The sequence below is a fragment of the Hemibagrus wyckioides genome, linkage group LG11 (genome assembly GCF_019097595.1).
Source record: "Hemibagrus wyckioides isolate EC202008001 linkage group LG11, SWU_Hwy_1.0, whole genome shotgun sequence".
NCBI lineage: Eukaryota > Metazoa > Chordata > Actinopteri > Siluriformes > Bagridae > Hemibagrus > Hemibagrus wyckioides.
The window spans coordinates 30,319,724-30,428,351 of record NC_080720.1 but is presented as its reverse complement, the minus strand read 5'-3'; the positions used below and the strand labels follow the sequence as shown (position 1 = coordinate 30,428,351).

General features: G+C 39.5%; 7 protein-coding genes across 12 annotated transcripts in view; 4 read left to right on the top strand and 3 right to left on the bottom strand.

The window, feature by feature from the left end:
- The window catches only part of wdr12 (WD repeat domain 12), a 5,837-nt gene extending 4,955 nt beyond the window's left edge, over window positions 1-882 (bottom strand). The window contains exons 1-2 of the mRNA XM_058402054.1: window positions 715-882; window positions 19-113 (exon numbers count right to left, since the gene is read on the bottom strand). Of these exons, the coding sequence (XP_058258037.1) occupies window positions 19-113; window positions 715-755 (136 nt within the window). The 5' untranslated portion in view covers window positions 756-882. The remainder of the gene's footprint in view (window positions 1-18; window positions 114-714) is intronic.
- Window positions 883-9,270: 8,388 nt separating this feature from the next.
- Window positions 9,271-12,573, top strand: LOC131361755 (polyadenylate-binding protein 1A-like). The gene is made up of 7 exons (XM_058403284.1): window positions 9,271-9,867; window positions 10,089-10,282; window positions 10,390-10,493; window positions 10,728-11,655; window positions 11,820-11,907; window positions 12,188-12,321; window positions 12,505-12,573. Exons 1-7 carry the CDS (start codon window positions 9,702-9,704, stop codon window positions 12,571-12,573), a joined length of 1,683 nt encoding a protein of 560 aa, XP_058259267.1. The 5' UTR covers window positions 9,271-9,701.
- Window positions 12,574-15,610: 3,037 nt separating this feature from the next.
- Window positions 15,611-19,505, top strand: LOC131362230 (GTPase IMAP family member 4-like). The gene is made up of 4 exons (XM_058404113.1): window positions 15,611-15,744; window positions 16,473-16,615; window positions 16,708-17,451; window positions 18,549-19,505. The coding sequence occupies exons 2-4, from the start codon at window positions 16,546-16,548 to the stop codon at window positions 18,845-18,847; spliced, it is 1,113 nt and encodes a 370-aa protein (XP_058260096.1). The 5' UTR covers window positions 15,611-15,744; window positions 16,473-16,545; the 3' UTR covers window positions 18,848-19,505.
- A 923-nt stretch (window positions 19,506-20,428) lies between these two features.
- On the top strand, window positions 20,429-53,568 carry bmerb1 (bMERB domain containing 1). 3 transcript variants are annotated; one of them, XM_058402492.1, is made up of 6 exons: window positions 20,448-20,953; window positions 36,699-36,819; window positions 42,799-42,872; window positions 44,723-44,837; window positions 49,177-49,259; window positions 51,599-53,568. In XM_058402492.1, the coding sequence occupies exons 1-6, from the start codon at window positions 20,545-20,547 to the stop codon at window positions 51,715-51,717; spliced, it is 921 nt and encodes a 306-aa protein (XP_058258475.1). In that variant the 5' UTR covers window positions 20,448-20,544; the 3' UTR covers window positions 51,718-53,568. The 3 variants fall into 3 exon arrangements, with proteins under 3 accessions (XP_058258473.1, XP_058258475.1, XP_058258474.1); XM_058402491.1 differs by lacking the exon at window positions 20,448-20,953 and adding an exon at window positions 28,094-28,376; XM_058402490.1 differs by lacking the exons at window positions 36,699-36,819; window positions 42,799-42,872; window positions 44,723-44,837; window positions 49,177-49,259; window positions 51,599-53,568 and adding exons at window positions 22,670-22,740; window positions 22,828-22,857; window positions 23,548-24,965 and having other exon boundaries at window positions 20,429-20,953.
- A 967-nt stretch (window positions 53,569-54,535) lies between these two features.
- On the bottom strand, window positions 54,536-73,391 carry LOC131361416 (meiosis regulator and mRNA stability factor 1). Of its 3 annotated transcripts, none has more exons than XM_058402487.1 (26): window positions 73,262-73,391; window positions 72,562-72,757; window positions 71,305-71,988; window positions 70,675-70,843; window positions 70,208-70,422; window positions 69,503-69,620; window positions 68,927-69,099; window positions 68,037-68,507; window positions 67,085-67,236; window positions 66,352-66,492; window positions 66,064-66,250; window positions 65,756-65,931; window positions 65,567-65,647; window positions 65,087-65,323; window positions 64,863-64,982; window positions 64,576-64,757; window positions 63,099-63,319; window positions 62,084-62,226; window positions 61,607-61,740; window positions 61,208-61,410; window positions 60,622-60,849; window positions 59,998-60,231; window positions 59,624-59,845; window positions 58,677-58,737; window positions 58,247-58,330; window positions 54,536-57,734 (listed from the first exon to the last, which is right to left on the bottom strand). In XM_058402487.1, the coding sequence occupies exons 2-26, from the start codon at window positions 72,700-72,702 to the stop codon at window positions 57,232-57,234; spliced, it is 5,280 nt and encodes a 1,759-aa protein (XP_058258470.1). In that variant the 5' UTR covers window positions 72,703-72,757; window positions 73,262-73,391; the 3' UTR covers window positions 54,536-57,231. The 3 variants fall into 3 exon arrangements, with proteins under 3 accessions (XP_058258470.1, XP_058258472.1, XP_058258471.1); XM_058402489.1 differs by having other exon boundaries at window positions 71,800-71,988; XM_058402488.1 differs by lacking the exon at window positions 68,037-68,507.
- Window positions 73,392-74,343: 952 nt separating this feature from the next.
- LOC131361919 (zinc finger protein 239) lies at window positions 74,344-81,391 on the bottom strand. The gene is made up of 3 exons (XM_058403548.1): window positions 81,280-81,391; window positions 80,451-80,613; window positions 74,344-78,307 (listed from the first exon to the last, which is right to left on the bottom strand). The coding sequence occupies exons 1-3, from the start codon at window positions 81,325-81,327 to the stop codon at window positions 77,367-77,369; spliced, it is 1,152 nt and encodes a 383-aa protein (XP_058259531.1). The 5' UTR covers window positions 81,328-81,391; the 3' UTR covers window positions 74,344-77,366.
- Window positions 81,392-84,026: 2,635 nt separating this feature from the next.
- LOC131362095 (transcription activator BRG1) lies at window positions 84,027-105,391 on the top strand. Of its 2 annotated transcripts, none has more exons than XM_058403857.1 (33): window positions 84,027-84,177; window positions 85,401-85,618; window positions 85,816-85,948; window positions 86,245-86,655; window positions 87,482-87,562; window positions 87,746-88,013; window positions 88,149-88,275; window positions 88,485-88,658; window positions 88,981-89,154; window positions 89,252-89,473; window positions 90,299-90,429; window positions 90,524-90,578; window positions 91,074-91,186; window positions 91,304-91,451; window positions 92,302-92,465; window positions 92,545-92,611; window positions 92,735-92,845; window positions 93,770-94,012; window positions 94,229-94,342; window positions 96,502-96,609; window positions 97,016-97,102; window positions 97,322-97,368; window positions 97,481-97,647; window positions 98,435-98,598; window positions 98,765-98,992; window positions 99,110-99,187; window positions 99,800-100,018; window positions 100,141-100,397; window positions 100,606-100,711; window positions 102,625-102,726; window positions 102,869-103,001; window positions 103,085-103,221; window positions 104,025-105,391. In XM_058403857.1, the coding sequence occupies exons 2-33, from the start codon at window positions 85,415-85,417 to the stop codon at window positions 104,061-104,063; spliced, it is 4,812 nt and encodes a 1,603-aa protein (XP_058259840.1). In that variant the 5' UTR covers window positions 84,027-84,177; window positions 85,401-85,414; the 3' UTR covers window positions 104,064-105,391. The 2 variants fall into 2 exon arrangements, with proteins under 2 accessions (XP_058259840.1, XP_058259839.1); XM_058403856.1 differs by having other exon boundaries at window positions 100,603-100,711.
- Window positions 105,392-108,628: the final 3,237 nt, after the last annotated feature.

The window sequence follows — 108,628 nt, the reverse complement described above, 5'->3', positions numbered from 1 at the left end:
GAAACGTCACAAGCTCACCGTTTCGGGCCTCCAGCAGTTTGTTAATCACATCGCTCAGGTGTGTGACCTCTGAAGCAGCCGGGATGGAGAAAGGCACATCATCTACAGCGAATCTGCGCACACACACACACACACACACACACCAAAATCAGTTAGAAGCCTGGACCTAAATTCCATCTTGCAATATTAATGTGTAAACATGTTAGTATTCGATCACACAATCCTGTCAGTGGCTTCAGCTCACTTACTGAAATATATTTAGATTTCATATAGAAACGACTTCAATAATTTCAGAGATTTTTACACACACACTATCCTGAAAAACAGAAAAACCTAAAAGTCACTACATGGAGGGTGTGCTGGCATTTATACTGTTATAGATTACTTTTCGATACCAAACGTAAGTGTAAAATATTTCTGAGGATGTTTTATGATTTTTTGTGCACGTGACGTCAGAACCACAGGAGGCTAGAAGTCACTGCAGCACACAGAGTCACGAGCCACAAACTTCATAAGTCTATATAACGAGTTTATAACGCTACTCCTTTGCAAGCCTACTTCTATCATTTTCAGGACATAAAGTTATACCTGTGTGGGAGTTTAATCATGTTTAATTATGAGTAATAACTCCACAGCTTCAAGCTAACCCCGCTAGCTACAGCAGTTATAAACCAGCATATATATATTAAACAAACAAAATAGAAAAAAACTTACTTTTTGTTTTCGGTGAAAAACCTCGCTTGAACCTGCGACATTATTGCTTTTTTTTCTTTCAAAAGAACCTCAGATTCTGGAGTAAAAGCTTGTTAAATTAGTAAATATTCCCATGTAGATATGTGTGGTAGATGAGAGTCCGGTAACCATGTGCCGTGTGTGAGTGCAGCAAGGCCTAACAAGTCGTTCACGGAGCAACTGATCACTCAACATGGTTTGCGATTAGTAATGCCTGAGTAAGTTTTTCCCTTCCTTGGAGTTTTCAAAAACAAAAAACAAACCCTCTTATACATTTATCAGCCTGTTTGTCGAGCCTGAGCTGTATACAAATTATTATTTGTATATTTGTATAACCTTTCCATCACGTTTGTTTTCTCTTTCTCCATGCTGATCTAAATATCCAGAGCTTGTGCCTGTCCTTTGGATCGCTTTAGCGTCTTACTTTTAAAGAACAGTGCAGTAACCCAAAATGCACGGCATGTTTGGTTCACTTCCTGTCCTGGATGTGTTTAGAGATCCTGGTGCTATTTTTTTCAGTTTATGGTGGTTTTTTCATTATTTTCATAAAAAGTCAGTGGATGTCTGGTACACTTAGTCAGAGAAACACTCAAGAGGTCAAAGCTGAGGCCCAACATGATGCTACCACCACCACCATGCTTCACTTTGGCCATGTCTTTTTTTAAATAATAGATTTAATTTTAGTTTTCATTTGATTTTCATTTCATCTTGCAAACTTGATTGATTTTCCCCCATGGTTTGGACACAGACTAAAGTCTCAAAGCCATCAAAAACTCAAAGCCATTTTAGTCGGGGGTTGAAAAGGTGGGGAACCATGTCTCATGAGAAACAGTATTTCATGCTTTTATGAACTGTTTTAGGCTTCGTCCACGTTTTAGAGTTTTAGAAAGTATTTTTGAGTGCTTTAACGCATTTTTTACCCCACGGGGGGAAAAAAAAGGTTCAAGTGTCAGCTGATCAATTTTATCTCTCACACAAGTTATGAAAATGCTGATCATAAATGTAGAAAGACACAAGGTTAAAGTGGGCAGAGCTCCAGCATCTGTGTTAAGTTATAGAATAATAAATTTATATAATAATAATAATAATAATAATAATAATAATAATAATTTGTTACCATTGTTAAAAAAAATATGTTGCCTCTCTGACAGTTAAATTCACTAAACAGAAAAAAAGATGTAAATGTACATTTTTCAGAACATCAAGCAAATCTGAGATTTAAACGCAAATAAGGAAGCACTTTTTTAAATATACATGTCACTGTGAAGCTTCAAATATTCTGTAAATATTAAACATTTTTTGTATATCATATTAATGCCTAAAAACTGAAAAACTAAGAAAACTGAAAAGATCTGGCAACCTGACTGTAACTTTACTAACCATACACATGGAAAGAAAAGAATAAGTAAAAATTTTTCAGTAAAATATTAGAAATTAATATCATAGTCAGTGATTTAATTATCTATATAATCATATTTCTATGATCTCAGTGCTTAAGAAGTAGCAGTAGTGTTTACTTTATGTGCTGCAACATGATAAAGAAAAAGAAGAAGATAAGCTAGAGATGATATATACTGTAGCAGGACTGTCCAACATCTGCCCCCAGGGCTAGCAGACTGATTTGAACTGCCCCAAGGCTGCTCTGTTAAGGCAAATTTCTACCCTAGTGACATCCATAATAATAATAATAATAATAATAATAATAATAATAATAATAATAATAATAATAATATCTATGTAATAATAACTATATTATGATATAATATTCTAAGCTATACTTTACCACACTATACTATATAACACCACAATACACTTCTATACCACATACTGTAGCACCATACCATATGCTACATTACATTTTACTACACTATATTATACTATACAAATAACCTGCACCTTTTGATCGGAGTAGGCATGGCAGATAATAAACAACTAAAAGTTCGATCAGGTACTGTGGTGTGAGAACATTTAGTGTTTTACAGGTCAGTAATAGTATTTTATAAACTGCAGGTTTTACATGTACACGGAATTTGGCTTGGTGTACTGGTGCACTACAATAAAAATATGAACATATAAATATCAAGAAAAATCTAGGAATTTTAAGCAAGAGGAAATATTAACTGTGTAATAGTGCAGTATAATATTGTATAAAAAGTGAACCAGTGCAAACATTATATTACCAAAACTACATTCAGTGCAGATGGAAATATTATCTGTACATTAATTGTACATTAGTGGACCAGTGTAAAACTTTGAGGCAGTTTGAGGTAGGAAGGTAAGATAATGTGCGGATGCAGTATGGCTGTCTGGGTCGTGTGTGTTAACAGTGTACTCTCACACACTGGTATGCATAAGTGTTAACTTTCTGAGTTCCGGTCACTAGGGAAAATCTTCCCCAGTCCACCAGAGGGCAGCCTTGCTCACCTTTTAAACTTGTTTTTACTTTTCCCCATGATCATGTTCACCTGCTTTGTATTGGTTCATTCTTTCTTTGTCTTGTAACTGTTGATGTTGCTAGTTTAAACTAAATATCTGCACTCACATCCTCCTTTAACCCCTGTATGTGACACTTACAACCTGGATCTGGATGAAATGGATATAATCAGGATATTATGTCAAGACCAGGGGCGTTTCTAGGATTTGAAAACATCAGGGGCTGAGCCCGAAACATCAGGGGTTAATTAGGGAGAGGGGGTCAGCAAGAATAGCACGTTTTGCAAGGGCGATATTGTTTAATAATAAACACAAATTAATCTCACACAGGTATGCCATGCAATATTATCTCTTTTACAGCTTGTGTGTGAAGCAGTGCCGTGTAGGTCCTTTATTATTATTAAGATTATTTTACAATAATCTATATACACTTATTATTGTTCTCTCATCTGTCTTGCTGCTTGTATCTTGTCTACTTCATGCTCTTGGTGACTTTTCTATCCTATTTCTTTGAGGGTGGAATCATCAGAGAGTATCTCCGAGACTCGACTTGAGCAAAACGGTCAGTTACCATACTAGTATTTCTAGTGCTGAGAATTCCTTTATCAATAGACAGAACAGCTGAATGATGGAGTCTGTTCTGGTCCATTGTTCACCTAAGTCATGTATTTATTTTAGCTTAAATTCTGCATTAGTTGAATAATAGAAAGTCATGATGTTCAGACTGTAATGTCATAGCACTTTAACAGTTTCTATTTTATTTAGATCTATCTTTAGGCTTATTTAATTGAAGGCTTTTGTACATATTGAGTATGGAATAATATTCAAAAGGGTCCTTATGTCAGGGGTTTTCAGAATCAGACAGTGGGCCTCCTTTCTGACACAACATACATTTGTTAGCCGACTTTTATCAACTGTGTTAACATTAAAAACTAAAAGTTAGGTTATTATCTGAATAATAAGATTGTTGTGTTTTCTGACAGTTTTTTTTTATTGCTGTCGTGCTCAGGGCTGTAATGTATTTTAGTCACGTGGTGTGTGTGTGTGTGTGTGTAGCTGTGTTCGAATTAAAGCGGCACTGTGCAGACCGATAGGTGTTTGACATTAAAGTATCGCGAGAGCGGTTCTACCGCGCCATAAGTATCTTACTCGTAAAATAAAAAAATCGTACTCCTAAATAAAATATCGTACTCGTAAAAATACATAATACACGTAAAAATAAATAAAACACGTGAATCACAAGGATGCTAGTTTGCTTTCCAGCATGCTAATGTTTGTTATTCCAAAAAGCACGCGTAGAGTTTTATGCAGATTAGGGGGCGGGATAAAAGTCCCCATTGGTCCACTGCTTCTCAACCTACTGCCTTTCTCTAGCCAATCAGTAGAGTGACGTCACTGACGCGCGACTCTGCCGGTTAGTGTTTGAACTTGTCTTAATTAAGTCGATTACATATAGTAGTGCGTAATCGCTCATCTTCCCAACATATACGTTAGTTAGATGCCTTAATTGTCCAAGGAATCAGTTGTATTATGTCTAAAATGGTTCTTAAACTTTCCAGTTGTTTTGTGAAGGTGTGGAGGACATGGGGCTTTCTTCCTAGAGGAGCAGAGTGCTGGGGTTGTGCTTACAGAGACTGAGTGGATGCTGTGACCACAGGCACAGTTTAGGACACATACTGACCCAAACTCCCCATCCTGAGACTTTGGAGGAGATCTGTATTTATTAGTTTTAAACTATGTGCAGCAAATTGTGGAATAAATGTGTTTTAATTACATTTATAGAATCACTTTGCAATGCATTTAACCCTTAATCCTTCTGCAGCTTTTGTGGTGGCATACAACTCCATAATGATGTTGATCTGTCTCTAACACACAGTCAGAAATAAAGAGTCTAGAAATAATTTCTAATTTAAAGACTTATTTTGAGCTTGACAAGGAGCCATTGTTATAATATGAATAAACAGCTCTCTCTGGGCTTAATATGAAACAGTAACACTCACTGCTTTAATAAAAGTTTATTTTCTTTCTTTCTTTTTTTCAACATAGGACAGAACTAGCAGTAACAGCCCTCAACACAGAATTATAAAAACTGCAGCAATAAAACTACTGCAATGGGCAGAAACAGAAGTGCAGAGTCAAATACTTTAAAATTATTATACAAAAAAAACCGAACAATTGTATTTTATATATCAAACAAGTACATCTTGTATAAGCAAGAACACTACTGTAATGGCAGCCCTGAACATTTAAACTAAAGCTTTTGTTATCTTTCCTGGTTTCTGGAACAGTGTTTATTCTTCTTTTTCCACAGGCAGTCTGCCTCCTGAAAATTTCAGGGAAAGAGACAAAATGTGATAAAGAGAAATGCAGCAGACTTTCATAGACTCATATAAAACTGAATATCTAGCCTTGAAAACATTGCATGGGGAATCTATGCTTCATTACGGCACCAGTATGGACTTGGCCATTTCTTGATCAGTGCATGTGTCTGTCTCTGATCCTGCTGACCCTGACCCTGTATCTGACTGACCTGATCCTGTATCTGACTGACCTGATCCTGTATCTGACCCTGTATCTGACTGACCTGATCCTGTATCTGACCCTGTATCTGACTGACCTGATCCTGTATCTGACCCTGTATCTGACTGACCTGAGCCTGTGGACGTGGTGATACAGTTAATACAGAGATAAGAGTAAACACAAAGTGAATTACATTACTTTAAAGCTATACATTTCATCATGATGAAACTGAACACATCTCTACTGTTTGAGCAACAATAACGTTATGCTATGATGCTAATGATTGTACATTGATACACTTGTCCAGTTCATTAAAATACTCTTTAGCATAATAACAGGATGTTTGACACGATACTACAATAGACACACACATAAGAAACTTTAAATGTATTAATTAAATCTTCTCACTTGCTTAAGACAGGTTCAAACACTAACCGGCAGAGTCGCGCGTCAGTGATGTCACTTTACTGATTGGCTAGAGAAGGGCAGTAGGTTGAGAAGCAGCGGACCAATGGGGACTTTTATCCCGCCCCCTAATCTGCATAAAACTCTACGCGTGATTTTTGGAATAACAAACACTAGCATGCTGGAAAGAACAAACTAGCATCCTTGTGATTCACGTGTTTTATTTATTTTTACGAGTATGATTTTTTATTTTATGAGTACGATATTTTTTTATGAGTACGATACTTATGGCGCGGATTTGACGCCATACAAGCCATAATCATCAAAATAAAAATAAAAAAATAAACACTTAAAATATATCAAAAATATATCATTCTGTGTGTAATGAATCTATATAATATAGAGTTTCACTTGTTGAATTGGTTTACTGAAATAAATCAACTTTTTGATGATATTCTAATTTATTCAGATACGCCTGTGTATAGATGTGTGTGTGGGGGGGCAAAATCTCTGCTGCCCTCTAGTGGACAATTCTGAACATAACCATGACGACCACGATTTGACCAAGCAGGAGTAAAATAAAAATATATAAAGGCTAAAAATATACATTATAAATATAACATACATATAATAATGAAAATGGACGTTTTCTAGCTGGTATCTACACACAGTGGATGCTTTTTATACAAAAGTACAGCTTTTTTATAAATATATAATCACTGCCCGATGGCTGGTCATTATACACGGAATCGAACTCAGCAATTATTTTCTGAGTGGAACTGAAGGATATTATAATACGGGTTTTTAAAATGTGAATAGAGGAAACACTTTGAGATGAAATAAGGACAATATGCCTTAAAAAGCAGCAAGATGTGGTATAAAAGCTTTGAAGCTTCTAAAAATTGAGTGCAATAAATAAATCAGTAATAAGAAATAACACAAAATACTGTAGATAATTAAGAGACAGGGATGAGGAAGATTATAATTCATTTTTTTTACTCGCATTTATGGATTTGTTACAGCAAAATATCTTTAAAGTGACGATTCAGGAAGAAGTAAAGCCTCCTTTACTAAACATTGGTGTGTGTGTGTGTGTGTGTGTGTGTGTGAGTGTGTGTTGCTGGTATGTGCTTTTAAACAGTGTACAGGTGACCACATTAATAAACACCTCTAATACACACCTACCTTAACGTGTTGTTCCGTATGAAAGGTGCAGAGAGTCCAACTTTAACCTGAAACATTAAACAGAAAGTTTCAACTGAAATATTTAGTGATTCTGGTGTGATTTTCTAATGGTCAGACCTCAATAGGGGACAATGTCACTTTATTTGTTCCTGCAGCTTCTTCTTCTTCTTCTGGTGTCCTCATCCGAGAGAGAGAGAGAGAGAGAGAGAGAGAGACGAGAGAGAGACGAGAGAGAGAGAGACAGAGAGAGAAAGATAGATAAAGAGAGAGAACGAGAGAGAGAGGGGTGGGGGGAGATAGATTGAGAGAGAGAGAGAGACAGAGAGAGAGAGGGAAAGATAGATAAAGAGAGAGATGGTAACAGAGAGAGAGAAAGATAGATAAAGAGAGAGAACGAGAAAGAGAGAGAGAGAGAGGGAAAGATAGATAAAGAGAGAGAGATGGTAACATAGAGACAGAGAAATAGAGAGAGAGAGAGAGAGAGAGAGAGAGAGAAGGATGGAGATACAGCGATAGAGAGTGACAGAAAAATAAAGAGAGAGAGACAGAGAGACGGAGAAAGAAAGACAGAGAGAGAGATGAGAGAACGAGAGGGAGACAAAAAGAAAGAGAGAGAGAAAGAGAAATAGAGAGGGAGAAAGAGAGTTTAAACGGAAATATTTAGTGATTCTGGTGTGAAAAGCCTTAAAGTGTGTGAAGACCTCAGCAGAAAGCTGCTGCCATTTCTCACTTTGTCAATCACAAAATGTTCATGTGATTGACAATAAAGGAAGTCGAAGCTGAAGCACAAAGTTTTCCTGTTTGTTTTGTTATAAACTAAACTGCTGGATTATTAGATACACTTAGTTTATAGGTATAAAATGATCGACTGTTCCATGAGTGTGTGTGTGTGTGTGTGATGCGTATTTTATTAGACCCAATCCAAAGGTGCAGATACCCCATAATGCTACACAGACTTCTAGCCCTTTCTGTATTATAGTTACATTATAAACCTAGAAAATAACCAGTATAATGTTTATCTCATCACACTCGTAGATTATCTTAAAATTTCTTCACGTGCTCCTCGGTCGAATCCGGTGTTTTGGAAACCTTCCGTCTGTGTAAACTGTGCAGTGCAGCTTTGTTCCAGCGCTACAGAATCCTATAGTAATGTGGGGAGGATAAAACATACTACACTGTTTTGGTTTTAAATACTTGATTCTGATTGGTCAGATTCATTCATTAAAAAAAGGGTGTGGCTGGTGATCTGTTGAAGCTTTTCATGAGGAAATGTGTAATATATTTGGAAGGAGTCTCCAGTTTTAGTGCTTTTCTAATAAGGTTTGTTTGTGTTTTTTCTGTAACAGGATACGTTACATTTTGGTCTAAAACTTTAAAAGAGCAAAAAATCAAGAGGTTGGTGAGATCATGATCCTTTATAACTGGAATAATGTGGATAAATTGCTTCAGTGATGTTCCACAATATTGGATGCAACTCAACAACAACAACAAAAAAAGATGTTCATTAATTAGTAACAAATTTGACACCAATTAGCCATAACATTATGACCACCTGCCTAATATTGTTTTGGTCATCCTTTTGCTGCCAAAACAGCCCTGACCTGTCGAGGCATGGACTCTACTAGATCCCTGAAGGTGTGCTGTGGTATCTGGCACCAAGATGTTAGCAGCAGATCCTTTAATGGAGAAGTTCACCTCCAGAACAAAAATCTACAGATAATTTCTTCACCCCCTGGTCATCCAAGATGTTCATGTCTTTCTTTCTTCATTTGTAAAGAAATGATGTTTTTGGTGGAAAACATTTAAGGATTTTTCTCCATATAGTGGCCTTCAATGGTGCCCGCGAGTTTGACCTTCCAAAATGCAGTTTAAATGCAGCTTCAAGGAGTAGTGTTTACGTTAGGTTAATATCTATGCATTGAAAATATAGTCAGTGAATGTTTTTTGGGGATTAATTGCAGCTCAGCCTCTTTCCTGTACAGGCCTATACAGTGTTTCTATATTAATATTAAAAGCCATTTTGAATTGGATTCATTATTGGGGTTTGTAAATTAACTGCTTAATGTTCTACATGATGTCATGAGGTCATGTGACCAACTGACCATGTGTCAGGTCACATGACCTCATGACATCACAAAAAAAAGCGCCGAATTCCGAATTCTGTTCTGAGCATCACCTGACGATGTACATAGCAACCATCCTCAGACCACCTTTAGCTATCGACAGAGAAACAGTGCCCCTTGTGTAGCAGAGATTTACAGCGTTTTACAGCGACTTTACATCATTTAGGAGCATTTTACAGCGTTTAGCAGCAATTTAACACCGTTTAGCAGCATTTTATCAACGTTTAACAGTATTTTACAGCGTTTAGCAGTTATTTTACACCGTTTAGCAGCAATTTAACAGAGTTTTAACTCTATTATACAATGGCTGCACTGTTTGTTAAAGATCTTCACCCTGAAGTATCTGAGGTGATACTTTCGAGTAGATTCAGACCTGCAGGACATGTCCAGTCTGTCCACATTTGCAGGGACAGGAAGACCGGCTCTCCTCTCGGATATGCGTACGTCAACTTTCGCTATCGAGATGACGGTAAAACAAACCTTTTCTTTTTTTCTACACTGTTTCTTACCTGTTTTTGCAGCAGATTTAAGGCTACATGTGTAACTTCTGTAGTATTTTCTAGTTTTACTATATGGATATGGTCATGTTTTAAATGGTACTAAAAAGATATGAAAAGATATTTTGATGAGTTATATATAGACTATAATAGACTTTAATTAAAAATGAATGGCTTATTTCTGTTCCCTCAGCTGAGAGAGCCATCAACATGTTCAATTTTGAACTGCTCCTGGGGAGACCCATGCGCGTCATGTGGTCTCACTGGGAACCCACCGCCAAGCCCATCAAGGGAGGAAACATTTTCATTAAGAACCTTGATTGGTCCATTGACTGCACCTCCCTCTTCGACACTTTCTCTGTGTTTGGGAGGATCGTGTCGTGCAAGGTTCGAGCTTTGAGCTGTTATATATGAATATATATATGAATAGCTGAATATCTGTGTTGTGTGATTAGTGTGTTGTTGTGTGTTGACACACTGTGTTTCTCCTGAAGGTTGTGGAATCAAAACGTTACGGGTACGTTCAGTACGAGTCAGCGGAGGCGGCGGCGCTGGCCATCGAACGGCTGAACGGGAAACTCCTGAACGACCGCCAAGTGTAAGTCACGTGTCAATTAGTGTCTTTTTACCAGCCAGGGTTCAAATGTCAGGATTTTTTTACATTCCGTTTAAACTAATTGCATGTAAGATTTATTGAACTCTTTATATTGTCGAAACAGAGTTATGTTCGGTCTTATGAGGGTGTTTCAGTCAACATTAGATGGTAATTTTGCTGCTGAGAACTAAACAGCAGGGTTTAGACTCTAAGTGCAGCTTCTCTGTTGTGTTACAGCACCATCGAGTACTTCAGGTCTTGGGAGGAGCGCAAGGTGGAGGAGCACAGGGCCGAGAAGCCCAAGCTGGAGGCACGTAAGGCCAAGGAGACCAAGGTGGAGGCACGCAGGGCCGAGGAGCCCAAGGTGGAGGCGTGCAGGGCCGAGGAGCCCAAGGTGGAGGTGCGCAAGGCCGAGGAGGCCAAGGTGGAGGTGCGCAAGGCCGAGGAGGCCAAGGTGGAGGCACGCAGGTTTGAGGAGCCCAAGGTAGAGGGGCACACGGCTGAGGAGCCCAAGGTGGAGGTGCGCAGGGCCGAGGAGCCCAAGGTGGAGGTGCGCAGGGCCGAGGAGCCCAAGGTGGAGGCACTTAAGGCTGAGGAGCCCAAGATGGAGGCATGCCCCAGTTCCCAACACCAGGGCAATATGAAATTTATCAAGAAGGTTGACCTCACCAGCCATAGAAAGTTCCTGCAGAGAGTCCCACCAACACCGCACAACGTACCACCAAACCTGCGCCAACCAGTGCTGCCTCGCTGGTTCAACAGGAGCACCCCGGCTGAGACACCTTGCACAAAGGACACTCTCCAAACTGCCGAGGCATCTACCTCAGAGGACGTTGTCAACACTGCTGCCTCACAGAATGTCCATCCCGCCGAGTCCCCTGCCCCAGTAGATAACGTGGAAGCTGTTGAAACAGCTGGCCCAGAGGACTCTGAGGAAGCTGTGAAGACAGCTTCCTCAGAGGGAACTGTGGAGGCTGTGGAGACAGCTTCCTCAGTGGAAACTATGGAAGCAGTGGAGACACCGGTCTCAGAGGGACACGTGAAAGCAGTGGAGACAACGGCCTCAGATGACAGGGTAGAAGCTACTGAGACAGCTGCCCCAGAGGAAACTCTGGAAGCCGTGGAGACAGCTGTCTCAGAAATCAGAGTTCTGGCTCCACTTCAGGTCCGAAACACAACAAAAAGCACACACACAAAAATACCAATATTCTGCATGCTTAATATTACATGCTAAAGATAGTGTATGATAGATTATGGTACTAATCTAATTGTGTGATTATTATATTGTGTAGTAATAATAATAATAATAATAATATCCTGTGTTCCCAGGATGTACCTAAATTTCCACCACCCCAGAAGAGGCTGACGATCTACATGCTAGAGTCAGCAGATTTAGATGACCAGATCACAATGGCCTGTGAGTTTCACACACACACACACACACACACACACACATATCCGGCTCGTATACACTCCTGCTCTCCAGCTTAGCATTTTATTCCACTTTTATCATCACATGTCGACTGAAAACATCTACAAACTCCTGCTTTCAACTGCATTTGTTTTAAGTACTTGATATCAGTGCATAGAAAGTCTGAGTCTGAGCCCCACCACCCATGCTACCTGATCAAATGCCTCCGTTTCTGCTCTCTCTTGCTCTCTCACACACCTCACACACTTTCTCTCTCTATTTGCAGATGATCACTTGCTTCCACTGGTAGCAGAAATCCACCTGATTGATGCAAAACAAATCACTTGGATGCTTGTTCAAGGAGAAAACAATTTCGAGATTATGAACATGATTGGTGATCCCGAGCACTTGCAAGCCAAGGTAAGCGTGCACACACACACACCACACACGCAGTCAAGAAATATACATTCAAGCAACATAGCAAGTGTTTCATATCAGATTCATAAATATCTTTGAGATGATGTATTAACTTTGGTCATTTGGAAACAAAGCCCCACCCACTACTCCCTCAGTCCTCATGTGTGTGTGTCTGTACGTTTGTAGGTGGATAAAATAGACGCCTTACTGCGGGCAAGAGAAGCAGGTGTCAAGCCGGTGAGGATCTTTACTTAAAATTTCTGATATTGATTCATATCTAAATGGATCATTACATCACATCACAGTGTACACAGGAAATAAAATTAATTTCTGACTCCTGCATTTCTCTTTCAGGAAATCCTGAAGAGGACTTTTACAGATGGAAAGAAGAAGAGAAAGAAGAAGAAGAAGAATAAGCGGAAATATTAATAAACCCCATCATTCTTCTTCTTCTTTTTATTATTATTATTGTTATTTTTTTATTCTATTTTTATTCTTATTCTTCTTATTCTTATTTTTAATATTAAACCTTTATTCTAATTCACTACATTATTCACTAACATTATTTAAATAATAATCACTTACACTGACATTATTGTAAATAATAATCACTTACACTGACATTATTGTAAATAATATTTGACCTGATTGTCATTTGTATTTTTATTAAATTTTCAAAATCAACTTTGTGTTGTATGTTTATTTATTTCCAAGAACATTTAAATCTACTACTTTAATAATTTAATAAATCTTATAATCTAATAAAAATAAGATAAAAATATACTAGTGAGTATAGATGGATAGACAGATAGACAGACAGATACCAGTGAGGATGGATAGACAGATACTACTGAGGATGGATAGATGGACGTTTGGACTTTATTGATCCCATAAGGGAATTTTTGTGTTACAGCAGGGGGTTTCTTCATCAGCATTACTGCAGTCCTCCAATCAAAAATATACACAAAGCCGAAATAAAATTAATTAAGATCAATTTATCACTAAAAGAAATATACACTGACATTTAACTATTAATAAATATTTCAGAAATATACTAGAATACTATGTCAAAATACCATACTACACTATTCCATACTACACCCACTTCTTCTTCTTCTTCTTTCTGCTTTTCCCTTCAGGGGTCACCACAGTGAATCATCTCTCTCCACCTATCCCTATCTTCTGCATCCTCAACACTGAGTACTGACGATTTCGCATGGTTAAATTTGGCAATGTTTTACGCTGGATGCCCTTCCTGACGCAACCCTCTCTATTTATCCGGGCTTGGGACCGGCACAGAAGTCACTGGACTGTGACCCCCATGGCTAGATTCCATACTACACCCACTATTATACTGTATTAAAGTATACTATACTTCACTGCTACACTACAATACAATATAACAGTAAACTCTACTTAAATAATACTGATGAAAACTTGTTAATCGATGCATTTTAATCTATCATTGCTTAACGCTTTTGTCTCAGCAACATTTACTTCCACCAAAACCAAAGGGTTCATAGCAGATCTTGTTTATAAATAAAATATTTGAATAAAATAAAATAAAATAGATACTGCACTATATTACTATATAATATTCTACGCTATACTTTACCACACTATACTATATAACACCACAATACACTTCTATACCACATAGCACCATACCATATCCTACATTACATTTGACTATACTATACTACCATGGTATACTGCACTACACACTACACTACATAATACGTAACCACACCACACTATACTATACTACACTACACTACACTACACTATACTATACTACACTACAATATACTATATTATACTACACTATATTATACTATACAAATAACCTGCACCTTTTGATCGGAGTAGGCGTGGCGGATCATAAATAACTAAAAGTTCGATCAGGTACTGTGGTGTGAGAACATTTAGTGTTTTACAGGTCAGTAATAGTATTTTATAAACTGCAGGTTTTACATGTACACGGAATTTGGCTTGGTGTACTGGTGCACTACAATAAAAATATGAACATATAAATATCAAGAAAAATCTAGGAATTTTAAGCAAGAGGAAATATTAACTGTGTAATAGTGCAGTATAATATTGTATAAAAAGTGAACCAGTGCAAACATTATATTACCAAAACTACATTCAGTGCAGATGGAAATATTATCTGTACATTAATTGTACATTAGTGGACCAGTGTAAAACTTTGAGGCAGTTTGAGGTAGGAAGGTAAGATAAGGTGCGGATGCAGTATGGCTGTCTGGGTCGTGTGTGTTAACAGTGTACTCTCACACAGTCTACTTAAAATAGGGACTCTGTACGTCTTCTGTAAATTGTACACTGCTATTGCAGAGACTGAACATGTCTCTGCATCATGTGTGAAGTGACTGTCTGTGTGTGTGTGTTGGTGCTAATGTACCAAATCAATATTCTATTACTCTCATAAACTTTTCCCATATTTTAGAATACATTTGCGAATGTAATATCTGACATTTCATTAGAGATATTTTGTCCGATCTAGAATGCGAGTGCCAATGTTATTTACATGTCTATTTGATAGAAATTTTCTTTTTAGATATTATCGCTGTATGTTAATAACACAGAGTTTGATTAAAATGTCTTTTGTAAATTTTGTTTATTTTTGTTTATTTCATTTATTCCTATCTTGTTGGAGCTGCTGATGCTTAAAATTTGTACTCTGATGTAACAGGTCATGTCGTTTTTTTTTACATGTACATCAGCTTATCTGCTTCCACTCACTATTAAATAGTTTATTGCATTTTGTTGCTATGAACCTGTACTTTAAAATGACAATAAAGTTATCTATCTGTCGTTATTCATTTATAATTATTTTTTAAAAAATACAGAAAAAAAATACATATCGTTAATTATTTACTGCTTTCTCTGGGAGATGAATATCAGTATAAGTTTATAAGTTTATATAAACCTTTGGCCTCAATTGTGGAAACAGTAATATATTAGACTGAGCATATTAATAGAAACATTGCAGCTAGTTCTGCTTTTATAGGAAATGAACCACAATCTGACCAATTAACAGTACAGCAGTAGCTCCATTTAAAACAAAGACATAAATACAGTGATAAGAGGAGGTGTGTCTAGTGCTTTGATGGACAATATATAGTACATAGTATTTCATAAGGTTTATGATAACATCTTATTTCAAAAGGTTTTCTAATCCAGTTTACAGGTTTTAACAGGTGAGCAAACACTGTGTGAACTTTACACTGAAACAACATGGTGTGATAAAACGTCATCATTTAACCAGTAGACACTCTCTAGGACCATGCGGAGTCTTTATTGTACTTCCTTGGTAGGTTGTGAGAGGCTTCTCTAAACGGAAGCCATGAACTGTATAAATATGTACATGAAAATAAACATGACTTGACAACAGATCATAAAAATGTAAGTAATAACTTCTTCTTTTAATTATCTGACTTGATAGGTTTATTAAAAATAAGAAAGGTTTTACAGTTTCATATATTAAGTTTTTACTTTCACTTTATGTGTGTGACGCAGTAGCAAATTCGTTGTTAGTCAGTACTAGATGTTGATAGTTTTGATGTGTTTACTATTAATCATGTTACCTGTAGGCAGGTACCTACATATGACGTAATAACATTTCTTTGTATATTATTATGAACACCAGCGTTTGTTTGGATTTCTACTAGTTTAAGCAAACTGCAAATAAATAGCAACAAGAAATCCGTTTTTTATTGTTGCTCTGTGTAATATTATATTCTGTCTATAATACTGCTCTCTACACTTGTGTATAAGGTTGCAGTATACATTAGTATGCATAAGTGTTAACAACTTTCTGAGTTCCGGTCACTAGGGCCAATTTTTCCTAAGACCACCAGAGGGCACAGGTCAACTGTGTTCACAAATCATGTGACTTTAGACTGTGATGTTAACTGCCCCCCCCCTTAACCCCCAAACCCCCAATCTCACATATGCTTCAATATTATGGACTATTGTTATCCCTGTTAAGTCTAATTCAGCTCCAGGTTATTACACTACAATAAGTGGAACAGATCAACAGGGTGAACAGTTTAATTTGTATACACTGAAAACCTTTGTAATTGTACAAGTTATATTTGGTTTAACTTTTTGTGTTTTGCTTCTATGAACAGAAATCAATCTTCCAATCAATTCTTCTCAAATAACAACGTTTTGTTTTGACTGAAATATGAAAGTGAACGTTACATGGCAGGTGAAATAAATTTGGTCCCTAATACAGCCATGGCAAGTGGATCCTCCAATCCAAAGGCTCCAGGTTAGATATCATTCATAATATTTAGTGTGTTTTACGCATAATTATACTCGCGAATTAAGGGAAAACGTTTATTGTCCACCTTCTTTTTTCAGAATGCAGGATTGTACTGCTGGGAAAAGCTGGAGCTGGAAAGAGCAGAGTAGCCAGATTCATCCTGGGAGACACAATGCTGAATGAAGAGAGTGAAGAGTGTCTTTTACATGAAGGTGAACAGGAAGGAAGGAGGCTCTGCATAGTGAACACACCAGGATGGGACAGAATTTCTATAGAGTGCACCACAGAGAAAATTAAAAATGAAATCATCCGAAGTGTGACACTTTGTCCTCCAGGTCCCCATGCTCTGGTTCTGGTGATTCCCATAAACGCTGATGATGAACTATCCGTAATTGAACTTAAATCAGCAAGTCGACACATGGAGCTGCTCTCTCAGAGAGTCTGGAGTCACACTGTGGTGCTTTTCTTGTGTGAAGGAGATGTGGAGGAATTCAGAATCAAAGAACACACTCAGAAAGCAGAAAAACTCCTGGAAAAGTGCAATAGGAGACACTACGTTATGCGTCTGAGTGAATCTGAAACCCAAATCCAAGGGCTGCTTAAAAAGATAGATAGCGTGGAGGAAGAAAATCCTGGTGATTTCTTTCTGCCACAGGTTTACTATGAAGTGATGCAGAGTAAAAAATCACAAGCTATCAGAGAGCTGGAGAAAAGGTATGAGGACAAAATAGAAATACTAAAACAAGGATACCAGAACAGACTTAATATGTATAAAACCCACACTGAGGAAGAACCTTTGCTTCAGCGGAGACGTGGAAGTATGGACGGAATTCGCCCATCTTGTAAGTATTATTCTGGCAATGCAAGACAATTAAATTATAGCAGATTACATCTATGCACAGACACTATAAACTGATCAGACATAACATTATAACCACTGAGAGGTGACATGAATAAGACTGATTATCTCCTCATCATGGCATCTGTTAGTGGGAGGGATACATTAGGCAGCAAACATTTTGTCCTCAAAGTTGATGTGTTGGAAGCAGGAAAAATGGACTAGCATAAGGATTTGAGCGAGTGTGACAAGGACCAAACTGTGATGGCTAGACGTCTGGATCAGAGCATCTCCAAAACTGCAGCTCTTGTGGAGTGTTCCCCTGCAGTGGTCAGTATCTATCAAAAGTGGTCCGAGTGAAGGCTGGCCCGTGTGATCTGGTCCAAAAGACGAGCTACTGTTGCTCAAATTGCTGAAGAAGTTAATGCTGGTTCTGATAGAAAGATGTCGGAATACACAGTGAATCGCAGTTTGTTGCCTATGGGGCTGCAACGCTGCAGACCAGTCAGGGTGCCCATGCTGACCCCTGGTCACCGCTGAAAGCACAAATAATGGGCATGTGAGCATCAGAACTGGATCACAGAGCAATAAAAGAAGGTGGCCTGGTCTGAGAAATCATGTTTTCTTTTACATCACATGGATGGCCGGATGGCAGTGTTCTGCTGGGAAACCTTGGGTCCTGCCATCCATGTGGATGTTACTTTGACACGTACTGTACCACCTACCTAAGCATTGTTGCAGACCATGTACACCCTTTCATGGAAACAGTATTCCCTGATGTCTGTGGCCTCTTTCAGCAGGATAATGCACCGTGCCACAAAGCAAAAATGGTTCAGGAATGGTTTGATGAGCACAACAACAGGTTTGAGGTGTTGACTTGGCCTCCAAATTCCCCAGATCTCAACCCAAAATCCAGTCCAGCATCTGTGGGATGTAGTGGAGTCTATGCCTTGAAAGGTCAGGGCTGTTTTGGCAACAAAAGGGGTACCAACACAATATTAGGCAGGTGGTCATAATGTTATGCCAGATCAGTGTATAATCCTGGTCTAGTTTAACTGATTTTCTTGTCTGTCTAAATGTCTACATTTTTTTTTTTTACAGTGACTGAAGATGAAAACCAGGAAATGGATGTTAGTGCCATTAGGAAGAAATATCAGGATGAGCTTCTGGCACTTGGAAAGTATTACTTCAAACCTGTAGGTCTGCTAGTGCTGGCTGTGATCGGTGCTCTTATTGGATCAGTGGTTGGATCGCATTATGGAGTGGTTGGCTCTGGAATGGGGATCGTCATTGGAATCATAGTAACAATTCCACTGGCTCTATGCCTGATTACAGCTGCAAGCCTGGCACGACAGAGTTCAACTCTTTTGGAAGACAGGAAAAATGAACACACTAATTAGACCCTTGAACTTTGAGACAATTTTGTACCTCATCTTTCCTTGTCCATTTTGGAGGGATGTTTTGTTCTCGGTAATGTCACTTTTTCAGAATGGTCAGTATGTTATGGACAGTGGTATTACGGTATATCTAATGTTTTGGAAGTTCCTTTATACCTTTCTGCTGATCTCTACCTTTTGAAACTGAGATGCTGTACATGCTCTGTAAACTCTTTGCAGACCAGGCTTCAACAGTTGTATGAAACCAAGAAGATGTCGAGAAAATCCAACAGATACATCGTTAATGATCTTATGATGATGTAAAATATCTATGATATTTGCTTTTGAATAGACAGGACAGTTGTTACAGTTATGGCTGAGAAGGTCATGCTAATGAGTTTAAATCTCATGCAACAATGGCAGGTGTAAATAATGTGCATATATTTTATGTTTTTTATATAACAAGCATTTCTTCAATGCAGCTGTAGCTGATCTATCAGTTGTACTAAAATCAGTGTGTTGATGAATCTGATGAAAATTTCTTTGCACTCAAATCTATGTTCATTACAGGATTTTTCAGAAGGTTTAAAGAAGTTTTCAACCTCCATAAAGTTGGAAGGAATAAAGTTTGAATGTCTTTACAATATACAGTAGATAGTAAATAAAGAAATACCGCTATTTATTCCTGTCTTTATTTATTTATTTATTTTTTAAAGATTGCTTTCATTTATTTTATGCGATTCATGGGATTCATTTAATGTGTATTAGACAACTGCAGTAATCAATACAGTATGTGTTATAAGATGTATAGGTTGTAGTGAGTCACACGGTGTTTGTAGAGAAATGCACCAGCGCCATCTACAGGACAGAACTGGAAGCAGAACAAACTGAAAGTACTTTAAAATCCCCAGCAGATAAACAGGCATTTAAATGATACTGAAAATAGAAATAGCAGAGTTGAGGATGAAAATTTACCATATCAAAATTCACACACATTTTGTATTTGTATTAGTGGAGCTTCCACCATACAAATCTGTGAATACTCTGTTACTACAGAAACAATAATATATTACAACAAGTGCATGCATATAAATCTATGCCTTGTACAGCCTGAACTACTCCGTATTGAATAATCCAGCTTGTCTGATCAACTACAAGCTGCTGAATCACAGTCTGAGCCGGTCAAACTAGTAGATCGTCCTTGCAAGTTTATATGAGTTTCTGACTTAATACTACACTGTATACAAGATATTTTCAAGATAATAACAGCAAGGCCATTTAAATATCTCAGACATTTATTGGTCAGTTTGTTGAGTAATAAAGGAGCTGGAAAATAACATAGCAGTTCTGTTTCTGAAAAAAATTCAACTTGTTTCTTCAACTTCACAGTGTTGAAGCCTCTAGCTCATTCAAATCTTTCAATATGCATAGTGAAACATTTGACTGACCTATAGGCCAGGGCTCTCACCCTCAAGCAAGCAAAAATTAAACCAGGGTAAAGTGGTATTTCTTTTTTTGTTGTTGAGTAAGATTTTAACACATGATCTATAGTTTCACTTCAGTGTAGTAATTTCCCTGTACTTTTTCCACCCCTGACAACATCTCATTCATTCTTCATGAACTTCCCAGTTGGAGACTGATGCGTATGCGCGCCGTCACTCGGAGCAGGTAGTGAAACCGGCTTTGAAGTTCAAGCTGTTTAACTCACGCAATTAGTTTAAATGATTCAGAGAACACGGGATTGGGAATGGGAACTTTTCTGTCAGTGTGAACTGGATCAATACGCGCCGGTGTTTATCAGTGAAATAGCGCTTCTTTCTCTGTGGGTAAGAATGCGGAACCCCATCAGGAGGTACCCGTGGTTGACCAATGTGACTCTGTACTCGGGTCTGTACGCTGGTGGAGACTTTATGCAGCAGTATTTATCGAACAAAAATGATGGAAAGATTGACTGGAGGCGCACGAGAAACGTGGCGATCGTCGCTTTCTGCTTCAACGGCAACTTCAACTTCTTCTGGATGCGCTTCTTGGAGCGCAGACTTCCAGGGAGCTCCGTGAGCACGGTGTTGAGGAAACTCGCCATGGACCAGACCATATCCTTACCTCTGGCCATAAGCGCCTTTTACACAGGTTCGAGAAAATTCACTACTACTACTATTACTTCTACTGGTACTAATACTACTACTTCTACAAGTACTATTACTGCTAGTACTTATGTCTACTTGTAGAAATACTATTATTACTACTTCTTCTACTAGTACTACTTCTACTATTCAATTTTTCAATTCAGTTTAATTGATTTGTTTAGCGATTTTAACCATGGACATGTCTTACATAAGAATTTAAATTATAAGTTTAAAAGTAAGCTTATTTCTAACATTTATCTTTAATGACCAAGCCTGAGGCAAGTGTGGCAAGACAAATAAAATGTACTACTACTACTACTACTACTACTACTGCTACTACTGCTGCTAGTACTACTTCTAATGGTACTACTACTACTACTACTACTACTACTGCTACTACTGCTGCTAGTACTACTTCTAATGGTACTACTACTACTACTACTGCTACTATAAGTGCTATTATTACTACTACTTCTAATACTACTACTACTACTACTACTTCTACTACTACTATCTTCTTCTTCTTCTTCTTCTTCTTTTGGCTTTTCCCTTCAGGGGTCACCACAGTGAATCATCTCTCTCCACCTATCCCTATCTTCTGCACCCTCAACACTTGCACCCACTAGCTTCATACCCTCATTTATTCCATCCATATACCTCCTCTTTGGCCTTCCTCTTTGCCTCCTGCCTGGCAGCTCCATGTCCAACATTCTCCTACCGATATACACACTCTCCCTCCTCTGAACATGTCTAAACCATCTCCTTCCTTAACTTTGTCCCCCAAACGTCCAACATGAGCTGTCCCTCTGATGTACTCGTTCCTAATCCTGTCCAACCGTGTCTCTCCCAAAGAGAACCTCAACATCTTCAGCTCTGCTACCTCCAGCTCTGACTCCTGTCTCTTCCTCAGTGACACTGTCTCTAAACCATACAGCATGGCCGGTCTCACCACTGTCTTGTACACTACTACTACTATAACAAGTTCTATTATTACTAATACTTCTAATAGTACTACTACTACTACTACTGCTGCCACTATAACAAGTTATATTATTACTATGGCTTATAAAAGTACTACTACTGCTATTACTACTGCTACTAGTACACATTCTATTATTATTACTACTACTACTACTACCTGAATGGGGCAATTTAGAGTACCCAGTCCACATTGCAGCATGCTTTTGTGACACAGGAAGAACATAAAGAACATGAGAAATTCCACAGATACTCAAGATCAGAATCATAGCAAGGACCTTGGAGTTCTGACGTAGCAGTGCTATTATTATTATTATTATTATTATTATTATTATTATTATTATTATTATTATTATTATTATTATTATTATTATTATACACTCCCAGGCCAGTTCATCAAGCCCACCCTATAGCTGAATATTGTTGGTGTACAGTTGTTACTGACTGTAGCCCATATGTTGCTATATATACACTTCATTAGCTACTCCTTGCATCTGTGGAGACCTCTAAAATGATTTGTCTTCAAAAAAGTCATTAAATAGTAAATTTAAGAGCATTTAATGTCACTGATTTTGTTGAGTGTTGACTGTCAGCTCTAAACACTACGTAGAGTGTGTGTTGCAATCCAAGTCATACCGAGATTACAACACCTCAACAAAATAATGCACTTTTCTAGAAGGTTTCATATTAAACTCATATTAAACATAGTAGATTAAAAAAAAATGATTGCCGATCATTTCAGGTTTGAGCCTTTTAGAGTGTAAAGAGGACGTACTGGAAGACTGGAGAAACAAGTTTCTGAACACATACACAGTAAGTCTGTTAATAGCCTGGTGTTTACGGGGTGCATGATTTAAACACTGGACATGTTTTAAATCATCTTTTCCTGATTTCTTGCAGACAGGACTCATGTATTGGCCGTTCGCACAGGTAAATTCCGATCTTAATTTCTTTTAAAAAAAACTACCCCCTGTCATCTGATTTGAATAATGTCTTAATCAGGCTCAAAGCACTATAGTTTGCCCTGTAGCATTACCTAGGGGTTTTTATTACACAAAAATTTCAAATAAAAAAAATAGTTTTATTAAAGCAAATCAATAAACCTGTTCACTGTTAGATTTTCCCCTTCTCTATCTTAGTCAGTGGCAGATGAATACAAAAATTAGGGTGTATATCAATATCAGATTTCCATAAGCTATTTTCCAATTCCATTTTAAGAGCTGTTGCTGTAGTTTATTAGCTTGTGGTCAAATTATAAATAAAGACAGGCTCTAAAGAACACAAAAACATAGACAAATCTATATAAAATATCTATATATATAATCTGATAACTAACTTCTGGTATCAGTTGCTGGATAAACTGGTTATTCCCTAGCAGTGCTGAATGATGAATGAACAGGAAATATACAAAGATCAGGCTTAACATTATGACCACCTGCCTTATATTGTGTTGGTCCCCCTTATGCTGCCAAAACAACCCTGACCCATCATGCATCATGCAGGAGGAGATCATCAGTCTTATTCACTTCAAATGTCAGAGCTCATAATGTTATGACTGATACTTGTGTGCATGTTATTTTGAAAAAAAAAAAAAATTGTATCGTCCACTCTTATTTCCAGTGCCTGAACTTTGCCTTGGTGCCCTTGTACCTACGAACTACCTTCACCGGCTGCTGTGCTTTTGTCTGGGCTACGTTCCTTTGCTTCTCTCGCCAGCGTGGAGACGGGACCCTGAAGGCAGCTCTGAACTGGATACACCAACTTAACAGCGGGGTGAAGGTTCAGGAATCAAATGAGAAGTGATTCTGGGAACACAATGCAAGAAAGGTTCCTTATCTTTATTCTATATATGGACAAAGTAGAGTTACTGCAGTCAGTGCAGAGTCAAAAAAGGAAGAAAATGGCTTTAGGGTGTTAAGAAATGACAACAGGCTGAATCTTGAATTATTTTATTTTATATTTATGTATTATTTTCTTTCTATCTATCTATCTATCTATCTATCTATCTATCTATCTATCTATCTATCTATCTATCTATCTATCTATCTATCTATCTATCTATCTATCTATCTATCTACACACACTAGCATCTATCTATCTATCTATCTATCTATCTATCTATCTATCTATCTATCTATCTATCTATCTATCTATCTATTTATCTATCTATCTATCTATCTATCTATCTATCTATCTATCTATCTATCTATCTATCTATCTATCTATCTATCTATCTATCTATCTACACACACTAGCATCTATCTATCTATCTATCTATCTATCTATCTATCTATCTATCTATCTATCTATCTATCTATCTATCTATCTATCTATCTATCTATCTATCTATCTAATCCACTTTATTAAAAAGAATCTGATATAATGATGCTGCTTGTTGAGATTAATATAGTAGTATATGGTGCAGTTTGGTTGGCATGGAAACACGTTTTCTAAGATGGGTTTAAAAGTGTTTTTAAAAACAGTTTCCTTCATAGCAACATCACTGGATCATTTTTCTATAACATGAACTTAGATATCTTGATGAAAAGATGATGAATTTTGGTTTAATTATTTGTATTAATATCTGTAGAAACAGCTATTGATGTTCTTGCTATTTATACTCACTCATACAATCACACTGTTTTAAGTAATCTTGATTATATACTTTTATTATTAAAAGACAAAAGATTAGATATATTTTGTCATGGAAACACCAATCTTTAAGATGCATCACTGTTTTCTAATGTGAATGTCTGTTAAAATATTATACATAGTATACAATTGTATACAAATATTATACAGTATTGTCTACGGAGAATTACGTTACTACTGATTGTATGTAAAATGTGCCAGACCTATATTAACTGCAAAATATTAAAATTATATTATCTCTGTGATATTATTCCATAATGTGATAGATTTCAGAGAAGTTTTTTTTTTCTTTAAACAAGTGATCCATGTGTGGTTGTATTTTTTTTGCAAAATGGCTACTGAAGATTTGCATCGAATCTACCTCATAATAAAGACACCTTACTGTCATTCAGACTCTGTTTGTGTGTGGAGAGAAACTGATAAACCTCTAATAAAGTTGTTCACTGTTGAAAGGTGTAAAAAATTTAGTTGGTAATAGTTGCCTTGTGATTGCTTGCCTTTCAATTCACGTAGCAAGCAGCAGGGGGCGCCAACAATTAAACCACAGATACTGTATATTTTATAATGACTTATAGAATTTATTATGAGCAGAGGTGGACGAAGTACACAACTTCCTTACTTGAGTGAAAGTACAGATACTACTGGTCAAACATTACTCCATTACAAGTAAAAGTTGTAAAGACAGATTTTTACTTAAGTAAAAGTACAGAAGTACTTGTTTTTAAAAGTACTTAAGTATCAAAAGTAAATGTCAACGCATTGTTTTATTATTATTACAACGCATTGTTGTATGCAATACTTACTAGCAACCTTATTTCTTGAAATTGTGATGATTATGGCTTACAGATAAGGAAAACCCAAAATTCTGTGTCTCAGAAAATTAGAATATTACATAAGATCAATAAAAAAGGATATTTCAAAGAGAAATGTCAGACTTCTGAAAAGTATGTTCGTTTCTATACACTCAATACTTGGTTGCGCCTCCTTTTGCATCAATGCGGCGTGGCATGGAGGCAATCAGCCTGTGGCACTGCTCAGGTGTAATGGAAGCCCGGGTTGCTTTGATAGCAGCCTTCAGGTCATCTGCATTGTTGGGTCTGGTGTCTCTCATCTTCCTCTTAACAATACCCCATAGACTCTCTATGGGGTTCAGGTCAGGCGAGTTTGCTGGCCAATCAAGCACAGTAACACCATGGTCATTGAACCAGCTTATGGTACCTTTAGCAGTGTGGGCAGGTGCCAAGTCCTGCTGGAAAATGAAATCAGCATCTCCATAAAGCTTGTCAGCAGAAGGAAGCATGAAGTGCTCTAAGATTTCCTGGTAGATGGCTGCATTGACTGTGGACTTCAGAAAACACAGTGGACCAACACCAGCAGATGACATGACAGCCCAAATCATCACTGACTGTGGAAACTTCACACTGGACTTCAGGCAACATGGATTCTGTGCCTCTCCACTCTTACTCCAGACTCTGGGACCTTGATTTCCAAATGAAATGCAAAACTTACTTTCATCTGAAAAGAGGACTTTGGACCACTGAGCAACAGTCCAGTTCTTTTTCTCCATAGCCCAGGTAAGATGCTTCTGACATTGTCTCTGGTTCAGGAGTGGCTTGACATGAGGAATGCAACATTTGAGGCCATGTCTAGGATTCGTCTGAAGCTCCCCCAAATTCTTGAATGGATTTTGCCTGACAATCCTCTCAAGGCTGCGGTTATCCCTTTTGCTGGTGCACCTTCTCCTACCACACACTTTTTCCTTCCACTCAACTTTCTATGAATATGCTTGGATACAGCACTCTGTGAACAACCAGCTTCTTTAGCAATGACCTTTTGTGGCTTACCCTCCTTGTGGAGGGTGTCAATGACTGTCTTCTGGACAACTGTCAAGTCAGCAGTCTTCCCCATGATTGTGTAGCCTACTGACCCAGACTGAGAGACCATTTAAAAGCTCAGGAAACCTTTGCAGGTGTTTTGAGGTAAATAGCTGATTAGGGTGTGAGACCACGACTGTCCAATATTTAACTTTTCACAATATTCTAATTCTCTGAGACACAGAATTTTGGGTTTTCCTTATCTGTACGCCATAATCATCACAATTTCAAGAAATAAAGGCTTGAAATATTTCACTCTATGTGTAATGAATCTATATAATATATGGGTTTCACTTTCTGAACTGAGTGACAAAAAATATTGACCGTTTTCATTATATTCTAGATTTTGAGATGTACCTGTACACATCTATGTGTATCCACTCATGCACATTTCAATCAAATGGTCTGTAAATGAAGACTGGTCAGAAAAAAAATCTAACCTGCTTTAAAACCCAGCTACACAACTGTAGCTGTACAACCACCCAATAGCAACACTGCTTTAACAAAGAGTTATATATATTTCCACAATTCATTTACATCATTTTAATATGCATTTACACCATTGTCCAGGCTCCTCCCTCCTGTGTGCAATGCGTTGTGGGCAATATTACCCGTTAGAGTGTGCATTGTTCTGCACTTTGAATTTCTACCAGAAGTAGTAGACCATCCAGGAATTTTTGAATACTCTTTTCAGTATACTGCGATTTGGGGCATACTAATTCTATTTTTGAATACCATTTAGGACACATAGTATGAGAATTTGGACACAGCATACGTTTTTGTGTGTTAACTAACATCATTACCAATGTGTTGGTGGTGTATAATATACAAAGCATATCTTCGTCCATTTTGTCAGAAATTGATCAGTTGAGCAATTGAGTTCAAAAAATTATGGAAAACCACTGAACTTTACAACACGTGACGCTACAAGAGTGAAAAAAATCATCCTATGATTAATGTAACTACTTTCTACTCAATGACCTTGACAGAAATGTAGTGGAGTAAAAGTAAAGTATTTATCTTTCAAATGTAGTGAAGTTAAAGTAAAAAGTATCCAGGAAAAATAATACTCAAGTAAAGTACAGATACTCAAAAAGTGTACTTAAGTACAGTACTCAAGTAAATGTACTTCTTTACTGTCCACCTCTGATTATGAGTGAGTAACAGCAACAACAACATTACTACTACTACTACTACTAATAATAATAATATAATAATACATTAATCTTTTTATTACATTACTCTAATTAATTAATATATATATATATATATATATATACATATATATATATATATATATATATATATATATATATATATATATATATATAAAATTAAAATGTAAAATTTAAAATGTATATAATATAGATATAGTCTCTCTATTTTTCCTGTTACGTGGCTCCGTTTGCTGTGAATACCGCGCATGCGCCGCACATCTTACGCGTTCTCCATACTGGGCATGCACTCTGCGTCCCTCACGCGATCTCCTTACTGCGCATGCGCCCTGCATCCCTTACGCGTTCTCCATACTGCGCATGCGCCCCACATCCCTCACGCGTTCTCCTTAGTGGGCATGCGCCTTGCATCCCTCACGCGCTCTCCATACTGCGCATGCGCCCTGCATCCCTCGCGCGGTCTTCCCTGAGCAGCCCCGTCAGCTTCGTTGTGCTCAGTCTCGCTGTACAGGAGGATGCGCAGCACCACGGCTCGGCGGAACCCACTCGGTCTAAACGGAACGGCGGAAGATTGAACAAAAAAAAAATTACACCACACACATCACAGACTTAACATCGTGAACCGCGGTGTTTGGAGGGTTCAATACGTAAACAAAATCAGCGGCTGTTATGGAATTAAAGAAGTCCATCGCGGACAACGAGAGGAGCTACGGCGCCGTGCGCGAGACCAAATGGGGCAAAGACGAAGGTATGAACTGTAAAAAAAACACCTCAGCATACAGGGCAGTGGTTTATTTTGCCATTACACGGACCCGGTGTCCAGAAGAGTTTGTGTGAATTAAAACAACAGTCTACTTTCCACAACAAGCGCTTTTGTTAGGCTTTTGTCTGTTTGACACATGACGGCATCAGCACGTTTTATCAAAACATTCAGTTCACAGGCGGAACAATAACACCAGCTTTTCACAGCAGCCATCCTTATCAATATGAACCATGTACATACTGCATGTTTACACTTAACTGGCTTAGAGTAAAAACATGAAACCAAATGAAATCTACTGATAAAGGATATTTTAACCATCAAAAACCGTATAAAGACTAGCTCCTTGTGTTTGTTTAAACATGATTTCTTAAAGTGCAACTTTATCTGCTTTGCTTATGAAAAGGACTGATATAACCTCTTCATGTTTATATGTTTGGGAATAAAACAGATTTAAAAAAAATACTGGTGATAGAAAACAAATAAACCAAATCATACTTGCTGGCAGGAACAACCCCAGGCATGAGAAATGGGTTCGTGTGTCTCCAAACTCTATCTATCTATCTATCTATCTATCTATCTATCTATCTATCTATCTATCTATCTGTCTGTCTGTCTGTCTGTCTATTCAATTATCTATCTATCTATCTATCTATCTATCTATCTATCTATCTATCTGTCTGTCTGTCTGTCTTTCTGTCTGTCTATCTATCTATCTATCTATCTATCTATCTATCTATCTATCTATCTATCTATCTATCTATCTATCTATCTATCTATCTATTTATTTATTGATCTATCTATCTATCTATCTATCTATCTATCTATCTATCTATCTATCTATCTATCTATCTATCTGTCTGTCTGTCTGTCTGTCTGTCTATCTATCTATCTATCTGTCTGTCTGTCTGTCTGTCTGTCTGTCTGTCTATCTATTCAATTATCTATCTATCTATCTATCTATCTATCTATCTATCTATCTATCTATCTATCTATCTATCTATCTATCTATCTGTCTGTCTGTCTGTCTATCTATTCAATTATCTATCTATCTATCTATCTATCTATCTATCTATCTATCTATCTATCTATCTATCTATCTATCTATCTGTCTGTCTTTCTGACTGTCTGTCTATCTATCTATCTATCTATCTATCTATCTATCTATCTATCTATCTATCTATCTATCTATCTATCTATCTATCTATCTATCTATCTATCTATCTATCTATCTATCTGTCTGTCTATCTATCTATCTATCTATCTATCTGTCTGTCTGTCTGTCTGTCTGTCTGTCTGTCTATCTATTCAATTATCTATCTATCTATCTATCTATCTATCTATCTATCTATCTATCTATCTATCTATCTATCTATCTATCTATCTATCTGTCTGTCTGTCTGTCTGACTGTCTATCTATCTGTCTGTCTGTCTGTCTGTCTGTCTGTCTGTCTGTCTGTCTGTCTATCTATCTATCTATCTATCTATCTATCTATCTATCTATCTATCTATTTATTTATTGATCTATCTATCTATCTATCTATCTATCTATCTATCTATCTATCTATCTATCTATCTATCTATCTATCTATCTATCTATCTATCTGTCTGTCTGTCTGACTGTCTATCTATCTATCTATCTATCTATCTATCTATCTATCTATCTATCTATCTATCTATCTATCTATCTGTCTGTCTGTCTGTCTGTCTGTCTGTCTGTCTATCTATCTATCTATCTATCTATCTATCTATCTATCTATTTATTGATCTATCTATCTATCTATCTATCTATCTATCTATCTATCTATCTATCTATCTATCTATCTATCTATCTATCTGTCTGTCTGTCTGTCTGTCTGTCTGTCTGTCTGTCTAAGGTTAAGGCATGTTCAGGCTTATCTTGTTTTTTGTTTTAAATTTTGCATAGATTTGTTTTATACACACACACACAAGGAGAGAGAGAGAGAGAGAGAGGTGAGATGTGTGATAACATTTTACATGTGGTTGATTTAGGCAATTTCTTCTTGAAAGATTAAACCATTTTATGGAAATATCTGTTTGCTCATTTTGTATCTGGGGTTAAGGAGGCAAATCTGTGGCCTTCATAATGCTAATATAAAATGTGCTGAAGTTTCCAGTAAGTACTGGTACCTCGGGGAGCATTGCCATTTAACCTTGTTGCAATGAGGTGGCTGTGGGTGTAACTGCAATATAACACTTCAGGACAAGTTACGTCAATAAAAAAACGATCAAGTTCAGATCACGATCAAGTTCTCTGCTTTAAATTTCAGATTGTTTCAGCTGATTATGCCAGAAGAATCACAGCACACCGACACATCATGAAAAATGTTTCAGAGATCACACTCCAACAGAACTCTGATATCAGTCTGGCTGGAAACTGAGACAAAACAGTTCTTTTTATGGTGGTATTAAAGCTTGTTTTGTTTTTGAGTAGGCGTATGCAGCAGAGGAAGACTATAAAATGTTGAAGTCCATCAGTATGAAGCGAGAAGAAACTGACTCTATTTTTAGCTCCAGCCATGTTCAGTATTTGTGTAGCAGCAGAAGCAGCAGCAGCAGAGTTGATACACGACTCGTCTCACTGATCAAACTCCACAGTGGCACTGACAGCACTGAGCATGACAGAGGTAGCTCAGGAGGAAAGTGCACAAAGTTGACAAAATGGGTGTTGGTTTAAATCCCAGGACTGTGGTGCAAGCCCTTGAGCAAGGCTTTTAAGCCCTAACAGGTCATCTCTGTGCTTGGACTGGATTTGGTGTCACCTATAAGATAGACAGAAGCATCTGTAACTCCATTAGGTTTAGTGTTTGAGGTTAAACCTCAAGTGGGTGTGGCTTAAACCAGAAAGTAGTTTTAAATACATTATATTGCCAAAGGTTTTGGGACACTCCTCCAAATCATTGAATTCAGGTGTTGTTTTTCAGGGTTAGGACTCGGCCTCAGTTCCAGTGAAAGGAACTCTTAATGCTTCAGCTTCATACCGAGACCAATGGACAATTTCATGCTCCTAACTTTGTGGGAACAGTTTGGGGATGACCCCTTCCTGTTCCAACATGACTGCACACCAGTTCACAAAGACATGGATGAGCGAGTTTGGTGAGGAACTTGACTGACCTGCACAGAGTCCTGGCCTCAACCTTATAGAACACCTTTGGGATGAATTAGAGCGGAGACTGTGAGCCAGACCTTCTCATCCAACATCAGTGCCTGACCTCACAAATGCACTTCCAGAGGAATGGTCAAAATAATTCCCATAAACACACTCCTAAACCTTGTGGAAAGCCTTCCTAGAAGAGTTGAAGCTGTTACAGCTGCAAAGGGGCGGAGCCAACTCCATATTACATTCATGTGCATGTAAAGGCAGACGTCCCAGTTTTGGTCTGGCTCACAGTCTCCACTCTAATTCATCCCAAAGGTGTTCTATGGGGTTGAGGTCAGGACTCTGCAGTTCCTCCACAGGTCAGGTGCAGGTCAGTCAAGTTCCTCACCAAACTCTCTCATCCATTTCTTTATGTGCACTGGTGTGCAGTCATGTTGGAACAGGAAGGGGTCATCCCTAAACTATTCCCACAAAGTTGGGAGCATGAAATTGAAGAGCAAGCTGAAGCATTAAGAGTTCCTTTCACTGGAACTAAGGGGCCGAGCCCAACCCCTGAATTCAATGGTTTGGCGGGGTGTCCCAAAACTTTTGGCAATATAGTGTAGGTATGTGCTCTGATACCTGGATCGTTGGTTTCTTTTCAGCTATCACATTTGTTTGAACCTGCCCACTCTATCTATCTATCTATCTATCTATCTATCTATCTATCTATCTATCTATCTATCTATCTATCTATCTATCTATCTATCTATCTATCTATCTATCTACAGTTACATGGTGACTGTAAATAAATATGAGGCAGATGTGACTCAAAAAAACACGACAAGTTACACTGCTGTAATTGAATTAAGTACAAGAAGATTATTCTTCCCATGACCTGATTTCCATCAGAGGCTGTCATCACTCTGACGCCTGAACTGCTAATTATAAAACACATCCTGAAATGAACCTTGAGTGTTAAAACATTAAAAAGCAGTGCTTCTACTTCAAAATAGGCTGAAACTGGAGGAAGTATGTGTTCCTGGCTGCTTAGGTGATTGATGCGCAGCCGAAAGTAGCCGAGCACTGTAAAGAGGTTTATTTTTACTTTTGTTAGATGTCTTAAATATATAGTTGGATATCAGAGCCAATTCGATCAGCCAAGTACGGTTCCCTTTGAGGGATTAAACCGCTGAAAAGAGCTGTTTGTTAAAGGGCCTTAAAAAACAAAAGGACAAAGAGGAGCGAAAAATAAAGAAGTAAAGGTTTTTCTTTCCTGTTGCACGGTGCCATTCAGTTATAAGGAAGAAGAACTGCAGCAGTTAAAAGTGTAAGCTGATGCAAATCAAACCCAAATTAAAGTATTATTAGTCTTAACACCTGGACTAAATGACTAAAATACCCTATTACTGTATTACGTAATATGTTAACATATTAAACGCATACTTTTCTACTGGAATTCCTAGTTTAATGTGTAGCTACAAATAACTCAGCCTGAATGGTGCTCTTGAGAACTTCAGCCATCAAACTCAAAGGTCAAGCCCTCGTTACACTACCGAATAGCAGAATGTAAATGAGCTTTTTCAGATCACTCAGGTGCAGGAACTGGATTGGACATGTTGTGCGTGTGAACAGTCTCAGCTGCCGGTTGGCAGATTGGCACCGGCCGTGCGTATCTAGCGAACCTTGTTAACTCTCCTCTGTGAGAAAGGCGTGCCTGACTGAGAGCAGCTGGCACGTTCCCAGCGTTTTGTGTGGGATTTCATTAAAAAGGGAGGAGTGGGAGTGGTAAGCCACTAACAACTGTTTCCCCAGGAAGTCACTGTGGCTTCATTGAATCAGTGAGGAACAGATGGAAAAAGAGGGGAAAAAACATGACAGTGTATGTGTGTATGTGTTGTCAGGGGGAATTCACAGTGCGATAATAATACATCCTAGTTATCTAGATAGAATTGTACAGTTTTAATGAGATAAAGAAAGATTTGGTGAGGAAATCTGCTTCAAATCACCCATAGCGTTCTTGTATATTTTGTTTAACAAAGCAATATAAAATACACCGACCAGGCATAACATTATGACCACCTGCTTAATATTGTGTTGGTCCCCCTCCTTTTGCTGCCAAAACAGCCCTGATTCACTTCGCCTGTCAGTGCTCATCATGTTATCCCTGATCTGTGTATTTTTTCTGATTGAAATATATTAAACGTGGGTAGCAACTAGAAATAACCCTGTACAGATGCAGATAACATCAACTAAAGAGGCATTCATATGTAGGGGTCATGGACAGCATCCCATTCTGTGTTTCCTGCTTAAGAGGAAAAGTGTTTGTTGTGTGTATTATTTCCTCCCTACTTGTTTCTTGCCAGACATGCCAGTCGTAATTTCAATTCAATTCATCTGCTGTCCTGTTGGAAAAGCCTAGCCGAGGCTGAATGCAGAGTTAGAGAAGAAAGACATTTAATTAGCTATGGAACCGAGAGCATGCTGTAATTGAAAACTGTATGACAAAGGGAAGCGGTGGATCGACCGTGTGTAGCTTGGATACAAATCAGCTACTATAAAATTGCACACCCTGCTACAGTAATGAATTGTTGCGCGTTTGTTCCAACAACACAGAAGGGGAAAGCTTGTCAGTGCTTTTCTTGGGAGAGTGCTTCACAGCAGAATTACTCATTAGTGGCTCATGACCATGTAATTTGGTGTGGCAGAACATAAATAACAACATAGCCTCATATCGGCAATATTCAGTCTAGAAGCTGGTTTCAGATGTGCAAAATTTCCAGCTCAGCTATATTTTAAAAAACCACACAAAAGTCCTGAACCTAGCCCAAAATATTCAGGAAATTGTCATTTTTATCTCAGCCTTCACCATGGTGTGCACACATTTCTGATATACAGACACAATCTACTCTATAGTCCCTCTCCTAATCTTTGCAACATATCATACAGTAGAAATGTTTCTACACAACATGGACACATGGTCTGCACTTTAACTTCATTTGTGGACATTTGTTCAATTGAATTTGCTGTAAAACAAGAACTTTGTGGCCTGCTTCTCTTCCTCCACTGAGAATATACATGAAGTGACCATGAGGCAGCACGATTCCTGCCCCAGTGTTCATCCGTTAGTGCTTGTTGAGGTTCCCATTTCTGACCACTCAATATATAATAAAATATAATCACTCTATTGAGCTAAAGGAAGCACGATGCAATGTTTAGCTATCTTCCTGCTCATGTTAGCTAACAAATGGAACAGAACTAAAACTTGCCACAATGAATTGCTAAATGAATCTCCAGCTGTAGGGCAGGACTCATTAAAAATGGACCAATAACAGAGGGAGACATCCAGCGAGGTCTGTTCCCTGTGCGATGAAGATCTTTTGTGGCTGTGTCAGATATATTGCTTATACTCATGCTATATAATACAGCAGAGTTAAAGGTCACTACGCTACACTTGGTGTGCATGCTAGCGTGCTATAATATCTCAGTGTTAACTGAGGCTTTATCTTACATCGGGGTTTCGTACTGCTTTCTAACAACGTGTGTGTGTGTGTGTGAAGTCTTCTTGGTGCCGCACATAGCCAGTTGTCAGGTGATTTAGTCTGAGAGAAGAAGCCCCTGCCCCTCCCGGCAGTTTGAGGTTGTTGATGCGCTGCGCTGTGATTCAGCGCTGGTTGACGTGAGTCATTGCTGGTGCTTAAATATTCATGCAGCAGTCCAGGGAGATGTTTACATTATCCCTGAGGTCATTGGATTTGTATTTATTTTGAAAAAAGCACGTTCAAAGCAATGAAGGCAGCAAGGAAGACCTTCCTTATCGAAGGTGGTATCTAATACCGATACACCCCTTCTCCCCACCCTGCTGCCTTTATACGGCAATAAGCCGCCGTAAAAGCTGGCACATCGGTGGGGTTTCTCGTGCTCTCCTTGTAATTTACTCCTCCCGTGAGCTTCAGTTATACAGGACCATGCCTCCCGCACATATCTCCCCTATGGCCAATTACAAAGTTTCTGCTCCAGTACCTTGAGAGACAAGATAACTGTAGCTGTAAAGAAGAAGCTGCTGCTGATCTGACAGCCAAGGCCAAGAACAACAGAAAATGATCCACACTCTTTCAAGGCTTGGATAATTGTCTGTAATATCGGCATTGCTGTAGGTGTGAAGGGGGAATCTCTGTGGTCTAATGAAAAGACTGCTGCTCATTAACTCCCAGTTTTGCTTAAAAAAAAAGTCTTAAGGCGTAATGGATTTGCGGTGCTGCACCAGTTAGCTGCTTTGAATGCAGTAAACGGCTGGAAAGCCTGCGGCGTCCACAGAGACGACCGTACATATTTTCACGTGGTGAAAGATGGATTAAAAGCCTGGCTTGCAATTCAAGGAAGGTTCGGATTAAAATCATTACATTTGAAAGCATCCTTAGAGGAATTTGACAAACATAATCTCTGCACAATTCAGTTTTACTTAAAAACTGGTCATTTTAAGCTGATGATTTATTTATTTATTTTTGCATGCATATTATAGGTTTCCCCTATTATAGGCATATTACAAGTTTCCCCTGGACTGTCATATCCAAAATAAAACGAGTATGAGGAAAGTCATATAAATGATAGTTCACCCCTGTGTAACTGTGGTGAATCTTTATGTATGCGGAGCCACAAATGATGGTATTAGACGCACCAAGCTATAAGTATCCTCCAGATATCTGTGTGTCGGTGCGTCAACCGTTGCTACGGTGACGCGAGTGACTTCTCGATCGGCGTACTGCGGTAGGCTTGAACGAATCCTTAGGTTCGAGATCTTGCCTTACTGTTGTTTGTGATAATCGAATCTTTCCAGTAACTTTATAAATAATAATAATAATCTTTCCAGTAGTGACCATAAGGCCTTAGTCACAAAAGGGTATAGTGATGAGATCATCGCCTGTCTTACGTCATCCTTATTTGTAAACAGTAGGATGAAAAACTCTGATGCTGATTCATGATGAAGTGTGAAAGTTGATCTGCCAGCATGTTGCTGTACATCCACCCACCCCCACACACACACACACACACACACACACACACACACACACACACACTGTAATTCTCTATAATCTTGCTCTCCGGCTGTTGGGAGTTTCTCTGCTTACTGTTCCTTACTCTGATAGTGTGGCACCTTTTTTTTTTTTTAATCACAGTACACACAGTACATCGTTTCTGTTCTCCTGCAGGTCAGATGGACGTGTCCATGGCCGAGAGCTCCATGACTCCGGATGAGATCGAGATGGAGATGGCCAGGATCCAGAGGCTCAGGGAGGTGCTTGTCAGAAGGGAGTCGGAGCTCCGCTTTATGTGAGAAACACAAATCACTGGCTGCTTCCTAGCTGTGTGTGTGTGTGTGTGTGTGTTAGATAGAGAAAGAGAGACTTGGGTGTGCACTAATCAATTTAACGGAGGATTTAAACCTGACTTGCTATTCGTCAATCCCCTTACACACACACACGATGGATACACTGCTGCTGCTTAGTTCCAAATGCAGCTTAAGTGTAATATTATACATTTATATTTTACTACCACTCCCAGTTTCATAGATTCTTTTATTTATGCATTGGTGAGGTTTATTTATTCCCATTTACTGACTAATTTTAGCCTCGAGGCACATTTAATCTCTATGAGAATGAATTATGCAGCACGTTACCGATCGGGTTTGTACTGCAAGGCTAATTACATGTATATATGTATGCGTGTGAATGTGTGTGTGTGTGTGCCGTGAAATAAAATGAGCAAATGTTCACCTCTGTTAACATATTCATGATGCTTATTTCCCAGGTCCTTCAGCAAACCTGATAATTGTCAGTTGAAGAACACATAGGAATGTGCATTAAAGAGAAACTTAAACAAAACCCAGCACTCCGTAATTGCTGTACCTTTGAACGCCATTCTGTAGGCAGACCACAAAGGGAACCTTCATAGTCATACCGGTCACTTAAAACCAGTAAGACAGTCAGTAAGTTGAGTCTGGTTCCTCTCAAGGTTTCTTCCTCATACCATCTAAGGGAGTTTTTTCCTCGCCACAGTCGCCTCAGGCTTGCTCACTAGGGATGATTTGGTCTAACATCTAGGATTTTTTGCACTATATTTATGGTTTCTTCTGTTCTGTAAAGCCGCTTCGAGACAATGTCCGTTGTTAAAAGCTGTATACGAATAAAACTGAATTGAATTGAACTTTATGCAAACCATCCACTTTATTAGGAACACCTGGTCATGCAATGAAATCACATGGCAGCAGTGCAATACATAGACTCATGCCGTTACCTAGAGACAAAGATCAAGAGCTTTTGTTAGTATTCACATCAAATGGAGAAATAAAATGTCAGCATCAGTGAGTTTGTCCTTGCCTTGCAAGAGAGGCTGGTTTGAGTATTTCAGAAGCTGATGATCTCATGGGATTTTCACACACACACACACACACACACACACACACACACACACACACAGCAGCCTCTAGAGCTCAACACAGAAGTGTGTGAAAAACAACAACAAAAAAAAACACATCCAGTAAGTGGCTGTTCTGTGGGCTGAGAGAGATCAGAGGAGAATGTCAAGATTGAAGTGGGAAAACAACGCCCGGTCTTTTTCAGGTCCGTAGCTTTGGAGTTGCAGCCTCATGCTCCTGTTATTGGGAAGAGAGGGAAGAGAAATGGAATCTGATGTGGTTCTACTGTTGAAGCGTATCTGATCGGTGTTGAACGTGTTGTATGTTCTGGTGTGCGTTTCTGTTCACCGTGGATGTAAAGAGTTGCCACACTTATCCTCTGAGCTCTCTCTGAGTAGAGGCATTGTGCTGCTGCCACATGATTGGCTGAATGGAGAACTGCAGAAATGAGAAGGGACACAGATGTTACTAATACTGAATATTAAGGTGATAATATACTTGGAAGTGTAAGTGATCAAGTTTTGGAATAAGATGAATGAATGAATGAATGAATGAATGAATGAATGAATGAATGAATGAATGAATGAATGAGCAAAAAGCTTTGCGCTTCCAAAAAAAGGTTCGAGAAAAAATGTATGTATATTGAAAAATATGTTTAGCAAATGCATTGTTTATGCAATTATAAGTGTGCGAGCTTGATGTGTTCATTTTGGAAAGGCTAAAGCAGGAAGACTAAGAGAGGAACCAATACTGTAACTAAAATTAAAAACACGCTGCTGCTTCAGAAACTGAGCCAAGAGCCAGGAGGGTAAGATCGTGACTGTAGTTGTGTGAGGAAGCTGAGATTTCAGATTGAGCATGACCGAAAAAAGACTGTCTGTAAAGGCTGTCACTAGGGCTAAAGGGCAGCATTTACTTCAAAGACAAGAAAAATAAATGATCTCTATCCAGATCATAAAGAGTCAAAAACCATAAACATTTACACAAAGCATATCCAAAACTGCAGCTCTTGTGGGGTGTTCCCGGTCTGCAGTGGTCAGTATCTATCAAAAATATCCTGTAAGTCCTGTAAGTATTCTTTAAGTCATGTAAGTTGCAGGTGGGGCCTCCAACTTTCAGGACTTAAAGGATCTGCTGTTAATATTTTAGTGCCAGATACCACAGCACACCTTCAGGGATATATCCTAGGGAGTCTATGCCTCGATGGGTCAGGGCTGTTTTGGCAGCAAAAGGGGGACCAACACAATGTTAGGCAGGTAGTCATAATGTAATGCCTGATCTGTGTTTATTTAATGCCACCTACTATTCAAAATCTGGCATTAGACTCACACCTAGAGTAGAAAATCCACCTACCAGTATGATTTAAGGAGACAGACTGTATGTAACTAATCATGTAACTAATCAGATTATATGTAACTAATGAAGCGTAAAGCTTGATGCAAATGAATGGTTTTATCAAGAACACAGAAGGAATGAATGAATGAATGAATGAATGAATGAATGAATGAATGAATAAATAAATAAATAAATAAATAAATAAATAAATAAATAAATAAAGCGAAAACAGAAGTGTGACTCCAAAATTGATGTCAAAAAAATCAAGCAATGAGTCAGTCAAGCAAAGCAACGTAGGCAAAAACCAAAATTAAAATAAATAAACTAAGAAAGGATCTGACTCATCACTAGAATAAATAGGAGCCAGACTTTGCAATGCTCTATTAAAAGTCCTGGCTGTTTAAAGGAGTCTGTAGTTGTGTATTGTGATAAGCAGCGATTAAACTATTCGTTTAAAAACATGGCACTTTTGCTGGCAGATTTCAATCAAACCTACATATTGTAATATTACATGCGCAATGAAAAATAATCACCAGGGATGGTGATATATTGGGAATCAGGTTCTATCTCGGAAATCATTCTTGAAACTTTATAATGCTGAGGTTGATTCTCGCTTCAATTAATAGTTTCCTTCTGTGGGGCAGAGATACCAAATCGCATCAGGTTAATATGATTGGGTTTAATGCGACTCTGCTGTGGGTCATGGGGGACATGAAGGGTTTTTCGGTGTGGTAGCTGTGTCTATGGGACCCCTGAGGATACCGAGTAAATGTTTCTTGGCAGGGCTGTGCATTAGTGCGTCACAAAACACTGCAAAGCTCTAACACAGACACACCCATACAGGCTCAGAGACACACACATATACGAAAAATGATGGAGATGGAGGACCAGATTGAAAGAGATGGAGCAAAGAGACTGAAAGGTTGATGTCAAAGACAAAAAAATAAAAGAAGCAAGATAGAGCAATTGCAGTCAGGAATCAATATCATGAAAAACGGACAGATGGAAATAGAGGGACTATGTGGAGAAAGAGTGAGGGGAAAACAGCGAGTGGATGAGTCATCCATTGCTGTGGATTAAAGCGCTGGTAGCAGTCACTGCGGTGCAGGATGAGGAGAAGGTTTGGAGAATGGAGGGGGAAAAAAGGGAAGGAAGGAAAAAAAGAAGTGTCAAACAGAGAGAGGGAAAAAAAGAGAGCAACAATCCCAGTGTGATTGCTTTGGTAATACAGAGGTTAAATAAGAAATAAGACTAGGTGGTGAGTCAGTGCTCTGATGTCCACCCACGACCTCCAGCCACAGCGGACAAACAGCATTGCATAACAGCAGAGAAGCTGGAAACGTGTTATGTATTATAATCTTATAGTGGAATTTTATTAGTTCTGAATTCGATATCAAGGTGATGGTGAGGATTTTCTATTCTATACTACACTTCATAGAATACTTTCCTTTTTTACTGATCAAATTGTGCTGATTTGTGCAACCACAGACTATTAGCTGTGGCTTGAGGAATGATTGAAGATAAGAGCTTTGAGAATTCCGATGGTTGGCGTTCAATTTCTGCTTAAAACCCTCATTTAGCTCTCAAGGATTGCGGGTGAACTAGTGGGCAGTTAAAGGCCCTGACGTTGTGACTGAGACTTTATGAGTACAGACAATAGCATCAAAGGACTGTCGATGCTTTAAAGCCTAAAGGACAAACACTGTTAGCTACTGTTATGTAATAGCATACTGTGTGGTGGCCTAGTTAAGTGCATTATTAACAGACTATTAACAGATAATGGAAATGTCCCAGAGCGGGGACAACTGTGTAGGTTTTCACATAACAAAGCATCACTAAATTGTTGGCAAACATCTCAGGAGGAGACGTAGTGATTTATAGTGAAAATATTCTGAAAAAGACTGATTAATGTGTTCATTTAAGAGAGTAATTCATGCATTTACATCTTCTCGTCTGGACTATTGTGATTCAATTTATATAGGTATTGGTCATTCCTGTATGAACCATTCGTCCAAAATGCAGCTGATAGACTCCTTACTGGCAATTTGAGCACATCACCCCCGTCTTACTCTCTCTGCGTTGGTTGCCGGATTATTTTAGAATAGAGTTTAAGATTTTACTCTCTGTTTTTAAGGTCTTAAATGGCTTGGGACCTTCTTATTAATCTGAACCCGTGACTGTTAACATGTCTGCTAGATGTTTAAGGTCGTCAAATCAGTAACTGTTACAGGATCCCAGATCAAGGTTAAAAAAAAGGGAGACCGGGCTTTTGCCATAGTTGGCCCCAAATTGTGGAATAGCCTCCCTTATCTATTAGGATAATCCCTACAAAATCTCTGCTTATAGTTAATCTTAAAACTAAAAATTGTTTTTTAGAAAAGGCTTATAACATCTGAGTCATCCTGAGCATGTTTTTCCTCTGCCTGTACTATTTCCTGTACCATGTCATTTTACGGCGTTTTATTATTTCGATCCTATCATTTTTGTACAGCACAATGGTCAACCACGGTTGTTTTTTTGTGCTATATAAATAGATAAACTAAACTAAACTAATTTAATCTTGCTGCTTTTAACTGCCTTTTAACTTTATTCAAACCCATGATTCATAAGGATCACACCAGAGAGGAAGCAAAGTGTTCAAAATACAAGATACATGATCCAAGAAGGCTGGACAGCAAGCAATCAAGGACGGCAGAAGCAACATTTAAATATTAATCTGCAGTTGTTATTAATCATGTCTGTATGACAAGGGCACTGATTATGGACCTGTCCCCATCTGTCTTGTGTCTGAAGGTCCTCACTTTTGCTGAATATGAGAGCAAGGACATATAGTGAGCAATTTTTGAGGGTGCATATGTAACATATGGGTCTTCCGGCATGGGAGGCGGGCGCTCTAACAAGGAGGCTAAAGACTGCAGCTTCTAGCGTCAGTTGCTAGTTTGCCTCTTGAGATCAGGAGAGTGAGGTTTTACCTATCCGGGTCACGGTACCAACGTAACCCCCCTGGGTCCTACTCGCAATCACTCCGAGCAGGTCTCGAACCCGGGTCTTCCGGCATGGCAGGTGGATGCTCTAACAAGGAGGCTAAAGACCACATCAGTCGCTAGTTCGCCTCTTGAGATCAGGGGAGTGACCTGCACAGCACCTACCGCTGGCCTCCGTTACACATAGATTAATATAATAACTTGATTCAATACTGGATGAATAACTAGCCAGGTAGGTCATAGCTATAGGCTCTAAATGTTTAAACCAGGCTGCATGTACAATTTTCAGTATAATGATGAATTGATACAAGTTTAAAATTGTAGGTCAAATTAAAAAACCATAAGTAACAATAAACAAAATATTAAAAAGGATGCTACTATACAACAATTGGACTCACTTAACCCCATGCAAACTGCCCACTGCCTCCACCCAGCTGAATGCCATTTGGAAAAATATACAATTAATAAAGAATCCATTCCATTACTCTTGCTCAGACTGAGCATCATGTCTCACATGGCATACTGTATTGCAACTTTATATGATTAGATTGCTTCTTCTTCCCTTTCTTTCTTCAGGATGGACGATATTCAGCTGTGTAAAGACATCATGGCCCTGAAACAGGAGCTGCGTAAAATTGTAGCAGTGCCAGGTTTGTATCTTTAACTTCAGTAGCGTATTTTAAAATGACACAGTTGCTTCTCATTCATATTTCATTGTCGGGGTGGATGCTGGGTGTGCTGTAGGAAGCACCGTTTGTTATTATGGCGCATTCACAAATGTTTAGTCCTGAAACTGATTAAAGTATGAGGCTGTAGCGGGATTAAACGGTGCGGTTCTCAAAGCACAGCTGGTGAGCTTTATTGCTTGTGTGACAGAGTTTTATGTGGCTGTCAATAAGGACTGTGTCTGGTGCGTCACTGTGTGTTTTTCTAAGAGGGAGAATGAGTCAGAGGAAGGCAGAGAGAAGCATTTGTGTGCATGTCTTCATTTCACAGAGATGCTTTCAGGATTATGTTCTCTTAAAGTAGAAAGAGCTGAGCTGGCACTTCCTGTCCTCCAAACGCTCTGCCCTTCACCTTCCATCAATGTGTGTGCATACCGGGCAAAAAATGCCGATAAACAAACCCCAGGTATGAATGACCAGGATGAACAGAAAAAACTGAAGTGATAGCTATTGTATGAAAACACAATAGCTATGAGAATAGGACATGTCCAAGATTACAATAGGTACAAGAATAGGACAGCTAAGAGAATAGAACAGCTACATGAAAACAATAGCTATGGCAAAAGAACAGCTGTAAGAATACAATTGCTTAGAGAATAGAACAGCTATGAGAATAGGACTGCTGCGAGGATAGGACAGCTATGAGATTACAACAGGTTCGAGAATAGAACAGGTACGAGAATAGGACAGGTGCAAAGATAGGACTGCTATGAGATTACAAGAGGTACGAGAATAGAACAGGTACAAGAATAGGACAGGTGCAAAGATAGGACTGCTATGAGATTACAAGAGGTACGAGAATAGAACAGGTACAAGAATAGGACAGGTGCAAAGATATGACTGCTATGAGATTACAAGAGGTACGAGAATAGAACAGGTACAAGAGTAGGACAGGTGCAAAGATAGGACTGCTATGAGATTACAACAGGTACAAGAATAGAACAGCTATGAGAATAGAACAGCTGTGCGATTACAAAAGGTATGAGAGCAGAACAGGTGCAAAGATAGGACTGCTATGAGATTACATCAGGTAGGAGAACAGAACAGCTATGAGAATAGGACAGCTGCAAGGATAGGACTGCTATGAGAATACAACAGGTACGAGATTACAAGAGGTACGAGAATAGAACAGGTACAAGAATAAAACAGAGATGAGAATTGAACAGGTACGAGAATAGGATAGCTGTGAGGATAGTCTAGGTATGAGAATAGGACACTGGTGGCTAAGTGGTAGGTTTCTCACCTACCATGCGGAAGGCTGGGGTTTGAGTCCCAGCCAGTGCCCAAACTCCAGCCACTGGATGCAGTGCCGGTCCCAAGCCCGGATAAAAATGGGAGGATTGCATCAGGAGGGGCATCCGCCGCAAAACCTGTGTCAAGTTGTTGCGTGGACCAGTTGGTCCGCTGTGGTGACCCCTCACACACTGAGGGAGCAGCAGAAAGATCAACAACAACAAACAGTCTAGGTATGAGAATATACAGCCATCCATGGTCAAGAGTCCAAGAAAGCAAAATTAACCATGCTCTCGTTTTTTATCAGTCACAATGTAAACTGAGACAGAAACTAACCTAGGGAGAAAATATTATTTATCCATTAAAAAGTTGAATAAGCAGAATAGAAAATTTATGACAATGCTATAGGAATTAAAATAGAAAATTCACAAGAAAGGAATAATACTAGAGTTTCTTATGATCATCCAAACACCTGATGGAATTGATGTTTACGTTAATCAGCCCTATTTATTTCTTTTTTATCCTTTTTTCTCTCAACCCAGAAAAGGAAAAGAGTAAGAAACACCGACAGAAGGAGGAAGAGCTGATTCAGAAGATCCATAAGCTGGTGGAGAAGAGGGATTTCCTAGTTGATGATGCAGAGGTGGAGAGATTGAGGTGTGTGTGTGTGTGTCTGTATGTAAGAGGGAGGTCAAATAAATAACCGAAGAGAAAAGTAAAGGTAGAGAAAAGTGGTGTCTGAAGGTGTGGATTTGACACACACCGCTATGTTCTACTCCTACACATTGTGCACCACAGATAATAAGGAGCTTACACTCTGCACAAGCCCACACTCTTAGTTTAAAAAAAAAAAGAAACAAGCTATGCGGTGGCTTCGAAGAGAATTCAATTCTTTATTTACACAGCGAGTCAGGTCAGGTCTGGACTAAACCTTGGTCTGACAAATTGGCTCTTAGCAGAGCTGCATTGTGTGATTTTTATTTAGGTCAAGGGTGTGCACAAATTGCATGTTTTTTTGTCCTAACCAGGCAGGAGCCGGCACTGCTCATTTGTTGATAAGAGCTCTGATTGGTTTACATCCTGATGAGAAATAATCTGACAGAGCCAGGCACGATCATCAACCCAAATCTATTAATCGATAGCATGCTGAGGCATTACATGCATAACAATCGGGGAACATTGCACAAGATGACAGTCGTATGCTAATCTGAAAACTAGTCACAGCTCTCAGGCAGCAAAATAGAAATGTACTGTATGTATAAGAAAGTGAAGCTCATTAAAAAATGAGCTGGAAAGATGAGGTGGTGTCTCACTGCTGGAGAGAGCTGAGAAGAGCTTTAAAAGTTTCATGGAGCTAACTCTACTTCTAATGGGCGGGTTGTTTGTATCTATTTTTTTTCTTCCGGAAAATAAAAACAGCCTGCCTACAGAATTACTGCCGATATGTAAGCGAGGTAGCTAGTCAGATAATCAGACATGATATTAACCAGATAGCCAGTAAGCTATGTATTGCCAAGCTTACAAGATTTTATTGGCAAGTGACATGAAATTATCGTATTTTATGAGTATTAACAGCGACTCGGGGCTTGTTGCATGTTTTGCGGGAGACGTCTGGAATGAGGTTCGAAATATTTTAAGAGGCAAAACCATGAGCTCATCATCCTTCGAGCACTACCTGACATTCTGCATACATGTATGAATAGACCAATGCGATGAGGCCAGCATTGCTCTGATTGACAATAAAATAAAATAAAATAAAATAATAGCAGGAACTACTTCTATAGCAGATATTCCTTTTTCATATCCAATCAGATATACAGTTTTATGCAAAAATTACTGATAATTATCATATTTTCAATTTGCAATCCTCACCTTTGAAATAACATTTATTGAATCAACGGAAATCAATGCAACGTGAATCACAACAGAAACAGACTGATGCAAAGCTTTGGGCACCCCAATGGAATTATTACATCGATATTTAGTAGAGCCTCCTTTTACAGTGTATAGACTTCTCTTATAACTACTGATAAGGCCCTGAATTCTGGCTGTAGGTATTTTCATCCATTCTTCATTGCAAAATGTTTCCAGTTCAGTTAGGTTTGATGGTTGATGAGCATGGACAGCTTTCTTCAAATCAGTCCATAGATTTTCAACTATGTTTAAGTCTGGAGACTGGGATGGCCGTTTGTGCCTGTGCATGAAGTCCATTGTAGATTGCTTCAGATCATTGTCCTGCCATCTTGTGTCTTGCTGATACTGGGTGGAATCCATGCGACCCTGAACTTTAACAACGTTTCCAGTACCTGTGCTTGCCACACAGCCCCATAACATGATAGACCCTCCACCAAGTTTTACTGATCCTTCTCCTGGAAATCTGTGTTCTTTTGCAAAGCACTTCTGGTTGTGACCAAATGAAATCTTAGTTTCATCTGACCACAGCACATTATTCCAAAAATAATTCTGGCTTGTCCAGATGATCTTTTGCGTCTCTGTTGGCAGTATGAAGAAATGGCTTTTTTTGCATCACCCTTCCATCGAGCGTTTCCTTGTGCAAAGTGTGCCGGACTGTGGCACGATGACACCATCAGCAGCAAGATGTTCTTGAAGCTCTTTGGAGGTGGTCTGTGCTTGGTCTGTCACCATTCTAACCGTTCTTCGCCACTGCCGTTCAGATATTGTTCTCGGCTTACCGCATCCTTCCTTCACAAAGACTGTTCCTGTGGCCTTCCACATTTTCTAGCTATTTTTCTGACTGCGGAGACAGTCAACCTTCTCCTAATTCAAACCGAGTTCTTTTGAGCTTGCTATGTTGCTACTTTCTAGTAGAGAATCAGGGGAAAACAAACGACCACTTAGCTATCTTAAATATCATTTTTCATTACACTGTCTGCAGTGTAAACCTAATTGAGCCAATCAAATCTTAGATTTAGTCTTGCGGTCAAATAGCACTTCTATTTTATTTTTGAATATCTGTTACTACAGATATTCAAATGAACTAAACTGCCCAAACTTTTGCACAGCCTATTTTTCCATACGTGATAATCTTTTATTCAACTCAGTAATGCTACACTAAGTATTTATGCCATTTTATTTCTGAAATCATCCTGAAACAGAATGACATATCACCACCACCTTTTTCTTATAAAGACAAATCAAATTATTATGCAGCCCTCAGATGGGTGCCCAGACTTTTGCATAAAACTGTATTTATGTAAATTATCTAGCAGATGGCAACTCACACAGTCAGAGACTAGTCACAGAATTAGAGACATTAGCCTAGGAATGGGGTTTTTACAAACTTATCTTCCCTTGCCGGATTAGCAAATTGATGAGATAGCTTGTTTAGATTACAGAATGGACAGAAACGCATTTGTTCGTTCTTCCTGTATCGCATTTGAAACACATTCAAAACACTGCTGCTGGTGTTCAGTCATGTTAGGCGCTTCCATAATCCAGACCTTGGTAAGCGAGGACATTTTCATATTTTAGTTGAATAACAAGCTCTTGTAAAGTTCTGCAAGAATCACACAGTGCAGCTTTTATTTTGCTGTGAAGCTGATTACGTGTGTGTGAGAGAATGAGTGTGCAATGAAATGCAATGAACAAGTGTGAGATCCCATCTGACATCCAGTCTGTATGCGCATACCCAGTCTTGCATATTTATGAGACTAAATGTTCTGAGATTCTTTACTAAACCTTGATATTTCCTAATTGGCACCCACATAACTAAGAAAGTAAAGCTTTGTTTAGTTCCCTGTGGAGAAGGAATGTCTCCTTAGTTGAATAATTAACTGGATTTGAAAGCTAAAAAAACCACAGGACATCCCAGACATCCCCATATACCCCCATATACAACCACAACCCAAATCACTTTCTTACACCTGAAAATGACGACACACTTCTATGGCACACTGATCAAATGTCATAGGCACAACGCCTTGCTGTCTAGCTCATTAATTATTTAAAGGGAAAAGAAGGTTAAAATAAAGATGCAGAAAATAATACAGAGGAAAATCCTTTACTGTGATGTGGCATTTGTGTTTTGTCTTTAGAAATGATATTATTCTAGTTTTAGAAATACCTTTAAACATTAGTTCTGTAATCACTGCATGTTTTTTTCTGTTTGTTTATTGATTTTTATTATTATTATTATTATTATTATTATTATTATTATTATTATTATTATTTATATTATTTATATTATTTATATTTTTATTTTTAAAATCACTCCTAAGAGGGGAAAAAAGGAAAGGCAAAGAAAGAAAAGTAGGAAAGAAAAAATAAAAAGAAATGGGAATTTGAGAGAGCAGAATTTTGTAAATAATTTTACAATTTTATTAGGAAAAAAAGGACGAGTAAAGAGAATGTGTATAATCCCATACCTTCAAAAACATCTATTTAAAAATAAATAAATAAATAAATAAATATATTTTTTAAAATAGATGTTTATTTTTAAATAGATGTTTATATAATTTAAAAATAATATTATAATAATATAATAATAATTATAAAACTACCAGAGGAAATAGTATAGAAAATAAAAAAAAATATATATATATAAAAATAAGAAATAAGAAAAGTAAGGGAGGAAAAAAAAAGAGTAAAAATATTAAGCATATAATATTTATGCACTAATGGCATTTTTAAAAGCGAGACACTAGCAGACCACAGCACATGTAGCATGAATATAAGAACTGCCACATAGCTCTGAATAAGCAGACCACTGTTTTTTAATTCTTCCTATTTAATTAATGAATCACACAGAAAGAGGATTTTTTCCAGTCTCGGTGAGAATTTTGACGCTCATTAGCGTTCGTCAGAGTGAGAGCTCATCAACACCTCTGTGACCTAGCCACAGCTCTCACAGCTTTATGACTCATTCCTGCCATCCTTTCACTCACTTTCTCTCCTCCCCTCCCTCTTTCCCTTTCTCTCTTCTTGTCTCATGCCCGTTTTATTTACCGATCTCCACGTGTACTCTCCATCTCTGCAGGGAGCAGGAAGAGGACAAAGAGATGGCAGAGTTCCTCAGACTCAAGCTCATGCCACTGGACAAACTGGCCAGAGTCACACAGAGTGAGTGGCGCCGATTCAACGACACACTTTAATGAAGAAAAGTTGGAAAGGGATTACATTAGTTATGTTGTAGATACACAGAGATTTAGATGGTTGATAGCGACATTCTATACAGATGCCTATGAATCCACTCGTCTGCCATATTGGCTTTAAAATGAAATGAAACATCACTACGAGCCAGAGCATGTTTTTATTTGGGGCAGGACCTCCATGTAAATGTTCATTTTATACCTATTTGAGCTCCAAACGTAACTGATGCTAGCTCGCGAATGTATTGTCTTCCGAATCCTAGTTTTATATGAGAAGGGGGAGTAATACAAATCTATCATTTTTTACCCAACCCAAGTGCACACGTCTGGAAAGATTGCTTTCTCTATTTTAGCAATTATCAAATCAGCCAATCAAGGAGGCAGCAGCGCAATACAGATACAAGTCAAGAGCTTCGGTTTATGGTCACAGCAAACAGGGAATAAAATAAGATCTGTCGATTACTTTGTCTGTAGTATTGTTAGTGGTGTTGAAGAGAGTCACTCAGACTGGACCAGGTATTGTTTATATAATCTGATTGGATAAATGCACAGATGAGCAGGGGTACAGGTTTTCCTTTTAAAAGTCCAGATTGAAATGGTAGTGATTAGTGTAATGGTAATGGTCTTACGTCATACACCATAGGCTTTCTTGTAAATGAGAAGCCTCACTACCCAAGTGTTGGATTTCAGACTCTTACAAGCCATACATCAAGTTAACAAATTCCCACAGAGGTCAGTGATGCTTTAACAATCACTCCAGACTGCAATGAGTCACAGCCACGCTGCGCCTCACTCCCTGCTCTCCCTTGCCTTCTGGTGAAATGAGCAATTTACGTGTTCACTGTGTGTTTAATAACATTGGGAAAAGCGCTTTCCAGAGATTAACATGGTCTTCTCGTGGGGCTAGCATGACATTTTAAACGAGCTTCAGAATTGAGAGGCTTTGGTAAGGACAATTGCACACGACAAGACAGGCACAATTTCCAGGTGAATTTATGCTTTCGGCTAGAGATCCCACTTTCTGCTGGAACACGCACACATACGTCTTCCAGTTACTAATCAGTGCCTTTTCCAACCAGACTACACAAATCTTTTGAATGTTTCATATTTTCTGTACAATTGAATCCAACTTTGTGGCAACAGGTTCAGGAAGACCCTTATATGGATAGGATGAGCTGGTGTCCACAAAACTTTTGGCATATAGTGTATACACCGATCAGGCATAACATTATGAGCACTAACAGGTAAAGTGAATAAGACTGATGATCTGTTAGTGGGTGGGATATATTAGACAGCAAGTGAACATTTTGTCCTCAAAGTTGATGTGTTAGAAGCAGGAAAAATGGGATTTGCAATGGAAGAAGGTGGCCTGGTCTGATGAATCACGTTTTCTTTTGAATCGCATGAATGTCTGGGTGCGTGTGCATCACTTACCTGGGGAACACAATTGCACCAGGATGCACTATGGAAAGAAGGCAAGCTGGCGGAGGCAGTGCCATGCTTTGGGCAATGTTCTGTTAGGAGACCTTGTGTCCTGCCATCCAAGTGGATGTTTCTTTGACACGCACCACCTACCTAAATATTGTTGCAGACCATGTACACCCTTTCATGGAAACGGAATTCCCTGATGGCTGTGGTCTCTTTCAGCAGGATAATGCGCCGTGCCACAAAGCAAAAATGGTTCAGGAATGGTTTGATGACCACAGCAACAAGTTTGAGGTGTTGATTTAGCCTCCAAATTCCCTAGATCTCAATACAATTGAGTATCTGTGGGATGTACTGGACAAACAAGTCCGATCCATGGAGGCCCCACCTCGCAACTTAAAGGACTTTAAGGATCTGCTGCTAACATCTTAGTGTCAGATACCACAGCACACCTTCAGGGATCTAGTGGAGTCCATGCCCAACACGTCAGGGATGTTTTGGCAGCAAAAGGGGGTCCAACACAATATTAGTCGGGTGGTCATTATGTTATTGCTGATCGGTGTATATGCTTGATTTGAAGTGCATGTTATCTGGTGGTAGAGCTTAGATGAAAACTGTTAATGCAAAATTAGTATAGAACCAGGCTGCATATTGTCCAAGGAGATGACTGACTCCATCATAGTGCCAGTGTGTTAATTGCTTAAAATGCTGTGTAACGTAATGTAAAATTAACAAGGCATATAAAGATAATTCATTAAGCAGACACTACTGGAATGACCAGGGTGGATCACATGGTTAGATACATGAAAGAAAACTACTGATCTGCTTACTGATGACAATCCTTAAGTATTTGTTCATAATCTTACCCTCCTTGTAACTTCTCAGGTTCTCCAAAGGCGAAAAAGCCGACCCCAGAACCTCCGCCAAACAAACCGTCCATTACCAAGAGCAGCGTAGCGGTCATAAAAGACTGCTGTGGAGCCACACAGTGTGCCATCATGTAAAAACGTCTCCACACGACAGTTAGTATGTTTCAGGAAGACATCATCTTATTTTGGGTTGATAGATTTTCTTTTGTCTATAGCAGGATGTGGTGCCATTGTTCATTTTAGAAGTGCCATCACTTATTGGAAATTACTTTCTCTGCATTAAAACATTTTTAATCGCTGTATATAAATGGCGAGATTTGTCATTTGGCTCTAATGTGTTGGTTGAAACGTTAGCAGATGTCCCAGTTACACAAAGAAGCTCTGATGAAACTCCAAAGAGAATTCCAGAATCCACTTCAGTAAGGATCTGTCGCATTTAACTGGTGTTTGTTTCACAGACACAGAGCAGGTGGTGATGCACAACTGCCCTTTTTTCTTTTAACCACAAAATTGTCTGCTCCAGTTCATCTCTAAAGAGGTAGTGGACTGAAACAGAGTTACGGTATCTTCAGCATCAGAGCTCTGGGGCAGGAGCTTTTCATTGCTATGGCAACAAGTTCTATGCATGGCCAATACAAGAGAACAGACCTGAATTATGTGCAGCTTTTAAAGATTACTGTTAAAAAAGAACTGTGAATCAGTGGTCAGTGAGGGGGGGGGGGGGTTGCTGGTCAATGCAAGTTAGTTCCATAAGCTAATCAGAATTTTATCATGATTCCATCTTTTTGTTCATTGTTTTCAACACCACCTTTGTGCTGCATGATAAAGGATCTGACTATACAAACTTTGTATCTTCTGAGAGTAGCCTCCACGTGATTACATAACAGTTCAGTTCTTGAACCTGTGGGATTCTTCGACTTTGTCCACATGTATACAGTATAAGGAGCTTGTGTGTGAAAGCTGGGAAAAAGCCGTCCTTTTATGCAAGTATTGAAACCTTTAGCAAGAGATGATGAAACGAACAAAGTACGTAATTTACCTTACCTGGTCTTACACTGAATCTCACTCCACATTCCTTACAGAAAACATATCTACATAGAACATTTTGTGGAAATTCCACCAGTAACAGTCTCAGATACACGGAGAACGAGATCATGCAGTATCTGGATGAATTTCTTTATCAATGATCAAAGCAAAGCAGACTGTAATCTGCGCATGTGGTCATAATAACCGTATGCATACAAAAAGGTATTCATGAGCGTGATGCACTTACGTGAACGTGCAGATAAACCCTCGCGTTAGAGAGCCAGACAGAGATGGGGAGTGAGAGAATATGAAATGTCAAGACTGTGAAGTCTATTCAATAGGGAATCCTTAATTATGCTAGAATTACGTTCAATAATTTAATTAGCTGCCCCAGTACAAAGACTTATGCTAATGCGCATGATCTCCAAGAAGAACTTTTCAAGCACAATATGTATATATATATATTGGTTCTGAGACAGGATAGTACTTGTGTTAGACGTTATCAGGTACACACACACACACACACACACAGGTTTTCACTCCAAGTACTGTACTGTGCATTTCCTCTTGGCAGTTCGGCACATCCACCACTGATTTGAAAAATAACTAGCTGCTTACTTTCCAGCAAAGTCTAAATCTATCATCTGTCTCATGTATTTGCTGTGATTCTTAACAAAGAGAGAGACCCAAATAACAACCAGATCAGACTTCATTTCCATGCCACACTTTCCAATAAACACAGGGTCTTAATGTGTTTTGATTTTCTTGCTTGCAGGTTCTTTGTTATTGCTGTACTCATCTTACACGTTTAGGTGTTTGTGAGCTTTTTTTCCATCACTGGCTGCAAATTTCAGGAATGTTCCAGAAAACGACACTAAAAAAAAAAAATGTTCATGAGATTTGCACAAGCACTTAAACGTTATTTGTAAATATACGTTCCAATAAAAGCATCTTTCTGGATGTTAACGAGTCTCGTGTTTGGATTGCACAACAGAAATGGATCACGGTCCTAGAATAAATGTCAAACATGCTTTGATTGCCACCAATACACAGATCAGTCATAACATTATGAGCACTAACAGGTAAGGTGAATAACACTGATGATCATCTCTTCATGACCTCTGTTTGTGGGTGGGCAGCAAGTCAACATTTTGTCCTCAAAGTTGATGTTAGAAGCAGGAAAAATGGGCAAGTGTAAGGATTTGAGCGAGTTTGACCAAGGGCCAAATTGTGATGGCTAGACCACTGGATCAGAGCATCTCCAAAACTGCAGCTCTTGTGGGGTGTTCCCGGTCTGCAGTGGTCAGTATCTATCAAAAGTGGTCCAAGAAAGGAACAGTGATGAACCGGCAACAGGGTCATGGGAGTCCAAGGCTCACTGATGCACGTGGGGAGCGAAGGCTGACCTGTGTGATCCGATCCAACAGACAAGCTACTGTTGCTCAAACTGCTGAAGAAGTTAATGCTGGTTCTGATAGAAAGGTGTCAGAGCAGGTGGTCATAATGTTAAGCCTGATTCTGGAAACAGAGCTTAGTTGGATTATATAAACTGAAAACTCCAAATATATTATACCCACCGAAATACCAATGCCACATTTCTTCACCTGAACATAGTTTTCAGTTTGGACAACAAATTAAAACAATTGTAATTGTTGTCAAAATGCTGTGTTAACAGAAACACACTTCAGGATGATATTATAGGAACATAAGCCACTTTAACAGGAACTCCACTTTCTTTCTGGACACATCATACCACTCTGTCACTTTAACTGACGAGGCTGAGTTTTCATGTTCTTCATGTATATATGGGGTCGTGAGGGAGTTTTATAGATATACAACTGCATAAACACCAGAATATTAGGTGGGAATTTTTCCATAACCTCTAGGTTGAATAAACAACAACAAAAAAAAACTTCAGAGTCGAAACTGATGCTTGTGAAATTTATTAACTGAAAAAAATTTCGGACGCTTCACAGAAAAGTGAAATGTTATAATGGCTTAATGAATGGGGGTGAGAGTGACCGAGTGAACAGAGGCAGAAGGCACAATACTGTAAAGAACATGCAACTCAAATACATCAGCAAGAACCAAAAGGAGGCACAACACAGAATTTTGGGTTATAACGTGACAACATTCTGCTTCTGATGAGAGACTAACTGTACAGTCATCTTTAATCAGTTCACCCGAGAGCATTTCCCAAATTAGTGTAATATTACTTTCGAATTTTCTAATGAACATTTAATCAATTCTGGCTAAATATATTAGGATGGAATCAGGATAAATCCAGCATGTCGAACTTGTTCTAGTTCTAACTGCACTTGCTTCAGGTCAATTTGTAGAATCGCACAACTGACCCCTAAACATGTAAACCAAAACGCTCCATGCTGGAAAAGTGCTGCTGCTCAACTAAACACTCATGTACATTTAACTTCATTAACATTACACCCACCCCCAGCAGAATGACATTTAATGAAATCAAAACTATGCAAACATGCATAGGCAAACAAGATCAGCTTGTCATTGTGGTGCAACAAACGAGATGCTCCAGATTTGTCCTCCGAGTTAGCTGTAACCAGATTATCTCCCCAAAACAGCAAACTGAAAGTGTAGCAGCAAAATTAGGAATCATTACAGCCAGTGGGACTCGACCCTCCATGAAATAAATATCAGGCCTTTGATAATCTTGAAAAACAGCTCCTTTTATCTGGGATGAAAGTAATTCAGTTGGGACATAATGCAGCCACTCTGTAGTGGCAAGTCAGGAAATCAGGAACATGAGCTGTAAACTTGACTAAGATTAAACTAGACTGCATTAAACTAACAAGACCTCTTTGAACTAAAACAGCAGCCATTCTGATGACTATCAGGTTTAAAGGCCAGAGCCCAGAGATGATCACATTTTCTTTAATGAATCGCATACTTTCACAATAAAAACAGGAAGCCGTTTTACAGGGAGACGCTCCCAAAACGTGGTTCTCTCTGCGTGAATACAGAGCCTAATGGCTCAGCTTGTCAGATGATCAGTCTAGTGTTTTTTGTTTTATTTTTTTAGTCCTGGGATAACCCAGACTGCACAAACAGATGCAGGATAAGTCTTCGGTCCCAAGAAGCCCACTAAAGACAACAGAAAAGAAATCTACAAACAACAACATGCTAAGGGAGTGCAGGATGAAACGCTCTAGCAGTGCTCTCTCTAGCTTCATATCCCATGGCGCCAAGGCTGATACAAGCCATTGTAAAAAGCCTGGCTCTGTCCACAGAAGAAAAAAGAAAAAAAAGAAAATCAGAGGGCCTGTGTGTGTCCCCCTGATACCACGGTGTTTCTCTGAGCAGTTCCCATCCTCGACTCCAGTGCCTTAAAACCCATCTAGAAATTACCTGTGCTGAAGTCTTGCATCAACAATAAGCAAAGACTGTCAACAGATCTAAAGAAACTGATCAAGGTTAAAAAAAACAACCTTGGCTCTTGCCACAATGAACCGCCGTGAAAATGCAGGAAGCAAACAAATTAAAACTCTACGGCTTCTACATCACATCACACAGGAAATTATCTATGCACTATGTGCATATAAAATTCCACACGTACAAAAAATACCCCCCAAACATTCGAAATAAAGCCTGAGCTGCATACATGGCTAAAACTGAAATGGAGCTTTTTGCTTGAACTCCAGCAGAAGAAATGCGGAGTTTTACACGCGCCAACTCAACTTTCGTCGTCGACATCAGCTGTCGAATGGCGCGATTCAAGCTAGCGAAGAGCTCCGTAACACAACCTCGACTTTATCCTGCATACGTGTCCTGTACCAGGCGTGAAACATCCAGACTGACACCTGCTCATCTTCTAATCTCCATCAAAGTGAAACCAAATGCACTGTTGAGATGTTGAACAAAATGCCATTAAAACTCAGGCTATTAAACACGTGCACTAAAGCATGGACCAGAAATCTACAAAAAACTTTAGATGTTAAACTCTAAAGAGGTTCCAAAGCATACAGAAAAATTACGGAACTCCTACAAACGCAAAGGAATTGGCATTATGTTGGGTTAAAGATTAATAAGCTTATTATAATCGATGCCTTCCTTCATTAACTTAATATCATTTAAAATCATGCGGTGTATAAACAGGAGAGGACGTCTCCATCGTTTTTGTTAGAATATAAGAGCAGGGTCGGTCGGAGGACTTCAAATGCGACTACTAATTTCATGTGATGAAAACCATGATTCCCAAAACAGCACACAAAGAGAGGAAATGATAATCTGAAAGGACGGAAGCTGCCTTAGTTACAGCTGACTCGGAGGTACGTTTTTCTTTCATATAAACTCATGTTTCCTTAAACATAATCAAATGGACGTGATTTTCAGCAGAACATAAATCTCAGGATTTAAACCAACACGGAAAATGGGATCTCAAAGTAAACAAAGGCTGGAAATATAGCCAACAACTGATGAGCAAGTGCGTTGAACATTTTAAGAGACAGAAGCAGAAGTAGTTGCTGGTTTGACCAAATCCTTCACGGCCACAGCTCTGCAGAGTTACACAGATTTGTTTCACTGGCTTACTGTAAAGAACAACAGAGCGGGCAAAAAATAAAATAAATTACTGTGAGCGTAATCTGATTAGCTTTAAATTGAGGGGTTTGGAGAGAAAGAAAAATTAGCTGCAAGTTTTATTTTATTCCGGAAGGTTCTTTTGCTGGGGCTTTCTGTGGCCAAGGGTTTGAGGTTGGGGGTTTGGGAGGGCTTGCTAATGAGCGAGCCTGGTGCATCATCAGATTTAGTATTCCCACTCGGGCATTCTGTGTTTCTTTCAACACTATTGGTTGGAACCAGTTCACCTACACTACAGACTGAGGTTTCCTCAGTTTCGACTACTTCATTTGAAGCTGTGCAGCACTCGGTGGGCATCAGAGCTGCTTGAGGCTGGCGGTCATGGACGGGCGGATCCTCTCTGGTGCCTCCTGAGGACTGCTCCTCAAATCGGATAAGGTCGTTGTTTTGGAGCAGAACCGGGTCAGGATGTAACTGAGGGGAAGGCAGGCAGGAGGGAACTGGCCCACACAAGAGATCCACCGGAGAACCGGAGCTCAGGCACAGCAGCTCTGCCTCACCAGTACTGCCACCTGATGCTAGGAAGACAAGACAGTCTGAATCACATTTTGACACAACTTTGTCTCAGGGTCCTGACACAACAAGCTTGCAGTTGCTGCTAAGCAATCAAACGTCATCTCTTTTAGTCCTGCTGGGACTTGTCGCCATTTGAGCCAATTGAGCATGCTAAATAGAAGTAAGTACAAGAGTCCCCTGATTGGATGCTTAGCTGAGAAAATCAGTGCAAGATTAAAGAAAAATGTCACTGCCTTGACCATCATACTCCCACACCAAATAATATGCCACTGTAGAGACTGATAACAGTAAGCAGTGCATTACTGATGCATTATTTATCAGCAATTAAGAATGTGTGTTTTCTGAGACTTTAAGTGGTAAGCTGCCACCAACAGCACGTAATGTACTGCATGTCCTCTACATTTCAGCATCACTATAAATCACCAGATCCTGCGAAAGAAAGTGCCGTACACGCGTCCTCTGTCAGCTATGTACAATTTACTGATGCAGCACATTCTTGTGTGTTTGTGTTTACCTGGGCTGTGCGTGCTGGCAGGGCTCTGGCTCTCTCGGGCCTCCTCAGGCTGAGGGCTCTCTGTGCTGGCAGGGCTGCCACGGGCTGATGACGCACACACATTAATGAAAAGCAGAAATAGCAGCAAGATACTTGACACATGAATCCAGGTGAACAATTTTCCAAGAGAGGAACAGCTGAAACTCGAGCAGGCTAGGACGTTTTTCTAGTAACTGATTAAACACTACTGATACAGCAGATGTGAACTTAACTGTATGCATGAATTTTTCTTTCATGCTTTGCTTGTTACATGTCCACAAAAATCTTCATGGAGGTCTCATTCTTTAATAAATTCATTAAAAAAAAAAAAAATCGGGTATGCTGTGCTAACAGGTAACAAAGCTCATAATAAGCCCTTCATACAGTGAGTATAACGTACATGTTCCCTCACCTTTCATATCATTCTTTAGGACTATAATCTTCTTGTGTCCATGGCCTTTGATCCACACTACCTGTAGGAAGAAAATAAAATTATGAATAGAAATAAAGGAAGGAAAATCGAAACAGAATACCAGCATCAACCCCTAGATGCATGCACCAATTCTCATACAATTAAATGCGCTGGGTTGCTTTATGTGCCACTCATAATGAAGAAAAGATAAAAATTATTTCCCATATACACTGATCAGGGATAACATTATGAGCGGTGACAGGTGAAGTGAGTAACACTGATTATCTCCTCATCATGACACCTGTTAGTGGGTGGGATATATTAGACAGCAAGTGAACATTTTGTCCTCAAAGTTGATGTGTTAGAAGCAGGAAAAATGGGCCAGCGTAAGGATTTGAGCGAATTTGACGAAGGGCCAAATTGTGATGGCTAGACGCCTGCATCCATTCCAGGTCTGCAGTGGTCAGTATCTGTCAAAAGTAGTCCAGGAAAGGAACAGTGGTGAACCGGCGACAGGGTCATGGGCGGCCAAGGTTCACTGATGCATGTGGGGAGTGAAGGCTGGACCGTGTGATCCGATCCAACAGACGAGCTACTGTTGCTCAAACTGCTGAAGTTAATGCTGGTTCTGATAGAAAGGTGTCAGAATACACAGTGCAGGACGGGTCAGGGCTGTTCTGACAGCAAAAGGGGGACCAACACAATATTAGGCAGGTGGTCATAATGTTAAGCCTGATCAGTGTCGCTTCCATTCTTTAAGCAGATCGCCAGATATCCATTAATTTAAACAGTGATCACGTTTTGAGTAGGAAAAGGTGCTGCAGAGAGTCAATATGGGGGGAAAATACACTTCCTGCCTTCCTGTCCTACTGTTTACCCTGGAGATTATCCTGCATTAAACAACATTCAGATTTTCCTAAAATAAAAACAGAAATTTTAAAACTGACTTGTGGTATGGCAGCAAGGAGCTCATCCAGAGTGCTGTATCCATAGTCACGAGGCTGGAACTCATGGCCTGTGTACTTGCTGAAGGCACCCCAAAACTCAGACAGGAAGATTTGGTTGTAGTGGTAGGTGTGCAGGAGGGCTCGAACTTTCCGAGCAAACTGGTACAGCCGAGTTAATTTTATGCGATCTCTGGACTCATCGCCCTCATCACCCTCAAACAACTGTACAGAGAATGATCGAATTTTAATTTTTATGTACAAGACGGTCATTTTTCCGGTCAAGATTCATTGTTTCAAGCACACACATAGAACAAATGATCCATTTATGCAGTAGAGTTAACACGTCAGCACACTGGTAGTATACCCACACATACCTCCACTAGGTAAGGCAGACTTTTGAGCAGCTCAGTTAGTGAGACGAAGCCGTATTCACAGGGGTTGAGTTGCTGATCATACATCGACTCGTACTGCTTCTGCAGCGCCTCCACTCCCAGCCAGTTGTGCTCATCAGGAAGTGACATCATTACCACCAGCAGCTGGGACGTGAGCGCACGTAGCGATTTTCTGTTGATAAGCTGGACCTCTTTTTCTTCAGCTCCAACCACTACCTTTGTGTAGATATAAAAAGATTCAATGAACAGGCTTCAGTTGTCAGTTTCAATTATCAGGAAGGAAAGATTAAGCTTTAAAACAATAACACAGACTAAATAATCAGACTGGGTAAAGGGAAACTCCTGTTTACTGCCCAGACTCATGTTTGGTTGTCTAGATTAGTGTAGCTGACTAGATGGAAATGTAAGCTTACACCGTAGTTACATCAACGAGTTGCAACACTTAGGCTAAACATAGCTACAATCCAAAATAAAAACGTGTGTTTTGCAAAAATAATTTAGAAATAGTTTATTTAATCTGTTTTTCTTGCACTAACTTTGAGAGTCAACTATGACCCCTCGCCATTAACACTGTCTTGAAATGTCACCTGTTGCCGAGCCGCTTACCTTGACCACATGGCAGAGTTTGGACAGAAGGGCAGGCAGTGTACCGACATCGTAATCCTGCAGGCGGAGGCCATAACCGAAGGTCTTGCTGTACTCAGCCAGCAGCTGGCTAACAGGTAATGTGCAGTCTCTCTGAGCACGCAAGAGCTTCACTAGCTGAGCTGCCAGAGCCTTTACTCGCTCCACCTCAGTCAGAACCAGTACCTTCTCCTCACCACATTCTAGCACCTGTACACAGGCCCAGCAGTCAGAGGCTGAAGAAATGTAACTCCAGGTACAGTATTTTGGTTTAAATCACAAAAAGTCACAACCCAAATCACCGTCTCATATTTATTATTTAAAACAAATTCAGAAAATGTAAAGCTCTGTATGATTTATACTCTACTTATACAATCTGTGAAAGGCTTCATGCGTGGTTTTTATAACATTGGCAATTTACTTAAATGAAATGTTCTATATTTTAATGTAAATAAAGCCAGGGAAAAATAATTTAACTAACAAAAAGAAAACCTGAACAAGCGAAATCAAATCAAACAGATACAGAGCTCAGGTGTTAAGCTGTGATGGCAGGTCAATCAGCACTCACCTGAAGGACATCAGGAATGGCTTCAAACAGCTCCATGAGCTTAGAGAACCCATAATAGGTGAGTTTGCACTGGCGGCCAAAATGGTGGTGATAAGTGGGAATGAACTTGCTGAAAGGCATGCGGAAGTGCGGTTGGTGACGGAGCAGATCCACCACCTCCTTCCCAAACTGCCTGGTGCGTTCCATCTCCTCTGTAGTCCGCTCTAAGAAACAAAACAGGGAAAATATTTTAAAAAAGGTTTGTATTAAAAGGTAAGTGATCCAACTTTTATAATACTAAAAAACAGAACTGACGTGCATATAAGTCTCATTAAGAAGCTTTTAGTTTAAGTGTTGTAACACATTTTAAAATTCCAGGCTTTAGAAAAGATGAAGTGTGAGTACGGCGAGAATCCTCACCTCTCTTAGGTACGGATATGACCGTGTCAGAATCCTGCTGTGTAATGGTGATGGTCGTGTCAGGAATCTCAGTCAGCAGATCCATCAAGTCACACATTCCGTAATCAATCACTCGCCAGTCTCTGGAGAAACACCTGTCCCCATGGACAAACATACAATGTTTTTAATAAGCAGATGAGTTCATACATGTGAAAAATCTTTCACTGTTACCATTCTTGTATTGATTATTTGATGATCTTTCACTGGGAAACAACCCCTTGTGTGGTCACTGCACATCAGCAATGTTTTATTACAGAAATCCCTAGCAGTGGTACTGGCAACCATTTTCACAGCAGGTGTTACGAGCTACACCACTGCATCAGCATACCCTTACGTGCATGCAGTATCAGACCAACACAAGGAGCACAGCACCCATGTATCTCAGTGTGTATACTAATTACTCATAAGACAGAAAAGAGATTGGTGCATATGACTGACCAGTGGTAGGCCTGCATGAAGTCTCTGATGATGACCTGCTTGCTCGCCTGAAACTTGAGTAGTTTGAGCAGGTCTTGAGTGAAACGCTTCACCTGTGCTCTGTGTGTGAGGGTCAGCAACCGCTTAGAGCCCAAGCCAAGGATCTGTAGTGGAAAAGACAATGCTTATTGTCCAATCAAACATAAGTGTCTATAATACGGTGTGACCTTGTGAATATAAAGTAATATATACATTTTACCAAAAATAGCACTGTCTATTTTTCATTAGGCTAAAGCTGGGTGATGATTAAGGAAGCAAGCGCTTTTATTTCATGCATCGGTCTCGGCTTATCTTATTATTATCCAATTAATTTTGTGTAGACCACAAGAGAGATATGTAGGTATATACAGGTTGGAAAAAAAGTCACCATTTCATTTAAATTCTGGTTCTTCTGGTGTTAATTGTTTATACAAACAATTTACAGTAATACCCCGCAGATCAGCATCTCACAATTTGCGGCTTCACTGATCTACGAAATTTTCTTCGGAACCTAACTAATTTGCATCCGCAAATTTTTCGCAAGAAAAGTTTTTTATTAATTAAGTAATATAAATATAAAAGTAAAATCAACCAAATATTAATATAAATAAAATATAAATGTTATTTTAATGATATTGAACGTCGCTGATATCATGTACGCTTACAGTACAGCCATCACGACACGCTATTGGCTGGAAGGGTTGCAAGTTGCCACTCACACAGCATTAACAGTTTTACCTAGCTGCTGATTGGCTGGTAGCTATGATGCTTTCTATGCGTGATGTCGCGGTTCATCTCCCCGCCCCCTGTGCTCGGTTCAACATGCGCGTATATTGCGTGAATAAGTGATTAGTGATTTTACATCCGCGAAACCTCGTCATTCACGGATGTGCGAGGCATTACTGTAACTGCATAGTTCATTTAACAAATGCATTAATAACCCAAAACACATATGCAAAAAAATACAGTACAGTACTACAGTATTGCAAACTCTAACCTGCAGTACGTGCGGTACAGCCTCTAGCAGCTCTAGAAGTTTGGAGTAGCCATAATCAGAGACTCTGCACTGTTTGGCAAAGTGATGATGGTAGGCTGGGATGAATTTAGTGATGGGCATCAGGCAACAGGGCTGGTTTTTCATCAGGTCAATGATTTCTCGACTGAACTGGATCAGCTGGGGATTTCCAACTGGGCTCTTACAGCGCTGTAGCCAGGGGTCTGTGCAAATCCATGCCCACAAAAAAGAAAGGAAGAAAAGGAAAATTGTAGGTGGATGTACTTTTCTGTCAAGCTGTCAAAACCTAAACAACCTAGCTGATTGATCAAGCTTTACAGAATGTCAGAGCACCTTAACGAGAGGTTTTAAAAAGTGCAATTAGCCAACTAAAGCATATATATTTATTATTATTATTATTATTAATCACTACCAGGAGATTTTCCACACAGCAAAACATAATAAATATGCTTCACTTCTAGGGGAAGAACACAAAAGGCTTAAAAACTAGACTTCATGTGAACATCCAGTGAATAAATTGTTATTCTGGTTCTAGCTATGAACTCAAACTAAGGATTTTGTTCAGCAGAGTACTGGAACGCTTTTTACACAGTTCATGAATCTCTGAAGAAATACGTCTACTTAAGCAGTTCATAGAAGTGGTTTTAACCGATTTATGGTTTATGCGTGGGGAATGGGGTGGAGGTTGATATTCAGATGTATTCAACATTCAAGGTTGCCTTTCATGCTCACTGAACAACAATTAACTCTCCAATATTTTCTGCCTAGTCATTTTCAAAGCAGGAAAAGTGTAGAAGATTCTGGCAAAATAAGCTGGATTTAGTGTTATGCAAATTAGAACTAGCAAGCAAGGTGATGTTGCCCAGCTCTGAGTGATGGTCTGTGTAGATTTTCCATCTGCCATATGTTCGTCCCAAAAACGCATGAAACGTTATTTATAATGTATGACCCTAATCTGCATGACTGAGAAAAAAAAAAGCAAAAGGAAAAAAGACCACTTGGCAGATGGTTTTTCCAAAACTACTGTGCTGTAGGCAAAACTACATTTTAAAAATGAAAATACTGCGTTCGCTGTTTGTTTCCTTGCCCATAATTTAATGATTAGAAATTTCATTTGTTGTAGATACACACAGGCTATATGCATGGAAAGTGGCTAGTTGATGGTACTAGAAGAGGAGGTTTGATATTTACACACATACATACAATTACAGATTTTTGGCCAATATAAAATTACAGTATCAGTCTTCTGTGATTTGACAGATGCACCCAATTCCATCATTCTAATAAAGTACGACCAGAACCACCATAAATGTCACTAGATGACAATTATTTATGGCCGTTACATCAAAGAGCAGATTACCTGAAAGGGCACAGAGGCTGCAGTTAACATTCTGACTCAATTGTAATGTAATGAACTTCAGACAGATGCTTCTCTCTCATGTCACTCACACATGCGTACCTGCATTAGGTGGTGGGGGTTTGTTGTGGATCCATTTGATGACCTTGAACCCATTCTGTGCGGTTACAATGGTGATGCCTGGTATACAGGTAATGAGGTGTTCCAGGGGAACACTACCCTCCAGCTTCCCTTCTTCAGCCACTGTCAACGGGCTGAACTCTGATGCATAACATTCTGGAAAGCTGATTAAAAAGTTGTGTTATTCAAAATTATGTTTATTTATCCTGAAGCAATAATATTTAACTTCGAATCCGGTGCCATCATGTGAACGAGGGTGGATGTGATACCTGAGCAAGGGGATGGTACCCTCGTGTGACTGCAGCAGACTGTGCACGTGAGCAGACAAGGCTTTCAGAGACACCACAACAAACGGGATCTTGTATGTGTCAGGGTCATAATCTGCCTCACTACACAAATGTACATAAAAATTAAGATAAACGACAGGTAGCACTGATTTTCTGAAAACACGGCATGCATTTTTATTGACACTATTCATGCTGCACATGTATACCTGAAATCTTGCTGCGTGTAGTGACGTTTGCAGACTGGTTCATGGTACTCAAGCTCCTCAAACACAACAGGACTGCCGCTGGTGGAAGAACCATCGTGGGACTGGGAGGAGCCTAAGGGACTATGTCTGGCTAGGCTGCTTGGGAGAAGACACACCATGCGTCCTCCACCCTGTTCACGCACAGCCACTACCTCTGGCAATCTGTAGAGATCGCTCGTCACCAGTTTACGGCCAAACCTGCAGACCGGGTTAACATGCACAGACCGTGAAAAGTGAATTAAATAATTGTATGCGAGTAGTTTATAGTTAAAAATCACCAAAAGCACCTTCAGTCAAGCACGGGCAAGTAACTGAAAGGGCCAAGCCAAAGTAAGTAACTGAAATGGTTTCCAATTCTAATATCATGTTTTATCAGTTAGTGACATTCTGTATACCAGAGAGGCCATGTACTGCCTAAAAAAATTTGAAATAGTTACTCACTTTTTCTCATAAATTTCAGTGAATTTGAAAAGTGGAAGACAATTAGCTGGAGAATCCTGAAGAATGCTGATGATCTCTGAGCTGTTATGACAGGAAACAGAGAGGATAACTTCAATTAACCTCGCCTCAAATGAAAGCAGTGGAGACAAACCTGTACCATAATGATTAATGCTTGCCACATGTCAGTACCTGAGGCAGGTAAGGGATTTATTTGCCCCAGTGATGAGGGACACATGAATGCGCTTATTGCCAATCTTGTAGCGGTGAAGAATGCTAACGGCTCCGATAGCCTGCTGCAGAGAACCCATCTGTACCTTAGCTTTGAGCTGGTAGTCTGTATGAGGGCTGAGCTCAACACTTTTCACCTGCAGTGTAAACATGGAAAATAAAATGATAATGTACTGAAATTAAAATCAGAATGTGATTTTTCAAAAGCATTAAATAAATAAAATGACATGGTGCAAGAGGAAAAGAAATGGATTTAAAAGTTCTCTCACCCTGCCATGCTTGGCGAAGGTGTCGAGCAGGATCTGCTGCAGCTCTTTTCTGGACATCCTGTAGTCGAGGTTGGCTACCTGTATATCTGCACCATCTGAGAAGGGCTCAGGCTGGGAATCAGGACATGGGCTACGAGAGGGAACGCTCTGCGGGGACGAGCGGTTGGAGAGACACGGAGATGCACTCCTGAAAAAAATAAAATAAAATGTGTAGCAGCACTGGTTACCTACTTGTGGATAAGTTTCTGGACAGCTGTATTGTGTGTACTTTGCTAAAAAGGTACAAACCTTGAGGACCAGGATCCGTGCGAGAACATCAGCGGGCTGAAGGAAGTGTGCAGGTTGAGTTTGCTGAAAGCTGATGGAGTGCTCACCTGAAATGACTCCGTTGGAGAATCTGTGGTACTACGCAGGCTGCATGAGTCTCTCCTATACACACAAAACATTCCCTCTTACATCACCAGCTTATTTTAAGCCCTTACCAGGAAACACCAGATCACCCACGACCCTCCAAGCACATTCATGTGCTGCAATATTCATCTAAGCTACTGATAATCAACAACTAAAATCATCAGAGGAATGGTGAATGAACAGCGATGTTAAGCCACGCAATGTTTTAATCATTTTAACCAAATCATCTTCGACAAACATCTTTTTCACCTTAAAATAGTCTTTTTTAGATTTTTTGGGGAGTATTTCTGGCAAAATCATCAATTCCAACCAACAAGGTGAAAAACAAAAAACAAAACTTGACAGAGTATAATAAGAGCAAAGTATATTAATGTTTAATTTGTTTCCATGACAACTCTGTAGGGGTCAATTTCTCTGGAGATCTAAATGTTCTAAGGGAAGGATATTTTTACATATAAAAAACCCTCTATCTATTTGCTCTTAAAGACCTTTATCACGGGTTCGGGATTAGGGCCGACGCTAAACACAGAAGGGCAACACTGCACATGGTGCAGCTTTCACAAACATCAAAGCCAAACATGACATTTTTTACACAAGTGGTGGAAGGTACCTGCGGCTGCGTTGAACGAGCTCTGCGGGGAAGGCTGGTTTAGCAGGCTGCAGCTGAGCGGTGAGGCCGCTGCTCTGAGGAGACGCAGATGCAGCACGGACTTTCTCCAGAGGAAAACCTGCCCTGGGCTTAGACTCCATACTGCTTGCATCCTGGGTTTAAGTAAAGTAATATGTGAATCTCTCACAAATCGTAAATATTACTTACTTATTAAGGAAGGTAGCTTCTATGGTTTAGTCCTGTTGCAAGAAATTTGAACTCTAGAGCATTCAAACAAATTTAGAGAGAGTTAAATCCCGAATTAAAAAAAGTTTCATAGCTTTAAAAACATTACGATGCATAATGGGAATACGGTAATCAATTTAACTTGAGTACTAGAGTAGGAGTTAGAATTTCCTGCAATAGTAGGTTCTGCAAGATGGATGGAACTAAATGGAGCTACAAAGCAAAGGACAGAAAATTAAAAGATGAGTGGAAGAACAAGAGATATGAATGATACTGGAAAGGACAAAAAAAAAAAGAAAAGAAATCTGAACTCATGCAGAGCTGTTTCTTAATCCATAAGTGATATGAACATAAATCAGTCCTCCATGTTATGGTTTTTGTAGCAAGGCAACAGCAGAGAGAGAAGAGACTTCTGGGAGCTGTAGGTAGGCAGGTAGGATTGGGTTTATAAGCAAATGGGGAAAAAACAAAATTGTTAAACTCTGGCACACGGTCAACATTCTCCAACAAACTCATTTGCAAGGTGACTGCTTGAATTTGGCTTTAGTCCGTTAAGAAAAAAATGAGTCCAATTGCAAGGAACACTATGTGGGAATCTTTGGAATCTATGTTGGAGAACCTTGAACTCGTGGGCCCAGAATTTTATGAAGCTGGAAAGCAGGCTTGGTGTAAGGATCTTTATGGCTGAAGGCAGAATGGAGGCAGAAGGCACCGTTACACCGCTGACCTGGGAAAGGGACTTCAGCACTGGGCTGCAGGAAGAAGCATGCCCCACTTTCCTAGGGCTGTAGGGTCTTTCTGGAACATTTACCCCAGCGTCTCTGCCGCTTTGGGAGGCTCGTAATGCCCGCCTGGGGCGACGTGGTGACCGCGGCTTCTCCACTGGGAGGAACAGGGCACTAGAAAAGGAAGAAGAAGTGGTAGCAGGTCGAGACCGCTCCACCACCTCTTCCTCCTCCTGCAGCCCGTCAGGGGAAAATGAGACAGTGATGCGGTTGCCTAAGACGTCCTCGTTCTCCATGCGCTTTCGGGCGCGCTCGGCTGCCTCTGCACTGGCAAATCGGAGCACAGCGGTGCCACCAGTCACGCCCAGCACTTTCCCACCACAGTTATTGGATAGGCGCTGAAGCCTGCTACTGACGGACTTGGCATCGCGGTGCGTGGGGAGGTTGTGCACAAAGAGGAGGTTGAAACAGGGCTGAGGGAGCAAAGAAAGAGGGAGCACTCTGGGTTTTCTAGGACTGATCTACTGGGGTAGTTACTGGTTTTGAGACGTATACTGAGTTTAAAGGTTTGATTCCTTTATCTAATCCAAGCTTGATAATTGTACACAACCTACAGCCTGTAATTAATCCAATACATTGTCAGGAGTAGCACGTCATGGCTGTAGCTTGGGGCAAGGCTGCACTCCTGTACAGATAGCCATATGTTTAAAAAAAAAAAAAGGCCAGAATAGGCTAGAGTTAATAAAAAGTGCATATAATATAAGCATATTGTAGGTTGAGTAACATCTGGCCACTGAATAAAAGAAAAATTGATGTCTTCTTAAGAGATTTTGCAGATGTGTTTAGCTGATTAAATATTCCTGCCCCAAGATTAAGATGAAATGACAAATACCTGTGATTTGATCAGCATCCTGGGGGGCAATTCCGAGACAAAGTCCTCAAATAGGACATGCAGGTGTGCGTGCTGCAGCAGAGCAGGCGAGACTTGAGTCTTGTGCACCAGAATGACTTGAAAGCCATGGCGATGACGCAGGTCACTCAGCTCACTGGCGAAGTTCACATCGGCTACAAAGAACGCAAGTGAAAGAGGAATCAAATGACAGTGGCTCACACAATCTTATTACTGTATTAAAAGATCGCTAACAGCTAATGGACAGCTATTCATTTAAACACTTAGACAATCCAATACCTTTGAGATCATCCAAACCTTGTTAAAACAAAAGAATAAATCACTTCTATTTCGAATTTTGTGCATCTCTGCCCTCTCCCAAGATTCACATCACAATGCTGCTCTCTGCATCAAAACACCATCAGATCCGTCTTTCTTCCCCCCCATAATTCCTCAATAAACTCATGAGGGCATAATCAATACCTGAACTGTTTCAGCACTGGAAAAGTGGCACCCCAATCTGTTAACTTTTAATCTCACTATAGACTAGTTTACTTCTGTTTTATATTACAGACTCACAAGAAACTACAATGACTGTAGCAGGAGCGGTGTGTGTTTCAGCAAAGCGCCTCAGACTCTGTCGGAGTTTGTCGTCAGCAGCATTTTTGGCTGTGGCATTAATGTGAGCAACGGTGACCTGTGATATGGGTAGACAGAAAAAAAAACAAAACAAATCAATATACACACACAAAAAAGTGGTTTCAGGTCTTTTTGAAAACAGTTATAATAATAATAATAATAATAATAATAATAATAATAATGAGTTTGACTATATAGAGGGGGAAAGGGAGAGAAGAGGAGGGACAGGGATTAAATAGGGGTTCAAATTTTAATTATATACAGAGAACATTCTGAATTGAACAAGCCATTTGTTTAAAATCTTCAAATATAAAGAAAAGTGGCTTCAGTGAAAACTCTGAGGTGGTGTCTGGTCATGCACAAAGACAATTTCAACTGTGTATGAACATGGATAGTTTCTGTTAAGGTAAATCACATGACTGCAGGCATAAGTTAGGTGTTCATTCCTTGCCCCCCCACAGGTCTCCTTAACAGAATTAATAATAAAAATTAAAAACAAAAGCAATAACCTAAAGCATTTTACAGCATTTACAAGCAAGTGCTTACAAGACAACTTGCAGAAAAGGGAAATATTAGAATATGGTGGACAAAGTGTTTACAAATGATGTTTTAAATGATCTTGTTTTCATGCATGTCCCCATGTACCTGGCAGTTGTTGAGCTCCTGAATGACAGCTTTGTTCTCCTTGCTGATGTCACATACACAGATGAACTCAGCTTCGCGGTGTCCCTGGAAGAAACGCTCACGCAACCTCTGGACCACTGTGGCAGCTGAACGGCCACTGGGTACAGCACAGTTCTCTATGTCCCAAAAAACACCCACCGGGGGCAAGGACTCCTGTCCACCACCCTCAATGGATCCTAATACACACAGACATATGAAATCAAAGCTGCCACATAAAGAAACGACCTCAGAATCTGGTGTATGATGATGGACATGGTCACCTTCTGATGTATTTAAAACCATGTTCATATAAAAGCAATTGCATTACAGAAGATACAGAAGATCCCTAGTCTGTGTGTTTCCGAAAAAATTATAAATAAATAAAAGGATGTTGCTCATGCAATTAAAGTGTCCTGCTTTCAAGCAAGACTGCTTCTGTGTGCACTGACCATATTTCTGGTTGATTTTGCCTATGCTGGTGGGGTGCAGAATGCCATCACTGGAGGTTCCAGGAACTCTACAGCCATTACACATAGATACAGCAGCAGAGCAGGGCTGAGGAGGGGGGATGTTCGGCCAAACCTTTTCAGAATCAGCAGCTCCCAAACCCTGTGTGGGCTAAGCGAAACACTCACATCAACATCAAACTACTAGCGAAAGCTTCTCAAACACACCAAAAGCATGTTTTTTCCTTTAAATCACAGAGGGGAGACTTTATACCAGCTCTAGCTGTCCTTCTAATGGTCAATTTATACCTGGAAAATCACATACTTTACTTTCTTCTTCTAACTTAATCCCAGTAAAGTCCCAACGCAACTGTTATTGCTAGAATTGTGAATTTAACCAAAGCTGAAGTATAAACAGTTGTGAAATGATTTTGATGAGGACTTACTTGGTTCAAAGCAATTTGCAAAACAGTTAAGCCCATGTTGTCTTGTTTATTTATTCCTACAGTGAAACATGAATGATTTTCTTTTTAGCCTTATCTGTAAATACTGATTTTATGCTACACTGCCCTCTAGTGTACACAGTGTTGACGTGTATAAATTGGCTGAAGGACTGCACTAAACTGCACCAACCTTTCTTAAACACTGATGGCAGTAGTGTGCTCCCTTCTGACAGACCGTGTTGTGCTCGAAGTACAAAGGGTTAGTGCAGAGGTGAGTAGAGGAGGGTGCGTCACCGTGTGAACGATAGTGCTGCTCCGCCCGACGCTCCTCGCTACAGTGGCAACATCCAGATAAGGCCACACAGGGCCCATGGATGGGTGCAGTGCCAGACACGTGTTTTGACTGCAGACACCCCACTGAGACAGAGGAACAAGTGTGAAGGTGCCTGCAGCAGGAAGGGTGCGTGTGAGCTGCCATGGGCTGCGACGTAGCTACCGAGGCCACCCGGAACCCGAAACTCTGTGGGGTCTGTAGCTGTGCAGAGGAAAAAGGTGCAGGAAAGCCACCACCAGAGCTAGAATTAGCACTGCTACACCCATCACCAAAACTGTGGGCCCTGGCTTCAAGCAAGCCAGAATGCTTCTGGATGTGCAGACTGCATTCACAGTGAGAACACAAGCTTACTTTAGGGCTACCAGGCTGCAGCTGAGGAATGGGCTGCTGGTTAAGTTGAGGGTCTGAAGCAGGAAGCTGGCAGGAAGGCGGCACAGGCTGGGGGGCAAGAGCAAGTGACTGCTGAGATGCATTGTGGAGTGGAGGGGGAGGGACATCTTTCAGCTCCAACACTGGCTTACGGACTTCCATGTAATTGTTCTAAAGATGAAAAAAACACACACAAAGGGGTTCAAATAAGCAATACACTGGATCACAACACAACATACGAGACGTTTCAACACTAAGTCTTATCAAGAATGGAGTCGTTCTGAATGATCTAGCACTTTTTATAACACCACACCTTTCTATGACTTACAGGGAATCAATACATTTCTAATGATGACCAATTCAAATGTTACCCAGGAACAAGATGATGACTGAACATTAAAACCTATTTTCTGTCAAATGTGTTAAACAAAACCCAAAGGTGAGCTAAAGACTCCTTCTGTCTCCTCACCGACAACTGTTCATTCTTTTCTATGGCTCGTCTTCTATCAAAATACCCCTGTAGGCAGTTACTATAGTCACTATAAACATGACAAACACATTCATATAAACTGGTGGAAGTTTATACTAAACTATCCAGATTCAACCAATCAGCATTGAGGAAAACAGTGCCCTGGCACTGATGTGAAGACTGTATTGATGACACTGCAATACAATTAGACCAGCAACTGTATTGTGACCTCCTTCTGCAAATGGCTATTGATCAGTCAGGTCAGGTCAGCTCACCTGGTGTTGTGTAGCCGGGGCAGTTTGCTGGGGGGAAGAGAAGCAGTCTGCGAGTTTCCAAAACCTGTTGTCGGTGCGAGTGAGCCATGGGAAGGACCTTCCATTACAATTTTCCCTTTCCTTTCCCGAACCTTCCATCATACCACCTTCCCAAACATCTTACCGATGTTTCACAACTCTTCTCTCTCATGCTTGCCTTGAGAACAGAACAGGAACACAACTGGATTAATAATCCTTTGTTAAAAGGCGACACACTACCTGCCACCACAGACCTATTGCTAACTAAATGCCGGGGGTAAAAGGCTATATAGAATATAGCAGGTAATTAGACGGGGGTGAAAACAGGACATTAGCTCTCTCACGTAACGTTATTCATGTCAGCTAGCGTTAAATAGTTCCGCATTCTGCAAACTGAAATTCAAGACATTTTAAAAAATAGAAATAAATATAAATAAAGCGTGTATAAGACAAGACGGTGCCTGTAAGGTGTATGGGCCTTAGCAAGCGACAAGATACACAGACTGCTCTGCTGTGTTGTTTATCTAGCTAGCAGGCTAACTCCATTAGCTATTTTAGCACGTTATTGTAGACCAGGACGTGTTAAACACAACATCTTGCTAACGAGAAAACTGTAATTAAGCCTTATTTTGTTTAATTTTTTTTAAATGTCGTTAGCCTACTAGCTAACCTATAAACATACCTTCTACCTTCCACCCATTCTCTGTCTCGCGCGCACACTGTGCGCACCCCCCCCACACCCCCTAAAAGTCCTCGCGCCAACCGCGTAGTAGTAATAAAGGATTAAATCCACTGACGTCTCCTTAGAAACTCTGCCGTAAACGCGTCGGGAACTGTCGTAAAAACTCTCCCACCGTCATAACATGCGATACACCGATCAGGCATAAGATTATGACCACTTACGTGAAAAAGGCTGATTATTTCCTCATCGTAGCACTTGTTGGTGAGTGGGATATATTAATCAGCAAGTGAACATTTTGTCCTTGAAGTTGAAGTTAGAAGTAGGAAAAATTGGCAAGAGTAAGGATTTGAGCGAGGGCCAAATTGTGATGGCAGATAGACGACTGGATCAGAGCATCTCCAGAACTGCAGCTCTTGTGGTGGTGTTCCCGGTTTGCAGTGGTCAGCATCTATCAAAACGATACTGTGAACACCTGACACCACATCTTTTAAAATACGCATTTCCCCCCGAAATTATCATCACAAAATGGTAAGAACTCGGTTGCAAAAGGATGCCTTCGTGTGCAATAGCATTAAGATTCCCCATCACATCACAGGGATTTTTACACACAAAATAGTGCCAAAAATTACTATGATTGGTAGTTCCGGAGATGGGAGGTCAGAAGAGAATGGTCAAGTAGACAGGAAGTTTATAGTAATTGGCACAGAATGTTGAACCTTGAAGCAGATGGGCTAAAACAGTAGAGGTCTACACTGGGTTCCACTTGTCAGCCAAAAGAGGTATCAATAAGCACAGGCTCACCAAAACTGGACCCATCCTGCCTTATATTAACAGCTCAGGCTGCTGGTGGTGGTGTGAGAAATGCTTTCTGAATGGTACATCATATTCTTTGACTTTCACAGTTACCCGACATCATCTTAAATGGGAGATGGATGTGGTAGACAGCACGGTCCACATTTTATTAATCCCCAAGGAAGAATTATGTATGTCACAAATATATATTTGTGTGCTTGTGTGTTATGTAAAAAATAAGAACAAATGCAGTAACATTTTATATTAGGTATATAAAGTAGATCTGTCAGTAGAGATTATGTATTTATTTTGTGCAAATAAGAGATAATTACATTAACATATAAAGAAAACACTCATGCACAGGCAAAGGAAAAGGCATCCCAGGGTTCGAAAGGAAAACAAACACAAACAAAAACAAAAAAAAATCCCACACCTACTCTACAGCCTGGATTCAATCAGAAAGACGTATTAAATACTACCGTTTGTATGTTTGGTCTTTTCACTCTTTTTTTTTTTTTATTTTTAGAAATACTGGGCATTTCAGTTTATTCATGATAATTTTTTTTCATAATTCTGACTGAATCAAAGCCTATAAAACTAAAACACACCCATAAATGGTTAAATAGATACATATGATTTAAAAAAAAAAAAAAAAGAAAGAAAGAAAAGGGAAAAAACATGGTTTTAACAAGAGAAAAAAAAGGTAGTTAAGACACTAAATCTAATTCATATGATTTGTAAAAGATTTGATTAATACATTACCTAAAAGTGCATATCCTAATTAACTGAATCATAAACTGTGTTTCCACAACAGACGTTCTTACACTCTAACCCGTTACCTACTACTTTCCGACATAGTGGTGACAACTTACACCGAGTGACCAGTGAATTTGTTAGACTTGTACACCTTCAGGCTAGAGACACTGTGTGTACTTATATACACCAGTTCCCTGTTTATCAGATATACCAGATCTAACAACACACTGACTGACTCAAGAGCGTTGTAGTTGAACAAGGGATTATCCCCCCCCCCCCGTGTGTTGTTTACATGATGAGTACAGTAGCATTATACAGTGCCACGACAGTGGCGTGAAGCAATCACAAATTCGTTGTGTGCTGTTTACATACAGTGATACAACAAAGACAGAAAAGGAAAAAGGGGAAAAAAAACAAAACAAAAAAACTCCGTAGTCCATTGTAAGGGTCAGGTACGTGTTCGGATCACAAATGTCGGGTTGACCGTCTCTGCACCGTAACAAATGTATACAGCACACACTTGTAAAAAATAGAGCAACATAAAAAAATATTGCAAATAACAAAGAATGTAAGCATACACATCTTTTTTTTTTTTTTTTAATATACAGTTCTACAGGATCTTTCACTTGACGTTATACCTTGCTACAATATACAAATATTGTACTGTACAATACATACTTTGTAACGGAGTTGGAAATATGGGGATCCATCAGTGTGGCAGAGAGAGAGAGAGAGAGAGAGAGAAAGATGTACTAAATAAAAGAATAGTTCAGAGAAAACAAAATATATTCTGCTTCACACAGTGTTCCCACCTTTCCTCCAAATGTAGACGAGGCGTGTTCATCGTCAGACGTGTGCTTCTTTAGTTTTGTGATGGAGATTACAAGTAATAGAAGTCTTACTCAAAATCTTTTCTCTTCATTTTTTTTAGTCCAAATAAAGCAGTACAAGACATAGTCCCATTTTTTTAAATAAACAGATTGATCAGCCATTCCTCTTTAGTAACCACTTTTATTCCTGGTCAGGGCCATTTTGAACCCGGAGCCTAAACCTGGACATGAGGAAGGAACACACCTTCTATGAGACACAGATCCACTGTATGGCCCCATGCACGCGCGCACACACACACACACACACACACACACACACACACACACACTCATACCTTGGAGGCAATTTAAGGTTGCTGGTATGTTTGTGTGGTGAGAAGGAAAGCAACATTATTACACAAAAGAGCAGGAAAGATTACTTCTTGAGGCTTAAAATATACTTCACTTCCCCTGCGTGTACATGCATGCATGGGTGCGACATGAATGGCATTGTTCACATTCTTAATTGCGTGTCTGATGGACATCTGGAGAATTAAAAGCGGTGCCCAATAGATGGCCCGTAAAAGCCAGAACGTCCGTGTCCACTGCAACATTTAGCGATTACATGCAGTGTTTAACACATTGGTGAGCTCTGTCTGGCTTTAAAACATTCTGACACAGATGTCATTAGTCATGAGCTGCATCTCAGATCAAAAACCATCACAGTACTTTTTACATGTATTTGCTAATTCAGAAAACTGATACTCAAAACAGACCTTTCGGTAGGTTTAAGATGTTAAAAAATTCGACAGCTAACAAATTTGGCATTCATTTGTTTAGTCAGTTCTAGACAGCGTCATATGGCGCTCAACTATTTATACCGGTATCGTCACACTTAGATTTCTGAGGACAAGTGATGCGCAAAATGACCAAAGGGTGTGCACACTGGCCATCTTGCATGCACATACTGCAGTTAACAGCAAGTATAAATCAGCCTTTAGCTACATTGCAGACCAGAGAGAAACTAAAGAAGCCAACACCAGGTAACATTTGGGGTAAGGGGAATCAAAGTGCGAACAGGTTTTTTGCTGAATCGTTCCTTTAACCCTTAGAGCAGACTGTAACAGCGAACATTTCAACAGACCGTTTTCTGTCGGTGCTCAACTGCAAATAAAGACATGTGGAGGTAGTGATTTTTATATTATATATATATATATATATATATATATATATATATATATATATATATATATATATATATATATATATATATATATATATATATATATATATATATATACACTAAAAAAAAAGAAGATCTGGAATGGGTCAGGGGTTGGATCACTAAGAAAGCAATCCAAGGAACCTTTAACATGCAGATGATCTACAGTATTTTATGTTTATTTAAAAATAGAATAAACATCCTAGTAGAAGTCCCTATAGCTTGGATTTCATTTTTTAAGATGGAATATCACGGGCCAGGTAAATGTCCTCTCTGTTATTATTTGGGCATAGAAACTAAAACCTCCTTCTCAACAACCAAAATGTACATATGAACATTCCCATCCCTGCTGACAAACAGAGCCCCTCTGGAATAATTCATTTCACACAGCAGAAACCTGCAGATTCTGCAATACGAGGGGATTAAGCAGTTAGATTGGCCACAAATGGGAAAGCAAAAATAAAATAAACACCCTGAATAAAATCAGAGACCTTCAAACCTGGCCCTAATGCTCTAAGAAGCGATTTCATGCTCTTTCGCCATTATGGATCCTCTGGTGCCTCTTGAGCTCACCGGATCTGAAGAAGTTCTTGCCACACTGGGCACAGTGAAATGGCCTCTCGCCCGTGTGGATGCTCTGGTGGCCTTTCAGTCGCTCCAGACGGGAGAAGCTCTTGTCGCACTGGTTGCAGTGGTAGGGTTTTTCTCCAGTGTGAATCCGCCGGTGCTCTTTCAGGTGACCCGATTCGGAGAAGCTCTTTCCACACTGGTAGCACTGGTATGGCCTCTCTCCGGTGTGTGTCCGGTGGTGACGCTTCAGGTCTCCCGACCTGAAGAAACTCTTCTCGCACAGTGTGCAGCGGTGAGGCCGCTCTCCTGTGTGGATGCGCTGGTGGCCTCGCAAGTGACCGGAATCGGAGAAGGTCTTTTCACATTGCGGGCACTTGTAAGGCCGTTCGCCGCTATGGATGCGGAGATGCCTCTTGAGGTCGCCTGATCTGTAGAAACGCTTGGCGCACTGCGGGCACTGGTAAGGCCTGTCGCCTGTGTGCATCCTTTCGTGCTGCTTAAGGTGACCCGAGTCGGAGAAATTCTTGCCGCACTGCAGACAGTGGTATGGCCGCTCGCCCGTGTGGATCCTCTCGTGCCTTTTGAGATCGCCTGACGTGGGGAAGTTCTTACCGCACTGGAAACAAGGGAACGGTCTCTCTCCGCTGTGGATTCGCTGGTGGCGCTTAATGTCGCTGATTCTGAAATACTTGCCGCAGTCCTGACAGTGATATGGCCGCTCGGCTGAAGGCTGGCTGCTCGGTTTGGGCGGTGGGCTACTGAGAGGCGTATTCAGAGGTGAAGTCAGAGAGGCGGTAAGTGAGGTACTTAGAGTGGTAGTCAGAGGGATAGTTTTAGGGTTTGCTCCACCGCAGCACGCTGTGAGACACTCGCCTGTTTGCTGCTGAAGATGTTGAGCTATAAAAGATAACAAAACAAATAGTAAGCAACTGAAATTCGTTTTTCGTGCCAGCTAACATTGATTTTTTTCTGTTGTCTAACATCATCGTTTCATGAAACCACCATCAATATTATCAATGTTATTCAATACAGGAAACATTATGGACTGTAAACGTTTTGAGTGCCTATATCTCTGGGACCAAATGTGTCACAGCTAATGCATTAAACTTTACAATCCTCTGATCCTACCATGCCTCAAATCTAACTTCAATGATGAGATAAGACGAGTAATTATACTTCACTGTAATGGGTCCAAAATGCATAATTTTTAGTTTTAATTTGTGAAAATGGGCAGAAAAGCATTACTTTCAGACAATTTTGTTAGTTCAAGTGTTTCATGGCTCCCATCTTTCATACATACCCCTCCAATCTGTATGCATGCACTGACACTGTGATCAATGAACAAACATTTAACACTAATTCAACTTTATAGCTTGCAAATTTACGCTCAGTGTCAGAATTCTTAATTATGATTTTAGGAAACTTTTATATTTATACTTTTAAATAACTATAGCACTAATCTAATCGTGGTAGGTTCATTTTCCTCGCAGCTTTCTGTAAATAATGGCTTGTCTGGAATGGGAATTACTGATTTCTTGTTGCGTTTGTACTGCAATAAGCACAATCCTGAGCCAACATAACTGCTATTTAGTAAGAAAATCGTATTCGGGCGCTATAAACATGTCCTCCAAGGTGGTAAAAGTATAAAAGCTATAGTTAGAAAGGCTTGAATGATTAGTTGTTGTGCTGTAAGCAGCTTAGATCCACTTGTGGGTGAAAATCTTCATCTTAAGTCTTCCTAAAAACACAAAATGTATGGCTCACTGAACCCACACATCAATTTCACACATTCACTTAATTCTTAATCAGTTCACGAGAACTTAATATTGGCTGAGATTTTTCAATTTCATTAAACATTTGTTAAGGAAAATTTTGTTCCCAGTGCTGCCATCTTAGAAAGTTTGTCTCTAGCTTTGGCAAGATTTTAGACTGACTACCATTTTTATTAAAAACCTGGCAGTTTTAAGCAAACGTTAGTGATCGTCTTGAACCCGACTCTCACGTCACAGCTGATAGACGAGTTGAGAAAACAGGTTCACTCGACTCACTTAATGTGTAATGCCTGACTGTGTTGACCAATCTGGGATCACCATTGTTCCCAATGACCGTTCGCTGATCCACCGACCACCAATCAATGAATACCTCTGTTTGTTCTACCCTCAAGATCCTTTGTTTTAAAATCTCGTCTTTAACCACAAGTAATAAAAGCAAGTTACTGTTTCCTTCATGACTACGGTATCACGGTTTCTTTTACTATTTTATAAATGCTTCAAAGTTCAGTTTGTGGTGCCATGACCAAAGGGGACTTATTTCTAAGGGGAATTGTTCTTTTTTCTACTGTTTTCTATTCTGATAAAATGCTATTCCATTGAAAAACCAAATTCGCCAAAGATCATAATGCATATCTGAGCCTAAAATGAGTCTTTGACGACTTGTTCAGCGTGTTTTAGTTTATTTTTTTTTTAGCTCTTAAGAGTCCCACATGATGCTTGTGTTTATTTTGTAAAACTTCTGTCGAGTCGCAGTGCTTCAGATACGTGCGTGAGGTCACGTGCACACCGCCTCTACTCTGATTGGTCAAAGCGAATCAGGAGGAATGGCGACGCTCTCTTTGATTCAAATCTCGATTGTAAATAGAGATTAAATACTCAGGGGATAAATTACACAGATTGGTGAAAAAATCTGTCTAAAGAATGTAAAGAATTGTGGGTGGCCCTAGCAAAAAAAAGGATAGTAATTTATATTTAATAGATTAACAAGGAAGCGTAAAAAATTAAAAGTTGGACTGTGTCGAATTCAGCGCTCTAAACAAGCTGCGAACAAATGATGTGAATCGTTTGAATCGACTCATGAGTCGATCGCTTGGCCGCTGGAGCGGAGATTCCAGTTCACGGGAAAGTTTGCAACCCTGATGTAATAAATGCATCTTGTTATAAAGAGCTGTTTTGTCATCTTCACATCCATGTGCTTTCATGCAGCTCAGACTGAAAGCTATGCAAATTACGCAGAAGCCGGGATCATTGAACCCGCAGCGACTCACCGAAATGGAAGAAATCCTCCACACTCTCGTCTTCCTCTTTGACTTTCACGCCGTGGCCCAGGGGCCGGCCGTAGTGCTGAAACGGCCCAGCACCGCGCAGTCCTGCTGTGGGCAGAAATTTAGTGCTAGAGGAGAGAGCCTGGTTCAGTTTGTTCCCGTAGTCCTAAAAACAAGAGGTGGGAATCATCATTGCTCTAACCGCGTTAGCCAGGGGGGGCTAACTCTCCAGCTAACGTCGCGAGCTACACAAAAACGGACATTTTGTGCAGCTGCGCGGATTCGGGGCACCGCCGCGGAGACAAAATACTGCAAAATCGACTCGTCTTCCTTTTTTTATTTTTAACGCTAATTCGACGAACTTTATTTTTCGCAAACCGACTTCAATTGTCTGCCTACATATTAGCTGTTTCCATTCAACCAAATGAGAATTTGCGTGAGAAGCCTTTTCTTTTTCTCTCTCCCACTCGTATTCCGAACAAATTCCGCCTCCTACGCTAGATTGATCTGTATTATATGGGCACAAACATCCGTCCCATTGGTGGATCGACCGTGTGTATCGACTACCAGCCAATCGCGAAATAGTGGCTGGGACTGGAATAACCAATCATATCAAAGGAGGTGGGATATAGTCAGAAAACGGGTGGGTGAAGGGAAAAAAAAAACTCGCTCGTGCACAATCCACGCTAGCGAACGGATGGCTGGCTAAGATGGCTAGCTTTGCAAAACGAGCGCTAACTCGACACGGGAATTCTTTCTGACCAAGACATTATCGCTTACAGAAATAAATGCTATTCGATCGTTTAGGCAGTTGCAAAACATGTTCACTTACCATATCCACCCTACTCGTCCATTTGTTTAAGTTATCGACGAAATTCATCGGTTACCAGGCGAAGAGGCAGAAATTTGATATTCACCGGAACTCTGTTGTGTTTACTAAGACAGCGCCCAGAGAAAGCAAATACAACACTGACCCCTTCTGGTTCGGAGGCGAAATAAACTATAGGGTTTGTTCACTGACCCTCACCAAACTACGGCCCCTCACCAAACTACAGCCACCCAGAAACAGCAAAAAAAATTAACATAAACCTTATAAAAAAAAAATAAAGAGCTTAATACTAACCCAGATAACCTAATGCTACTTAGCCAAAAAACCATCTCTTGATCCATATTTACAATTATAAATGTAAAAAAAGGAGGTTTTAAAGACCAAAGCCATTTCAAACACATAAACACAATTGTCACAACAGCCTATGTGAATGTTCACTTCGAACATTATTAAAAAACCTATTCATAAACCTAAAATGATTCATAAGTCACATGTCCAACAGGAGGTTCTTCATATTCGTTTTTTAATGATACACTATACGACAAAATGTTTGTGGACGCTTGACCATCACACTCATATCTCACCTTTCCATGAACTAGTTGATAGCAGACAATTGTATAGGATCACTTTGTATGCTGTAGTATTAAATTTTCCCTTTGCTCCAAATACAAGGCTCAAACAAGTACCGTGTGGTTTGCAATGGCTGCAGTGGAAGAACTGGAGTGACCTGCTCAGAGCCCTGGCCTCAACCCCGCTGAACACCTTTGAAATGAACTGAATTCCTAGAACTATTCCCCAGGCCTCTACAACCGAAATCTCATTGCCTGACCTCAATGATGCTGTTGAGGCTGAATGAACAAATTCCCACAGCCATGTTCCAAAATCTAGTGGAAAACCTTTCCAGAAGAGTGAAAGCTATTGTAACAACAAAAAGGTGGTTGTGATGCCAAAGTGTCCAGAAACCTTTGGCTATGTAGTGTATTACTGCTGCTCAAATGATATAATTAAGTATGTCATGAGTAAAAATCTTCATGCTATTTTCAGGAATCCTACTTGCTGAAAAAACGTCTTACTGTTACTTGAAACCTTGTAAAAATAGATTGCATGGGTTTGTGGATGAAACTTATGCATTTTACATAATCTGTAATGTAATCTATTCTAGGTAATCTGGATTAGAGCTCAGAAAACACTAAAAGTGTAAAGGACTTCCCTGTACTCTACAACTGCAGTTAGGAACATGTAGGCTAGTGTGTCATTCTTTCAAACCCAGCTGAATTAGTTAACCTAGATTCAGTAATTGTACTTATATGGTAGGTGTATCTGATAAACTGGCTGCTCTGTATCTGTTTCTTTCTTTGTAGCCCTCATTTATAAAACAAAAAAGAGAGAGAAAGAAAGAAAGACAGACAGACAGAAAGGGGAAAAAAGAGAATCTAAAATATTTGCTCTGATGCACAGGTATGGAAATTGTGGTGTGCTAAATTGTATGGAACCCCTGCTAGTTACATCCATGATTTGTTTAAAAATCTATGGCCGTAACTAAGTAAGATGTGAGAATGAGATTATCTCCTCATGGGAATGAGCTAATTAAATTGTGGACATGCAACACAAGGGAACAAGATAATAAAGTGTGGCCACGCATAAGGTGTGATTTATTTATTTATTTATTGGGACCTGTGTCAAAATAGCTTCCACTTCTACCATGGAGTAGTGTTTTTTGGTGTTTACTACTCAGTCACTTTAATAGAGTTTTGTGGGTGTCACCAAATGCAAATCATATGTGCCATATGCACACTTTGTATTTTATGGGTGTTTGTCCTTCATCAATGTAAGCACAAAAGGATGAAGGATATCAGTGTTTTTTTAAATGTGTGTAAACCTAGAAAAATGTATAATTCAGGTTGGTTTACACAAACATTTATACACTTTAAATAAAGGATTAATAAATGTTTTTCAAATGGTTTGAACCAGTTTCTTGAAAATTGAAAATACACCCACCAGGCATAACATTATGAGTAGTGACAAGTGAAGTGAATAACACTGATGATCTCCTCATCATGGCACCTGTTAGTGGGTGGGATATATTAGGCAGCAAGAGAACATTTTGTCCTCAAAGTTGATGTGTTACAAGCAGAAAAAATTGGTAAGTGTAAGGATTTGTGCGAGTTTGACGAAGGGCAGGGGTGTTCCCGGTCTGCAGTGGTCACTATCTATCAAAAGCATCCTTTAAGTCCTGATCTCTTGCTAACATCTTGGTACCAGATACCACAGCACACCTTCAGGGATCTAGTAGAGTCCATGCCTCGACAGGTCAGGGCTGTTTTGGCAGCAAAAGTGGGACCAACACAATATTAGGCAGGTGGTCATAATGTTATGCCTGATTGGTGTATATCTCCTGTTTAAAAAATAATAGTGAAATTGTGTTAATTGTCTGAATTGTGCTAATCTTAAAACAAGCAATAAACACGTCTAGATAAATCAACCTTTTTTGTACCTAATTATTGAAAATGATGATTTTTCCACTGGTTTATATATTTATAATCCATTCGCATTAAAAACAATCGTTTTAATGAAACAAATTATAGTAAACGTGATTATTAATAAACTGTACAAGTAAACTTTATTCGACATCTTAGCTCTGTATTGAGTAGTAACATAAAAACAAGACAATTCATTATTTTTTATTTTTTTTTAACATTATTAATTATGCAGGTAGATGTTGTGCGTGCAAACCGAACCGACTCGGCGAAAAGAGTCGTTCATAAAGGAGTCGATTCGCCCGCGAATCGCTCATCACTGCTTAGGAAGCTTTCCGGTAATTACAGCGAAACCAGTCATCTGCTTGAGCCATGCAACAGCCAGAGCTCGACTGCGCTTAAACTTGCACTTAGGATTTCGCCGGTAAGTCTGGCCTATTTTACATGAATATACATGCCCCTTCTTTCTGTACGAACAGAACGACAAAGCTGCTGTCTTCTTGTTTGGCCATTTTATGCCGAGCCGAGAAAGGACAAGGTGGAAGACATTTTCTCCGTTAAAACCCTGATCTTCTTCAGCAGGCTAGGTTTCCGTGATCTTGCTCGGTATGAACCCGATTCGAGGTGTATGATCAGTGATCTGCGTTATGCATTGCATATCAGCTTATGCTCGCGTCGGGTTTTTATCCATCCAGCTGCAAACATCCCACGCTTTTCAACCTGAATCTCATCCAGCTGCATCATCATCATCATCACCATCATCATCACCATCATTATCATTATCATCATTATCATTATCATCATCACCTGATGTCGCACGTTAATTGCAATTGCATCGCATGGGCTTTTGTTTCATTGGCATTCTTTTGTTTTCATCTACACAGGCCTATGCGTTTAATTAATATTTTCATTCATTCATTCATTCATTCATTCATTCATTCATATCCAGTAATAATTTATCCTATTCATGGTCACTGTGAATCCAAAGTCTGGGCACAAGACAGGGAAACACCCTGAATGTGATGGCAGTCTAACACAGGGCACCCAACACACATATTTTGATCAAGGGGCAATTTATTATAACCCGCCCACCTACTGCCATGTGTTTGTGAGGAAACTGGAGAACCCAGAAGAAATCCACACAGACACAGGGAGATCATACAAAACTCTGCACAGCACAGAGTCGGACCAGGAACCCTGGTGTTATGAGAAGGCAGGGCTGCATTTTTGTTCTTATTAATATTTAATATGTATACACTGAATTGTCAGTTTATGAGGTACATCTACCTTGCGTTGCTTGTTCATGCATTGGCCATTAATCACGTAATCATAAATTTCGGGTGCAGTTGTTCACTGATATTTATATTCTCCATACATCAATAAGTAACGTTCGTATATTATTTGGGTGGACCATTTTCAACACATCAGTGATATTAATATGACAGTAGTATGCTATCTAAACACATCCACCCCTGTGAAATATTTGGAATATTCCCAAAAGTGACATGTCCAACAAGACGTTACACCGCACAAATTTCTGTAAGATCATGGAAACAAGATAATTAAGTTCAGTAATTTTTTTCTCAATGGAACTGTGATGATTTATACACATTTATATAATAAATCATATTTTTCTTTGACATGCAGGAGGAAGCAGAGGGATGTCCACCCCAGACCCTCCGTTAGGCCCTTCCCCTGGTCCTGGGCCTTCTCCAGGGCCAATGATGGGGCCTGGACCCTCACCTGGATCTAGCCATGGCATGATGGGTCCAAGCCCAGGACCCTCCACTACATCTGGTCACTCTGTCCCTCAGCAAGGAGCAGCTGGATACACACAGCAGGACAGTATGCACCCCATGCACAAAGTAAGAACACAGTACATGTGTTTGGTTTATATTTGTGTTTCTAGAAGAGCTAAAACTCGTGTCGGGTTAGTTTTTGTAGTCATCCCATTGAACAGTATTTGCTTGGACGAAATGTGGTCTTTAATGTTTCTTATAGGATGTTACATGCTATTGTGTGCATTGAATGTACACTTGGGTGTGTATGTGTGTGTGTGCAGTCTCTGGAGGGTCTGCACGAGAAGAACGTAGGAGAGGAATCTCGCTTTGGTCAGATGAAAAGTGTGACCATGAGAGCAGGTGGACATGCTGGCATGGGGCCTCCACCAAGTCCTATGGACCAACATTCCCAAGGTAAATCCCATATATTTGTGTGAGATGATGTGAGGTGAGTGATTTGAGAATTTACTTTACTTGTATTATAATTCAGCAATCTTGTAATTACATACCATTCCAAATTGTTTCATTGTAGTTGCTGTATTATAAATGAATAATGAATAGCTGAATGATCTTAAGCAATTTTGTTCTATTTAATTTATTACTATTGCAGTAATTGTCTCACTTTACTGACTTACGAAGTTGGAATGTACTTGCGTAGAAACATCTATTGAATAAAAAAAGCTATTAATCTCTTCCTGCTGCACATTAAGGCTACCCGTCTCCGTTGGGCTCCTCGGATCACGTCTCCAGCCCCCTTCCAGCCGGTGCCCCTCCTACCTCTGGTCCTCTCCTTTCTTCTTCCTGCACCTCCTCCAGTCCACTTGAGGGCGCTGACTCCCAGTCGAACCGCTCTGGTGCTCAGAGCAACACACCCGGATCCTCAACCAACCCTACACCTTTTAACCAAAACCAGCTGCACCAGCTTAGGGCACAAATCATGGCCTATAAGATGCTGGCACGTGGACAGCCTCTGCCCGACCACCTACAGATGGCAGTACAGGGCAAGAGGCCCATGCCAGGGATGCAGCAAGGCCAGGCCATGCCAACTCTGCCCCCTGGTGGAGGAGGAGGCCCAGGTACAGGTCCAGGACCTCTGGGACCCAACTATAATCGAGGGCATGGTGAGCAAAGTTCTGATGCTATATACTGTAACATTAAAAATATTAAAATAATCAAATAACTGTTGTGACTTGCATAAGGATTTTCCTTCTTGCTTTTCCACATTTTATACATCAATTAAAATATTATTTTGACCTTTCACTAATATTGTTGCCTATTCTTCTTGGCCAGATTTTTCAAGCTCTGTCAGATAGAACGGAGACTTATGAGGCCTTTGAGGAGAATGGGCCTTTGACTGGTCCATTCTAAGACAGGTTCTTGATTTTGAGCCACTTAGGGCTTAGGGATTATCCTGTTAGAATGTAAACATCCACCGCACTCTCTTCTTTTGCAGACTGGAACAGGATTTCTTCATGCACTGCCCTGTGTTTGACTCTAGCTCATTTATCTAACCCAAGCCTGTTTTTAATCCATGCTAACTAAAAGCATCTACAAAACACAATGCTACCTCCACCATGCTTCACTCTGGGGATTTATGGTAACTGATTTCACAACCATAGGGGTGAAAACCTAATGCAATCACAAATTAGGTGTTTTTTTGTAAATATATTTACTAACTATATTGATTTTCCCTCCATTCATAGCATGTGGGCTCTTTTATGTTATGATCCCAGTTAAATCCATTTCACTTCCCATTTATAACGCTACAACATGTGGTAAAGTTTCAGTAAGTTGAATAGTTATGCAAAGCACTGAACAGGATGCATATTTGAAGTTGCTTATTTGATTTAAGACATATAATATCCTAGATGAACATAACATTTTGGTTCACTGCGGTCCACTGTGGTAACTTAAGTAAAGGTTCAGTGTGTTCTGGATGCTCCGCAGTGTTGAGTGGACCAAGTGTGCCCCCGTCTGGCCCAAATGCTGTACCCCCTGCCAACGGACCACCAAAAACCTGGCCAGAGGGTAAGACACCCTTATTTATATTTAATAACATAGTTATTACAGGGAGCAAATGAATAAGTAATTAATCCCTGTAATACTCTTTTTACTTGGCCGTCTTTGGTTATGGAAGCTACTAGAGTGCATTTTAAACAAAGCCAAACAACTTAATCTAAGGATATGAAAGCTCTTCTGATGTCCGTTCAGGTCCCATGGTGAACGCAGCCACGCCCTCTAATGCCCCTCAGAAGCTGATTCCGCCACAACCCACTGGCCGCCCGTCTCCAGTGCCCCCCTCCGTGCCCCCTGCTGCCTCCCCGGTCATGCCCCCTCAGACTCAGTCTCCTGGACACCCGGGGCACTCTGCCCAGCCGGCGCCCACCATCCCGCTGCATCAGAAACACAACCGCATCACCCCCATGCAGAAACCCTGTGGCCTGGACCCTGTGGAAATCCTGCAGGAGAGAGAGTACAGGTATGGCCCAGGCTTCTTTTCTTATTAATGTTGTATATTGTTAGACATTTTGCATAAAGCCTATTATTTACCTGAACAACAAAACAACTCAATGCAGTTTTTATTTTGTAAAATGTTTTTTTTTTTGTCCATCAGGCTTGAAGCACGTATAACGCACCGTATCCAGGAGCTGGAGAATCTTCCTGGCTCGCTAGCTGGAGACCTGCGTACGAAGGCCACTATCGAGCTCAAAGCTTTGAGACTGCTCAACTTTCAGAGACAGGTGTTTGCCAACAGTTTCCAGCTCTCATTGAAAATGAATGATCTCTTTTCTCTGCAAGTCGCTGTATTTGTGAACACAGCATTAGGCCGTTCATCGCTGTCATTTCTTTTTGTTTTGTTTATTATTAATGTAGCAACCAAACAGAAATTCAAATATATTTGTGTGTGTGTGTGTGTGTGTGTGTGTGTGTGTGCACACGTGTGGTGTAGCTGCGTCAAGAGGTGGTGGTGTGTATGAGGCGTGATGCGGCTCTTGAGACGGCTCTGGACGCGAAGGCTTATAAGCGCAGTAAAAGACAATCCTTGCGAGAGGCACGAATCACAGAGAAACTGGAGAAGCAGCAAAAGATCGAACAGGAACGCAAACGACGGCAGAAACATCAGGTGAACGAGCAAAACAAACAGATTATTTAGTGCTTTAGTGCACTAACAAACCATAAATTTCACCATTAATAAATCTTTAGTAACATTAACAAAGTAAGTTAACATGTTAAATGTATTAATGACCAATTGTGACAGGTAACTAAAAATAACTTAAGAGGAATTAAAAATGAAATTAAAGCAAATCATAACTCGGGTCTCCAGGTGTAAATATTGAATCCTCATTTTTGAAATTTGCCTTTTATATATGCCTTATGTATATGTGTCCACATAAAATGTTTACCTTTTACAGTTCTATGTACTGATTTCTTGTTTTTCTTTTCAGGAATATCTGAACAGTATCCTCCAGCATGCCAAAGACTTTAAAGAGTACCATCGCTCCATCACTGGTAAGATCCAGAAGCTGACCAAAGCTGTGGGCACCTACCATGCCAACACGGAGCGAGAGCAGAAGAAAGAGAATGAACGTATCGAGAAGGAGAGGATGAGGAGACTGATGGTGAGGAGGAAGATACGACACCATATCGCATTCGCATTAATATAGAATACATAGATAACTCAAATGCAATCTCTTCTTCTTCTTCTTCACTCTCCAGGCAGAAGATGAGGAGGGTTACAGGAAGCTGATCGATCAGAAGAAGGATAAGCGGCTGGCCTACCTGCTGCAGCAGACTGATGAGTACGTGGCCAACTTGACCGAGCTGGTACGGGCTCACAAGGCAGCCCAGGCTCTTAAGGAGAAGAAGAAGAAAAAGAAGAAGAAGAAGAAGCTGGAGAACGCAGAGGGGCAGCCACTTGCTTTAGGACCAGATGGAGAGGTCAGTGAATGATTCGTACGAAGGCATGTTCTCAGTGTCGGTGTGTTAGAACCTACCGCTACTTACTGCTAGTGTGCAGTGAATAATAAAAACAATTAATTATAAATATAGATTCAATATAAATTTTGAAGAATAATGTTTAGATGAATAAACTGTTCCTCTATTAATACTTAACATATTTTACACATGGATAATAATATATAGGGCTTATAATAATGTAGGGCTTTTCACACTGTGCTTAACCTCGGCTTATCATTTTTAACCCTTTAATGATGAAAAGTTAGAGATTTATTTAAGTTATGTATTAAAGAAACCTCTCTTTATTACTTTGGCTATTTCCTTGGTTGCCTTTAAAGGAGGCTTGAAAGAGCAAAGGAGTATTTACGTGAGCCAAGCTGCTTTTTAGACTGACTGAAAAATATACAAATAACCCAGGGTTAACTCAGGATTTAGATTAGATCGGATTAGGAAGAGCCCGGATTAATTGTTAACGCCAGGTAAAATATGGGATAGCACCATTTACCCAGGAATGACCTTCAAGTGTGAAAAGCCCTTATCAGTATCACACCGAACATAACTCATCATGTTCCTCACTCAATGACTATAGTTATTGAATAATTCATGGTAGTGACTGAATAATATGCTTTAAAATGTAATAAGAAGAGTCTTTAAGGAGTTGAAATAATATATGGATTTTTAAAAATCTAGTCTTAGTACACTTTAACTATAAATCATAATTACTGTGATGCTACATTTCCCTTGTGGTGTTAGCATAACGTTTAGTTTAAACGTCACGTTTGACACGTCAGCATCTTTATCTCATAGCCGCTGGATGAGACGAGTCAGATGAGCGACCTGCCTGTGAAGGTGATCCACGTAGACAGCGGGAAGATCCTGAGTGGAGTGGACGCTCCCAAAGCGGGACAGCTGGATACCTGGCTGGAGATGAACCCTGGGTGAGTGTTGGCCGTGAGGGATTTTATTCACGTAGCTGGGTTTATAGAGGGATGTTTATTGTTCTGAAGGTTCACTCTCTGTTTTTGTTTGCAGATATGAGGTAGCGCCGAGATCAGACAGCGAGGACACGGGTTCAGAGGAGGACGAGGTGATGGAGCTAGCGGCGTTGTTATGTTTCATGTTTGAAAAGCGTGAACAGTCCAAAAACGTGTACATTAGGTTGATTGGTAACCCTTGTGGCCCTGTGATGGACTGGTGACCTGTCCAGGGTGTACCCCTGCCTTATGGCACAGTTGAGTGTTTGCTGAAAACTAATGTACTTTTACTCACTTGTAACACACATACTTAGCAAGCTTGAACATTTTAAAATACCTGACTAGAAAATGAGAGGATAAATAACATTCATTTAGTCTAACATCATGCAAGAAGAGTCCATTAGTCCAGATTTGATAGACCTACATAGAGTGAAATATCCTAAATGTTTGAGTAGTCATCATACTGACATCTCCAACACACACACTGGAACATATAAATAGTTTAACATAACAATACATATAAGTTTCACATGTAAAGCTGAAAAAACTACTAGGGTACAGTGGGTTGCATTATTTCTCTAATGTTGATGCGTTCTTCCACACTGAAGGAGGAAGAGGAAGAGCAGCCCCAGCCATCACAGGCTCCTGTGGAAGAGAAAAAGAAGATTCCAGATCCAGACAGCGAGGATGTTTCAGAAGTGGACGCTCGTCACATCATTGAGTAAGAACCTCTGAGCTGAGAGCAAGCTGAACAGAAGGCGCCCGGATAATTTAAGTATATTTTAATACAGTTAATGTAACTCAATCTTATGTGTGTGTGTGTGTGTGTATTTTGCAGGCATGCTAAACAGGATGTAGATGATGAATACGGTGGTGCTGCGTTCACATGCGGCCTGCAGTCGTACTACTCAGTCGCTCATGCAGTCACGGAAAAGGTGGACAGACAGTCGTCTTTGTTGATCAATGGGCAGCTCAAACAGTATCAGGTAAAAAAAACAAAACAAAACTTCGTGAGTCAGTTTTTCACCACCTGCACAGAATCTTTAAGAAAGATTCAAATCATGTCAACTTCATGTCAAACCCACATCACTTGATTAGTATGTATCTCCATAAAATTGCAATGGAGATAGAAACGATGATGAAAAAATTATGAGTCTTAGATGGAGGCAATTGCGGTTTAAAGAGTATATTAGAGAGGCAGGCAGAGAAATGCATAATGATTAATCGAACTGTGAGAAACAGACAAAGGTCAGACAAACAGCATTATCAAGATAAGATAAGATAAGATCAGTGCAAAAACTGCTTGGTGTAGACAGACGGGTAAACACTGAACAAAACTTCGGGCTGAAGACAGACAGAAACATGAGGGTTTAAGTATAGAAAAAAATAAAAAACACATGAGAGGAAGCTGGAAACCAGTGACAACCAGTGATGTGGCAACATACGTAAACAATTACATGAAGCGTGTGCATCGTAGTGCTGTGGACCACTTATTTGCACCAACTGACCCGAAAAACAGGAAGACCTCTCAAAATTATACACAATTTATGGATATAAGTGTGAATATAGTACACTGGAAGATGAGCAAGCTAGCTAGGCGAGGCTAATTTTGAGATAGTATATTCCAAAACATTTAACATACAATATTTTTATTATATTTGTCCATTTTCTCCTTACACCTTTGCTCATTCCAGTTCATTTTTCGTTTTATTTTTGCCAAATACAAATGTGCATTTTAAAAATGATTCCTTTGAGCTTACTTTTATTGTCTGAAAGGCATAATAATCCAAACTATAATTTATTTAAATCCTATCCTTTTAATGCTTTACCACACAGATTAAAGGTTTGGAGTGGCTGGTGTCCCTGTATAATAATAATCTGAATGGAATCCTAGCTGATGAGATGGGTTTAGGAAAAACCATCCAGACCATTGCACTCATCACCTACCTCATGGAGTACAAACGCCTCAACGGGCCCTATCTCATCATCGTACCGCTCTCGTGAGTGACACGCTGCTGAAACTTCCGTCTATTTCTATGCTTCATGTTTGATTGTAAAATCCTGTGTTGTTTTCGCTAGAACTCTTTCTAACTGGGTCTACGAGTTTGACAAATGGGCCCCGTCTGTAGTGAAAGTCTCCTACAAGGTGAGTTGGTCCTGGATCTTAATACACAAATGCACAAAAAGCTTTGTTTTGTGATCAGAAATTAGGGATCTTAAGATGGACTCATCTTCATACTGATTTGAAAATGGATATTTATGTTCTCAGGGATCTCCTGCAGCCAGACGGGCGTTTGTTCCTCAACTCCGCAGTGGCAAATTCAATGTTCTTCTCACCACCTATGAGTACATCATTAAAGATAAGCAAATACTGGCAAAGGTAATACAAGAACATCTGATTCTGCTGTGAAATTTCGAATGGCGTATTAAACTGATTAAACTTAAACACTGAGAAAATTAAACACTGAGCTAAAAAATCAAACCTGCAACACTGGACTTTTGCCACAGACACATTACCACTGCTCTATTCTAAATTTAATACTATCGTTATAGCTCTCATCAGCACCAGCGTCCTCATGAGATTTGACATTGTGATCGGTTTATGTTAATACTACATGATCACTGGAACATCCGGGTCCCCCGCACCACACGGGGTTCGAACCCTGATCTCCGTGGTAACCGTGTGCGCCCGCACAGCATGGAAATCAGACCCATGCGCAGGATTAAACGAAGCACTGCTTTATTCACAGGGGTAAGACTGGACTAAAACGAAACGTAAAATCAATCTAAACATAAAAAACAAAACACAAACATATGGACTATAGGCCCATGACGACTCATGAGACAACAAACAACAATGTCTGGCAAAGACAGGCACACAAGGGCTTGTATATAAAGGGCAAAACATCAAGGTAAATGGGGAAACAGGTGACAAGGCGGAAAGGCAGAGGGCGTGGCACAAAGTACAAGGGAAAACAAACAGAAAAGCAAGCTCCACCAATTCATCTGCCAGCATCCCCTCCACTGGTCTGGCAGGGAACTGTCCCAGTGGTTCCTGACAATCACGCTCACTCTACATTATTTATTTTAGTCATTAGAAACTTGTTGAAAATTAAGTCTAGTATCTAACTGAACACACATTCATTTTTTCAGTGTAGGTGCACAGATACAGGATGGACTTGGCACAGCCACTTTAAATATAGACAACATCCATTAAATTTCCCTTTCGGCTCAGATTAGAGCCTGGTTCACTTTTCCCTCATCACATTGAACTCTTTCGCATGCATTGTGACTCCGGTTCTAGATCCGCTGGAAGTATATGATTGTAGATGAAGGCCACAGGATGAAGAACCATCACTGTAAGCTGACTCAGGTGTTGAACACACACTACTTGGCTCCGAGGCGCGTCTTGCTGACAGGGACGCCGCTGCAGAACAAGCTGCCAGAGCTGTGGGCACTGCTTAACTTCCTGCTGCCGACCATCTTCAAGAGCTGCAGCACCTTCGAACAGTGGTTCAACGCTCCCTTCGCCATGACCGGAGAGAAGGTCAGAGGTTGTTTTTACGGTAGACCTGAGAGTTTTTTCACATGTTTATATGAGCAAAATATTATTTATTTATTTTGCGTGTTAGTTTGGGCGTTTTCCTAAAAGAATCTGACATAACAAAACGTATTCCTCAAATATGGTTTAATAAGGTTAGTGTCTGTTGTATTTGTAATCGTGTAATCGTCGTAACTCTCGCTGCCTGTTTCTCACACGCAGGTGGACCTGAATGAAGAGGAGACCATCCTGATTATTCGCCGTCTCCACAAAGTGCTCCGCCCCTTCCTGTTACGTAGGCTGAAGAAAGAGGTGGAAGCTCAGCTACCTGAGAAGGTCAGGAGAGCGCTTCGCACATAAACTCACACACAGCATTCACTGTTTACACAAAAGAGGCCTACACTAGGTTTACTTTTTCATCTGAAGGCCGATTGTTACTCAGACGCTCGATCATCCAGGACGTGTCTGGTGTCTGAAGTCTGCATTGTTGTTTAATGAAGGCATCTTTCTGTTAATATTATTGTTCATTCAGCGTCTCAGAGATGTCACACTGACTAGCTGGTGCGCTTCAGGCCGAAGTGTGACAGTAATCTGTAAAGACATGAGGAAAAAGTCACCAAATATCCAAATGATGTAATGTTCTGAACATTTCCATTTTTGACAGACTTGATGAAAACAATATCATATTCTATGAGAAGATGCAGTTTAGAGATTAGACAACAGCTTTTGTCTTGAGGAAAGACTTTCTCAAACTATCTATACACACTAGCATCTATCTATCTATCTATCTATCTATCTATCTATCTATCTATCTATCTATCTATACACACTAGCATCTATCTATCTATCTATCTATCTATCTATCTATCTATCTATCTATCTATACACACTAGCATCTATCTATCTATCTATCTATCTATCTATCTATCTATCTATCTATACACACTAGCATCTATCTATCTATCTATCTATCTATCTATCTATCTATCTATCTATCTATCTATCTATCTATCTATCTATCTATCTATCTATCTATCTATACACACTAGCATCTATCTATCTATCTATCTATCTATCTATCTATCTATCTATCTATCTATCTATACACACTAGCATCTATCTATCTATCTATCTATCTATCTATCTATCTATCTATCTATCTATCTATCTATCTATCTATACACACTAGCATCTATCTATCTATCTATCTATCTATCTATCTATCTATCTATCTATCTATCTATCTATCTATCTATCTATCTATACACACTAGCATCTATCTACCTATCTATCTATCTATCTATCTATCTATCTATCTATCTATCTATCTATCTATCTATCTATCTATCTATCTATACACACTAGCATCTATCTATCTATCTATACACACTAGCATCTATCTATCTATCTATCTATCTATCTATCTATCTATCTATCTATCTATCTATCTATCTATACACACTAGCATCTATCTATCTATCTATCTATCTATCTATCTATCTATCTATCTATCTATCTATCTATCTATCTATCTATCTATCTATACACACTAGCATCTATCTATCTATCTATCTATATACACTAGCATCTATCTATCTATCTATCTATCTATCTATCTATCTATCTATCTATCTATCTATCTATCTATCTATACACACTAGCATCTATCTATCTATCTATCTATCTATCTATCTATCTATCTATCTATCTATCTATCTATCTATCTATCTATCTATACACACTAGCATCTATCTATCTATCTATCTATCTATCTATCTATCTATCTATCTATCTATCTATCTATCTATCTATCTATCTATCTATCTATACACACTAGCATCTATCTATCTATCTATCTATCTATCTATCTATCTATCTATCTATCTATCTATCTATCTATACACACTAGCATCTATCTATCTATCTATCTATCTATCTATCTATCTATCTATCTATCTATCTATCTATCTATCTATCTATCTATCTATCTATACACACTAGCATCTATCTATCTATCTATCTATCTTATCTAATCTATCTATCTATCTATCTATACACACTAGCATCTATCTATCTATCTATCTATCTATCTATCTATCTATCTATCTATCTATCTATCTATCTATCTATCTATCTATCTATCTATTACACACTAGCATCTATCTATCTATCTATCTATCTATCTATCTATCTATCTATCTATCTATCTATCTATCTATCTATCTATCTATCTATCTATCTATCTGTCTGTCTGTCTGTCTGTCTATCTATACACACTAGCATCTATCTATCTATCTATCTATCTATCTATCTATCTATCTATCTATCTATCTATCTATCTATCTATCTATCTATCCCAGTCCATTTCACATGGCTCAGCTTCCTTGATTAGTATTGGTGCTTACAAGCGTCCAGTAAAAGGGACCCTTTTCAAAAATGGTTGAACTTCTGGATTAAAATCTCTAAACTGTATCTGCTCTGTTGTGTTACTACAGGTGGAATATGTGATAAAGTGCGATATGTCAGCACTGCAGAGGGTTCTCTACAGACACATGCAGGCCAAAGGGGTTCTGCTCACCGACGGATCTGAAAAAGACAAGAAGGTCAGTAGTCGTAGTTACCAGTTAGGCTTCATCCGGACCGTAGTGTGGTGGATGTTTAGTATGTGGATCTGAAATAACTCAGAAAAGGCTTGTGCAGGTAAGGAATATAATACACCATGAGGTATACTTAGAGGAAAATAATCAACAGTGTTGTGTGATGCGTTGCGGCACTGAGCTGAGTCACCGTTTCAAACCAAAGTTGACACCATCAGGAATAATGTCCTGAAAAGTTTTCTTCTTCTTAGATTAGAGATTTGAGATCAGAGATTTGCCAAGGATGATCAATTTATCAATCAGTGACACAACATACGGTTTATAATGTTGTAGCTTGCTTTGTATCTGAATGCAGGATTTGGATGATGGATTTATGACAAAATATTTCTGTGTGTGTGTGTGTGTGTTTCAGGGTAAAGGCGGCACTAAAACTCTGATGAACACTATCATGCAGTTGAGAAAGATCTGTAATCATCCCTACATGTTTCAGCAGATTGAGGTAGTGTACTGTACCTGCATTAGAGAAATGGTCATTCTGTTTACTGTTAACACAATCTATGATATATATATTATTTAATTGTGAAATAGAAAGAGTAGTTTGCGGCTTCTTTATTGCACTTAATTTAGGAAGTCTTTATGTTTTCAATATTTAAGCATCTAAGAGCACTATATTGAATTATTGACCGTTTTTTACTTCACTTCACTTCACTTAACACAGGAGTCCTTTTCTGAGCACTTGGGTTTCTCTGGTGGTATAGTACAAGGGTGAGCCTCTCAGCACCTCATGAAGATAACATTAGCCATAATTTTCTATAAGTAATAATTGAGTTAGCCCTTATAGTGACCCCTTTTTTTTAAACCTTTGACCTTTAACCAGCCCTGACCTGTATCGAGCTTCTGGAAAGTTTGAAGTGCTGGACCGGATCCTTCCAAAACTCCGAGCGACCAATCACAAAGTGCTGCTCTTCTGCCAGATGACATCACTGATGACTATCATGGAGGACTATTTTGCGTATCGCAACTTTAAATACCTCCGTCTGGACGGTATGACCAGCTGTTAATCCCGCTTTCTTTTCTCTTTTTTCTTCTCTCTCTCTCTCTCTCTCTCTCTGTATTTCTGTATATTGCCTTGTATTACACTTGGAGAAATATATATATATATATATATATATATATATATATATATATATATATATATATATATATATATATATATATATACATATAGGAACTTGTACACTAGGATGTTTAGGATCCCAGATAACCACCGTTTACAACCATGAACAGAAAAGCATCTCAGAATAGGAAAAAATATATACAAAATATATTAAATATTAAGCCAGTCAATATTTATAAGCCAAAACAGGGGTTATGATTAACATACAATGCCTTGCACAACCCTGCCTTGTAGCACATTAAAATGCCGTTTAATCTGAGAATTTTATGTTAATTGTATCTTCACTGTTTAAGACTTTGACCCCCAGATGTCACATTAACCCCTTAAACCCGAGACCATGATAACCTTTAAGAAAATACGCCATCTCTGTCAGAGGTGAAGGTGCAACTGGGTGATAGAGTGCTGTAGGAAACACAGATGAACCTTAGAGATGCTCTTTAATAATAATAATAATAATAATAAGAAGAAGAAGAAGAATATTAATAATAATTACTACATATTTCTTACAGCATGGTCATCTGCTACTAATAAAATGATGATATTGAGATTATAATCTCAAATATATTGATCCTAGGGTGTTTTTCAATTAACTCTACTTATATTACAGCTGCAACTCTTCTTGTTTCATGATTTCTTTGTTTTTTTTTTGAGTAGGTACCACTAAGGCAGAGGATCGTGGCATGTTGCTGAAGATGTTTAATGATCCCGAGTCACAGTACTTCATCTTCCTCCTGAGCACCAGGGCGGGGGGTCTCGGCCTTAACCTGCAGAGCGCAGACACGGTGGTCATCTTTGACAGTGACTGGAATCCTCACCAGGTAAAACAGTCACCTGAACACTGAGGCCTCGCTTGGTATAAGACTTTTAAATGACTATTAAATGACATAACATGGAGTCTGGGTTGCTGTACATTATCATCTGTGCTTGTATCATTAACGATGAGTTCCTGAATAGAGACAATATCTCTCTCGTTCCTCCTTGTAGGACCTGCAGGCACAGGACCGAGCTCATCGTATCGGGCAGCAGAACGAGGTGCGAGTGTTGCGCTTGTGCACCGTGAACAGTGTAGAAGAGAAAATCCTCGCTGCTGCTAAATACAAGCTCAACGTGGACCAGAAGGTCATCCAAGCAGGAATGTTCGACCAGAAATCATCCAGTCACGAGCGCCGCGCGTTCCTGCAGGCCATCCTAGAACACGAGGAACAGGATGAGGTCTCAGATATTTCTACACTCTAATATCTCTGACATGTTGAATGTCCATACTGACGATGCTGTTCATGAGCGATTAAAGTTTTTACGCCATCTTCTTCTCTGTCCTTATTTCTTCAGGAAGAGGATGAAGTTCCAGACGATGAAACTGTGAATCAGATGATCGCAAGGAGTGAAGAGGAGTTCGATCACTTTATGGTTTGCCTTCCTCTTTATGTATTCAGAATGCTCTCGCATATGCAGGTGCCGCCATGTTCACCCAAATGTTAATGGTAATTTTATACAACTTTGATCATGATCATAAATGAGGAAAGAGGGGTTCAAGAGATGACTCATTTTTCATTTTTCAGAAATGAGCTCTTCCCCAGCTGAATTCTCTGCTCTCTTTCATAAAAGACAAGACATTTAGAATGTCAGCAGAGGATTGACGGAAGGAGGAAGACTGGTTTATGTTTGAATTGCAATTGCAATTCACCTCAGCAGAGGACTCTGGAAATGGCATAGTGCTTCTTTAAAGAAAATAGCTGTGAGTCTGTAAGGAGAGTGTAAAAGAACGCGTGTATTTTCTAAATATCTGCTTTTAAACTGACTGTTAAAAAATGGCTAGAGAATTGCCTTGAAAAAAATGTGCAGCACAGAGCTTGTGTATTCTGGTTGGGGGCGGAGCTCATTTCTGGGCCAGAAAAATCCAAACAGATGATAATAATGATCTCTTTCAAATTGTTTGATCATGATGGCACTCTAATACAAAGCCCCACTTTTGAAATTGCAAAATTGGCATAGTTTAGACGGTTTTCCTCTTATGTGCAGCGTATGGATTTGGACCGGCGTCGTGAGGAGGCACGGAACCCCAAGCGCAGGCCTCGGCTCATGGAGGAAGACGAGTTGCCCACTTGGATCATGAAGGACGATGCTGAGGTCGAGCGGCTCACCTGTGAGGAGGAGGCAGAGAAGATGTTCGGCCGCGGCTCACGTCAGAGGAAGGAAGTCGACTACAGCGACTCGCTTACTGAGAAACAGTGGCTCAAGGTCAGAAGTTACTGTGCCTGGTAAAAAAAGAAGAAGTAGCTGAATTTTTAAAATCTGCAACATAATTAAAAGTAAATACCTTATTCTTAATTTTTTTTCTCTTCACCTTTTTCCCTATGTAGGCTATAGAGGAAGGCACACTGGACGAGATTGAGGAGGAAGTGCGCCACAAGAAGACCACCCGAAAGAGGAAGCGTGATCGGGACCTTGACGCTGGTCCATCTACATCAGGGACACGTGGAGCGAGAGACAAAGATGACGACAGTAAAAGACAGAAGAAGCGTGGCCGACCTCCAGCAGAGAAGATAACCCCAAACCCACCAAGCCTCACCAAGAAGATGAAGAAGATCGTCGAAGCTGTTATTAAATACAAAGAGAGGTCAGGTCACTTCCTGTTCTTTGTGCAATGCTTGACTCTTAATTTAATTCTAGTAGAAAATACCCTCAAAGGGAAGCAAAATAGAAGAGACATATTTTATTTCATATACAACAGAGCAGTGCGATGTTAAAAACGTAAACACATCCTGATTGAGTCAGCCATATTTAAACGTTTCACTCCTTAAACCCTCTCTCTGGTTTCGCAGCAGTAATGGCCGGCAACTGAGCGAAGTCTTCATCCAGCTTCCGTCTCGTAAAGAACTCCCCGAGTACTACGAGCTTATCCGCAGACCTGTCGACTTCCGCAAGATCAAGGTGACTGAACACGTCCTGAACATCTGAACACACTCATAACTGTAACTGTACGTGTTCATTCATCTTCACCTTCATACTGGAGAATAATGTTAACCTAGGATTAATCTGTATCTACTCTGATACATGTAAGGGTTATTTTTTGGAATATACTTAAGATATAGACCTGGAAAAATAATCTGCCTTCCACTCTGGAAATTTAGCCTAGAAACCAAAACTCAGGAGATTAAACTCAGGAACTATAGCCAAGAAACTTTTTTCCCCAGGAACTATTTCAGGCATTTAAGCCTAAAAACTTAGGTTCAGGAATTTAAACCTAGGAACTTAATCTCAGGATTTTAAGACCAGAAATTTAAGATTAGGAATTTAATCCTAGAAATTTAAATTCAGGAATTTAGTCCCAGAAACTTAAATTTAGGAATTTAATATTAGAAATTAAAAGTATAGGAATAAAGAAATAAAGTTTAGGAATTTAAGACTATGAACTTAATCTCAGTATATTAAGACTATGAACTTAATCTCAGGATTTTAAGATTAGGAACTTAATCCTAGAAACTAAAATTCTGGAATTTAATTCTAAAAATTAAGGCTAAGGAATTTAAGCCTACAAACTTAAACTCAGAAATTTAAGCCTAGAAACTTAAACTTTGGTATTTATTCTAGAAACTTAAACTCAGGAATTTAAGCCTAGAAATTTAGGTTCAGGAATTTAGTCCTAGAAACTTTGGCTCAGGAATTGATACTAGAAACTTAAACTCAGGAATTTAATCCTAGAAACTAAAATTCAGGAATTTAATCTTAGAAATTTTGGATGAGGAATTTAAGCGTAGAAACTTAATATCAGGAATTTTAGTCCAGAAACTAAGCTTTAGGAATTTAATCCTAGAAATTTAGGTTCAGGTATTTAGTCCTAGAAACTTTGGCTCAGGAATTTATACTAGAAACTTAAACTCAGGAGTTTAATCTTGGAAAGGATAAGGAATTTAAGCCTAGGAACTTAATCTCAGGATTTTAAGACAAGAAATTTAAGATTAGGAATTTAATCCTAGAAACTTAAACTCAGGAATTTAAGCCTAGAAACTTTGGCTCAGGAATTTATACTAGAAACTTAAACTCAGGATTTTAATCCTAGAAACTAAAATTCTAAAATTTATACTAGAAATTAAGGCTAAGGAATTTAATCCTAGAAATTTAAACACAGAAATTTATTCCTAGAAACTTAAACTCAGGAATTTAATCCAAAAATTTAGGTTCAAAAATTTAAGCCTCGGAACTTAAACTCAGGAATTTAAACCTAGAAACTCAAGAACATACTGTATGCCTGGAAATTTAGGACCAGGAATTTAAGACTGGAAACCTAGAACCAGGATTACACAACCTAATCCCAGGACTTTATTCTAGGAACATAATTTTAATCATTTTGGACTAGAAACGTAAGACCAGGGTATTTTATTTTGACAAGGAACCTCAGCACAGCAATTTTAGCCTAAAATGAAATCCCATATATGTCATCCTAGAACATTTTTAGTCTAAAATGTCATTTTACAGTCTTACATATCTGTGCTTATGCTTCTAGCCTAGAAATTTAAGACAGGATTTGAAAGCTTGAAGCATAAGCCGAGCAACTTTAGTGTAAAAACTTTAAGCCTAGTGACATGAATTCAGGAATATTAGTCTAAAATCTTAAACCTTGGAATTTAAACTTACAAAATGAAGACCAGGTATTTAGGACTAGAAAACTGCTGACCTGGAATTGTAGCGGGTAAAATTAAGACTGGGAATGTAAACCGGGAAAATTTTTTGAGGTAGAGTGTCATTTGATATAAGGGAATAAACGAAATTTTTAGAAATACTAAATTAGTTTTATTTAAATGACACAAACGTTTAAAAGCTGATATGAAGTGTTTGTTGTGCAGGAGCGTATTCGCAGTCACCGCTATCGCAGTCTGAATGACCTGGAGAGAGACGTGATGCTGCTGTGTCAGAATGCTCAGACCTTTAACCTGGAGGGCTCATTGGTGGGGAAACACACACACACACACACACACACACACACACACACATACACACACATCATGTAAACTGATACATACAGTATGTATAAGCAATCTTTTGTGTGTGTGTGTCTGTGTGTTTGTGTGTGCGTGTGTGTTTGTTTAGATTTACGAGGACTCCATTGTGCTTCAGTCGGTGTTCACCAGCCTGCGACAAAAGATCGAGAAAGAAGAGGAAAGCGACGGAGAGGAAAGTGAGGAAGAAGAGGAGGAACAGGATGAAGGCTCTGAGTCTGAGTGTGAGTATTCATTTAGCTAGATTTTATTGCACAACGAGTTAATTATGCCTACATAGAGAGCATGCTGATCGCGTTCTTTGCAGCTCGCTCAGTGAAGGTGAAGATTAAACTGGGCCGGAAGGAGCGCGGTGCCGAGAGAGGAAAAGGCAGGAGGAGGGGAGGAAGAACCAGAGCCAAACCTGTCGTCAGTGATGATGACACCGAAGACGAACGAGAGGAGGCGAGTCATATACTCTCATAAAGTTTGCCTATTTTTCTTGACTGACAAAGAAATATTTAAAATGCTTCACTGGTTTTCACTAACCTTCAGGTACAGAAACTTATAAAGGACATATTAATATAAATTGTATGTTTTTTGAAGAACGTAGGGAAACGCTTGTGTATTTATTTTAGTTTTGCCCCTATGCCAAGCAACTCTGAAGTAAATTGCACAAAGCAAGGTCCATAAAGACATGGATGAGCAAGTTTGGTTTGGAGGAACTTGACTGACCTGCACCTCAACCTGATAGACCACCTTTGAGATGAATTAGAGCGGAGACCAAACTCGCTCAGTCCATGTCTTTATGGACCTTGATTTGGTCACTGGTGTGCAGTCATGTTGGAACAGGAAGCGGTCATCCCCACACTGTTCCCACAAAGTTGCGAGCATCAAATTATCCAAAATGTTGGTATGAAGCTGAAGCATTAAAAGTTCCTTTCACTGGAACTAAACCCCCTGAAAAACAACACCTGAATTCGATGATTTAGAGAGGTGTCCCAAAACTTTTGGCAATATATGTTTCTAAATACAGTATAAAATGCATTCAGCAATTTTAGCACTTATTTCTTTGTTGGTATCTAATTCTTATTCTCATAGCAAGGTGTTTCTTTTGAGCGTGTTTTCTTACAGATAGATGTCTTGAAGAATTGAACAAGTATATTGCTAAACCATTTATTTCTGATTAACCAAAACATTTTAAGTATATGGAAGCACAGTCTTGTGGCTAAATGTCACTCATATCATCTCTTGCTGCTGTGTTTCAGGAGCGCTCTAACACTGCCAGTGATGAAGACCAGGGATGAAGACACTAATCACTAATCAATGTTTCAACTGTTAAAGCCTTAAGTGGGACATAAATAAGCGCAGATTCTTCCATAGATATGATGGAAAAATACTGTTTGTTTCAGAATCGCTAACTAGTTTATTTTCTCTCACATCAAATACTGATCTCCTCATCTTATCGAATACTGTACATTTCAGTTTGTCCCTTCTCATGTATTGTAGCGACTGGATTGAATTCAGGCTAATCACACACTCGTACATAGCTAAGTAGAGTTTTTTCCCCACCTCGTTACATGGCTAGAAGTAATGCACATAGACAGTTGTTGACCATTTCATTCGAACCTGTACTGCATGAGCTTTGATATTGATGCAGTTTGTAGCACACTGCCCCCTTTCGTGGATCCATTTGTTTTTACAGTGAAATCCTGCATTAGTTATACTGTTATACTGTATACTGTGTGTATATTAATGGCAGCCGTCGATCCCGTGCGTGTGATTTATGTAGCGCTGTTTCTTAGCGTTTAGTATTTCTTCCCCCTCCCCGTGTCATACACTTGGTGCGCAATCCTGTAACGTCCGGCTGCATGAAAATAGGCTTAGCAACTTAGCTGTTGTCTTTAGCTCCCTTTCCCAACTTGAGGTACTTTTAACTCAGAGTTAAGACGGCCGACAAGATGGTGTGTAAGAACCATCGAGCTCCATGTACCGTATGTCACGTCAACCCTCTTTTAATCATGTATCTGACACACCACTGGTAGTCTTGACGTGTTTGTTTGCTCTGGATGAGAGCGTATTTCAGATCAAATGAAAGCTGGCGTCGGGTTTGAATGTGGACAGCATGCCGAATTTACTGTACGTTTTACTTTTGTAGAAACGTGATGTTATGTAGATGTTTGGGGGTTGTCTTCTCTTTCTCCCTGCTGAGATTAAATTTTAAGGGATCTTAGGCCTGGACTAAAGTAATCATCACCTAAAAGCAACACTGCATTTCTTCCATTAAATTCTTTTAACAGGTGTGTGAATCAAGGGACAACAATCCAACGACAACAAATCGTAGTTTTATGGCGTCACATTTTACGTGCATTGGATCTGCTCTACATTTAGAAAGCACAAGTTTCTGATAAAACGCTAATGTGTATACCTGTTAAACGTGAGAGATGTACGTTCCAGACTAAACAACAACAACAAAAAGATCTTCAAGTGGTTGATTCAGCTGGTCTCAAACTCTTCAGTGCTGCCTTCACGTGTGATTACTTTACACTGGGAATGAACTCGTTTCTGTATTGTGTTAGTCAGTGGAATCTCAGTGGACACTCAATAACAATAAAATATTGCAATGTCACAGAAATCGAACTTTGTAACTGTGTACCTGGACATGCCTTGCACTACATAATAATGACTTGATGGACGATAGGAGGTCAAACCTATGACACCAACATTTCAGTCTGTAGTGTACACCAGTGTCCGCTAGGTGGCGGTGTGGTCTGATACATACTATGAACACATTCCAATACTAACACTCCTTTATCAGCTTCCTTACGTTTTTGGCCTCATCATGATAATACTAAAGCCTGTTCCAGTACTTGATTAATTCACATAGTTTGTTTAAATTCATTTATATTCATTGATCCTGAGCCTAAAATACTGGGTGAGAATATGTATTGACAAAAAATAATAATTGATAGAACTACACTTTAAAATAATAATATTATAGTCTCTTCAAAATGTATATGCTACAGTTATTGATGGCACATAAAGGATGTGGAGACACCAGAAAAGGTCAGTCTTGACAAAAACTCTCAGGAACTGTTCTTGCTTTGTCCTGTTTCTTTGATAAGATCAGGCATAACATTATGACCTAATATTGTGTGTATCCCCTTTTCCCTCCATGGGGTCCACCTCGCAACTTACAGGACTTAAAGGATACTTTCCATAGATTCTGACCACTGCAGACCAGGAACACCCCACAAGAGCTGCAGTTTTGGAGATGCTCTGATCCGGTCGTCTATCCATCACAATTTGGCCCTTCGTCAAACTCACTCAAATCCTTACTCTTGCCCATTTTTCCTGCTTCTAACACATCAACTTTGAGGACAAAATGTTCACTTGCTGCCTAATATGTCCCACCCACTAACAGGTGCCATGATGAGGAGATACACAGTGTTATTCATTTCACCTGTCAGCGGTCATAATGTTATGCCTGATCGATGTATATCTGGTTGGCTCTGCCAGGAGGGTTTTGGGTATAAACAGAGCTCTTAAGATGATCAAAATGATGAGCCAAATAAACTGAAATTGAACACGAATCGTTTGAACAAGAATCGTTTAACTCAAATTAAACTTTTAACATTTTCACATATCCATACTCCACCCTTTCTGGAAAGTTCTCTTCGAGTGTATTTGTATGTATTTCCACTGTATTGTATTTGGCAGAAGGAGCAACCTCCAGGAAATTATCTGAATGTATTTTGAACACTTGCCCAGAGTGAGCTGAGGTCCAGCTGGAACACTTGTGAGGATTGAGAGAGTGGACGGAAAGCCAAAAGAGCCTCGAAGAATATTTCAGTGTACACATCATTGCTTCTTAAATGGAAACTACAGAGGGAGAGAGAGAGAGAGAGAGAAAGAGAGAGAGAGAGAGAGGGTGAGTTGGTTTCTGAAGGAAATTCTGAGCAGAACTTATCCGGCTGTGGGCAGAGCTAATTTTCAAGGCCAGAAAAGTTCTAAAATGAAGACCTTCAAACCTTCCATTGTACTATCACAATAAAGATCTTAAGGCTGTGAAAGGTATGCTTGTAAACTGTATGCTTGATCCAGGATTGGAAACATTAACATTAACACACTGCATCTATAATGCTTTTCTTATTGAGCTTCAACTCTTCTTCTTCTTCTTCTTCTTCTTCGCCCAAACCCATCCTACCCCTACTAATCCCAGCAAAAGCTTTTCTTACAGTGAATAGAACTGATTTCAGGGCTGGAAAAGGGTCTGAAATGACAGATACATCAGATACATTCAATTTTAGTACACAATAAATTAGTTATTATGAGGTATACTTACAGGACCTTTTACAAACTGCACCTTTAATGCAATCTTATCACATATTAAACAATGTGGGGTAATGCATGCACTGGACTTCCCACACAACTTGCATACAACACACACATTCTTCTCTTGTACACTCATTGCCAAAGGGCAGGCTGGGTCAAGTCTTGCCCCACATACACACATGTGATTGTATGGATGTCTTTGTGCGTAGTGTGTGTAAGAGGAGGGGTTCGTGTGCTATGTGGTTCAGCAGCTTTTTCTGCATTCTTTAAATGTTCTCTTGTCATTCAGTCTCCTTCTGCCAACAGCAGCATGAGCTCATGGGCTATCCCTCATATGCAAATAGAAGGGGTGAATGCAATCGATTTTTCGATAACATAAAAAAAAATCTATGAAACATTAACATGTGTGACAAAGTTTGGATTGTATTACATTCATTACCACATGGCAACAAACACTCAGCTGAATATGATCACCTTGCACTTCCATTCTGGGTGAATTCAGTTTATTTGCAAATTATGGCCCCGGTAGCATCATTATACCCTTCTGGGGACATTTTAAAAGACTGAGCAAAAAAGAATCATTCATTTTCAGATGCAAACAGTGTGGTGAAAATCGGGCCTTTAATCACACCACTATTTTTACATAGGTGTGTGATTGGTCTTGTTGTCTGGACTGAGAGTCCAAAAAGGTATTTTTCCACCTCTGCAATGTAAATAAAAATACAAATAAATGGCACATGCAAAAATTGCTGTGATTTATAGAGTTTATTTATTTATTTATTTTTTGCATATGTCTAAAAAATGTCATTTGTAAAATAACACCTTTTTTTTTTTTTTACTCAACTCTGAGGCTGACTCCATACTCGTTGTTTTAATATTACAATCCGTAATGATTAGCGTTTTATTAATTTATCTTCGATATGTTTAGATTATTTTTTAGCCACAATATCTATTATCTCTTTTCAAGGCTAAAAATATCGTTTACTTACACCAGACATTTCAGATATTGAGTTTGCATCATGTTACAAGGACAAAATGACGATGTACATCAAATTAAGCAAAATCACAATCTCTCAGTCTCGCCCATTCCCCAGATGGGTCCCCACCTGGGTCCGGTCTCCTAATGGGAATGGTGTTTCTTTGGGGGAGGTTTTCTAGAACCTTCTAATTGCTTCCTGGTAGGCAAAAAAAAATAGTGGGTGTCTCCCTGGATAGTGAGTGATGCCTGGATAACACAAATGTAATACTCAGAACCAAATAAACACTGAGCAGGAATATGATATCTGGATGGAAATGATTTTATTATTGTTGTTTTCTTTGGATAATGGCAATGTCATGGTAGATTAATCACAAAACCTAACATTTAATGAGAATGTATTGCACACACACACACACACACACTTTTCTTATTATCCTTTAACAAGGGAACGATTAAGCAGATAGTTATTGTTCTGCTAAACGAAACCTAAGTACTCAAATATATATTTATATCCTCGATTTATTATAGGTGCATCATTCCTTTATCAGTTTTTAATTC

Bases quoted from the DNA above. Each gene is read 5' to 3' on its own strand.
- LOC131361755 (XM_058403284.1), top strand. From the start codon at position 9,702: ATGGCTGCACTGTTTGTTAAAGATCTTCACCCTGAAGTATCTGAGGTG. The intron at 9,868-10,088 runs GTAAAACAAACC...CTGTTCCCTCAG, and splicing joins CTTTCGCTATCGAGATGACG to CTGAGAGAGCCATCAACATG. The intron at 12,322-12,504 runs GTAAGCGTGCAC...GTACGTTTGTAG, and splicing joins CCGAGCACTTGCAAGCCAAG to GTGGATAAAATAGACGCCTT.
- LOC131362230 (XM_058404113.1), top strand. From the start codon at position 16,546: ATGGCAGGTGAAATAAATTTGGTCCCTAATACAGCCATGGCAAGTGGA. The intron at 16,616-16,707 runs GTTAGATATCAT...TTCTTTTTTCAG, and splicing joins CTCCAATCCAAAGGCTCCAG to AATGCAGGATTGTACTGCTG. The intron at 17,452-18,548 runs GTAAGTATTATT...TTTTTTTTACAG, and splicing joins GGACGGAATTCGCCCATCTT to TGACTGAAGATGAAAACCAG.
- bmerb1 (XM_058402492.1), top strand. From the start codon at position 20,545: ATGATTCAGAGAACACGGGATTGGGAATGGGAACTTTTCTGTCAGTGT. The intron at 36,820-42,798 runs GTGAGAAACACA...TTCTTTCTTCAG, and splicing joins GAGTCGGAGCTCCGCTTTAT to GATGGACGATATTCAGCTGT. The intron at 42,873-44,722 runs GTTTGTATCTTT...CTCTCAACCCAG, and splicing joins TAAAATTGTAGCAGTGCCAG to AAAAGGAAAAGAGTAAGAAA.
- LOC131361416 (XM_058402487.1), bottom strand. From the start codon at position 72,702: ATGATGGAAGGTTCGGGAAAGGAAAGGGAAAATTGTAATGGAAGGTCC. The intron at 64,983-65,086 runs GTATACATGTGC...ACATTTGTGTAG, and splicing joins TACACGCAGCAAGATTTCAG to TGAGGCAGATTATGACCCTG. The intron at 60,850-61,207 runs GTGAGTGCTGAT...GCCTGTGTACAG, and splicing joins CCATTCCTGATGTCCTTCAG to GTGCTAGAATGTGGTGAGGA.
- LOC131361919 (XM_058403548.1), bottom strand. From the start codon at position 81,327: ATGAATTTCGTCGATAACTTAAACAAATGGACGAGTAGGGTGGATATG. The intron at 80,614-81,279 runs GTAAGTGAACAT...TCTTGTTTTTAG, and splicing joins GGACGAGTAGGGTGGATATG to GACTACGGGAACAAACTGAA. The intron at 78,308-80,450 runs GTGAGTCGCTGC...TATCTTTTATAG, and splicing joins GGAGGATTTCTTCCATTTCG to CTCAACATCTTCAGCAGCAA.
- LOC131362095 (XM_058403856.1), top strand. From the start codon at position 85,415: ATGTCCACCCCAGACCCTCCGTTAGGCCCTTCCCCTGGTCCTGGGCCT. The intron at 88,276-88,484 runs GTGTTTGCCAAC...CGTGTGGTGTAG, and splicing joins TGCTCAACTTTCAGAGACAG to CTGCGTCAAGAGGTGGTGGT. The intron at 98,993-99,109 runs GTCTCAGATATT...TTATTTCTTCAG, and splicing joins AACACGAGGAACAGGATGAG to GAAGAGGATGAAGTTCCAGA.